The sequence below is a fragment of the Primulina eburnea genome, chromosome 15 (genome assembly GCF_022965805.1).
Source record: "Primulina eburnea isolate SZY01 chromosome 15, ASM2296580v1, whole genome shotgun sequence".
Classification (NCBI taxonomy): Eukaryota; Viridiplantae; Streptophyta; class Magnoliopsida; order Lamiales; family Gesneriaceae; genus Primulina; species Primulina eburnea.
The window spans coordinates 30,256,913-30,401,091 of record NC_133115.1 but is presented as its reverse complement, the minus strand read 5'-3'; the positions used below and the strand labels follow the sequence as shown (position 1 = coordinate 30,401,091).

The 144,179-nt window shown below is 34.6% G+C and overlaps 10 protein-coding genes across 25 annotated transcripts; 5 read left to right on the top strand and 5 right to left on the bottom strand.

The window, feature by feature from the left end:
• Nucleotides 1-6,896: 6,896 nt before the first annotated feature.
• Nucleotides 6,897-8,419, bottom strand: LOC140815239 (endochitinase At2g43590-like). The gene is made up of 2 exons (XM_073174361.1): nt 7,971-8,419; nt 6,897-7,364 (listed from the first exon to the last, which is right to left on the bottom strand). Exons 1-2 carry the CDS (start codon nt 8,383-8,385, stop codon nt 6,955-6,957), a joined length of 825 nt encoding a protein of 274 aa, XP_073030462.1. The 5' UTR covers nt 8,386-8,419; the 3' UTR covers nt 6,897-6,954.
• Nucleotides 8,420-22,656: 14,237 nt separating this feature from the next.
• Nucleotides 22,657-47,815, top strand: LOC140815129 (DExH-box ATP-dependent RNA helicase DExH3). Of its 6 annotated transcripts, XR_012114265.1 has the most exons (21): nt 22,661-23,191; nt 23,920-24,074; nt 24,152-24,239; nt 24,984-25,220; nt 26,844-26,939; nt 29,208-29,396; nt 29,548-29,707; nt 29,826-29,956; nt 30,308-30,478; nt 31,864-32,136; nt 32,480-32,674; nt 39,403-39,606; nt 40,417-40,486; nt 40,593-40,741; nt 44,218-44,526; nt 44,607-44,666; nt 45,496-45,648; nt 45,737-45,847; nt 46,719-47,237; nt 47,300-47,395; nt 47,667-47,815. XR_012114265.1 is itself a non-coding variant. In XM_073174241.1 (20 exons), the coding sequence occupies exons 1-19, from the start codon at nt 22,913-22,915 to the stop codon at nt 47,190-47,192; spliced, it is 3,504 nt and encodes a 1,167-aa protein (XP_073030342.1). In that variant the 5' UTR covers nt 22,661-22,912; the 3' UTR covers nt 47,193-47,237; nt 47,300-47,525. The 6 variants fall into 6 exon arrangements, 3 of the variants coding, with proteins under 3 accessions (XP_073030342.1, XP_073030341.1, XP_073030343.1); XR_012114264.1 differs by having other exon boundaries at nt 46,719-47,395; XM_073174241.1 differs by lacking the exon at nt 47,667-47,815 and having other exon boundaries at nt 47,300-47,525.
• A 2,197-nt stretch (nt 47,816-50,012) lies between these two features.
• LOC140814168 (uncharacterized) lies at nt 50,013-55,429 on the top strand. Of its 3 annotated transcripts, XM_073173054.1 has the most exons (7): nt 50,015-50,629; nt 51,039-51,227; nt 51,320-51,418; nt 52,204-52,335; nt 52,559-52,696; nt 54,067-54,297; nt 54,834-55,424. In XM_073173054.1, exons 1-7 carry the CDS (start codon nt 50,204-50,206, stop codon nt 55,164-55,166), a joined length of 1,548 nt encoding a protein of 515 aa, XP_073029155.1. In that variant the 5' UTR covers nt 50,015-50,203; the 3' UTR covers nt 55,167-55,424. The 3 variants fall into 3 exon arrangements, with proteins under 3 accessions (XP_073029156.1, XP_073029157.1, XP_073029155.1); XM_073173055.1 differs by lacking the exon at nt 51,320-51,418 and having other exon boundaries at nt 50,013-50,629; nt 54,834-55,429; XM_073173056.1 differs by lacking the exon at nt 52,204-52,335 and having other exon boundaries at nt 50,013-50,629; nt 54,834-55,429.
• Nucleotides 55,430-58,908: 3,479 nt separating this feature from the next.
• LOC140814574 (uncharacterized) lies at nt 58,909-63,338 on the top strand. The gene is made up of 7 exons (XM_073173595.1): nt 58,909-59,290; nt 59,616-59,802; nt 59,895-60,145; nt 61,421-61,535; nt 62,157-62,249; nt 62,556-62,699; nt 62,964-63,338. Exons 1-7 carry the CDS (start codon nt 58,965-58,967, stop codon nt 63,078-63,080), a joined length of 1,233 nt encoding a protein of 410 aa, XP_073029696.1. The 5' UTR covers nt 58,909-58,964; the 3' UTR covers nt 63,081-63,338.
• Nucleotides 63,339-69,283: 5,945 nt separating this feature from the next.
• On the bottom strand, nt 69,284-90,860 carry LOC140814638 (flowering time control protein FY). 2 transcript variants are annotated; one of them, XM_073173677.1, is made up of 18 exons: nt 90,453-90,860; nt 89,893-89,984; nt 81,540-81,608; nt 81,229-81,333; nt 80,180-80,275; nt 80,028-80,110; nt 79,875-79,946; nt 78,492-78,589; nt 77,825-77,884; nt 77,677-77,737; nt 77,490-77,577; nt 77,240-77,303; nt 75,233-75,311; nt 73,908-73,997; nt 71,807-71,895; nt 70,934-71,475; nt 70,596-70,832; nt 69,284-69,593 (listed from the first exon to the last, which is right to left on the bottom strand). In XM_073173677.1, exons 1-18 carry the CDS (start codon nt 90,754-90,756, stop codon nt 69,486-69,488), a joined length of 2,337 nt encoding a protein of 778 aa, XP_073029778.1. In that variant the 5' UTR covers nt 90,757-90,860; the 3' UTR covers nt 69,284-69,485. The 2 variants fall into 2 exon arrangements, with proteins under 2 accessions (XP_073029778.1, XP_073029779.1); XM_073173678.1 differs by having other exon boundaries at nt 70,934-71,472.
• Nucleotides 90,861-93,701: 2,841 nt separating this feature from the next.
• On the top strand, nt 93,702-95,649 carry LOC140814520 (uncharacterized). Its single transcript, XM_073173538.1, has 2 exons — nt 93,702-94,900; nt 95,394-95,649. The coding sequence occupies exon 1, from the start codon at nt 93,992-93,994 to the stop codon at nt 94,889-94,891; it is 900 nt and encodes a 299-aa protein (XP_073029639.1). The 5' UTR covers nt 93,702-93,991; the 3' UTR covers nt 94,892-94,900; nt 95,394-95,649.
• Nucleotides 95,650-95,931: 282 nt separating this feature from the next.
• On the bottom strand, nt 95,932-100,086 carry LOC140813494 (probable ADP-ribosylation factor GTPase-activating protein AGD11). 3 transcript variants are annotated; one of them, XM_073171983.1, is made up of 10 exons: nt 99,775-100,086; nt 99,508-99,661; nt 98,834-98,929; nt 98,505-98,589; nt 98,025-98,100; nt 97,764-97,927; nt 97,451-97,682; nt 97,181-97,297; nt 96,992-97,087; nt 95,932-96,483 (listed from the first exon to the last, which is right to left on the bottom strand). In XM_073171983.1, the coding sequence occupies exons 2-10, from the start codon at nt 99,560-99,562 to the stop codon at nt 96,202-96,204; spliced, it is 1,203 nt and encodes a 400-aa protein (XP_073028084.1). In that variant the 5' UTR covers nt 99,563-99,661; nt 99,775-100,086; the 3' UTR covers nt 95,932-96,201. The 3 variants fall into 3 exon arrangements, with proteins under 3 accessions (XP_073028084.1, XP_073028085.1, XP_073028086.1); XM_073171984.1 differs by having other exon boundaries at nt 99,508-99,641; XM_073171985.1 differs by having other exon boundaries at nt 98,840-98,929; nt 99,775-100,085.
• Nucleotides 100,087-101,259: 1,173 nt separating this feature from the next.
• Nucleotides 101,260-104,915, bottom strand: LOC140813495 (E3 ubiquitin-protein ligase DIS1-like). Of its 5 annotated transcripts, none has more exons than XM_073171989.1 (5): nt 104,763-104,912; nt 104,639-104,688; nt 103,410-103,651; nt 102,634-103,020; nt 101,260-101,877 (listed from the first exon to the last, which is right to left on the bottom strand). In XM_073171989.1, the coding sequence occupies exons 3-5, from the start codon at nt 103,617-103,619 to the stop codon at nt 101,557-101,559; spliced, it is 918 nt and encodes a 305-aa protein (XP_073028090.1). In that variant the 5' UTR covers nt 103,620-103,651; nt 104,639-104,688; nt 104,763-104,912; the 3' UTR covers nt 101,260-101,556. The 5 variants fall into 5 exon arrangements, with proteins under 5 accessions (XP_073028090.1, XP_073028089.1, XP_073028091.1 ...); XM_073171988.1 differs by having other exon boundaries at nt 104,817-104,911; XM_073171990.1 differs by having other exon boundaries at nt 104,639-104,675; nt 104,817-104,835.
• A 14,099-nt stretch (nt 104,916-119,014) lies between these two features.
• LOC140814419 (uncharacterized) lies at nt 119,015-131,120 on the top strand. Of its 2 annotated transcripts, XM_073173391.1 has the most exons (10): nt 119,015-119,195; nt 119,300-119,454; nt 122,268-122,552; nt 122,777-122,906; nt 126,722-126,829; nt 126,950-127,052; nt 127,126-127,251; nt 128,113-128,306; nt 128,779-128,903; nt 130,639-131,120. In XM_073173391.1, exons 1-9 carry the CDS (start codon nt 119,143-119,145, stop codon nt 128,867-128,869), a joined length of 1,245 nt encoding a protein of 414 aa, XP_073029492.1. In that variant the 5' UTR covers nt 119,015-119,142; the 3' UTR covers nt 128,870-128,903; nt 130,639-131,120. The 2 variants fall into 2 exon arrangements, 1 of the variants encoding a protein (XP_073029492.1); XR_012114102.1 differs by lacking the exon at nt 128,113-128,306.
• Nucleotides 131,121-131,683: 563 nt separating this feature from the next.
• On the bottom strand, nt 131,684-135,397 carry LOC140814349 (F-box protein SKIP5). The gene is made up of 5 exons (XM_073173298.1): nt 135,206-135,397; nt 133,536-133,680; nt 133,384-133,462; nt 132,653-132,711; nt 131,684-132,225 (listed from the first exon to the last, which is right to left on the bottom strand). The coding sequence occupies exons 1-5, from the start codon at nt 135,330-135,332 to the stop codon at nt 131,877-131,879; spliced, it is 759 nt and encodes a 252-aa protein (XP_073029399.1). The 5' UTR covers nt 135,333-135,397; the 3' UTR covers nt 131,684-131,876.
• Between the last annotated feature and the right edge of the window lie 8,782 nt (nt 135,398-144,179).

Here is a 144,179-nt window from a genome sequence, read left to right as displayed (position 1 = left end):
TCGAAATCTCATCTCTTACTTGATGAACTTCAATTACAAGAAAAAAAAAAGGTAGTAAATCCATGTCCGAAATTTCAAATTCATTCATCATAAGTGCTTTAAATTCACCCACAAGAGAGTTAAAAGAGCTTGCGTAAATGATATCATCAACGTAAGGGAAAACAATGATGAAATCATTTTTACCTTCTTTCTTCACATACAAAGTAGGCTCATTTTTACTTTTAACAAGACCATTTTCTATAAATATGTATTAATTTTGCTATATCATGCCTTAGGAGCTTTAATCCATAAAGCGCTTTCTCAACCTATAAAATTTGGTTTCTTTGTCTTCAACAATGAAACCTTCTGGTTCTTGTTATATAAACCTCCTCTTGCTTCTCATAGGTTAAATCCCTTCGCTTCGCGCCTTTGTTTTGGCTTAGTTACGGCCGGGTTATGTCACTTCTCCAACTATCTCTCCATTAGGCAGGATATGAAGCCCTCGGTCTCAGCTACCGATTGAATGGTGGATTGGTCGTGGACGACCCATCAATTATCTACCCGTTAGAGTTGGATTTATTTACCCAAAAAAACGGCATCAAACTCTTTTTCTGTCCAATCCGTAATTCCTCGCCTAGCGTCTCCCATTTAAAAACGCATACTTAACATCAAACTGGTACACATGCCATTGTAATTGAGCAGCTAATGTCAAGATAATTCTCAATGTTTCAAAATGAGCTACCAAAGAAAATATTTCTTCGAACTCAATGCCATATTGTTGTGCATATCCTTTCGCCACTAGCCGAGATTTATGCTTTTGTGTGCTACCATTTGCACCAAATTTTGTCTTGAATACCCACTTCAAACAAATTGCACTTTTTCCTCCTGGTAAATCCACCATCTCCCATATCTCATGATTTTTAACTGCTGTCAGTTCTTCCATCATTGCTCTCTGTCATTCTTTTTTTTTCAGCTTCTTCTTCGTAGAAAATAGGATATGAAAAAAATTAGATCAAAGTGATAGGATTTATATATATCATTTAAAGATCTAAACCTTCTTGCGGTATCTCATCCAAAGAGCTTCAACTTTTTGATGTTCGGGGAGAATTTGAAGATGATGAAATTGGTAAAGTCATAGAAGCACTAGCTGATGAATTTGTTGAAGTTGGCTCTAATTTCATTTGAAGATATTCCATTGACCCATGGAACATGTTCCTGCAATTTCTCATTCCAGTCTCAACTTGTATTTTGATCAAAGACTACATCTCTTCTCACAAAAACTTTCAATTAAGAAGGTTATATAATCTATATGCTTTAGATTGAATACAATAACCAATAAAATGCATTTTTCAGATTTCTCATCAATTTTGTGACGAACTTGATGAATCACCAAAGCATAATCTATACAACCGAAAAATTTTAAATGGCCTATAGATTGTTTTGTGCCACACCAAGTTTCAAATGGAGTTCGATTCATGACGACCTTTGTGGGAGAGATATTCAATGAATATATTGATATTTCCACGGCTTCGGCCCAAAAATCTTTTGAAAGCCCTTTTTCCTGCAACAAACTTCTTGCCATCTCTACAATAATTCGATTATTCTGTTCGACAACGTCGTTTTCCTCCATAGTGTAAGGAGTTGTCAGCTCCCTATGAATGCAATTTTTTCACATAAAAAATCAAATTCTTTGGACATAAATTCTCCATCTCTATCCGTGCGAAGAACTTTGATGCAATATTTTTTTTTCTCTCAACTTTAGCTATAAAGTGCTTGAATTTCTCAAATATTTATGACTTGTTTTCCAAAACTAAACACAACTCATGGGACTATAATCATCAGTAAAAAGCAAGAATTAACGACTCTCGCCAAAAGATTTGGTCTGCATAGACCTATATAAATCAACATGTAGTAATTCACAACACTTTGATGCTCTCCAAGCCTTTCCAACAGGAAATTACTTTCTAGTTTGTTTTCCATATATGTACTATTCACATAAGTTGATAAAACAAATTTTAGGAAATCAAAGAACCATACCTTTATCACTTAATAATATGAGAACTATGATGTTGAGATGCCCATATCGCAAATGTCATAGAATCGAGTCATCTTTTTCATTGGCAGTGTATGCAAGATTCTCCATACGTTAGACTTCCAGTGGGAAAAATTTGTTCGGAATCATGTTAATGGTGATTTACGTATTTCTGGAATTATTTTCCTTAATTACACATGCATCATTATCAAAGGAAATAGAATAACCATAAGCCATTTAGTGTCCCACACTAAGCAAATTATATCCCAAATCAAGTACAAATAGAACATTGTGCAGTAATTTTACTTTATCATGGGTGGTTTCCATGCTTATTGTACATTTCCCTTCAACTTGCACACGTTTGACATTCTCAAGCTACACCTTCACATTTTGTGTCTCATCAAGTTCTTTAAACATGGATTTTTAGCATGTCAATCTACTAACCACACACCGCTGGATTTATTGTCAGTATTAGAATGAGACATAAGAAGCTTACTTTTTTCTTCATTCTCTAGTGTGTAATTCACTTGCTGATCTTTGTTTGGACACTAAGTTTTTGCATGCCCATATCCCTTACACTGATAGCATTGAACACCATTCGTTTTGTTACATTGCTCACTGGTGTACCTATGTTGCTAATCGGATCTACCTATGTATCTTCCTCTACCAAAACCTCGACTACGACCATGAAATCCTCCTCTCCCACGGCCTCTAATTGTTGATATTTCAGTCGCTCAAAATTTTGAGATTGTCTCCTTCACTTGAAATGTCTTTTTTTTTTCAAGTGACCTATTAATTCTTGACTTGTGGGCTTGTAAAAACCTCATTAGTTCATCAAATGAAAAGGCTGACAAATCTGTAGATTCTTCTATTGCAGCGACAACATGATCAAATTTTGGAGTTAAATATATCAATACCTTTTGAATAATAATTTGGTCAGTAATTCTCTCACCATAAGATCGCATTTGATTGACTATTGTCCTTCCTCTTGACAAAAAATCAGCATTGATTCTCCATAGTTCATGACCAAGGTTTCAAAGTAGTGTCGAAGTGACTGCAGCCGCACCACGATAACTTTTGAATCGTCTTGAAATTTCTTTTGCAGAATTGACCATGTTTGCTTTGATTTGGTTGCAGATGTTATTCTTGAGAAGACGCCAGTCATGTACAACCTACTGAATAATCACCAATTCCTTCTAATCTTTCTTCCTGTTCTACCAAGTCTCAAAGATCTTGAGATATGAGTAGAGTCTTCATACGAGCACTCCAAAATTCATAGCATTCTGCTTAAAAAAATTGGAATAAGTGATTGTGCAACACCCATTATATAATTACCATGGGCCGTGAAATTTTCTCTTAAAGTGTAATTCTCAACTCACTTGTTCTCATTATACTTTCTCTCAAACATGGCTCTGATATTACAAATTTTGGGGAATAAGTATATATGAGGCAGAAAACGAAGGCAATAAAATTAAGAAAATTACACACTTGAATTCACGTGAATATCAATTACTTCACGAATGGCAATATGATATACATATGTTATTTATAGAAAAAAGAGTACAAAGCAAATAAAAACAAATATTTTAACCCCATTAATCCCATTATCCCACTACGAAGCCCACTAAATCTTAACCAAATTGACTAAACAGTGATGCATAAATTCAATTAACTTTGACTCATTCTTCAATAATCGGTGCTCCAATCATACTCCCTCCACACGAGGCGGTCTAAAATTGCTTGGCAAGCGCTCATCCACGATCTTTGGCGAGAAAGATGTGCCCGTTTTGGTCGAGAGAAGCCTGCCACTATCGCTATTAGAGCCGAACCTCTTATGAGACCAACCAAGCAGTTGCCTCAGTGTCCGACCCAATAAGAGGCCCAAATTTAATATTGATATATGTTATTTGTTCTCTAAATCACTCTAAATCTCAACGCTAATTCTTGTCCCCATTCAACAAATAAAATTTACGGTCCTCTACTTCTCTTAAGCATCAAGGTAAGTAATTTTCTTCATGAGTTATGCTTTATTTCCATTTCAAATCTTCTTTATAAATGCACATTTATATTTATATTTGTAGATTAATCTACCAAAAGATACTCAATGAAAATTAAATTTACTTGCGATATGGGCATTAAAATATGCTTAGAGATCATGTTAATTAAATACATAACTAAAGCATGTATCACATGATTCAAATTATTTAATTAGTTATAATTGAATTATGAGTTTTATATAAATTTTATGTGTGACTTGTGTAATTAATCAGTGGATAGTCTCAGGAAATAAAATAAATTGTGAATAGAACTTGAATGTGTGGACCGTTGAAAGATGAAATTCGTTGTTTTTGGGATTTTTTTGTCCTATGATTTTATAGTTTGTTATTTGGACTCAACCATTACACCTTACAGCTGCCTTCCAAGCCCTACGTGATTCAGTTCAGTTACTCGCCTGAAAAGTGCACGTTTGGATTTATCCTGCTTGATATAGTATTATACCATATTTAAAAGAAGACTGAGAAAAGGCCGACTTGATTCTAAATAAAGAATAGATCGCATTTGAAGCGCAGGACGAAGCCGGAAAGGAAGAGTAAGAAAAAGAAAAATTTTCTTCTTTCGTTCCGATAGCTCCTCCCAAAACTTTGATCTTTTATTAGAAACCCTTTTCCTGCCTTCTATTCAGCATAGAAAGTAAGCTGGTTAGAGTTTGCAACTAATATATATAATAGGGCCACCAAATCCCGTAGGGATAAAATCCTATGATTTTATAGTTTGTTATTTTGTTCAAAGGTCACGCCCCCACCTTCTGTCCACCTCGCGGAGGTCTCCCTCCAGCATCCGATGTCTCATTCTCTTTAATGTTTTCTGGAGATCCCACCGACGGGCGGCAATTGTTATCACGTGGAAAATTATATGGTACTCAATAATTATTATTATTATATTATCACGGTTAAAAATATAAAAGCCATGCATAATGAATATTTTTTTTTAATAATAATCACTATCTAAAAATATATATAGTAGCCAAAGTGTTATTGATAACATAGAAAAATATGTTATCTATCTCTTTATTTTATTCATGGCTAGTATATTATTGTTTGAAACAAAAAATTAATATAAATATGAATAAAGTGTTTTTATTTTTATATCATGTGGATGTGGTGTAATAATTACATGGATTGTGTTAACATAAAAATTTAGTATATTCTATTTTTGTAATAATATTAAAGCAAAAACTTGTGTGAGACGATCTCACGGGTCGTATTTGTGAGACGGTCTCTTATTTGGGTCATCCATGAAAAAGTATTACTTTTTATGTTTAGAGTATTACTTTTTATTGTGAATATCGGTAGGGTTGACCCGTCTCACATATTAAAATCCGTGAGACGGTCTCACATGAGACCCACTCTAATATTAATTGAGAAAAAAAGTAAATGAAAGGAAAAGAATATTTATTTAAGTATATAAAATAAAATGAAAAACTATTTGCCAAGCTTCAATTGTGCAATCAGCAATTATATTACAAAAAAAAAAAAAAGACACTAGCTAGGATATTATTGTCAATTGATGAATTAAAATGGTGAGTGAGTCTCATGTGAGACCGTCTCACGGATACTAATATGTGAGACGGGTTAACCCTACTCATATTCACAATAAAAAGTCATACTCTTAGCATAAAAAAATATACTTTTGCATGGATGACCCAAATAAGAGATCCGTCTCACAAATTCGACTCGTGAGACCGTCTCACACAAGTTTTTACCTAAAATGGTAGATTGGAGTGTAATTAACAAAAGATAGAGTATAAATATCATTTTTTCATGATATATCAGTATAAAAATCTAACAAGTAATATTTTGTTATCTATACTATATTTTATAATGTGGGTGTTACATTAAATATTTTTAAAAAAAATTAATTTGGTGAAACCTTTAACAAATTTGCGATCATATCATTTTTTTCTTTTTAGCAACAAATATATATATATATATATATATATATATATATATATATATATATATATATATATAGTTGACATCATATTTAAGGTAAAAACTTGTGTGAGACGGTCTCACGGGTCGCATTTGTGAGACAGATCTCTTATTTGGGTCAACCATGAAAAAATATTATTTTTTATGCTAATAGTATTACTTTTTATTGTGAATATGAGTAGGGTTGACCCATATCACAGATTATGATCCGTGAGACGGTCTCACATGAGACTCACTCCATATTTAAAACGTTATATTGGGTTAGATAGTTGATTAACAAAAAAAGATTTTGAATTTGAAATATAAAAAAATTAAAAATTATCCTAATTTGATCCAAAAAAACTAAAATATTTTTATATAAAAATTGTCAATGAAATTTTTTTTATATATAAAATACACATCTATATCTAATTTTAAATTATTAAAGTTCATCTCATTTGCACATACACAACACGTGTGACATACACAACACATGTGCCGGACGCCAGTAAAAATAAAAGATGAGATATTCTCTACGGTTATATATATATATATATATATATATATATATATAGATAATTTCTTCTAAATTTTTTAACTAAAGACGTAATGATTTGAAGTTAAGAATAATTCAACTTTTATATACTATAAATATTTTGCATGAATATATATGAATCTATGACTATATATTAAATGGGATGGGAATACCAACCGTATATTTTCAATGTTGGCTCAAATTAATTATGAGATAATTGATAAATTTTCTTCCCATGGCTAATGTGTACATAATACTTGATACATGCGAATCAAGGTAATTATAATATTAACTTAAGCTTGCATATTATATTTATTAAATAACTAATTTTAAATTTTGTTCTTTTAATAGGAGTTTTATTTATTTCAAACAAGATGTATATGCTCTTTTCATCAAGTTTTATTTCATATATTTATTTATAATTTATCAGATTAAGTCTAGCAACTGATATTCGGACCAGGATCAACTCCAAGTTGGCTGCAATAGCTTCTGTAATATTGGACACGAGAATTGACTGCGCCCGTGTTCCCTCCATTGCATTCCATTCCGTTAATGGCTCGAATCGTGGCCCCGAATCCCTGTCCAGAAGTTATAGCAATATGGCAATTGTTCATCCAGAACCAGAGGGCTGTCTTGAAAGATATGACATTTTCTCTAGCCACGATATCGGGGTTGTTTAGCCCATCGAACCCGATGCTTTTCCCGGCTGGCCCGTAGTTGTAGTTCCATGTAATCTGAAGGGGACCTCGCCCGTGGTAAGCCTTTCCGGACGCACACGGATATTGACTGTTACTGGAGTCACAGTAGTTTCTAGATGCCCCGTTAATTTCATTTATATAGCACAGACCTGCATTAGATAATATATATATATATATATATATATAAATATATATATATATATATATATATTACAACATTTTAGGGATCAAAATTAATTGTTGGAGTGTAGGGATGTAATCGAGCCGAGCTCGAGCTTTATTTAACGAATATATACACAGCTCACGAGAGCTTTTATCAAGCCTAAACAAACTTAATAAATATGAATTATACATTTAAATTTTCATTAAATTGATTAAAAAGTAAATTATATATTTAAAGAAAAATATATTATTCTTATTAAAATTTGTAAATTTATAATAATAAATAAATTTAATAGATTTTTCTATATATTTCATAAATAATATGCAAAATAAATAAATTAAATATCAAAATTATTATTTTTTAATCTAAAAGATTACTCATGAACTTACCAACGAACATGTTCACGAGCTAACGAGCCGATTTGAGTTTGGTTTGTTTATCTTAACAAGCTTTATTAAACGATCTCAAACAGCTTTTATCGAATCGAGTTTCGAATAGCTCACAAACGGTTTGGTTCGTTTACATCCCTGTTAAGAGTGTAATGACATGCCTAAAATGCATGAAACATTTTGCAAACCTTAAATTAACTTACTTCCAGTTTCGTGTGCGACATTAGCGAAGAACGCAGCAACCTCACGCCTGGCAACATCTTTAGACCCGCTGGCGAAAGACGGATATGAGGCGGCCGCAGTGAGAAAAGTTGAGCGGGTGTAGAATCCTTTCCCCTCGCAGCCTCCACCTGCACCATTAGCGATACCATTGAAAAATGCATCAGTCACTATACCGGAAACTTCACTTCCACCACCACTTGGGGATCCATAGCATGGGCCGGATCGGCATCCTGTGCCACAATAAGCGGCGGTGCTGCCACAATAGCCGTATTGGCTGCAACAAAGGTTAGACGCGCAGCCACAGTTTTGCCCGAAAGCCAACTCCCCGGCAGTGAGAATTATAGCTAAACAGGTATAAAATGTGACAGAACATTTTCTTGAGCTGAAAATGAACATTTTTAAGAATGATTGAAGAAAATGTGAAGTGTGTTGATGCACTAGGGAGGGAGGGATTATGGGGTATTTATAGTGGAATTGGAGATATATCAGTGCGGATAGCATGGAAAACTGTAAAAGTAGAATTAAGTGGAATGTCTTTCTACCGAGACCGCTTCTAGGAAAATATGCATAGATCAAATTAAGGAAGTATTAGTCACCACTAAGCTGGTGGAGTAACATTATGGGAGATGTACTAGAGTTCAAAATTTGGTGAGAACAAAGTTACAGATATCACTTATTAATTAGTGGTTATCTTTAACGACACATTTTCAAAAGAATCTGTTCATATAATTTATCCAGTGTGGTTTATCTTACTAGTACGGGTTGCAGGTTACTGTATTAGCAAAGAGATTTACTCAGCACGTAACGAAAGATATCACGTGGATTTTAACGTCATATAAAAAATACATATGTTTATTTTCAAATAATGTTGCGCTTTGTGATATGTTTCATGGACAAGGGATCATATATTATATTTTTTAAAAATGTAAGAAATTTGAATTATATTTATCTGGATAGATAAAATGTGTATATAATTATAAAAAGAGTAGGTTTTTTGTGAGCCGGTCTCACAAATCTTTATCTGTGAGACGAGTCAACCCTACCGATATTCGCAATAAAAAGTAATACTCTTAGTATAAAAATTAATAATTTTTCATGGATGACCCAAATAAAGATCCGTTTCACAAAATATGATGTGTGAGACCGTCTCATACAATTTTTCGCCTTATAAAAAAAGGACGTGCATGAAATATATTCTTGAAAAGAATTATTTGAATTTGTGCAGTTTGTAGTTTTGAAAAATGTTTTGTCTTTGTGACAAATATAATGGATATCATTTATTATTGTTTCTTCAAAGTGTATCCTAAGGCTGATAAAAGAATATGGTGTTGTTTGTACCTGGTAGTGCCCTTCTCGAAATTCTGAAAATAAGACAGCAACAGCAACGATTCTTCAAGTCGAGGCAAGGATAAATCTTTTATCCGCAAGACGATATTGCCCGTATACAAGTGCTTTACGTTAACGGCAATCGTCCCTAAGACACAACGACTCCTTTCTAGAGTAGTAGCACAACAAACTCTAGACTTCGACGAACAAAGAAATGCTTGATCTTTCAAGTGTGTATGAACGAATTCTGCAGCAATATGGAGAAGAATTTGATGCAACAAAAAGTGCCAAATGAATGCAGGTAGGGGATATTTATAGAGTGTCAAAGATGACCTCGAATGGGCACAACAATTCGCACAAAGGTACAGTCTTTGGGTGAACAAACATGTGGTTTCGGTGAAGAGACGCTTTATTCTTCTTCCGCACAGCAGGGCGCGCGCCCCCGCGCGAGAACTGGCGCGGTCGCGCGCCATGTTCTGTCCGCGCACACTGAAAACAGTGGGGCGCGCGCGGCCGCGCGACATCATGCGCTGGCGCACGCTGCCTTCTGTTCGCGTGCACTGGTATGATGCGCGCAAGAACACGCGCCAGGGCGCACCATCTTCTGTTTGGACACCAACAAAATTTATTTCATTAAATAATTTTGGTCCAAAAAGATAAATATTGGTCAAAGACCACACCACACCTCACCTCACCTCACCGCCCCGTGCCGTGCCGGGCCGGGCGGGCGGGCGCGTGTGTGTTTAATTCACCGAGACCTAGCCTAGCAGCGTCTACCCCCTTCTAAAAGCTTTGGTACCCCTTGGGGCCCAAACCCTTAGTCCACACTAGAACTAATAAGGAGAAGAACCTTTCTCTAAGCTTCCAATGTGGGACAACCACACTTTTCATTTTATTCACATTTTCTCTAACATATGGATACAACAGGGTACATGAATTTTAGAAAATGAAATTTGTTCGATCTATTTATATCCCACCTATAAAACCCATGAGCGATGAGAGTTTATAAATTTATAACAAAAATTACAATTTTATTCTTGTAAATAGATCTTTTTTGAATTTTAACATTTACTAACTTTTATTTTTTTGGGTTTTGGTTCTTTATTGCCCAAAATCACTAAATCCACCAAATATTATGATGTTCTTCTACGTGATTTATGTGACAAGAAAACCTATATTACAAATATTAAAGAGTAAGTCTCTTGTGAGACGGTCTCACGAATCTTTATCTGTGAGATGGGTCAACCCTACCGATATTCACAATAAAAAGTAATACTTTTAGTATAAAAAATAATATTTTTTCATTGATGAACCAAATAAAGATCTATCTCATAAAATACGATCCGTAAGACCGTCTCACATAAGTTTTTGCCAATATTAAAATCTACCTATGCAAAAATAATGAGAGACAAGTATTGGAGGTTGTTTCACTTTGTTTTGTCCTTTCGATCTTTTAGCTTAAATAAGTTTTAATGTGTGTAATACATGTTTTCTTTCTCACAAAAATAACTATGACTTATCAAATATATAAATTGAAACTCTTAGTGATCACTTTACAAATCTAAATGTTTAAAAAACTCCGGTTCACCAGAAAGCTAAAGAAATAACCAATGATTAGCTTGTAACGGCTTGAGTTGCTAAAGTAGAACTGAAAGATCCTTAAATGATATGAGGAGTTTTTATAGGAAATTGCTAATTGAACAGCTTGAAATTCTGATCACTTGAGTGTGCCTAGAAATCTTGTAATAATAGTGCATATTGAAGGATGTGCGAGAGTTCTTCTACTGAATTTGAATCTGCATTCATAATATGTACTTGTCTCCGACATAATGGTCTTGTTTTTATCAATATCGTACACTATAATAAATATCGTTAAAAATCTCCTAGGATTTTTCGGCTTTAGCTCGAATAATTAATCTTTGAAAAGTATTATTACTTAGATCGCTTCGGGAAATATTTTGTCGCATCGAAAGTTGGTGAAGTGGTGTTCTTCATGCTAAAACCGGTGGTCTTAAGAACGGTTGAAAGTAACATATCCTCACTGACTTACTCATTTCTGACCGACACTTGTGTAGTAACACTCTTTATTTAATATGTCCGATCAGAACTTAATGATCTGTCAATTATAAAGAATGATACACTGGAGCGCTGGATTTTATATCAACTATCGGAAACCTGAAAAATATATAATATAATCACTAACTCCCTCAAACAGCTTGACACTATTATTTTATATTAAATAAAAACTTAGAATAAATGAAATATTTCAACCGAAGATAATGCATATCCAATTGCGAGGCTCTTTTGTGGATATTAATTTCAATTATATACTGTTTAAGAATAATTCTAGATGAAAAATTCCTAACTTCTGACTCGGTCCAGTCAAGAATAAAGTCTTGGCAAATGTAATGATAACGGAAAATTAATGGGCCAAAAATTATATAATGATTCGCACTGACTGGCAAATGAAGACTCAATAATTTAATTTACCTATTCTTTTCTTAGCCTTTTTACGTGGGCTATTCGGTATTTAATTTAAATATCTTTCAATAAAATATAGACATTTGATGGTTAGTTTTTAAACGAATTGATTCAAATACCTTTCATATTTAGAATGAATCTTATGTGAGACTGTCTCACGGATCATAATCTGTGAAACGGGTCAACCCTATCTATATTCACAATAAAAAGTAATATTCTTAGCATAAAAAGTAATATTTTTTCATGAATGATCCAAATAAGAGATCCATCTCACAAATACGACCCGTGAGACCGTCTCACACAAGTTTTTGTCTCATATTTATTATAGTAAAGGCCACCTTTTGTTTATACTATTTTCTATCATAATAATAAACTATATTTAATACTTTTTCTTTTATATAACGAATTGATTTAATATTTTTAGGTACATGTTTAATCTATTGATTTCACCTAACTAAGAGGGAGTCAACTCTCTTTCCTCGATTTTAAAAAGTCAAAATCTCTTTTATTTAATTAAATTTTAAATAGATCATTATTTTTTATCGACCCATTTTGGAGTCGTTAAAATATATAAGGCTCACCATCATTTTATTTGAATTGCAGAGAGTATAACATTTTTAATTGAGTCAAAACGAGTGAATTTGAGGGTATTTTAGTCTTTTTCATTTTTTTAAAAAAGAAAATATCTTCCGCCCACCAAGCTAGCACAACTACATATGGATATTTTCATCTTTTCGCCAGAAGAATGGAGAACCACTACATACAGCTTGGGGAAGATTTAGAAAGATGTTGAGGAGGTGACCTCAACATGGTTTCTTTTCATCTGAACAACTTCTGATTTTCTATAACGGAGTTGATCCTTCCGTGCTTTTCCATGCTAGATGCTGTAAGATCCGAGATTATAGAAATGATATTATTTTAAACCGAGATTATATCATTTTAATCCGAGATTATTTAATTTACGAATTTTGGAATGATGAATTAAATTCCACAAATTTTGTGATTAATTAGGATTGAAATGGAATTAAAAAGAGTTTTGAGGACTGAATTGCAAATAGTAAAGACTTGAGGGACTAAAGTGCAAATATTGGAATTAAGTGGGACACTTGTCATGCATTAGGATATATAAAACTTCCTTCCTTCATAAAGAAACAGCAAGAATCGAGAAAACCCATAGGAGATTTTCAAGTTTCTTTCGAAGACTAGAAATCTGATTTTACAAGATTCGCTCGTCCGATTTTCAATCCAAGCACAGTTTTGAGATCCTCTCGTCAAGAACTACACAAGGACGTAAGTTTTATTATGTTCTAGCATGATTTGAAATTCATGTATTGGAGGAATTGTGATTTGATCATTGTGATGTGTTCTAGGAATACTAGACATTGCATAATCGAAGTCAGATCAGAAAACGGATTGATTCTGGAATTGTTATGATTTTCTGATTATATTGATTGAGAATTGAATAGATTTGGATTATAGACTGATTACAAATTGTATCGAATATGGGTTATGATTTGTAATTAATATCTGGTGATGTTGTATTGACGGGATATCGAGATTGTACCGTTATACCGTTGATTTTGAATTAAATCCAGATTAACAAGATTCAGAATTGAATTGAGAATGGAATATTGATATTAGTATTCCCGGTATGTCGTTTCAGATTTACAGAGACAGCCTTGAGTTCAGAAGTGATATTGCATTAGATCGTGACTACAAACGAAAGGTATAAGTCAATGTGGTATTGGGAGATCGACTTGAGTCGGATTAGACTTGAGTTTCCCTAAATCACATACTTTACTTTATTGCATTGATATTTGCATTGATTTGATTGATGTACTTGTTTTCTTGGATTATAGATAGCAGGTATCAGATGAGTAATCTTGTGACGGAAGTTCCTGATAGTGGTGGAATCGCCACGGGAACATTGCACGATGTCTCAAGATAATGATATTAGCGATAGAGCTACAGTCCATGACGGATAGGTCAGGACACCGGATGCTGGTTATATCGAGTAATTAGGATTGGAATTCTCTATTACGGAATTCGATATAGGAACACCATATTTGGTTATATCGAGTAATAGGAACAGAGTTCCTTCTATTACGGAATTCGATATAGGAACACCACATCTGGAAACCGGGATCCCTAGACTAGGATGGAGTCTAGTCTGAATCGTAGAATTGTAATTATGTTTCAGATTTTGATGCATATTACGGTTACCTGATTACATGCTTTATATTTGTTTATATGATTGCATGTTTCGTTGATTTATACTGGGATTTATTCTCACCGGAGTTATCCGGCTGTTGTCTTGTCTGTATGTGTACATGACAACAGGTGGGACAGGATCAGGGTCCAGGAGATGAGGAGAGATCGTGATAGAGTGGAGACTTCGGACTTGGATGTATATAGGGTTTTGACACTTGATATTTAGATGTTGAACCTTAGTATATTTTGGATGCATGCAGTACAGGACTTGTATTGTATTTTATACTGATATGTATATTAGTTTGATTTCACTACGTTCCGCATTTTAAAAAAAAAATTAGACCCTGTTTTATAATTGATTAATTAGTCCCAATGATGATTAAGAACTTGATTAGCGTCCGGGTCCCCACAACAGGTGGTATCAGAGCGATAGATCCTTGAGGCTGAGATAGTCAGAGCTGATAGATCCTTTAGACTGAGATAGAAGAGAATGAGCGGGAAATTATCTTTCCTTACATGTGATTGCTAGCATGAGAATTATTTCAATGTTGACTTACATTGTGTGTGCTAGCATGATTTATTGCTTTCCCTATTACATGCTGTTTGTTATCTGAGTTGATTACAGCATGTAATTACCAAGAATGAATCACAACCGAGTCTGAATCAGAGGTATATGATCAGAGGAGGGCTGAGACAGATTATATAGATTGGGTATTGATTTGTTTGATATTCAGATATACCGCCTCGGAGAATTCCAGAAAGGGGTAGTACTTCGACTGAACAGACAGATGCATCAGAAACTCAGATAGAAGCTAAGATGAGAGAATTTCAGTTATTACAGCCGCCGATTCTGAGTGGTACCGAGACATCTGAAGATTGTCAGAACTGGTTTGATGATATAGAAATTTTGTTTGATTTACTCGATTGTACAGATGAACAGAGAGTTAAATTGGTATTTCACCAGTTACGAGAGGCTGCCAGAAGTTGGTGGATTACAATCAAAGGAGTATTAGCACAACGTGGTACTGTGATCACGTGGGAAGTTTTCAAAATTGAATTCTATCAAAGATTTTTTTCTGTTTCCTACCGGGAGGACAAAAGAGCAGAATTTGAGAATTTGAGCCAAGGGCAACTGAATATTGAAGGATATGTGGCTAAATTCTCTACTCTACTGCGTTTTGTTCCTCATTTAGCTGGAAATGATGAAGCTGTAGCGGATCAATTCATCAGAGGATTGAACTCAGAGATAGTTGCATTGATGAACATACAACGACCTCACCATTTTGCTGATGTCTTGAGTAGAGCGAAGAGAGCGGAGGCGAGTTTGATTAGACAATTAACAAGGTTGTGTGTGAAGCAACCCCAGACACAGCAATCCCCTCTTCGAGTTGATCGTGGCAACACGAGTGGAAAGCAAGATCTGCTGAAAACTCAAAAGAAGTCATTCAAGAAGTTAGGGAGTGGTTCCTCTAGTTCTAGTGATTCTAGTTCGAGTTATACTGGAGTGTACTGCAAAACTTGCGGAGGAAGACATCCCACAGGACATTGCCAAGGAGTGCTTGGTCGTTGCAATATCTGTAAACAACCAGGGCATTTTGCTAAGGCTTGTCCACAGAGAGGTCCCCGAAGATCTTAGAGGGCTGGACCATTTGGATATGTGATGGAGGAACAGACCCAGGACACACTTGATGACATAGTGACAGGTACTGATCTTTTATGATTATGTTGCATATGTATTGATATATACTAATGCATTTCTTAAGATTATCCTGGAATGAGTTGCATGGAGATATGCATTATCTGTTGGGTCTGTATTGCTGTAGTATTAATCTTTGTACCTTCTGGGGAAAGAAAGATTGATCTCAGAGATTTCTGTGATATATTGTATACTACAGTAAGATGAGAATGAGAATCGAGACAGAGTATGGTGTACTTGTATTGTCTGATTTGACTGCATTACTGATATTGGTGATATAATGATCAAGTACAGAAAGACGGAAATATTGTAGAATCTGTTCCAGACATTGTAAGATTCAGATTAGAGATAGCTAATGAGTAGAGATTTTGCAATAAGGATTCTAGATTTAGAATTCCTTTGATATTGTCGTATATGACTCGATTGTTATAGAAAGGAACAGATGGTATCCTTATGTACTCAGTAGATGTACTGAAATCGAGCTTAACATTGGCAGATTTGCCAGTGATATACGAGTTGGCAGATGTTTGCCTAGATAAGATTTTAGATTTGCTTTATATCAGAAAGATAGATTTCAGAATTGAATTCAGATCAGATACTAATTGTTGTTTTAGAATTCAGTACAGAATAATATTGTATGTATAGAATGATACAGAATAAATTGAAAGATCAGTAGAAGAGTACTGACCAGGAGTTACATCTGATTTAGTGTTTCTCTTTGGCATGTGTCAGTATCTTCATAGATGTTCTGATAATTCTATGCTTGTTATATCTATGAGATTTTGATATAATTGCAGCATTTGATTGATCGAATCGACTATCGGAAGACTGTATTGATTATTCTGAGAATAAGGATTATTGTATACAGAAATTATTCAGATATGAATCCTGCTTGACACAGATTGTATTCAGAATATGCGATACCTGCAGTTAGTATACCGATTGATTCTGATACAGTTGAGATTGTGATCGGTGACTGATTGATACTGATATCAAAAAGATCAGAAATTTCAGAAATGTCAGAATTGTCAGAAATGTATTTTGTCTGATTTGGCAGATTATTTTATTCGACTGTTGCTTTATATCTGCTGAATATTGTTATTGTTCTAAATCAGTATTTGAGACATCTTATATTTTTTTGGGAGCATATTTTATTTGCAGATGGGATATAACAATTGATTAGAATGACATGAAGATGTTTACCAGAAATCATTGTATTATGAGTTCACTGAACTCACTAGATCTGTATAGGATATTGATATTTCGTCTCTGATGTAATATTACTGTGTTTTGAATCCGTATATGCTGCAGATTATTGTGAATCAATGAGAGTATATACAGTTCCAACCGAATCAGAGTTAAATTCAAGAGTTACAGCAGTTCAGAATGTGATCAGAATGTAACAAATATGTGATTGTGTATTTTGTATGAGACTGATTATCTTGTGATGTCAGATGTGTCAGAATTGTACAGTAAAGCTTGATATAGATAGTCAGAGCCGAATACCAGGTAGGTATATTTTCTTTCATTTATGTTATTAACTGATTTGTTTGTATCAAATAGTTCGAATCTGAAATCACAGATAGGGTCAGAAATGTACCGTAGTGGATTCAGTTTTCAATTTGATGATTGAGAATGTATGGTATTCGAACAGATAGAGTTGATATAGACAGATTAGATCAGCTATGACAGAATTTGTATTGAAATGTTGAGAGAAATTGTATTGATATGTCTGAATCGCTAACAGAAAAGACAGAAAGATAGAAATCAGAAGATTTATTACAGAAATTGTATAGTTCTGACGAGAAATGGGGAGTATAATTCGATGAATTTCATAATGAGATTACTTCAATACTTTCCAGATATGATATGATATGGTTATGATTGACAGATTGTTCAATCTATATCTATTAGTTTGTACCAGATAACGTACAAACATGACCAACTGACACAGATCGATGTCAGAAAAGTGGTCAGATAGATCAGAATGCCACAGTAGATTATATCAGATTGTGACTTTTGATTGATTTGGTACTTGTAATAGAGTATATCATGAGCTTTCTCTTAGATTGTTTTACAGATTGACAGACAGTCAGAATGTACTATCCAGATATTGAAAGATTTTGGTACAGCTTTGTGCTGGATGTTAGCACTATACAGCTTTAGTGCTGGATGTTAGTACTAGTTGTTAAGAATTATTGTCACTGTATGAATTCATGTATGACAATAATTATTAAGACAGTTCAGAATGGACAGATTTAAGAAACCAACGTCGGATGATGACGATTGGTATTTCAAGCTGAAGACAGTATATGTCCTTGATTGAGATAAACAGATTTGATAATAGCTGATGGTCCTGATATATGATGAGCTGTAGATTGGTTTATACGGACGTTGTATATCCAGTAATACGAGATTGATTCTGTCAGAAGGATTGGAGAAGTATTATGACATTGTACTTAGTGAATTCTTATTCCAGATTGGAATCAGAATCAGTAGAAGTAAGAGAATTCAGAATGAAGATTATCCTGTTGTTGAAAACACAGTAAGATTGTCAGTAGGTCAATGAGAATATCTGAAAGACAGAATCTGATATGAGATCGAAATTTCAGAATTGATTCATTGAGATAAGTTTTCTGATTTACCTCTTGTATACGTTTCGTGTTGATATCTGACTTGATTACCTGTGATTTCGAGGACGAAATCGTATCTTAGAGGGGGAGAATTGTAAGGTCCGAGATTATAGAAATGATATTATTTTAAACCGAGATTATATCATTTTAATCCGAGATTATTTAATTTACGAATTTTGGAATGATGAATTAAATTCCACAAATTTTGTGATTAATTAGGATTGAAATGGAATTAAAAAGAGTTTTGAGGACTGAATTGCAAATAGTAAAGACTTGAGGGACTAAAGTGCAAATATTGGAAATAAGTGGGACACTTGTCATGCATTAGGATATATAAAACTTCCTTCCTTCATAAAGAAACAGCAAGAATCGAGAAAACCCATAGGAGATTTTCAAGTTTCTTTCGAAGACTAGAAATCTGATTTTACAAGATCCGCTCGTCCGATTTTCAATCCAAGCACAGTTTTGAGATCCTCTCGTCAAGAACTACATAAGGACGTAAGTTTTATTATGTTCTAGCATGATTTGAAATTCATGTATTGGAGGAATTGTGATTTGATCATTGTGATGTGTTCTAGGAATACTAGACATTGCATAATCGAAGTCAGATCAGAAAACGGATTGATTCTGGAATTGTTATGATTTTCTGATTATATTGATTGAGAATTGAATAGATTTGGATTATAGACTGATTACAAATTGTATCGAATATGGGTTATGATTTGTAATTAATATCTGGTGATGTTGTATTGACGGGATATCGAGATTGTACCGTTATACCGTTGATTTTGAATTAAATCCAGATTAACAAGATTCAGAATTGAATTGAGAATGGAATATTGATATTAGTATTCCCGGTATGTCGTTTCAGATTTACAGAGACAGCCTTGAGTTCAGAAGTGATATTGCATTAGATCGTGACTACAAACGAAATGTATAAGTCAATGTGGTATTGGGAGATCGACTTGAGTCGGATTAGACTTGAGTTTCCCTAAATCACATACTTTACTTTATTGCATTGATATTTGCATTGATTTGATTGATGTACTTGTTTTCTTGGATTATAGATAGCAGGTATCAGATGAGTAATCTTGTGACAGAAGTTCCTGATAGTGGTGGAATCGCCACGGGAACATTGCACGATGTCTCAAGATAATGATATTAGCGATAGAGCTATAGTCCATGACGGATAGGTCAGGACACCGGATGCTGGTTATATCGAGTAATTAGGATTGGAATTCTCTATTACGGAATTCGATATAGGAACACCATATTTGGTTATATCGAGTAATAGGAACAGAGTTCCTTCTATTACGGAATTCGATATAGGAACACCACATCTGGAAACCGGGATCCCTAGACTAGGATGGAGTCTAGTCTGAATCGTAGAATTGTAATTATGTTTCAGATTTTGATGCATATTACGGTTACCTGATTACATGCTTTATATTTGTTTATATGATTGCATGTTTCGTTGATTTATACTGGGATTTATTCTCACCGGAGTTATCCGGCTGTTGTCTTGTCTGTATGTGTACATGACAACATGTGGGACAGGATCAGGGTCCAGGAGATGAGGAGAGATCGTGATAGAGTGGAGACTTCGGACTTGGATGTATATAGGGTTTTGACACTTGATATTTAGATGTTGAACCTTAGTATATTTTGGATGCATGCAGTACAGGACTTGTATTGTATTTTATACTGATATGTATATTAGTTTGATTTCACTACGTTCCGCATTTTAAAAAAAAAATTAGACCCTGTTTTATAATTGATTAATTAGTCCCAATGATGATTAAGAACTTGATTAGCATCCGGGTCCCCACAGATGCGGCAGCCAATGGTAGCTTATACAGGAAGACTCCACGAGTTGCCTTGGAAATAATTTCAAATATGGCCAAAAATAGTACGGGTTGGCCGGACATTAAACGAGAAAAGAAGGCTGGAGTCCTTGAAATGGCTGTGTTGAATTCACTTACTGCTAAGATTGACGGGTTGACCAATAAATTTTCTCAGTTGCAACCAAATCAAGCAAATCAAGTCGAATGAATAACCATCGAGGAACAACCCAATTTTGATGAAGAAGCAGAGAATTACGTGGGGAATCAATGGAGACAACAATCAAATCCATACATTTCAACGTATAATCCAAGATGGAGAAATCATCCTAATTTATCTTGGAGGAATACTGAGAATTCCCTTAATCCAACACATATTCTTCCAATGTCCATTCCTCAACAAGTGAGACAACAAGGATTATTGGTACCTGCAGCACATCCAGGATTCAAGCAAGAAGATCAAAGATCAATTTATGAGGATTTTATGATGAAACATGTTTCGGGGATGGAAACGAGGCTGAAAAATCATGATACTATATTGCAAAGGTTGGAAGATCAAATGGGTCAAATATCAACTAGTTAGCAAATTGACCCCTTGGAACACTACCAAGTTATACCGAGAGAAATCTGAAAGGAGTGAATGCAGTGAGTACAGTGATCAAGGCCGAGGAAGAGGAACCAAAGAAGCAGAATTCTATAGATGTGGAGGAAAAGAATGATAGAGAAATGAAATCAAAAATGGAAGATGCTAAGGAATAAAACACTCACACCACCACTACACGGAAGACATGTAAGAAAGGTGAGGAGTTTGATTCTAGTGATAATACTGATATTAATACACTTCATTTTTCTCAAAGAGCAAGGCAGCTACAATTGGATCAACAATTTTCAAAATTTCTTGAAGTTTTTAAGAAATTGCACATAAATATTTCTTTTGCGGAGGCTTTGAATCAAATGCCTTCTTATGCTAAATTCTTGAAAGATATTTTGACTAAAAAGAGGAAACTTATTGATTTCGAAACTGTTAAGCTCTCTGAGGGTATGATACATGGGCTCATAATCCAATTATTATACTTGACCTAGTCCGCTTGCTAGATTTATTCCCAACCGAAATCGTCGGTCAGTAAGCTGTAAAATAGTGATGCCAGATCTTCACGAGTATACTATCTCAATGAAAGACAGAGCTGACGGTAGGAAAAAAATAAGACTTATTTATAAAAGATGTGAGATATCACTAATAGATAGACATACAACTCTTCGAACTCATGAGTCTAACAGCTTGATCCATTAGTACCCAAATAGGTGCATCTCTGTGTTGCCACGAGTATAAAGAAATAAAGTTGTGTCTTGAAAACAGATATAAATTTTGTCCTAATGAAAAACATTTAACTTAAATCTCCAACAGTTAATATTTAACTATGAATCTAATACTCTCAGTAAAATATGATAATAGTTGTATTGAAAAGATATTGAGAAGTAAATAATCAATGTCGTAAACCACATTAAAGACAAGGCATGAAATTTTTATATATTCTTGTTTCATTAAAAATATGACTCAAATTTTATAAGTAATTAGAGTCATACATAATCATATTATTCATCCTGAAAAATTAATTTAATTTATAATATTTGATTTTTGGATCACTAAAAGGAGGAAAAACATGAATATGAATGTGCTTCACCTTAAAATATATATAAAAAAATTACAGTAGGCCTCTTGTGAGACAGTCTCACGAATCTTTATCTGTGAGACATGTCAACCCTAGCTACCAATATTTACAATAAAAAGTAATATTCTTAGCATAAAAGTAATATTTTTCATGGATGACCCAAATAAGAGATCTGTCTCACAAAATACGACATGTGAAACTGTCTCACACAAGTTTTTGCCAAAAAATTAACGTTGCAAATATTTCATCAACCAACCCATTTCAAACAAGACCTTAACATATATAAAAGTAGGCAAAAACTTGTGTGAGACGGTCTCACGGGTCGTATTCGTGAGTCGAGTCTCTTATTTGGGTTATCCATGAAAAAATATTATTTTTTATGCTAAGAGTATTACTTTTTATTGTTAATATGAGTAGGGTTGACCCGTCTCATAGATTAAAACCTACTTATAATAGTAATGTATTATAACATTAAAAAAAATTCGATAACCTGAATTTTGGAGTCATTAAAATATATAAAACTCGCCGTCATTTTATTGGAACAGCGGAGAGTATGACATATTTAATTGAATAAAATAGAATGAACTTGAGAGTATATTTGTCTTTTTCATTTTTTTTAAAAGAAAAAAATTAACAAAAACTTATTTGAAATAACTGGGACTCCAACCAAGCAAAATTGTGCAAAAACCCATTTTTACCACACAAAAAATATCAATATTGAACTTTTTATGCATGAAAATATATAAAGCCCAGAAGATTTCTTGGGTCGAGTTTTCATCACTGGTCGAGTTCGAATCTAATTTTTTAATTGGATTGATTTTAGGTCTCAATTTTCATCATTTGATCCTTATTTAATTTGAATTTTTATCACTGACTCGAGTTTTTCGTAACTGGATCAATCCAGTTTGTCATCATTGGATTATTCCTTGTTTTCCCTTGAATTTTGTTGTAATTGTAAGTCTTACTCTTATTGGAGGTTTTAGGTGCAACTGTAGAACCCCCGAAAGGGGTTGAAAACCAACAAAAACCCGCCATGCTCCGTCGCTTCTCGCCCGTAGACCAATCATGCGTTCCCGGCTCGGAGGCTTTCTTGCACGTACTGCTAGAAAATCGTGGAATCACTCGCATCTTTCTTCAACATTCCTATTCCCGCTGAACCCAGATATCATAAATGTCCTATATGCCGGCAATCGTGCTTGTTTATGTAATTTTACGGAAAATTTTCGTAGGTTTAAGCTGCAGAAGTTAAGTAGCGATCCTGTTATTTTTCGGAGCGGGTTTTGTGGCTATGCCGCCGAGCAGTTCTCTGATGATGAGTACGAATGTGATTATGAAAACCACCCGGTAAATTTCCTTTTACTCTTCTTTTATATAAATGTGCTGAATATGTTTGATTTTTTTTTCCGTGTGTGATTCTTGCATTTTGGTTCTGATTGTCTTTTGTTCGTCAAGAAATGGTTGTTCCTGCGTCAAAGAAGAATTTTTTTTGTGTGTGTTATGGAATCACGCTCTTTTAAATTTTTTTCTAGGCGAAACCTGGGTTTTTTTTTGTTTTTCGTTTCTTTTGTTAGTAAAAAATTACAGCAGAAGCAATGAATAGATTTCTGCGATGAAGTTAGGTACAAAGACAGGTTTATAACGAGTATGATTAGTTTAAGTCACGTTATGTAGTGTTTTATCTATATTTTTAGAGTGTTGGAAAACTTTAATTTAATGAATATAGGGCTGGGGGAGAGAGGGTGGTAAGGAATACAGAGGATTATGGTCTAATTGATTTGCCCTCTTAAATTCAGAAATGTCCAAGCACAAAACTTATAGCTTTTGCTAGATTAAAACTGGCAGCACATACTTGAGTGACGAACATGAAAACTGATTATTGTCGAGGACTGAAAGGAATTTAAGTTCCTTAAATTTGTTCTTTTGTCTGTCATGGCATCTACAACATTGCTTTTCTGTCATAGGGGAAATCATTAAAATGTTTATACTGAAAATAATGGCATTAGTTGCGTTGTACAAATGAGGATCTCAATCCAAAGTTGATTTAATGTAAACATGAAAGTGTTTGAATGTAGGCGTCATCATCAGTGGTGAACATTGATGAGTGGAAATGGAAGCTGAGCATGCTGTCACGTAATGATAAAGATCAAGAAATTGTGTCTAGAGATAAAAGAGACAGGAGAGACTTTGAACAAATAGCCAGACTTGCTAAACACATGGGGCTTTACTGGTACGCAAGGGTGAGTTACATTTGTCAGATGTGTTAGTGAGGAGACCATTCTGATCTTTGTGAATTGCCCTCTTCAGTGAACTGTATGGTAAAGTGGTAGTTGCAAGCAAGGTTCCTCTTCCTAACTACAGACCAGATTTGGATGACAAGCGCCCTCAAAGGGAGGTAAGAAAAGATTTCCAGTGAATATTTGATAAATACTATTTGATGTTTTATGTCAGGTTACGTTGTCCCTTATATCACCCTAAAGATCCATTTCTCTTAGATGTGGCACTTAACACAATAAAAAATTTATGTTTGTGTCCTTGAAGTTGCACTTAATTCTGACATAGCTTTCACAAAACGAAACACTACGCCAATAAACTACAACCTACTAACATAATTTCTCATTCTTGTCATATAAATATTGTATTTGTATTACTTAATAGAAAACAGTGTTTGCTGTTTTTAAATATCACGATATATTTTGATCATCATTATTTTATCCTAGTATTAGCTTTATAGTTTATGAGTGCTGTGGATGTCTTATCAGTCAGTATGATTATTTGATAGAAATATGATCACGACCATGTTCCATACTTCACCCCATACCTTAAATCTATTTTTGAGACCGAGCTGCAGTTTCATCACAAATTCTGTTTCAGCTTTCTGGTTTTTGGAGTATCTTGTCCATGTTCTCAGACAATATTTTTCTTTATTTGAAATCTGAATCCCATACCTTAGATCTATGTTTGAACCGAGCTGCAGTCTCAGCACAAGTTCTGTTACCAGCTTTCTAGGTTATGGAGTGTCCTGTCTGCGTGTTCTCGCTCAATATTTACAGTTTCCTACTAGTGTGATCAACACCATTGAAATGTTTTGGTACTGATTTCCTGGTTTTCAGTCTGGAGTCTCTTAATTCTGTTTCAGGTTGTGATCCCATTGAGCTTGCAAAGGAGGGTGGAGGGTTTGCTCCAGGAACATCTTGACAGGACATTGCTGAACTCTGAAAAAGCAGATCCTTCTTTGAGTGAATTGGATACCAAAAATCATGTTGAAAATGCGAATACTGATGAAAATGCCGAGTCATTCCTCGATGCTTCTGTTATGGAGAAAGTTCTCCAGAGGCAGAGTTTGCGCATGCGTAATATGCAGAGAACTTGGCAGGTATCATGATTTTCATTTTTAAAACAAGTTTTTCTGCACGCAAGTATGTATAGGGAGCACATAATGTCTGCTTGTGTAGTTTTGTCGACAAAGTAGTTCATCTGAGCTACGTGTACAAATTTCTGGGTGATCAAATTGGCTTCCTGTGTTTCCTTTTGTTTCTGAATCATCATATGGAAAATATTTTTTCAGTTGGAGAACTTGAAAATGTTTTACTTTTTTGTTCCCATTTCAAATGTTATGCTCCCCGCTGTTGCTACTTGCTTGTGTTTTGTTTCATATTTGGCTACTCATTTCCTTTCGAAGCTCGCGATTTGAGCCTAATATGAAATTTTATTTGAAAATCTTTTTCTATAATTAGTGTATATGATATATTAAATAATGGTTCTGAGAGTGGTAAACTTCTTCATAAACTTTTTGTTTCTAGAACTGATTTTCTTTATTTATGTGAAGAAAATTATGTGTAAGCACATGTCAAACATAGTCCACTAAAAGGTTTTTCCTTTGATCATCTCAATTTTTTTTGTCAAGAAGAACTTTTTTGTAAAAAACTAATTAATGATTAAAGTTGAACTCCTACGTAGGAGAACCTCACTGGAGAATACTCTGAAGTTTCTACTCAAATTTGGCATATTGCCGGCATTATCTCTATGTATTGAATCAGTACCACATAAGATTTAATAATATTTAATAACTACTTTCTTTTATTTGATAGTTCTGAAATACATGGCGAAACTGACATGTAACACCTGGGATTCTTAATTGATTACTAGGGCACCGGTGCAAGCTTGTTACAATCTTTTTTTTATATTAAAATATTGATGATATCATAATTGTAAAAATTAATGGCCATACTTCAATTTGGGAACTTTGCAAAAAAAGAAAATGGAAAAGAAATGGCAAAATTGAAATGGGAACTCTGCAAAAAAAAAAAAATTAGAAAAAGAAAAAGAAATGGTAAAATTGAAAAAAAAGAAAGAAAAAGTGGCTGAAAAAAAACAGGAAAAGCAAAAAAAGAAGAAAAAGTGGCCATAGCATGAATCCAATTGTTGGTCTCATGGTCTTACCCTTAATATAGTAGATAGATTAATGTTATTAAAAATATTACTCTGTGAAATAAATTGTTTAATGTGTTGCTAAGATGATAAAATCAACTATTCAGTTTCAGCAATGAGAATGTAATACTTAATAAATAATGTATAATTATATTATGATTATTAAACTAAAACTTGTATAATATAGTTGCATTTGTGTCAACTTACTTCAGAATAGATTTCATTTGTGGAACTACAAATGATGAATGATCCGATTACCAGTTTTGATACCGGGAAACCAATGAGGTCCTAGATTTATACTTCTAAATGCCATGGTTTTTCATTTATATTTAGCTCAAAAGATGATAGTTTACCCTGTTGCAGTAGCTATGGACACTGTACACTAATCAATGTTATTTTTTTGCATCACATTAGCATGTGATAAAATTGTGTCTCTCATAGTACCTCGTAATTTTTTAACAATCCAGATGCTTTTAGTAGTGTTCTTTTTAATAATGGATGCTTGTGAGTTTTTATGTGCTGGGACTCGATTAACTGTTCATTTCCAATGTATTTCTCATATTCACAGGAGTCACCTGAAGGCAACAGGATGCTAGATTTTAGAAGGTCTCTCCCCACCTTCAGGGAGAAGGAAAGGCTCCTTCAAGCTATAGCTCGGAATCAGGTTTAATTTCAGCTCTTATGCTCATTTCTGTGCTTTTATTGTCATGTTTCAACTCTGAATCACAGTTGTAAAGAACTGCACCTCACCCTGTTGTTTCAGTCATAAGTGTGACTGAAAACTTGCAATCAGATTCAAAAATTTTGTTGGTAGTACATCCTATTCAAGAATACCTGCCCGTGGCTCGTGTGGGGAAAGGGATAAGTGGGGAAAAAGATCTGATTCTTCGTACTTATTTAATGGCAATTCCTCTTTATTGGAGGCGGTCACACCAAGGACGAGATTTTTCTGGGGCTGAGAGTCCCATTTCCATTGTTCAAACTAGTCACGCACTGATTTCTTGTTTAATGTATTCCTCAGATCAGACTGAGTCCAGATTGTTGTGTTTCAGCTGCCTTTTCCTTGCAGTTTTGCTATTTGCTTAAAAGACATGGACAAATTTATTTATGTTGCCATTGCCTTTGAGAAACTATGTCATGCTTTTTTAATTTTCTTTGGTTGTTTAGCTAATCTGGTGTTATTATTTCGTGTTGCTTTCCATATTTGTCATCAGCATGTTACATGGCCTTTTTTAAGCGTGTTAGATGGCATTGGTAAGTGTCTTACCACAAATACTTTCATAAATGAGAAAGCAATTGGAAATGATTTTATGCTGCGAATTTGTTTCTCAGTATTAGATTTAGTTTATTGACTTCGGTGAAAGCGTTGAGAAGGGCATGCGAAAGCTAAAAAACTGATTTGTTTAATCTATCTTCAATTCCCTTGAGACTTAGAAATCTGTCATTGGTCAATTACTTTTTTGTTGTGGGTGCAATGGTTGGAACAATATTTGTATAGAGTGCCAAAGTACTTTAGGTTGTGCAAGGAAAAGAATGAAAACATTAGTTCGTGTATCCAATTTTTTGGTAACTATCATACTGGTTTTGAGAGAGCTGTATTGTCAACATATTATGAGCATTGTTTTATACGTCTATTTCATTTATTATCTACAAGGGTCTTTGAGTATGTAAATTTGGTTGGCATATAACCTCAACATTGGACTTGCAGTGCATTTCTCTCTTGACAGTCTTTCTCCTTCTTTCCAATGTCGTTAATACTCTTTCTTCGAAACATACCTTTTTAATTGACACCCTATTCTTGGCAGGTGTAAATGAGTTTCTCTCACAATTCTTTAATAATCTATAATCATTTTCATTTAGTATTTGTCATGAATTAAATGTTTCCATGTTACATAACATAAAACATGTTATCTTCAAAAAATGTGCATGAGCATTTTGTGTGCTCCGACGATCAGGTGCTTTATTTTTAATGACCAACAACTCCTAAAAGCTTATGCAGTGATGGTATCTTAAAGTCAGATTGCATCTCAATAGGCATTATAAGATTTTATTATTTTATGTAGATTACTAAAATATGTGAATAAATTTTCTCTTCAAATTTAAAACAAAAAATAGTGAAAGTGGTGTATGTTGATAGCTGGTTTATTGACCCCATGATCTCACCTTTCAAAAAGTTTCTGACAGCGAAAATATACCACTGCTACATGTTTGATCAATACGTATTTTGGCAACATAAACTGAGTTGAACTTCATTGTACTTGACAGTGAATACACCAGCACTGCATGCTTGACCTCCCTGCATATTCTAGAAACATAAACTGAGTTAGACTTACCATAATCATTCACACCAGTTTCCGGTTTATCATTTACTCCTGAAGCTTGCATGTGGCAAAGAGTAGAAAGCCATTAACTTGATCTTGCTTTGTGGAAATATTTGTTGCTAAAATTTACATCTCTAGCAGGTCTTTTATTATATGATCCATATCATCATAATTGCGCATGTCACAGTGGTCAATATAAAAAGGAAAAGAACTCAACTAAATTTGTTTGAGAGGACCTTTCTAGCTGGAAGCATGAAAACAGATTTTCCGTGGCAGCCATTCCTGACATGTCCCTTGACCTACTGCACTTGGTTTACAATTTGCTGTGGTGGAGGATCTGCTACCATTCATATGGTTTCCTTTTTGGGACTGTTTTATCCGATGGTTGATAGGAGCTCAAAAATATACCCAATGCCTTTTGCAACTCTGTTTTTTCCTTCCAAGGAATTGTCTTCCTTAGAATATTTTTTCTGTATATGCCATATGGTATCTAAAATGACGAGGCTTTGTGTTCTTGGATAAAACTTTAAGTTCATCAATTATATCAGTTCGCGTAACTTTAATAATTTTTGTTTGCATTGATGCACTGCTGATTTCTCTTTTAATATTAGGTTATAGTGATTTCTGGGGAGACTGGATGCGGTAAGACCACTCAACTTCCTCAGTATATATTAGAGTCCGAGGTAGAGTCTGGTCGGGGAGCATTCTGTAACATTATTTGCACGCAGCCTCGAAGAATATCAGCCATGGCTGTAGCAGAAAGAGTCTCCGCAGAGAGGGGAGAGCCTCTTGGTGAAACAGTGGGCCTGCTTTCTATCTTTTCCTTTCTGTTGTTTTTATTACAAGCAAAAGCTGTCGCCTGTCAATTATCGTAATGAAACTAGTAAACTCTATATGTTAACGTCCTATTTGAAAATTTTTGTTCAAAAAAATAAAAAATTATTTTGATAGGTTGGATTTAAAGTACGATTAGAAGGCAAGAAAAGCAAGAACACGCATTTGCTTTTTTGCACCAGTGGAATTTTGCTTCGCAGGCTCTTGAGTGATCGCAACCTGGCTGACGTAACTCATGTTTTTGTGGATGAAATCCATGAGCGAGGCATGAATGAAGGTGATCTCATATCTGCGAATAAATTGTCTGTTGTTTGGTTTTTTTAAATTTTTTTTTTAAATTTATATTTAGATGTTCGACAGTTTTTTGATTGTTGACATTTCATTCTCTTTATCAGACTTTTTGTTGATTGTCTTGAAGGATCTTCTTCCAAGACGTCGGGATTTAAGGTTGATCCTGATGAGTGCCACTCTTAATGCTGATCTGTTTTCTGATTATTTCGGTGGCGCACCAATGATTCATATTCCTGTAAGTTGAAGTTGGTTTACCTTTAGTTGTTTATGGTGTCAAAGAGTTAAGGATTTGACATTCTCGGTTGTCGGATCTCAGTGAACTCGGCTGGGCAATATCTGTATCATTTAAGTTTGGAGTACATCCTCAACTTATTAGCCCACTCAAGTACATAATACGTCTTTCCGTATGAATATTTTTATTGAATAGCCATTTGATTTATTGAATAGCCATTTGATTTTCTGAAATTCTGTGAGCATTCTCCTAACATTTTCTGATGTTTTAATAATTACTCAAGTCAAATTTATATTTAGTCTTTTTTCCCCATTTTTTATAGCATTTGAAATTGAGTGTTTTATTTGAATATAGGGCTTCACATATCCTGTAACAGCACACTTTCTGGAAGATATTCTGGAGATGACTGGATATAAGTTGAATTCATTCAACCAAATAGATGATTATGGCCAAGAGAAAATGTGGAAAACACAGAGACAACTAGCACCACGAAAAAGAAAAAACCAAATCACCACTCTTGTTGAGGTAGGGAACTTTATTTGATGTGTTCTCTGTGTTGAAATTGCTGATGTTATCCAATTTTACTTTTAGTTCCTTTAGTGTGGTCACTCCTTGCTTAACATGTAGAAATCTTGTTTTGTAAAAGAATATGTTTTTCTTTTCAGTTGACTCGATTATTTTTTCTTTTTCGTGTTGAGGTACTAGTAATCTTTGCAGTTAATATCAATCTGTACAACTGAAGTATCAGTACTTGTGAGTTTTGATCATTTGAATGTTAAAATTGTTGGCGTAAATTTGGAGCTGGTTGAAGGGTTAAGGGAATGAGTAAGAATGAATGCCTAACCTTTCATGTAGCTATTTTTACACGCTTCATTCTTTGTAACTTATCATGTTTCCTTTCAAGGTGTTTCTTGGAGGATGATCTCACTCTCAAATGAAGCACATCATCTATTTATTTAATAAGATGCCGTATGAGTTTGACGTGTTTGTTGGAATTCCTTAAACCATCAGACGGCATGGAGCACCTTGTAGTAACATGTTTTTTTATTATAGTGTAGTTTATGGCATATCGTACACATGCCCAAGTCATTTTAGTATCTTTATTTATTGGTATACGATTGAAATCGCCAAAACCATACAAGCAGATCAGTTACTCAAAAATGTTTTCATCTCTCCTCCCCGAGTTGGGGATAAAAATAAAAATGGGCATCAATCCCTAAGTCTTACACAGTGATTTGGTTTTCCCCGGTTATGCAGTAGTCCTTTCTCAGCCTCTCCTCTAGGGAATAGATATGGCACCTCTCAGAGGGCCAGGTCGAGAAGGCTGCTTCAATGCTGACCTTGATTTCCTGGCAAGGAATTTTCAACTGTTTGGCCCTGCAGGTGCCTGATGTCTCTGCAATGTATATCTTATTTTCACTAGGCATGTTTTGAAGAGTGAAACTAGCCAAGATAGATTTGTATTTGTATATCTGTAGCATGTTAAAGAGTGGGGCCAATATTGGGCGTTAAGGCCAATAAATTGTACAATAGTGCTTGTTATATTGCCTATAGAGGTAAGAAGATCGCCAGCTTTTGTAGGTCTATATTGCAGTAACAGTAGGTTAAAGACATGACCTGAAATCCTGTAATAAGGAGCTATAGTTACTGGAACCATTATGGAATCTACTAAATTTGTTATTGAAGTATGGACAATATCCTTGTACCGTACCCTAGACCTTGGTGGCTTTGCAGCTGCTCTCAACTTCGGAAGAGTACAAGACTTTCATTGCCACAACTTACTGTACCATTTGATTTTGTGTAAATGATTGATTAACATGTTGAAAGAACTAGCCATTTTGATTGTTGGCTACTAAATCAATCCCCTCTAATCAGATTTATTTTTTGTTCTTTATATATATCATGAACAGGAAGCCCTGAATAAATCAAACTTTGAGAACTATAGTTCTGCGGTCGTTGAGTCATTGTCATGCTGGGCACCTGATTGTATTGGATTCAACTTTATCGAGGCTGTGTTGTGTCATATATGTCGCAAGGAGCGTCCAGGTGCTGTCTTGGTATTTATGACTGGGTGGGAAGACATAAGTTGTTTGAGGGATCAAATAAAAGCTCACCCTCTCTTGGGGGACCCCAACAGGGTCTTGCTTCTTATATGCCATGGGTCAATGGCCATCTCTGAGCAGGTATGATGTATTTCAAGATATTGACATGTTGCCTCATGTCTTCTTGTTAAATCACCATCACCCCAAAATTGTCATTCTCGTATTTGCTGTTGCCTTCAATATTTTATGCCTAGTTTCTGTCTCTAGTGTACTGGAACTACTTATTTGGTACTTTTTTTATTTAAATTTTAATTTGTTCTTCCAAGCTATAGTTTGTCACCTGGTTATTTACTTCTTTATATTTTGAGACGCTAGCTTGTTATCCATGGAACTTGGCCCACATGAATATGTTTTGTTTTTAGTGGCTGTTACAATTTTATGTTTTGATTTCAGTTGTTTTGTTGACCATCCGTTTCTTTTATAGAGACTCATCTTTGAGAAATCACCTCCCAATGTTCGCAAAATTGTACTTGCGACAAACATGGCTGAGGCTAGTATAACAATTAATGACATAGTTTATGTCGTTGACTGTGGAAAAGCGAAGGAGACTACTTATGATGCCTTAAATAACACACCTTGTTTACTACCTTCGTGGATATCCCAAGCTTCCGCTAGACAGGTGAGTTTCAGCCTTCAATTTCATGAATATATGGCATTTGTGAGCTAGCAGTTGCATCATATGTTGAAATTTCCATTGTAATTACTGGCACACCACATAGTTAGGAGGCTTAATTTAGCTTAATTCTTTTGTGGCCTCGGATCAGATATCTTGCATCATAATCATGCTTTCAATTTAAAATTGTTCAAATAATTCTTCGTTGTGGTCTATATTCAATATCCAATTTGATGGGCTAGATTTGTCTTTTATATAAAAGTAATTCATAAAAATCATTATTATCAATCTTATCATATTTAAATCTCACACGGTGTTATCATATTCATATACATGTCAACACGAAGGCGTATATTTCTTAGATACTTTTTTCATTGTAATCATTGTATCTCTGCGAATCAAATTATGTAATTCAAAAGGGCCAAAAGAAGTCAAGACTTGATCTGCGTAAATCTTTTCTTCCAACCTCTGTTTTATCTATTCTTACTCCATATCTTGGAACCTAAAAGCACTAGAACAGGAGATAATATATTTCATTCATTCATAAGAATATTTAAGATACAGACTTATCTATTTATATTGTAGGTTACAAGAGATAAAATAGGAAAGAATAAAACTAATTACTTACATCCTAAAATATTGCAATTACTCTAACAATTAATGTAAGATTACTCTAAAAATTAGCCTAACAATTAGCCTAAGATTTCTCTAGACTGCGTCAACACTCCCCCTCAAGCTGGATGGTAAATGTTGTACATCCCAAGCTTGTCAATCAGTCTTTCAAACATAGGCTTGAACAAAGCCTTTGTTAAGACTTCAGCAATTTGTTGTGACGTAGGAATATAGGACACTTAAAGTATCCCCTTATCAATCTTCTCCTTTATGAAGTGCCGATCAATTTCAACGTGTTTGGTACGATCATGGTGAACCAGGTTGTGAGTAATAGCTATGGCAGCTTTTTTGTCGCATAGGATAAGCATAGGGCTCTTTTTCTCTATTTTCAGTTCTTCCAATAACAGTTTAATCCAAAGAGCTTTACAAATTCCAAGAGCCGCTGATCGAAGTTCTGCCTCCGCGCTACTTCGTGCAACAACTGATTGCTTCTTGCTTCGCCAAGTAACCAGATTTCCAAAGACAAAGGAGCAATAACCAGACGTGGAGCGTCGATCATTTGGACATCCAGCCCAATCGGCATCAACAAAGACTTCAACACACCTCTTTTCTTGCTTTCTGAACATGAGACCACGGCCCGGAGTGCCTTTTAAGTATCGTAATATCCTAGTTGCAGCATCAAGATGACATTGGTATGGTGAGTGCATAAATTGACTAATGCAACTCACAGGGAAGGAAATATCCGGCCGGGTGTGCGAGAGGTATATCAATCTGCCGACTAACCGTTGAAATCTCCCCCTGTCGACAGGTGTATCATCTGGTTTGGCCTCGAGTTTGATGTTCGGATCCATGGGGGTATCTGCCGGTCTACAACCCATCAAACCGGTATCATTGAGTAAGTCAATGACGTACTGTCGCTGTGAAACACAGATTCCAGCCTTGCTTCTAGCTACCTCCATTCCGAGAAAGTATCTCAAGTGACCGAGGTCTTTCATTGCAAAAGAACTGGCCAATTTCTTCTTAATTCGCTCTATTTCAGTCACGTCATTCCCGGTGATTATAATATCATCAACATATACAATAAGAATAGCAATCTTATCCTTGACCCGATGATAGAACAATGTATGATCACAATGAGCCTGTTTGTACCCGAGAAGATGAACAGTGGTGGAAAATCTGTCGAACCAAGCTTTCGGAGACTGTTTTAAACCGTAGAGAGCTTTCTTTAGCCGGCAAACCTTGCCATTACTTCCCAGATTGTGAAAACCGGGTGGTAGATCCATGTACACCTCCTCCACGAGATCGCCGTTGAGAAACGCGTTCTTGACATCGAGTTGGTGAAGTGGCCAATCCAAGTTTGCTGCGAGAGAAAGCAACACTCGGATAGTGTTGATTTTGGCTACTGGTGCAAACGTCTCTAGGTAGTCGATACCATAGGTCTGCGTGTATCCCTTAGCCACAAGTCGCGCTTTATATCTGTCAATGCTCCCATCACTATTGCACTTGATGGTGAACAGCCATCTACAACCAACCGGTTTCTTGCCATCGGGTTTCGGAACAATCTCCCATGTCCCATTTTTTTCGAGGGCTTTGATCTCGGCAAAGACTGTTGTACGCCACTTGTCATCGCGAAGGGCATCATCAATGGTCGAGGGAACGGTAGAATGTGACAGGTTAGTGACCAGGGCTTGTAGCGGCTGCGACAACTTAGAATACCCCAAAAAATGTGAAATAGGATGTTTGAGTGCATATTCGAGTACCTTTGCGGTGGGCGATCGGGATATCCAAATTTGCCAATTCGGTGGTATCCGGATCGGGTGCTGGGTTTGACGGGGGCGACGCAGAAGGTGCGGGCTCGATATTCTTGTGCTTGTGTCTGCGGTAAGTCGCTGCAAAGCGGTCAGTGGTTCCACGAGGAGGATGAGTTGGTGTTACAGAAATTTCAGCGGGTGGACTTGAAGGTGGAATTGGATTCGGAGCAGGAATAGTAAGCGGATTTTGTGGTATACTGGGTGAAGGCTTTGGATTTTCTGGAATTAAATGTGGCTCCAAGGTGGACGGAAATCCCAAAAATAATTCTGGCTCTAAGGGAGAGTGAGATTCCTGGTTTTGTGGGATTTGTGGGTTAAGTTGGGATGGAGGTTGGGATTTGTGACTCTTGTATTGGATTCGGTTCACATAAATATTCCCAAAAAAGATTTTTGGTACTAGGCGAGGAAGTAGGATCGGGAGCAGAATTCTGAGAGGAGATGAGAATTGGATTCGGAGTAGGAGGATAGAACGATTGCGATTCAAGAAATGTGACATCCCGTGAAATAAAATATTTTCTTTTGGATGGAGAATAACATCGATAACCCTTTTGTGTAGAAGAATATCCAACAAACATACATTTGTGGCTACGAAGATCCAATTTAGACCTAGAATGATCATGAATATGAACAAACGTCGAACACCCAAACGTACGTAGAGGAAGATCAGTGAATATTTTGGACTTTGGGAATGATCTTCTGAGGGTATTTAATGGTGTTTGGAATTTTAACACCCGAGACGGAAGTCTGTTGATTAGGTAACATGCGGTTAAAATAGCATCCCCCAAAAAGTTTTTGGAACATTGTTTGTGAAAAGAAGAGCGCGAGCGACCTCTAAAAGGTGTCGATTTTTCCTTTCGGAAACCCCATTTTGTTGAGGGGTATCAACACATGAACTGTGATGAATAATACCATGTTTTGAAGAAAATTCATTGATTGATGAATTGAAATACTCGGTGCCATTGTCAGAGCGAAGGATTTGTATTTTTGAGTTAAATTGAGTAAGGATCATATTGTAGAACTGTTCAAAAATTTTCAAAACTTCAGATTTGTTAGGAAGGAGAAAAATCCAACATACACGAGAGTGATCATCAATAAATGTAATAAACCATTTTTTATTAGAAATTGAAGGGACACGAGACGGACCCCACAAATCACTGTGTATGAGAGAGAATGGCCTAGATTCATGATAAAGATGAATGGGAAAATGTATGCGAGTATGTTTAGCTATCTGACATACTTCGCATACAAACCTATCACAAGAGTGAAACAACGAAGGAAACAAATGTTTTAAATAAGAAAAACTTGGGTGACCAAGGCGTTGATGTAGTAACATTATTTGTTGGGGACGGGATTGATGTGTAGAATTATGGACCACTTGGCAGCACCGATCAGTAGAATCAGCTCGTAGAAAGTGATATAAGCCCGACACCTCAGCAGCACGCCCAATCGTCTTCCCCGAGGCCCGATCCTGAAAAATACACAACTTAGGTGAAAAATTGGCAATACAATCGGAGTCAAGCGTGAGTTTGCTGATCGACAGTAAGTTGTAAGTCAATTGAGGGACAAACAAGACATTATGTAATATCATGCGGGGACTCAACGAAACAGTGCCAATACCAAGAACAGGAGAAATTGAACCATCTGCCAAAGTTACTGATCTAGATCTTTGGCATGGTTGATATGATGAGAAAAGGGTGCGAACTCCGGACATGTGTTCGGATGCACCTGAATCAATAATCCAACACTCACCAGAGTTACCAGGGTCGGTTAAAGAGGAAGAAGTACCGTGCGCCATCAGTGAAGTCGAGGTGGAAAGGAACTGGCCAAGTTGATTGAGTTGTGCTTGAGAGAATGTTGCAGCGGATGATGGTGTGATGTTGTCGGCTTTCACCGGTACGGCTGGCTTGGTGGACTCGGCGTTACGCTGGCTGCGTGGCAGCCAGTCAGCTGGCTTGCCGTGGAGCTTCCAACATGTGGCTTTAGTGTGATGAGGTCGGTTGCAATGTTCACACCACAGCTGCGGTTTGCGGGATCCTCGAGCGGCCATGGCAGAGGCATCATGATTGGTGGCAACGGGTATGGTAGCTCCACCGAGCATAATTCGTTTCCTCTGTTCTTCTCGACGGACTTCGGAGAAAATGGTATCAAGGCTAGGCAATGGCTTGATACTCAGATCGGTCCACTCAGGTTGAGTGAAGAGATCGAGTTCTTGCCACAGCTTTGTTAGCGAAACGAAGTACTGAGTTACAGTACCAGCGTCTTGTCGCAGATTACGAGAGCGAGTCTAGAGGTCGAACATCTGATTCGAGTCTTCAAGATCTGAGTAGGCTGAGATGTTCGAGTCTTCAAGATCTGAGTAGGCTAAAGCAACAGCGTCCCAAATAGCCTTTGCTGTTGGGTAATGGAGGTAGATCTCTGCAATGGAGTCGTCCATAGAGTGAAGGAGCCAGGCCATAACCATGGAATTCTGAATATCCCATGCTGCAAACGAAGGATCAGATCGGGTTGGTGTCGAAATGGAAACATCAAGGTATCCAAATCGTCCTTTCCCGCGGATAATAAGTTGGACGGAACGAGACCACTGTAAGTAGTTCCGGCCACTGAGTTTAAAGCTGGTAATTTAGAATGGAAGGGAGTTATCAGAGGCACTGAGAACATGTTGCATCTCTGATTTTTCCATAGATGAAAAAAATATTCAACGTAAAAGGCTTATTGCTCTGATACCATAAAAGCACTAGAACAAGAGATAATATATTTCATTCATTCATAAGAATATTTAAGATACAGACTTATCTATTTATATTGTAGGTTACAAGAGATAAAATAGGAAAGAATAAAACTAATTAATTACATCCTAAAATATTGCAATTACTCTAACAATTAGCCTAAGATTACTCTAACAATTAGCCTAACAATTAGCCTAAGATTACTCTAACAATTAGCCTAAGATTTCTCTAGACTGCATCAACAGAACCCAACTGTTTTAAATGAAACAGTCTCACCATGAGTGATCAAAGCTTAGTATTTATGGCCACAATGAAAGATAGAGCACACCGCACATACTCAGTTTACTGGGGACATACATTATCTTGGGAGGAATTTTCATCCTTAATCATTGATTCGTTACCTACGGCTGTCTGGCCTATCATCCCCTTTTCAAAGCATCCTGTATGTAAATACAAATCACCGTTTTCTCTACGTATGGCGTACTGTGGCTATTCGGCTATTAGTTCCTTCACAAGACGCGTGGCATATCCAAAATCTCAAGAATCTTTTCACCATCCTTATCATTGACTCATTTAATGCCAATAGGTCATGGTTATTGAAAGTCATGGCATGAGGCTTATATGCAAATGTACGAGTTACATTTATTTTTCCAATTATCTATGCATAATCATGATGTGTAATCAAATTACCAATACATAAAGTGTGAAATTATCAAATATCAAGTACTAAGTAGTTATATAAGCAAATCAAATCCCGATCCATAAGCAAATCAAATCCCAACTCAATATTTCATGGCATAACTCAGACTGGTTGAAAGCAATATACAAGATGGGAATACTCATGTCAGTTATCAATATTTATGAAATGCCAATTATTAGGTCAACTCCTCGATCCAATATCCGACTTCATCTCCTCAAAATCAACACTTAGGTTTTCACGCAACTTGGCCCACTAATAGCGGATGCCCCCATAATCACAAACCTCGTATTTTTCAGGGTTTTTCAGTGATATGTTCACTCACATCTTGGACCAAGAGCTCAGTAACATTGAAGGCCCAATTTTTCTTTACATTGGGCCTATTTTTCAGCCATATGTTAGGCCCCAAGCAAGAAATACTTTGTGTTGCCCTTACATTTGTCCCTAAACACAATCCAGAGTTTGTCAAAATGGTCGACATATGCAAATTATAGTTTCTTTTCATCGTTTTTCATTACATCATAAATCACTCGATTTGGATGTAGCACGAGGAGGATGTGATGCTCAAAATTGATGGATGATGTTTCCCAACCAAGTTTAGGGTCCGTCCTTGCTAATCCCCACTGTATAAGGTGGTTTCTTTAGATGGATAGAACAGCACTAATGACTGATGCAGTTCTGTTATTACCGGTATTTCTGACATAGCCATGCTGTACTTTTTTTTGAATCATACATGTCTTTTCTATATTGTTAGACTTTCATAGGCTTGCAGCTTACTTGACTTTGTTCCCTTCCCTCAAATATCTTCATTTCTTTTGGGATGCCATCCATCATATACATTTCTGCTTATGCAGCTATATTGTTGTTTCATCTACTGTTTGGTTACAGAGAAGGGGTAGGGCAGGTCGTGTGCAGCCAGGCGTGTGCTACCACTTATATCCAAGATGTGTTTATGAAGCTTTTGCTGAATATCAACTTCCTGAACTTCTAAGAACTCCACTTAATTCTCTCTGTCTGCAAATTAAAAGTTTGCAAGTTGAAAGTACTATCGATTTTTTGTCTGCTGCTCTTCAGCCTCCTGAACCTTTGGCGGTAAATACCTTTCACATATAAACTTCATTTCAAAAGTAGTTTTGTTTGGTGGATATCCTCCGTGCTAAATATATGAATTTGGGTTGACCTTCTATTTTGGTAAAATCTTGTACCTTTTATGCTTGTTGCTTCTGCATCGTTATTATCTCCCTTGATGTATTTGAAAAGCACTGCGTTATTCATTGATGTAATAAAATGTCAACTTGGCAAATAATTGCAAGCTTAGTTCCATGGTTTTACCAGTTCTAACCCTAATTGTGAATAAAAAATCTCTCCAAAATTTTGACGCATTCAACATGCAGTGAGAATCTAGATCAATCAGGGTGCTTGGTAGAGGGCTTTTGCAACAGAGCTGTCGGTGTCTGAGTTATGCTTTATGACTTTTGAGGACGAAAATTGTCATATTTGTGATTTACATGACATTTTAAACCTTAGTTTATTGTAGAAATTTAACTTAACAGCAGCTCACCAAAACATAAGGTTGAACAAATAGCATTGAAATCAATTGTTTTACAAATTATTTCTGGATAATATATGAAGTTTTTGAGGCATTCTTCTAAACATTCTCTGGTGCTCCCCCCTCTCTCTAGCTTGACTCTGTTTTCCAGCTCTCACCCCGCCCCAAAATTCCCGCTGTTCCTTTTTATTCCATGTCTTACCTTTTAGTATCTCTCTAATTTTTGTGCTAGTGGCAGGTTCAGTCTGATATTAGGCTTTAATTTGATTCTCAGAATATGGAATTACTCTGCGTCCTTTCATCCTCACGGCACTGTGTGTTTTTATTGATTGTTTTCCTGTTGGACATTTCAGGTGAAAAATGCTGTTGAATTTTTGAAGATGATTGGTGCTTTGGATGAAAGTGAGAATCTTTCACCTCTTGGTATGTACATTCACATGTTCAAAACTCAAATATTCTTGTTTCATCAGCCTTTTGATGTTATCTGTTCATTTCCCATGTTTTTTACTTTATTTCATTGTTTGATCAGGAAAGTTCTTGTCAGTGCTACCAGTGGATCCTAAGCTCGGGAAAATGCTAGTTATGGGTTCTATATTTAGTTGCTTTGACCCTGTACTAACGATTGTGGCCGGTCTCAGTGTCAGGGATCCTTTTCTTCTACCTCAAGATAAAAAGGATGTAAGTTAGCTGCACACTATTTCTTGTCATGTCAAGATGTCTTGTTTGCATTCAATTGGAGGTCATGTAATTCTTCATGTAACAGGAATCGTTCTTTTTTAATCAAAAGCCCATTACATAGAAGAATCGATTGTTTCTGTGATAGTGTACAAAATATGAATTTGCTGATTGTTACGTGCTTACTTGACAATACGGTTTGAAGAAGTTTGTCTAGTTTTCACTTGCTTCATTACATATTTATACATTTAGAAGTCATCTAGTGTTCCTAATAATAATTGAATGTTCAAAGGCTCTGTGCCTAGATGGTTTTACTATGACATTTTATCAGGAATGTTGGGATACTGTAAAAGGAGGTCTATTGAAGATTTTTATTGAATTTTTTGAGGGTGGTTATAAATGGTGTCACCAACGAGGCATACATTTGTTTGATCTCGAAGAAACAAGATTTTGTTAAGGTAAAAGACTTTAGGTCTATAAGTTGGACAACCAACTTGTGTAATATTATTGACAAGACTGTAAGATTATTGCTAAAGTCTTGTCAGTAAGCTTGAAGAAAGTTTTAAACATCACAATGGCGGAGACTCGATTTGCTTTTATCGAAGGTAGATATATTTTTGATTGTTATCTTATGGCTAATGAATTGGTGGAGTTGAGATGAAAAAAAAAAGAAAAGGTGGGTGTTTAAAGTGACTTTGAGAAGGCGTATGCCATATGATAACATGGATTGGAGTTTTTTGGATTTTGCTATACTAAAAAAGAGATTTTGAGAGTGATGGAGAAAATGGAGTAAAGGATGTTTTTCGACTGTTCCATTCTCAGTTCTTGTTAATGGTAGACCAAAGGGTAAATTTAAGGGTGAGAAAGGTCTAAAGCAAGGTGATCTGCTTTCTCCCTTCCTGTTTAATCTGGTAGTAAATGTGTTGGGTAGATTGATTGAGAAGGCCTAGACAATGAACCTTATTCGGGGTCTGCAAGTAGATACAAAGAAAGTTGAGATTTGCGGACGATACTATGTTCTTTGTTAATAATGATCATATGCATGTTAGATGGAGATATTGAATTTATTCTAAAGATCAATTTGGAAAAGAGCGTCTTGTTGGGCCCTAATTATGTAGAGCAGAAGTGGAATGGTTAGCCAGAGAGATTGGAAATGAGGGGGAGAATTGACTCATCAGATATTTAGAGGTTCCATTGGGTGGAAATCTGATGAAAATTTCAATATGGGAATCTGTTTTCTCTAAGATGTCGAAGAAGTTAGCAAGTTGGAAGAAATCGCTCTTGTCTAGGGGGTAGACTAAATTTGATTTCAGCCGTGTTGAATGCTCTGCAATGAACTTCATGTTTCTTTTTAGGGTACCAAGAGGGGTAGTGGAGGTTGTGAAGAGGACTATGAGGGAGATTTTTTGTGGGATGGAGGTGATGGAGATTAACATTGTCATCTGGTTCGTGGGAGCATTTATCTAAACCGAAAGTAAGAGAGGGTTTGGGTATTGAGAACATTTAATAAGGTTTTTTTGGGGAAATGGTGGTGGAGGTGTTCTGTTGAGGAGAAGGCGTTATGAAAGAAGGTTATAATGAGCAAATACAAGCAATAAAATAATGGTTGGGGTGTGGGCTTAACAAGGAATGTTACATTTAGAAGCCTATGGAAGTTTATTTCTAGAACTTATCCGGCTTTTCACCTGTTAGTGAGGACAGTAATTAAAGGAGGTAACCAGATATGATTCCTTGAGGATAGGTGGTGGGAGATTCATCTTCTAAGGACCTTATCCTTCCTTATTTCAGATTTCATCGATTCATAACAAGCTGATTTCTCATTTTATTCCTTCGGTGGAATCTTCTCTTTCTTCTTTTTTATCATAGGATTTGCATTTTTTGAGGGATTTGAGAGATGAGGAAGTAAATGGGTTGAGTTCTTTGCTAAGGTCTTCAGAGAGGGTCAGGTTGGTTGAGGAGAGTGTAAGAGTTTTTTCAGTTAAATCTTTCTATGAGTCATTCTTTTCGGTCACCAATTTTCCTTTCTTTCCCCTTTTCACGTTATTTGGAAAGCACTAATCCTGCCAAAGGTTCAAGTATTCTCGTTAACTGCGGTTCTGGGTAAGTTGTCAACTTGTTATATAATGCAAAAAAGGTGGCCTACTTATGCTCTTTGTCCGAACTGGTGTGTGCTTTGTCGGATAGATGGGGAGACTTAGGACCACATATTTATTCATTGTACTTTCTCGAGCTGTCTTTCGTTAAGAGCTTTGGAGGAGATGGGTTTGGTTTGGGTAGTTTCAAGTTCTTTGCACGAACTTTTTGCTGCAGATATTGGACATGATCTTGGCAGGAGGGATAAAAAATTTTGGATAGTGGTAGTTCATTGTATTTGTTGATCAATTGTCTTGAGCGGAATACAAGGATTTTTGACAATCTACGTTCAGTTGAAGATTTTTGGAACAAGATTAAGATCCGGGCATATGATTGGATATTTCTCGATCTCATATTTAGTTTGGAATTGGAGTTATATTTTTTGTTGATATGACCAGTACTATTGTTTTCTTTTTTTACCTTACGGATTTCTTGTCCTCTTTTTGTAACTGTTAGTTTTTATTATTTAATATAAAAAAATTGTGAGATATATGTTTTTCCTTGAATGATAATGAAAGTTGTAAAAACTGAAAAGGTCTAATTTACCCCTTCAGGTTAGTGCTTTCAATTGTTTTTTACCTAAACCTAAATGTTTCATTTGGTTGCTGATACAGTAGCCATTAGCAAGCCTTCACACTTCTGAGGCTGCATAACAACAACAAGCATATGCATAAAATATTGCGCAAATATGATATCCCTGACACGAGGAGTTACTATTACCAGGAAGCAGATCTGATTTCTTTATTTCATTGTTATTCAGCTTGAGATGTAGTGATTGAACTTTAGATAATTCTTGTGTTTGTCTGACATCCAACTTTTCCTACATCTTGTGAGTTCCCTAGTTTTGTGAATTTATGTTTTATGCTGAGTAATATGTCCTGTTTTTATTGTGTACTCGACATTGGGCCACATGGCTTAGAAGCTACTGTTGTATAAAAGGCTTTAACTGTTAACAAAAGTACTTCTGTGTTGTTTTATGTGCTACACCGTGGTCCTATATTTTAGTTTTGACTTGCCAAACACCTTAGTTGTCTCATCAAGGATGTTGTTTCATACCATTGTCTGATAAATATGGACTCGTAAAAAATACTTTTCAACATACATACACCCTATTCATGAACCTGGACATCCAAGTAGTAATTTTGATGCTTTTCTTTTCTATCAGGATCCCTCTCAAAATATGCCTGAATTTTTAATGTCACTATCTGGATGAGCATCTTTTCTTGGATTTATTGTCATGCCTAAGACTGTTTTTACTTAAATTATCTTGCTCTTTATTGTATAATGGGGCCTTGCATCTTTATGGGACAATTTATGACATTGCTTACTTCACTTTCTTTATGCAGTTAGCAGGCTCTGCCAAGTCTAGATTCTCTGCTAAGGACTACAGTGATCATATGGCTCTTGTTCGTGCCTATGAAGGATGGAAGGAAGCAGAAAGAGAAGGTTCTGCATATGAATATTGCTGGAGAAACTTCCTTTCTGTCCAGACTCTTCAAGCTATCCATTCTCTTCGTAAGCAGTTCACTTACATTTTGAAAGATGCTCAGTTGCTTGACGAAGATGGATCAATCAATAACAGATTAAGTCACAACCAGTCTTTGGTTCGTGCTGTAATATGTTCTGGTCTATACCCTGGAATTGCTTCTGTTGTGGTGGGTATAATATGTTGCTTTTTATTGAGGTTAAGAAACTAAATAGTCTAGCAGATCGATTATTTCTTCTTTATGTGCAGCACAGGGAAACATCGATGTCTTTCAAGACAATGGATGATGGCCAGGTTTTTCTCTATGCGGTATGTCCCAAGACTTAGTTATCTGTTGTTCTTAGAGGAATACAAACTCCGTGCATGTGGTTGCAAAATAACACCTAGAGGAATACAAATTTCATGCATGTGGTTGCAAAATAACACCTTTTTTCAAAAAAAAAAGGGGTAGTGAGCTTTAATTGATAACATCTAAATATTATATATCTGTAAAAAAATTGTTTTATAATTGAGAGTTGTGATTACTGACAATAAGTAAATCCCACATAAAATATAATTATTTGTTTTGTTTTGGGAAAATAAAAAGTTATGTTCGTAGTGCATAAAGAGGAACACTTACAGACCAAACTTTTTTTTTCCGGAGAAAACAAACCAAACTGTTTTGAACATTGGCTAAAAATTTAAATGGTAACATAAGTGACATAAGTGAATTGGCTCATCTATTTAAAAATGTAGCTGTCTTATGTATTAAGAAATAAACAAATCATTGAACTCATTTATACAAGGTTGATTCTACCGGTATAGATTGGTTTGGCTTTTATCTTACCCCCATTCCCTCCCCACCCCCGGTCTGTTAACACCACTAGGTGGATATAGGTTTCTTTAATTGTGGAACCCAGGTTGGAATCATATCAGGTGCATGCATATGTTAACCTATTAATTTTTTTTTAAAAAAAGGACGGCAACATTTCTTGTATCTTTTCATAAAGCAGGTATTTTCTTATTCATCTTCTAGACAAGGGACCTCGCTTTTTTATTATCTACTGTTTTGATCTTATGGAAAGTAATGAATGGGATCTGTTTATTGCTATTTCACTAGCGTTATCTAATGGTTTTACATGATTCTCATTTGGTCTAGAATTCTGTAAACGCTCGTTATCAAACAATCCCATACCCATGGTTGGTTTTTGGTGAGAAGGTGAAAGTCAATACAGTATTCATACGTGATTCGACTGGAATATCTGATTCCATTTTGATCCTTTTTGGTGGTGGCATTGACTGTGGTGGTATGGTAGGGTTCTGTGTCTTCAAATCCTTTTTTGGAACATATAATCATATAAATTATGATCTCATTTTAATATCGGATTTTGGTGTTTCAGGCAGGCAATTTAAAGATGTTGAGTGGATATATTGACTTCTTCATGGATCCGAGTTTGTCAGAGTGTTATGTCAAGCTGAAAGAGGAGCTCGAAAAGCTTTTGCAAAAGAAGGTAAATTGGAAATTTTTCTGTGTATTGGCTTTTATTTTTGTGGTTAATCTTTTCTGGTAATTTTTGTTCTAAAGTTGTAGCAAATATTGTGATCTCTTTGTTTCCATTTCCATGTGGACAACTATCATCAAAACTCTTGGTTATACCAATTTAATAACAATAACTGGCTGCATTCTTTGTTTCATTCTCCTCCTTTTAAAGTGTTATTGACAAGTTGGTTTCTGATTTTTGTGCTCTTTGTATCACTGCAGTTGTTTGTTCGGATGTTAGTTCCACAATAAGCATTGATAATTGATTTCAAGTTGAGAAAATTTAGGATTGTTGTTGTGAGACTATAGGGTAATATCTCCTGTACATTCTCTTCTTACAGACTTGTTGAGATGTACTATAGGAGGAACCACGGCGAATTAAGTTCAAGTAACCGTAAAATTCCAGCACAAAGAAATATATTTGCTATGAGAGATGGGGTTTAGCATATTCATTTGTCTGTGGTTGTACATTGACGAGTGTTTTTCTTTTCTTCGTTTTTTTTTCGTTTTCCTTTTTTTTTAATGGGGTTTGAGAATATGGGGGAGGCAGTGGAAAAGTGTACTTTCAACTCCGCACAACCACTTATCACTGTTTTAAGTACGTGTGCATGTCTCTAGAAAGCACAAGAGTGAAACAAGTTGTCTCTAGAAAGACATGGAGGTCTTTGATTCCTTATAAGACAAAGCTTCAAGTACACTTGTTCTTTCGTTAGTTTTATGAATTCCTCGACTTTATTTTACTTTAGCCGGTAATTGATCATGCATTTACAATCCTAATAAAATAAATGCTATAGTGGATTGATGTCTTTTTATTCTTGCTCTATAAATCTGGACAAATGCAGCTTCAAGATCCCTGCTTGGATATCAATAAAGAAGGAAAGTACCTAATGCTTGCTATTCAGGAGCTGGTTTCGGGTGATCAAAGTGAAGGAAGATTTGTTTTCGGTCGTGAAAGTAAGAAGCCTCGAGAGTCTGGTGATCGCGAAAGATTTACACAAGATGGTACAAATCCCAAGAGCTTACTTCAAACTCTGTTAATGAGAGCTGGCCATTCACCTCCGAAATATAAAACAAAACATCTCAAGACAAATGAATTTAGGGCGTTAGTGGAGTTCAAGGGCATGCAGTTTGTGGGAAAACCGAAGAGAAATAAAGTCTTGTCTGAGAAAGATGCAGCTATTGAAGCGTTGGCTTGGTTAACCCAAACTTCTGAGGATAACCATGATGAAGATAATAAATCTCTGCCTGATGTTACTGACAGCATGCTGAAACTTCTTGGCAAACGAAGGAGGTCAAAACGGGGGCGATCAGGTTGAAGTGGGATCCAATAGACGCTCTTGCAAACATGGGTGCAACACAAGGTGTTGATCAGATTGTTAATTATTGACATGAAACCTGAATGCTAATTGTTCATTATTCTTAGGTGGTGGGGTGGAGCCTGGAGGCAACTGACGCTAATAGACACTGGCCAAAGTTGTAATCCGAAGACATGAGAAGTTCTCTGCTCTCTTAGATGGTGGTACACACATAGATATATAATTCTTAATCATCGCATTCCATGTGTACACGTTCAATATTTGTATGTGAACGTTTTGTATGAATATTTCGATAATTTATTAAAAATTCAAGCAAGTTTTGCAGGAAAATGAGGATTAGTATTTTTTTTGCAACACATTCAACATATTAGAATTATGCATGTACAGATCCTATGTAGCATTTTTTCACAAAGGTATCTTGAAATATGTTGCTATCTTTTCATATTTGAAGTACAACAAAGAACATTTATGCAGGTGGAGTTTGGATACTTTACGGGAAAGCTAATCTTCTGCTACTGCAGAATCAAGAGTTCTAGCGGCTACCACACTAAAAGCATGCTAGGGGAAATCCTTTTTTGGTGTGAGAACTGTGTAAAATGTGTTTATTATCGATGTTAGTTATTGATCAAGAGTAGGTCTCTTGTGAGACGGTCTCACGAGTCTTTATATATGAGACGTGTCAATCTTATCGATATTCACAATAAAAAATAATACTTTTATCATATAAAGTAATAATTTTTCATGGATGATCCAAATAAGATATCTGTCATCCAAAATACGATTCGTAAGATCGTCTCACACAAGTTTTTGACATTCATAAAATGAGCATAAAAATTAGGTTTTTAACTAGTTATGAATTATCAATAGGACCAATTTTTTTTTAAAAAAAAAAAAATTGGTCTTATAACTAATATCAACGTATTGTTAATCATGATGATATCCTTAGTTCAATTCCGATAAAATTCTGGTTGTATCCTTGAATTTTTTGTTTAATGGATCCACGTATAATTAGTGTTTTCTGATGTAAAGTTATTATTGTTTATTAAAAGATTATTATGATCGATTATATGCCATAATTAATACTAACTTCAATTAAAGAAGTGACTAGGTGTACAGAAAATGGGTAATACAAAATACATAATTTATTTAAAATTTAATTAAACAAAAGAGATTTTGACTTTTTAAAATCGAGGAAAGGGCTCTGACTCTGTTAGTTTGGTGAGATAATTAATTAGCTCATTAATTAGTTAGATTTCACTTTTTAAAAAATTGTTTTTTTTAATTCGTCTTGTCTTCCGATCTCAGGGTTTAATTTTAGCTATTTTTGTGTTCTTCACAACAAACAAAATAAAATATAATCAAATATCATTTGAAAATGTGAAAATTTGTAAGAGAAATAAGTATATATTTGTAATATTATGTTGTAGCAACTAGATTTGTTTCAGTTTAGATCTGGTCGTTTTTTGTTAGAATTTTTTGGGTGGAGTTAGTGCGAGTATTTACATTCGAGCAAGGGGTTGAGTGTGCTAAGTGTGTGAGTTGAGCAGGTGGATGGAGTGTGCTCAGTATGTGGGTCGAGTGTTGTAAGATTAGGGATGTAATCGAGTCGAGCCGAGCCGAACTCTTGAATGTTTCAGCTTGGTTTGTTTATAATCGAGCCGAGCTCGAGCTTTATTTAACGAATATAGGCATAGCTCACGAACTTATTCAAGCCTTTATCGAGCCTAAAAAAGCTTAATAAATATGAATTATGCATTTAAATTTTCATTAAATTAATTAAAAAATAAATTATATATTTAAAGAAAAATATATTAAAATTTGTAAATTTATTATAATAAATAAATTTAATAGATTTTTCTATATATTTCATAAATAATATGCAAAATCAATAAATCAAATATCAAAACTATTATTTTTTCATATAAAAGATTACTCGTGAACTATCACGAGCTAACGAGCCGAATACTGTAAAGCTTGAGTTTGGTTTGTTTATCTTAACGAGCTCAAACGAGCTTTTATCGAACCGAGCTTCGAATAGCTCACAAACGGTTTGGTTTGTTTACATCTCTATGTAAGATGTCAATTGAGTGTGCTAAGTGGGTAGGTTGAGCATGTAGTGTGGGTCGAATGTGATGTGTGGTCGAGCTGTGTATGTGTTTGTAATTCATGGGTTGAGTGATGTGTATGTATTGCAATTCATGGGTCGAGTTTGCAATTCATGGGTCGAGCTGTGTATGTCTTATAATTGACATTGTCAAAGATATGACAAAAATTTGTGTGAGTTAGTCTCACGGGTCGTATTTTGTGAGACGTATATCTTATTTGAGTCATCCATGAAAAAAATATTACTTTTTATGCTACGAGTATTACTTTTTATTGTGAATATCGATGAGATTGAATCGTCTCACAGATAAAGATTCGTGAGACCGTCTCATAAGATACATACTCCAAAGATAAAATAAAAATTAAATGATTTAATCCTTTATAAAATGTATACCATACCATATAGTATATATATTATATAGTTATATTCAAACTTGAGTTCAATGTGAAACTAAAAAAATTTAATATTTTTTGCTCAAGTTGGAATTTGAATCAAATTATTCGAACATAATCGTGGGTTACTAAAAATGAAAGGTTCGAAATATATTTATTTAATATATAATTGTATTTATGTTGATAAAATATTAATTAGAAATTAAATTCAGCTAAAACAAAATTGAATATGTTAAGAGTTTCGTTTTGAATTCGATAATTGATTGAAAAAAATTAATACAACTGATGTTACGCTTTTGAAGACAGAATTTACCAGACCAGTTCCATATTAACTTCGTAAACGTGATTTCCTGACTTTCCCATAAAGAACCGAAAAGACATTCGAACCAATTCAGAAATGTCGACTGCGGCGCACACCCATCGGGAAAATCGAAGGAAGACTTGAGTGACGTCCATCGACGAAATCAACGATACTAGTTCTTGGATTCATCCATTTCCTCTTTTGATCCCATTCAATGGCAACCGCCGCTTTCAAGTCCACCTCCAGAAGAGTTGCACCAGAACCCAAAGCCGCAAAGCAGCCGGCCTCGTTGCGCCGATCCCACAGCGTTAATTCCGTTTCTCGAATAACCCACCTCCCATTTGAGGACTCTAATTTGATTTCCTCCGAATTTTCAGTTCGCAGAGACAACCCTCTTTTCTGGACCTCATCTTCTTCACCTCCGGAAAAGGAAGAAGAAGTCAGCTTCAAAAACGGTGAAATGAAACCGTCTTCATATTCTTCGAATCATTTGAAAGAGAGCGGTAGTTTCAGTTCTGTTAATGAAGTAAGGGGGCGTTCCGTTACGAGGAATGGCAGTGTTCGAAATGGGATTGGTCGAAGTATGTCCAGGGTGCGTGGGAGGTCTGTGTCCAGGACACATGATAAAGGAGTTTACGAGGTTGTATTTTTAAAAGGTTTTTGTTTGATGATTACTATTTAATTGTTAGCTCAGTCAATGTGGATGATAGCGTAGGCTGTAGAGATATTGGTGAGAGTTCTTGTTTGATTTGAGGATCGAATCTTTATTTTTTGCTTTTACTTGTTGTCAATGACGTGTATGGCAAGATCTTTTCATGATGATCGTTGGATTGGTTAGTCACAGTTTAAGTACCTTTAGAATGTTTAATGAAAGTGGATTTTTCACTGGAAAACTAGTAGTGTTCAGTTCTGTTTTGCGGGTACGACAGATTGGATATAGATGTCTGGATAAGTTAGTTAATGAGCCTGTTTTTGTCTTTGGAACACAATTACTCTGAAATGAGTGCTTTTTCAATGCAGTTTTTTATTGTGAATATTGCCTGATGCAGAGTGAAAATGTGGTGGATACTGCAACATCTACAAATGCTCGAAGCAGAAATAGAAAAGAACAGATCAATGATGGCATGAATAGAATCAATTCAGCAAGGAATAGAGTTGATACTAAGGGCAGTGTGAAAAAATCAGGAATAATAGCAACCCAGAATCGAGAAACAGAGTGTTCTGATGATGACTCAGCTGTGAGTATTATTATACTATTTTATAAAGCCGATCACTCATTATTACTCACTAAAATAACTTAATATGATTTACGAACATATGTGTCTCCCAGTTTAGTACGAAAATATCACATTTGGAGGATGGCCTTTCAACAGGTTCCTTATCGGAAGCTGAGGAGAAAACTATTAAAGCTATATCTGATGATTTTAATGTAAGTCCTTACCTTGTACACTAAAGATTTGAGGTTTTTTTAGTGATGGACTTTTGATTTACTAGATTTACTTCGTTAACTTTGTCCACCACGGTTATGACCATGATTGTTCCATCATATTACTGTCAGTAGGGAAACATTGAGGTGGTGATATATATCTTCTTTTGATATATGATATGATACTATTAAGTATGAGGTAGAGTCTTGTGGTTGCGGATTACTTATCCGCACAACTTGTGTAACCTCATATTTTAATAATAATTTAGTTTTCTATCAAAAATAAATAAATAAATAAAATCTCTACTTGTTTCATGTGTGCCCAATGTGGACTTCTTATAGTAATTTGTTCTTGCTTTACATAAATCTTTTTGCATTGACTTGAATTAACAAAACATAATCATAATTCAAGGTGAAATTATCTATAAAAAATGAAGAAATGTCGTTTAAACAGGCTTGACTGTATATATGTCTCTCCACTCGCGACTATGGAGGTTTCTATTGGAGCAACCACATTTCCCCAAGCCAAAGTTGATGATTAAACATTGATATAATAAAATAAAATATATCTTGTTTGCTCATGTAACCTCCATACTTTGAGTGCCAAGTCTGCTCTACACAAAATGAAGGGGCTACATAGGTGTTTGCCCTCAAAATTTGTCTTCCCATCTACGGAAAGCAATAACAAGATCTGTTAAGCTTGCTCTTCACTTGCATCTGCACATACTATTTGTGTTTCATCTTTCTGAAAGACGTCGTCTTGATTCCTTCTCTTGGCTTTTATTCAGGCTTTTCGAATAGATAATATGAACATTGTTACGGCTACACATGTTCCTGACATGCCTCCAGACTTGGTGAATCCCAGGGCTGTTGGATTAACATCTGACATTAGAAGGCAATATTCGATAAAACTGGAAGAGGTGAAGTTTTTTCACCTTCAGGCTTTGTTAGAACTATATGTCTATGCCTTTAAACATGAGGTTCAACTTAAGTTTCTAGATGTTTTGGGTGATGCTAATTTGTTAGTTTCTTGCTGCTTGCAGAGTGTGCCTTGCCAACTCAGAAACTCTTTCCTCTTCATTTTTTTTTGGAAATATTTCTCCATTTAAGCGTGACATTATTAATTAGACTATATTTTTGCAGTCTGAAGAAAGGGTGAGAACACTTCGAACAGATCTTGCTATCGAAGAGCATCGTGGGAAGGAGCTCAACAGAATACTCAAGGAGATGATTCCAGATTCAAAGACATCTAGTGTTCAGAAGTTTCGTCGAGGAAGAAGGGTAACCTATAATACTCTAGACTTGTTTCTCTTTTGTAATTTGTATATGTATTATTGGAAATGCTCATTGAATCTGAATATAAATCTGATATACCTGAAATTGGAATGGAAAATTGATTCAATCAATTACGGAGATGTGGAAGTGAAGCATGGGATGTGAGACGTTAATGTTTCCTAACTTTATGCTTATACATGGTGGAATGTTTGTAAAACCACAAATTATTATGATTTCTTCAGGATTTTAAATGACAAGCAGACTTTCGGTAACTGTATGTCTACTGCAAGGGGCACCTCAATTGACTTCTTTGTGTGTGTGTGTGTGTGTGTGTGTGTGTTGATACACTCTTTCGTCCCTCCAGCCAATGAATGGAAAATAGAGTGTTGATTATTCTTTGACAAGCACCAATATTATGCCCATGACATAATCCCAGAAGAGACTGAAAAGGCATCTTATCAGGTTCAAAGAAATTGGAACTGAGAAAATCGTACACAAAGGATCACATACTATATTATTAGACCACGTGGACACCATTGAAGATCTTCATCTTTTATTTCCATTTAGTTTAAACAATATTTCATCGTTTGGCTATAACCTCGTTTTAGTATTTTAAACGATATTTTTTGTTGTCATAAAGTTTTGATGTATAGTTGTCTGCTCTCATGACTTGTAAGAATAATTTCATTGTGGCAAGTAATTTTTTCTTTTTAGTTTCAAGAAGTGTTGTGCATAGATTTATTGTTATTTTTTAAATAAAGATTTTTTTAAATAATATAATTTTATATTTTCAGTTCTCAAATAAAAACTAAATCATCGTCGAGCTGTGCATAAATTATGTGTATTCGTTTAGTTTTATTTTCCTCCTATTTTTTATTGTTGCCCCTCATACTTGTAGATCCATTTGTTTATTTTCTAACAAATTTGCTCTTATTTTATATTTAGCTACAATATTTATAAAAATAGATAAGGAAAGAAAAGTTGTTCGATCAATGGTATGGTTAAATTTTAAGCACTTACGTCGAGAAACTAGTTGTACACTTCAGACCATGAGATAATTTTGCAGTCCTTTCAGAACATGAAACTCGTATTTGGAGAGCTCTGTACTTTTGAAGTGTCGTTCTATCATTTTTTTCCCGGGGGTTGGTGGGGTAAACCTTTGCACGTCATGACAGCACCCCATAAACCTAGGATCCTAACTCTGCCTCTATTATCCTTGTGTTAGGGAAGTGATAATTTTGCACCTATAATGATAGAAAAATGAATTAACCTTTTATGGTTAGCAAATTTTCAGTTCCTGATCAAATATAGACAACTTGTTTACTTGTATACATGTATTTTCTAAATGAAATTGACATTACTTACATTGATTTCAGGCGAGCAATGAAAGGAAATTGGTGTCAAACCGTCTCAGTGAAGAAGCTATGGCATATTTTGATGAATGTGTGTCTTTATCAACTTTTGATAGTTCTGACTTTTCAGCAGCAGAAGACCCACCTTATTCTTCAGTTGCAACTACTATTGCTGTTCACTCTTCATCTCCATTAAAAGGACGTCCTTCCACGTTAGTATGTTATGATCAGTGCACTGACCCTCACCAGAAACAGGTTATTCTATTTGCTGAGTAGCTATTTATTTTATTTTCTAAATTTGTTTGGCATGAATTACTAATTCAGTAATTCATGCAGTTTTGACATTTGAGACCAAGGACATCTGGAAAGTAATTCACGTTCCTAGTTTGGTGTGTGTGTGTCTATTTCTTCTCCTCCTCTGAGTCAATTTGTAACTACTGTAGCATATATATTTGTTGATTTCGTATCATCTGTATTCAAATAAAAGGGAGCATAAAAGCCATCCTCTATGCCTAACAACACGTGGTCATCATATTCATGATGTATGGAATAAAATTTAGAGGTTCTCTTTTCATCCCTATGTCAAACTTAAACATGAATTGTTTTCTCATGAGTTACAGAAGTTTTTTTAGTGTGGATAAAGGGTTATTATATTAGTTTTCCCGGAGTGCGAGCACTCAACCTTAATCTAGATTTGGTGTGATTATTGTGTTCCACGCATATATATGCAACAATTAAAATTTGTGGACTTCTCAATTATCCTGTCAATCACAAACATTTTTTACTACCAGGTGCCGCTTCTTCATGGCAGCAAGGATTCTGGGAAAGCAGTCAATAAAAGTATTTCTGAACCAGGAGTTAGCACTCGGTCATACCAGTTCTCCTTTGCGGATAAACATTCCAAAAATGAAAGCATTAGGAGTTACATCAAGCATTTTGAGAGGGGAGCTGAGGATGACATTGACTTGGTAAGAACAAGAACTTGTTATGATGCTGACGAATATATCATTCGCAACCGCGTTGAGAATGTGTTTATCGACAAGGTGTTGTATCTCAACCAAATCAAGTCTGGGAGTTTACTTTTATGTGAAGGTTGTGCCATCTCATTTCTGCCTTTTTCTTAAGTAATGTTATGGAAAAGACAGTGTTATTATTCTTTCGTCTATGGCGGACTGCCCTTACCTCATACGTTTGTTAATGTAAGAGGCAAAACACCAAAGAAGACCGAGGCAATTTTGCCCTTGTTGGTAAAGATAGTCTGTATTGACATTTGTGTATGTAAAAATAATGATATGCAAGTTTGAGAGGAAAATCACATGTTCCCTGTGTTTTTCTGTTGCACTCGGACCATATGATCAGGTGGTAAAAACATCAGATTACAAAAAATCTTGTTTTTATTGACTGTTAAATCAAAGCTGAGATTTGAAGGAATAACAATGAAACATTTGCAGTACGATGTGATTTTTTTAAGCTTACACATGTCATCTGAGTTGTAGCTCTATTGCACGTATGGTTTGGTTTATTAAATATTTTGGGAGGGATCATTGCCATATTTTGGAGTCGGGGTCATTTTCCCCTTGGTTCATTGCCTACTTGGAATTTTTCTCCTCAGCTTGCGGAAACTTGCACGAGTGACTCGAGGAGGAGGCCGATGCTTTATCTATTCTACGCGTCATTCACAATCCTAACCCTTGCTCATTGGATGCTACACTTGTTTTGGAGTTCAGCTATGTTAGCTCACAAACTGATTGAAAGCTCGGGTGGCCTAATTTTTTTTATATGTTTATTTTGGATTAATTTGATATTAATCTAAGTGATTCCACTTTAAAAATTAAAATATTATAGAGTTTAATGGAAATATCTTTGCTTAAAAAGTAAAAGTGGGTGAAAATTTGCTCCAACAATTGATTTCAATTTAATATTGAAGTCGTTGTAGATCTGCTTGCAGGAGCTTGGCTAAAAAAAAATGAAATAATTCTAATTAGAGAAACATGAAATATCCTCAAAACCAAAAACGGTGTCAATTTGTTTTTATGACATGGGATGAAGGGTTTTTTCGCAATCACTTGTGATCAAACCAGTTCTACTTTGTTGGGAGAGAATCAGATTTATGTCACTTGCTCACTTCACACATGTAGGGTAGAAAAATGAGGTCTTTTTTTTAGTTGGGGAGAGGTTTTGTACTATTTGGTTTTGAACCAATACCTCATCTTAAATTTGAGACGTTGAGGTCTTTTTTTTTTAGTTGGGGAGGTGTTTTGTACTATTTGGTTTTGAAACCAATGGCTCATCTTAAATTTGAGACGTTGATATCAGATGATGTACAAGCAAGCAATAATTAAATCACTTGAAATCCTACCAATTTTGTAAAGATTTCACTTAGTTAAATGAAATCTTATGAAATCTCATTAAATAGCAATCACAATTTGAAATCTCATTTTTTCGAACACTAAAATAATATCTATAATTCTAAATTTCATCCAATTTCTTGCTGCCAAACATATTGTTAGGCTGTTTTTGGGTTAAGAGATTTGAAATACATGGATTTTTAAATTTTTGACACAAATCAATTGTGTAAATTTGGACAAAAAGATTATATAGGTATTTCAAGTTAATTGTTATCATTCAATGTATTTTTGTATTCTTTTTGGAAGAATTTAGAATGACACCCAACTGCATGTTATTTCAAACCACTGAATTTTGAAATCTTCATGTTTATGTAGCAGTTACTTTGTCAGTGTCTTCAAGATTCTATGGAACTAGTTAACACGAGTTATTATTATAAGAGAATCTATTGTAATTCGTTATAAATAATTTCATGATTTTAAAAATCTATTTAAAACTCGTGTGGGATAGGGGGCATCATGATCACTCTCTTAATCTCGTCATGGGTTTTCATGCATACATTACTTTGCCTTACATAATATTTATCTCATTGTGTTTATCCGGGTGATCATCTTTAATGGCCTTCTATCAGGTCCAAGCCTGTGCAAGCAGGATTCCATAATGGATTCATGTAGCAATTTCTTCTTTTGAGTCAACGCTATATGAAATTGATTAATGCAATTTTATATAAAATTTGTGTTCGTTATAAACCATTTTAAATATACATTTTAAACTTGTGTGGAAGGAGTGGGTCTCATGTGAGACCGTCTCACGGATCATAATCTATGAGATGGGTCAACCATACCCATATTCACAATAAAAAGTAATACTCTTAGCGTAAAAAGTAATATTTTTTTATGGATGACCCAAATAAAAGATCCGTCTTACAAATAAGACCTGTGAGACCATCTCACATAAATTTTTGCCGTTTGGAAGAGAGGAGTTATATTTTAATTGTAAATCATTTTCAAAATACAGTACACTCGTTAAAATGCAACTTTAAGTTATATTTAGATAATTATATTAGCTATATCACGAACATTAGATTTTGAAAAAAAAAAAGATTAATTTTGAATTTCAGATGATGTATAAATTAAATTTATCACAATTACCTTAATATGCTAGGAAGTTAACTCTAAATCTACATAATCTAAACTCATCCAACCAAATCTTAGTAATTTGTTCGGGTCAAGACATATTGTTACTTCACAAATAACCACTCTCTCTATATAGAATTTCTCCCTTGGATATATATATTTCGAACATAGAAGCTTCCCCGTGTCTTCCTTGGATCAACATCCTCCCTCAATCTCAGATTTTGACAGATGCAAAGTGATGAGCCTTGTCCTGAGGAGTGTTCAAGTTGGTAGAGTAGGTGTACTTGTGATCAATTAGTCACATGTTTTATTTCCTACCAACACTTTCTTGGCCGAGCTTATCACATAAGGGTTATCTAGTGTGGTTTACTTGGTTGACTTAGTTTGAAAGCTATTACGTTCAACCCGAAGATTTATTCAGTGTAGACGGTACACCTTCGAGTTTCCGTTACAAAAAAAGTTATCAAAAATTTATTTCAAAAATGAAAAATAAAATCATATATTAACCGAAGAATCAGTATAACCAGTGATTAAAGATCAGAGCTCAGCTAAAACAGAAATAAAATTTTATGTACTAACAGTCACTGAAACTTAATAGAATATCAGGTTTCGACGCACTACCCAAACATATTAGAAAGGACGATGACATGGAAAGAACGACATCTGCATTTGGAAACATTTAACAAAGATAAGAACGTAAAATATCTTTTTTATAATAATATTTAAAATATAAATATATTTGTCATATTATATTAATAATTTTTAAAAATTATTAACTTTAATTATTTTTAAAAAATTATTAATTTAATTATTATTATATGAAATAGCAATTTTTGATATAGGACTATGAAATACTAGTTAAAAGTTAAAAAATTGTAATTTTAGTTTTGTAAATTAAAATGTTTTGGGTTTTAATCATGTAACTTATTAAAGATAATTTTCATACAATAATTTGATTTTTTTTACGAAATCACTAAATTCACAATTTATTTAACAATGATTTATACTATATTTATAGATATTCTTTATGTTACTTATGTTAATTAAGATCTTAAATTCTTGTCAACAAACACTATGAGTTGCCAAATACATTGGACAAGATTTCATTATTATTTTGTCTCATCCCAATTGTTAATCGGTAACTATTCAATATCCTTACGAAAAATTGATGATATTAAAATATTTTCGAGGTCGAATTCACTTCACAAAAAATTGATGATACTAAAATATTTCGAGGACTTTGAATTTGATATATGTATTGTTTACGAAGTAACTGTTGTTGTTGATTGAAAATTGGAATAAAATAGAGACATGTAAAAATTAAAATCAATTTATTCAAATTAAAATTTTTTTCAGAAAAAATAATAAATAAATAAAGCAAAACAACTTCTGTATTTCAAAATAAGACCAACACGATCTTGTTCCGTGTAACCTGAACCTATGGCTCCACACGATCTCCGCCGACCTTTCAAACGGCCGGCGATCTCCGACCAACAACGGCGGAGGGAGATTTCCTTGCAAAGACAGTCTCAAAACCGAAGCGACGCCCAGCGACAGGCCCGTTGTTTAGCCGATACTGTCCTCTCACTTCAAAATGATGCCGCCGAATTCGAAATAGAACCCGAGGGCGGAGAAGCTTGTGAAGTGATAAATGATGTTCGACAGGCCGTCAAGCTTAGAGGGCCCGAAGCCCGAAGATGGTTTGCTAAGCAGCTCATGCTTCCCGAGTGGATGATCGACGTTCCTAATCGGTTAAACACCGACTGGTACTTCTTTTTACCTTCGTCTTTTTCTGGTGTGAAACGTAAAAGAAAACCCAGTTTTTGAATGCTTTATTTGTTAAAAATTGGACCCACTATCCCATGTTCTAGTTATTCGTGCTTTTGAATGTCAAAGTTGCTTTCATGATGGCTCGAAGATTTTGATTTTGAACCCCTCGAGGGATTGATAACAAATTGTGAGACACTTACCGATCAAAAACGAAAAAAGAAAACTGTAAGATCCTTTCTTCAATGCTGTGCGAGTCTGATTCATGTCTCAAGTTTAAATTTTCTTGTACCTCAATGCAGCCGGATCTTGCTCTTTGTATAGGTATGTGTCTGCGAGGCCTACTGGAAAACGATGTTTCGTGGTGTCATCAAATGGAACAACGGTTAGCAGATTGCGTAATGGAACTTTGATGCACCGCTTTCCTTCTGCACTGCCCAATGGTTCACGGAGCAGCAACAGTTCCCGCTCTGGCCAATCTTATTGTATTCTTGATTGTATATACCACGAGGTAATGAATGAATTTCTCATTTCTTTGAGGTACTGTTGCTTGAATATCTGAAATAACTATACTTTTTTTGCATGTTGTGTTATGATTTACAGCCTGATCAAACATATTATGTAATTGACCTGGTGTGTTGGGGGGGAATGTCCATGTATGAGTGCACAGCTGAGTTCAGATTTTTCTGGTTAAATAGCAAGCTTGTGGAGACAGAAGCTTGCAATGGTCCATCCGCATACCATAAATATAGGTTCAGCACGGTTCCCGTTTTCAGTTGTGATGAGGACGGTCTTAAAGCAGCTTATGCTGGATCAATGCCGTATGTGAAAGATGGACTTTTGTTCTACAATAAGTGAGTTTACCTTGAAAATTATATGATTTCTATGAGCTTATGTGCATGTACTTAAAATATGATAGGAGCCGTAAATGTTCAAATTTTACGTGTTTCATCTATCAGTCATCGATGTCAAAAGAAATGCTTTGTTTTTCCACAAAATCACGACTGTGTATTCCCTTGCAGTCGAACATCTGTGTATAACTGCTGTCCCACGGTTGAAAAAACTTTATCTTTGCTTAAGAATGGGGATTAGATAATAAAGAAATTAACTCAAATTAAAAGTTTATGCAGGAAATGAAGTGCCTAGGTTCTCAATGGGAAAGCCCTTGAGGTGTATCGTTGCATGTGACTGGATAGCAAATTATTTTACAACATTTGTGTTGGTAGAGTTCATGGAATATTTATGTTTCTAAGATCATGCATCGTCGCATGAATACATCTTTGATTCCGTCACAATACTTCCCTAACTTTTGATGCCGTCATAGGGATTTTCACATATTGCCTGATTGTTTCATTTGTGCTTTTTAAATTTCAAGAAATTTGTTTCTGTTCTATATTTGAATTGTGGCTGAAAACTCTTTATCACTTAAAAAATAAGTAACTATCAGTGTTTCAATGTTGTTGCATCTGATCTTTTTCCATGCTTCCGGTGTATGCAAGACAATACTGAGATGAAGATTTAGACTTGAAACCATATGCAGATAATTGTTGCATTGATCATGTGTAAGCATTGAATGTTCAAATAATACATAGAAAGAGTTAAAACTTTTGGTTCAAATAACTGAAGTAGTCTCACCATATGATAGACCCATGAATCTGTGAAATACAAATCTATTTCTTTGACGGGCCAATACTGAGATGAAGATTTAGACTTGAAACCATATTCAGATCATTGTTGCATTGATCATGTGTAAGCATTGAATGTTCAGATAATACATGAAATAGTTAAAACTTTTGGTTCAAATAACCGAAGTAGTCTCACCATGTGATAGACCCATGAATCTGTGAATACAAATCTGTTTCTTTGACGGGTGATATGACTAAATTTAAACTTTTTTTAAGCAAACAGATTGCAACTCACTGAATCCATGTAAGTAGACTAAATGATTTTTAACACATTTCCCTGCGCTTCTGCTTGGCCTTTGTCCATTATTGAATTAAACACGTCTGTTGACTTTTATATTACTCAAATTGTAGCAACTTGCATTAAGATATACTGTATCGCACTTCTATAAATCTCATTTAGTTGCACATGGCGCACCTTTAATTTTCGCTCTGATTCTCTCCCAGGTTTGCACATTATCAATCGGGAAATACACAATTGGTCCTGGTCTGGAAGGATGATAATTGCAGTCAATATGTTTGTGATACAGATGGTAAAGGACAGGTTCCAGATCAGCAGCAGGTATATATATGTTTATGCTAATCCCTTTGTTTGCATTGTGACAAATCACCTGTATTATAGGACTTGATTAATATTATGGGAATTGGTTGATCATTATTCTAATGTAGTCTGATAGTGGGCCTTTTTTTCGTGTAACTTTCTGTCTACTGATCAACTGTATACTTATAGTCTCTGGTGGTGATATATGACAATTAACATAGATAGCTGAAAGGGGCTAGCATCTTAATATATTTTGAGGAATTTTTCTGGGGCTGTTAAGTGCAAAATCTGAAAGAGTTATGAAATTTAAATTTGAATGAGCATTTTAAAAAGCATTGCAGTGCATGGTCCCTGAGGCTGGGTGAGCATAGCATGCCTCAAGGTGAAGCTGGTTGGTGTTTACCACTTTAAAATTCTGTTTTACTAAGCCAATGTTTGAATAGTTGGACTAGTTCAAATATTTTGTAATATGTTTGCTACGAGCAGCCACTTTTACATGGTTGCTCCTTTGTTAACCTTATTTGGCATTAGTTATATACTTTCATGCGATGCTCAATCTATTTGTTTTGACTTGATCTTTCACTTTATTAAATAATTGGGCAGTATTGTGAGCTTTATCGCTCTTTTTGGTTAAATAATCAGGTTGTATTGGAGCTACTTGTTGATGGGAGGCTGGCTACATCTGACGAACCTCCTGTTATTTTCGGATGCTTGAACGAGGAGTTCATACAAAAGGTTTTATGATTTTAGTGCACAAAAATGCTTGACTGACTACATAATTGTAAGAATGCTTATTCATCAGTTTAAATGAGAAGCCATGACACTATATTTACCTGATTTCAGTAATTGCTTATCGAAAGTACTTCGTATGTAACTAACTATACATACTTGAATCACCTCATGGCCCTTATCATTCAAGGGATTTAAGGAAATGAATACCATGAGGGATGTCTATGCAATTTCTAGCACACAACATGAACAGAAATACAAAAATGAGGAAACAGTTAAAAATTTGATTGTTTACTAACTTACGGCTTTTAGACAGGACTGCAGGCTGGCAATCTCCTACGTTTTGCCATCAGTGAAGGAGGATTATGTTTCGTGGATGGAAAGCTAGAGAGAGCAGATTTGCACTACCTAGGCAAACCCAATCGAGCACGTGCTTTTGCTGATAGTTACTCCAAGGTAAGTAGGTAGAATTAATCTGCTGTAACTTGTATACGCATTCATCCAATAGGCAATTTTTAAGCATTATTCTCCCCATTTTGTATGGAACTTCTTCTTGATAAAAACAAATACTTGTAGCACAGTGATAAGACACTTTTTGCCAAGATCTCAATTCAAGATTGAATTTTCCTTGATTTTATTCGATTTTAAATTTGCTTTATGTGGTATTTGAATTCGTATCGAATTTGGCAAAATATCATAAACTATGCTTTTGTCTTTTAGGTCATGTTCCAGCACACGGTTCGACACAGTCCTCTCAAAATCGAGCATCTTCTTGCATCAATCAGTTTGTCAAACGAAGAGGGAAACAGAACTTCTGACACGGACATGGTTGCTTAAAGATCTATCTTATGTGCCTACTCTCTACTGCTAGCGTGTAGCCGGGTGTCCTGTTCTTCACTTGTATATCAGATTATCAGAGAATACAACTTATTGTATCATGCTTGTGGATTACCTCTCGAAATCTTCTTAATGTATTCCAGAATCATAAATGTAGTGTAAAATGCAATACAAATGGATAGAAGTCTGTGATGCAATTTAAGGTGTCATCTCCTCTGTTGAGACTGCTGATGAATCATTTCTTGCATTTAAGACTTACCAAGCTTGCTTTCTTATGTTCCATTCCCTGCTACGCCTAAATAGATAAAAATAGAAGTAAATCCCTTTGTCTCCATCTAAAAGGGTTAATACCGTTTTCTCAAACTATTACCAACACCCACTTAAAACTCTTCATAAATAATTTTAATTTTATTAACCAAATAAATCAATACTCAATTGTTCAATGCATCTTATGTTAAAAAACTGAAAGAATTTGTCCTCACAACCTTGGCTTTCATGTCAAGATATTTTTCTTTTTGTATTTACTCAATCCAATATGTTTTATAATTTTAAAAATATTTTATATTGTCATAAAGCATAATTATCAGATCATTTTAATACACAATTTGACGTAATATTAAAAATTACCTTCCCTCAAACAATAACAAACGTCATTTTTCCCAAAAAATATGTTTCCAATAAATTTTCCACCCAGACATAAATAGAAACTGGGCAAAAACTTATGTGAGACGGTCTCACGGGTCGTATTTTGTGAGATGGATATCTTATTTGGGTTATCCATGAAAAATCATTATTTTTTGTGCTAAAAGTATTACTTTTTATTGTGAATATCGGTAAGATTGACCCGTCCCACAGATAAAAATTCGTTAAACCGTCTCACAAAAGACCTACTCATAGAAACTGAATCCCTGCAAGCCAAGTCTTTTTATTTCCTCCTGTTGTATGTACCCATTAATTCAAGTTGCCAACGTCGATGCACATCCATCATGAACACATGCTAAAACATCTCTGTAGTCTCTAGAGATGGTGAAAGAATCGTAAACCTTTCCATCGCTACTCTTCTTGTATTAGAAAAGAAGGGACGAATGGTTAAATGCAGTCAACTTGACGAATCCCCAGTCGTAATCCTTGTAAAGACTCCAACTTGAGTTAACAGGACTGAATTCTGATAAATGGGATCCTGCACCACCCACCACGACATGTATCGTACCATTCACTACGCCTGAATAGTTGGAGTACTTTTCGGGATTCACACCTTTGTTCTGCATCAAGGAAAGCAAAGTTGAAGTGTGTGTATATGTTATCTATACAGGTTTTGACAAGCTTGGCACTCAAGGGTGTGGTACCATTAGATCAGTGTTTAGTAATTGGTTTAGTAATTGGTGTTGGATCAATTTTATTTATATGAGCTTATATGTGAATAATTATATTTTGTGGGTGGGTGGTCGGTTAAGTTAAGCTCAAAATAAAGTGATCTTTCGATTATTAGGGGTCTTTTACCAGATTATAGTAATTTTTATTCTCCATTAACAATCAACGGTAATTTTCAAAAACTTATTAAAATATTACAAAAAAAATTTTAAAAAAAAAGTAAAACTTTTACTCCCCCGCCCTTCCAAATGGGGGGGAGTAATTATTTCACCTCCCCCGCCTGTAGGGGAGGCGGGGGAGGGTAGAAATTAATTTTAAATTCTCCCCCGCCTGTACCACAGGCGGGGGAGAGTTAATTATTTTTAAAATATTGTCACAGGCGGGGGAGAGTTAATTATATTTAAAATATTGTCCGCCTCTGCAGGAGACGGGACAGAAAAATTAATTAAAAATTTTACCCGCCTTTTGCATAGGCGGGGGAATATATTTTTAAATCATAAAATTTCAAATACTTGCCCGCCTATTGCAGTGGCGGGCGAATTTGTTCGTTTATTTTTTAGATATAATAATTTTGTTTTTTGTGTAATTATTGGTGGGTAATGGAAACCAACGAAACTAATATAATTTATTTTATCTAAAAAGATGATTTAACATTACTATACAAAAAGATGGATTTGACCTCACGTGCAGAGACCATTATTATTGTCCTTCTATATGAATTGATATTGTTAAACACTTATTGATGTATATTTGATTGATAATTTTGGCTGTATCTTATCATATCTTTCAATGTCGGCATGAATATCGTGAATTTGTGTCGAATAATTAACGTTTTTGTATTTATTTGAATCACGAGTTGTCTTTAAATTTTTTTTAAAATATAAGCAATAAAGAATTCATGTATTGTTTCTCTATATATGTCTGAAGTTATTTTTCTTGTTTTGCATCTGATAATAAGTATTCTTTCCCGAGTTATTGTTCCGTCAGTGAATTTAAGGAGTGAATAAATATTTGGCATCAATCAGTCCTGATTGAGGTATATCGCTAATTTTTCAAATATGATATATCAATTTTTGTTTTGAAAATTACATCGATCTAAAAAATAATTTTCATACAAATAATTTATATTCATAATTATTTTTTGTTGTAGATTGAACGACGAACGAAAGATTTGTTCACGCTAAAGGATATAATTGGAATTTAATTTAATAAGTGCTAGCTTTAAAAACTAACTTAAAGTTAAATTTGATCATAAACATACATGTGTAGAAGGTCATTTTAAAATCCCTCTAAACAAATATATCATTTTTACGTAAACATAATAAATAAAAACACTTCAATAATATTTATGATAACAAATTAACAAATAAATATATAATAACAAAAATTAGGATAATAATTTTAACGAATTAAGATTAAAAATTTCTAAACATAAATTAAATTAATATAATACAACCATCAAAAAAGTTAATAAGATACAAATAATTTTAACAACACTTAGAAATATTAACTTTTAATAAGATAGGCACGATAATACCAATATCTACACTTCCTGAAATAAATCAAGAGATAGAAGGTATAAAAATTATTAGAATTCAAAATTTTATTAAAAAAACTTGAGAGGAAAAATAAATCAAATCCATACCGACAAACCTTTGAACATAATATAAGTGACAATCCTTTGAATACAAAATGTAAGTGAACTTGTCATGTATATATATAGCAGAATTCTAATTTAAAAATATTTAAATTCGCCCGCCACTGCAATAGGCGAGCAAGCATTTGAAATTTTATAATTTAAAAATATATCCCCCGCCTATGCAAAAGACGACAAAAATTTAAAATTAATTTTTCTGCCCCGCCTCCTGCAGAGGCGGGCAATATTTTAAAAATAATTAACTCTCCCCCGCCTGTACGACATGCGGAAAAGAATTTAAAATTAATTTCTACCCTCCCCAGCCTCCTCTATAGGTGGGGGAGGTGAAACAATTACTCCATACCGACAAACCTTTGAAAACAATATAAGTGACAAACCTTTGAATACAAAATGTAAGTGAACTTCTCATGTATATATATAGAAGAATTCTACTTTTAAAATATTTAAATTCTCCCGCCACTGCAATAGGCGAGCAAGCATTTGAAATTTTATAATTTAAAAATATATCCCCCGCCTATGCAAAAGACGGGTAAAATTTAAAATTAATTTTCTGCCCCGTCTCCTGCAGAGGCGGGCAATATTTTAAAAATAATTAACTCTCCCCCACCTGTACGACATGCGGGGGAGAATTTAAAATTAATTTCTACCCTCCCCAGCCTCCCCTACAAGCGGGGGAGGTGAAACAATTACTCTGTACCGACAAACCTTTGAACACAATATAAGTGACACTTTTGAATACAAAATGTAAGTGAACTTCTCATGTATATATATAGAAGAATTCTACTTTTAAAATATTTAAATTCGCCCACCACTGCAATAGGCGAGCAAGCATTTGAAATTTTATAATTTAAAAAAATATCCCCCGCCTATGCAAAAGACGGGTAAAATTTAAAATTAATTTTTCTGCCCTGCCTCCCGCAGAGGCGGACAATATTTTAAAAATAATTAACTCTCCCCCGCCTGTACGACATGCGGGGAGAATTTAAAATTAATTTCTACCCTCCCAGCCTCCCCTACAGGCGGGGGAGGTGAAACAATTACTCCATACCGACAAACCTTTGAACACAATATAAGTGACACTTTTGAATACAAAATGTAAGTGAACTTCTCATGTATATATATAGAAGAATTCTACTTTTAAAATATTTAAATTCGCCCGCCACTGCAATAGGCGAGCAAGCATTTGAAATTTTATAATTTAAAAATATATCCCCCGCCTATGCAAAAGGCGGGTAAAATTTAAAATCAATTTCTCTGCCCCGCCTCCTGCAGAGGCGGCCAATATTTTAATAATAATTAACTCTCCCCCGCCTGTACGACATAAGGGGGAGAATTTAAAATTAATTTCTATCCTCCCCAACCTCCCCTACAGGCGGGGGAGGTGAAACAATTACTCCATACCGACAAACCTTTGAACACAATATAAGTGACGAACCTTTGAATACAAAATGTAAGTGAACTTCTCATGTATATATAGAGGAATTCTACTTTTAAAATATTTAAATTCGCCCGCCACTGCAATAGGCGAGCCAGCATTTGAAATTTTATAATTTAAAATATATCCTCCGCCTATGCAAAAGGCGGGTAAAATTTAAAATTAATTTTTCTGCCCCGCCTCCTGTAGAGGCGGGCAATATTTTAAAAATAATTAACTCTCCCCCGTCTGTACGACATGCGAGGGAGAATTTAAAATTAATTTCTACCTTCCCCACCCTCCCCTACAGGCGGAGGAGGTGAAACAATTACTCCATACCGATAAACCTTTGAACACAATATAAGTGACAAACTTTTGAATACAAAATGTGAGTGAACTTCTCATGTATATATATAGAAGAATTCTACTTTTAAAGTATTTAAATTCGCCCGCCACTGCAATAGGCGAGCAAGCATTTGAAATAATATAATTTAAAAATATATCCCCCGCCTATGCAAAAGGCGGTTAAAATTTAAAATTAATTTTTCTGCCCTGCCTTCTGCGGAGGCGGGCAATATTTTAAAAATAATTAACTCTCCCCTACTTGTACGACATGCGGGGGAGAATTTAAAATTAGTTTCTACCCTCCCCACCCTCCCCTACAGGCGGGGGAGGTGAAACAATTACTCCCTCCCCGCCCCCCATTTGGAAGGGCGGGGGAGTAAAAGTTTTACTTTTTTTAAAATTTTTTTTTACAATATTTTAATAAGTTTTTGAAAACTACCGTAGATTGTTAATGGAGAATAGAAATTGCTATAATCTGTTAAAAGACCCGATTATTAGGCTTTAATGTATCTAATAGATTGTGGGTCTTTAATGTGTAAAGACGAAAGTATAATTTCTGTTTTTACGATTGACTAGAACAAAAATATCAGAAAATAGAGACAGACATTATCTATATATGAGTCATGTTCCCCAAATCACGTGTAATCATGTTCCTTATTCTCTCTCATTAAGAAAATAGTGTAGAAGAGAAAACTAAATTATTCTTTTAAGGAAAAAAGTATATAGATCTGGAAGATCAAAGACATATTCTAAAAAATTCAGGATTATAGTTCCAGATACGCTTCTACTTATGTTTTCAGTTAGATTCTTAATGATTTAACATAATGGATTGTGTGGTTTATGTGAATTTTTCCGAGAAAGTGATATCAGAGATACTCATGCTTGAATCGTTGATATTTGTTTAAAGTTTTGGAGATTTTTTTGGATCCAGATTTGGAAAAATATATTTTATTTGAAAATATTTTGATATGACTTCAGATCTGAAAAATATGTCATGAAAATATTTTGATATGACTTCAGATCTGAAAAATATGTCGCAAGAAGGGTCGTCTACAATATGATTGGAGGTGAACGCGTGGCTGATTCTGGTTCTAGCGAGAGAGGATCAGATTACTAAATCAGTAGGTATTGCATATCGATAGACGGTTAAGATGAACTTTTCGCCCACAAATGTAATACAAATTTTGGTTTATTAGGCATACTCCTTTACGAATTCTTAAACGCTATGGCTTTGAATCCCTCTCCCCTACTCATTTCTAAACGGATTAACGTTCGATATATCGTAATAACAAGACATGGAATGTACACACTGCAAATGACGACATTTTCTCGAATGAGAACTTCTATTACACGTAGAATCCAGTACACTTTCAAGTAACCAAGTATTCAGAGAAATCAAAACCAATGAGTCCACGCTGAACACAAATTAATCTTCAATTCTCACCTGACAATAATTTGGCAATATATAAAACCCAGTACAAGAATCAGAAATAATTTAACGCCTGACTAGCTATAAATCAGTAAAATTTCGTCATGACAGATTCAGGTTACAATGATTATGTGTCCACCATTTTCCTGCCTAAGGGCTGGATACAAAACATAACTAACTAAAGTGATTTTACTGATGAGATTGACCATGTGGTGGAGGGCCTGGGGGCAAAGGTGGAGGAATCCCCGACTGAATGCTAAAATTTGTCTGCATTCCAGGTGAATTCGCATTTCCAGACTGCAGCAAGTAGTAAGCAACTACATTAGTCTAAACTTGAATAGAGTGACACAACAGAAACCTATTAACAAAACGACTATAGTCTATACTTGAATATAGCGACACAATAGAAACCTATTAACCACATGAGACGGAGACGACAAAAATCGATAAATTGATAAGAGAAGACATACCAAAAATATTTCTGATCGATACGATTGTTACGGTAATGAAGACATACAAAATGACGTCAAGAAGTTAAAATGTTTTTATTGGCCCACTGAAGGAATTATTTAAGAATTTGATATGTTTCAGCATCAGATATCACCTCTGCAATATTAGAATGCTGATCCCTAGGAAAAAATTCAGGCAATGTTATTGTTTTCGGACAATAATTTCTCATTTTTTAAGAAAGCAACATAATTATCTTATTTTATAATATTTTATAAAAACTCATTTTCATATCTCTTAATATAATCATTACTTAACATAAATACTCGTTCTCAATCAGGTAAAGTGTGGGCCAAAATGACTCAAAAAGTGGAAAACTGCGACACATGGCCCAAGACATTGTAGATAAAGACCAGGAAAAATAGGAGCCTACAGCGGTGCAAGATACAAAGCCAGATATGCGCCTGTCGGAGCAAGATGCACTAAGACATAATGTCGTAGAATCTAGTTGTATGAAGAAGACTCAATTACACAGAGATGACAGTAAAAGGTACATTAAAAGACTTTAAGACACAACAAAGAGCTCACTTCGTTTAACAGTGAGGCCGTGTTTTACAAACTAGTAACAGGATTAAGTGATTACTGACACTATTCAGATTTAAAAAACCACGTAAGTCTGCAGTCGACAAGGAATTATTATCCAGCTGCATCTGTGCATTGTCATATGCAAATAACAAATATAAGGGGGAACATCCAATTTTCAAGGAGATGTCGTAATGCGTAGCTGAATATAATGGAACAAAATTATAAGATTTTACCAGGCGGTTAATGGTGGTGCCTAAAGTTACTCACCGGGTAATGATTAAGTCCAGGCATCATTGGCATCTGCCCAGCTTGAGGCCTGCTGAAGCCACCACCAGGAGGATACATTTGAATGCCAATTGTGTTGGAAGAGCCCTGCATGTTGGGCAACACATTTGCAATTCCACCTGGAGGGATATTTCCCGGTGGTCCTGATCCAGAAGGCATGGGATTCATGCCCATAAAATGACCTTGGGCCAACGGTGGACCCATTTGATTCATACCACCCTATCACATGGAGAAACAGGAATGCATTTAAAATGTAGCTCAAAGTCGTTATCTAGCAGAATTTGTGTTATTGTGCCACTTGGCCCACCATAGTTTCTTACCATTTGACCGGGCATTGGTACTAGGACTGAACTTGGCATGGATGGATTAGGCAAAGATCCTGACATTGAAAATGGTGCATTTGCAGGCATATTATGTGGTTGCATCTGTAGTGGGGGACGAGGTAAATGAGGATGCGGTACAAAAGGTAAACGAGAAGTGGGCTGCTGCTGAGGCAGATTTTGTGCCGGAAATGGCAAAGAGGACATGTGCTGCTGTAAAGATTGGTGATGTTGGGCTTGCGCAGAATTTTGTTGATAAGACTGATGTTGGTTGCTCACGAGAAGAGATGGGTGTGGACCAGGCGGCAGAGGAGGGGCTCCCATAGCCATCGAAACTGATAGAGGGGGTGCCTTCTGATCTCCTTGAACAGATGAATCAAGAGAATTAACAGAGAGCGGCATTGCAACTCCAATTCCTGGGATTGTTCCCTCATTCCGAGGCAACCCCATTCCAAATGGACCAGGGGTTGTCGGGAGCTCGGGTACTTGGAAAGGACCAGGAACCCGGCCTCCTAAAGCAGGACTTTGCTCGCTGATACCTACTAAAATATTAAAACATTACTTTTCTAGAGGTCACGAGCTGTCAAAAACTAAAATTTTCAACGGCTGTCGGTTCAACGTGCCAGGAGAAGAAACAAGTTCAATATAAGATAGTCCCAATGAAAACATTACATTAACAATAAGATATTAAGAGGATATCTTCTCCTCTATGTAAACATTATTTTATCAGTAAATATCATCTATGTTAAAAACATCAAAGACAGTTTAAAAAACAGTGTGTAGCTATCTTAAAAACCTCAAGTTTATACTAGTTCTGAAATAGGCCAACGACGCAATTGGAAAATGACACATTATATCCAAGTGAAAATTAACCTTGATTTTGTCCAGGGATGAATTTATCACGTGAAGTGTCACCAGGCCTGTTTCTGCACCAAAATTTTGTTGCATGATCATTTCCTCCACTGCAAAAAAAACAAGTACAGTCGGTTGAAAAATTATCATTCTCACCGCCTTGGAACTAATCTTATTCAATTAACCTATATCAAATTTTAAAACAACTAGCAAATGATCATGCTCTTCCAAACTGAATGAAAAGTAAAAAATGTATTGCACGCAAGTTGGTTCATACCTTTGCTCAATGCCCAAAACTTTGGAAAATTTAGCCGTTTCAATAATTTCAAATTTTACTTCCAAATTTAATATCTTTGCAATGTAACATAGGCTATAAATATGTGCCAACACAATTATATTTTAGTATGCTTCAAAATATTTGTTATTGTTAAGAGTTATGGTTTTAAACACAATGGATCAGATAGGGCAGCCTTATTTAAACATGGACACGCATAAATAGCTCCCCTTCTTCGCTTTCTGGTAAAACAGTTGGAAACATTTAACTTAGAGCTCTTCAATCCTTGTGCTACACCCAATATAAAAACTTCAAAGTCAATGAAGTGCCAGCTTTGTAGTTGCATAAAATAGTTTTTTTTCTCTTTATTTATTTATTTCTGGTTTACATGGGACGCTCTTCACTATTACATGGGAAAGGAGACGGTGGATCGATGGAAATAAGAAAAAATAAATCTGAATCAAATGGAAGACAATAGGCGCTATGAAAAAATGAAGTTCTATAACTGCAGCACACAAGTTTAAAAGAAAGGGGGAACTGAGAAATAGTAGAAAGCAAACACCAGGGTTCGAAGCCAAATTTAATTCAGAGATGCAAAACTGCAGAAAAATATGTCCCTAAAAGGTTCCAACAACCCAAAACACATCTCAGTAAACATAGTTGGTGCACTTTGGATCAAAAGAAATTACATTCTGTTCAAAAGCTCAATGTGTAGCAATGGCATCTAGCTCTGCTAATCTTCCTAACAACCCAAAAACAGATAACGTTTAGTCGAAATCATGTTCCTAAGTATAGTATTTTCTTTAAGTTTTTACAGTTGATATAAGAGAAAACTTAAGGAATCAGACACGTTCAAGTGAAAGGGGGATCTCCTCTACTTCTGTAGGCCCCACTCTTATAAATTCATAATTCAGCAGGGATCATGAAAATTCTCAGAGGAAAAATTGAAGAAACTACATATATCCTACAGATGCAGTAGTCTCTCAAACCAGGATTGTAAAAAAAAGGGTGAAAAAAATAGCAGCAAGACGTTAACTTAGTTGTATAAGAACGATTGTTGTATTTTTTGAAGACCAACATCAATCAAGTACCAAATAAACAAAGACTGTTTTAGTCACATCATGGTTTATTCTTTCATGATTCGAGTGGACTTTTCCTCAAAATTCGAAAGACGTGTTTCTTATGGAGCATGGATATCTCACTGACAAGGGACTTAGGAATTTCTGGAGCATTATTATTCATTGTATCTTTTGGTCGACATGGATGGAGCGCAATAACAGAATTTTCAACGACACGGAAAACTCTTGGGAGGATTTATGGGAGAAGATCAGATTAAGAGTCGCGAGATGGACACTTACCATACCCTCGTTTCAGCATCAACTGCTATCCGACTTAGTTAAGGATTAGTGTTTTGTTTGCTCTTAAAAATCAGTAGTATTTATTTCTTGAGGTGGATTGTGGATCACTCATCCACCTGATATGTAACTTAATTACATTATTCTAATAAAATAATAGTTTCTGATCAAAAAAAAACATTGGTTTCAAGCACCACAAATCTGGAACATTTAATGAATGCTAGATTTCATCCAAGTTAAGACCGAAATAAATGTAAAACCAGTATAATCATTGAAACGATAAAAAAATGTAAAGAAAAAATACAGAAAACAAAGCTCTTTTTCAGGCCATACAATTTCTCAAAAAACAAATTAGAATGACATGAAAAATTGAGATGTCTACTGCTATTTCTATTTTAAATGGACAAAAGCAACACTGTACTTCCCGACATTCTTAACATGCACTCATACACAGTAACACACGTCAAATATCTGCTTACAGATAAATTGTTACCTGCATAGAATGTATCCAATAGGATGCCATGCAAGGTCCCAAACACTGTTATCATGCGCATTCTGTATTTCAACCTGGGGAGATTCATGCCTGCCCACATAAAATAAGATGAGAATTGGCGACAATTAATGGATATTCCCTCGCAACTTTCATGCTGCCAGTAGAGCACATCATACCCGTACTGCAGAGAAATTAGAAGCCTTAGTATTGCTTATACAAAGCAACAACCAAATCAAAAACTTTTTAGGAAATCCAAATGGTGAAAGATACTTAAATATGACAAAACTCGAATAATTTAATAATCCTCAATTTTCACAAGATGTCAGCAGGTAACAGAAAGCTAGAAATTAGTAAAGAGCGGTGCTCAGAATTCATGTGTATCCATGTTATCTTGAAATACTCTATAGTCTATACAGGAAACAATGACGCACAACCACCATAGTTTCGGTTCTTATGAAGAATTGTGAAAGAACCTCTTCTGTCACAGTTTTGACAAGTTCTGCCCATAAATAATTAAAATTTCTCCTTCTGCATAAGAAAACTAATGCTGGAAAATGAAAATTAAATTTCAAAAAAAGTATTGCTAATTAATATTACAGCTAAGAAAATTATTGTGGCGTGTATAAAAAGATTGGTTGCAACCAAAAAACAGAAGAATGGATATAAAACTAGCTCTTCTCACTCAACAATAAGTCTAAAATATTTAATAACCACAAGTATTAACTTGCAGAATTAAATATGCAACTATTTTCATCAACATAACAAAGTGAATATGCGAAATTTGTATTCAAGAAACGAGCAGATTAAAGAGCAAAGATGAAGGGTTTAACATTTTGTATGATTTGAAAATTCATAAACTACTCAATTTTTTATTTATAAACAATTTAATATTTAATCTATTTTTCACCAAAAATTTAACTAACTTTTATAAAAATTCGATAACTAAAACTGATTTTTTTAATTAAATTAGCATCATTTGAATGACCTGATTTGAAACATAGAGATCTACCATGCTTTGGCAAGTTTATGGTGTTATTAATCAATTTACCTACTTTGAGGCATTGCATCAAAATTTGTTGTCAATGAATTGATCAAGTATTCCAAAACCAAAAAAATAGAAGCCTCCTTGGAAGCTCCTTACCATAACAAATCTCAATAAAAGATTAAACAATCTTCATCCATTGAACAAGATATACATGTAAAGTCATCCATAAAAGGTTTTGAAGAGAAGCAGTGATTTGCACACTTGGAAAGTAAGAGTTGAAACTCAAGGACTTCAACATAAAACTATACAGAAATATCAAGGATCACAGCGAACAATTTACCCAACCAGCCAATGGAAAATTGATCCATCAAAACTCCCACTAACAAAGTAGTCTTCATGAAATGGATGCCAAGCTAGTGCTGTGATAATTAAAATACAAATGCAGGATCAGATTAAACCAAAATATGTATAAGAGCAATAATAAAAGCCAGTCAAATAAATAATTAATCAGAAAAGTCAGATTTAGCCACTGTTTATCTATTTTACTTGTTTCAAGCTTTATCCTAAGAAAGATTCCAAATTATATAATTAAGCTTTAAACCAAACAAACATTCCAGGTTCTCAAATCACCAAGCCTCGACTTTTTGGTTTACAGCTCTCACACAAGACATCAAGAAGAAACTACCAGATATAATTACATCCACACACTGCAAAGACCTTAATGCAACTGGTCATACAGAAACTTTATTTTCATTAAGAGAATATCTGTATTTTGTATTCCCAATCTACTTGTTCAACTTGCAGTCTCTTTTTTTATCGGAAACGAAATTATATTAAATAATTAAAGTTATTAATTACAAGAAGCAGACAAGTGATCGCACAGGAGAAAAGGAAAAACAATGCCATGATCAACAACATATATAACTCCAATCCTTCAATAAATGTGAGATCAAAAAATTCTTCGACTCTATATGCTTCTCAATCCAGCTAGATACTCAAATCTTAATATTGTCCAAACACTCTTCAACTTACCATTATAGATTGTCGAAAATCATTCTATTCCGCTACAACCAAACTGAGCAACAAATACAATGAATAATCACTGTACAAAAAATTCTACACTTCTTTCTCAGTTCACGTCCAAGATCTACAGCAAATAGCTCGTGCGAAAATCTTGGAATTACCCATACCAAACTCATATCCTCCAAAGCTCTAAACCAAAGACAGCTCGTGAAAGGACAATGAATAAGTATGTGGTCATGAGCCATCATGCACAATTATAGATGAAAATGAATCTCTGGATATAGTACACACAAATAGTGTACCACAACGCGTGAAGAAATATTGTCAATCTTCTTTCACTGAAAGCTTAATTTTTTCGTTTAGGATGTTAATCTATTATCTAGTGATTAAAAGTATAACTCTTAAGCCAATATCGTTAAATCCCTAGCTAAAACAATGTTGAAATTGAATGAATGGAATATTTAAGTCATAAACATTTGAATTGTATGTTCATGCTCTGCATAGGAGATCTGCGTAACTTGCAAGATACATTTCGCGAGATGTGATTATACTGTTATTAAATAACAATGGTGAAAGTAAGTGTTGGCATCATGTGATGCCATTTGCAACAGAATTCTTGAAGAAGCTTAAGGTTGTTCATTGGAAGGCTACTTAAGATACTAACATTAAAAAATCTCAAGTGAAATGTATACATCACAAAACTAAAAACATCTTAATATTGAAATCTATTCGGACTCAAGTTAAGAAGCTGGTAAAGGTAGAAAATCAACACCAGATTATTGTATTATGTATCAGAAGTTAATGCGACTTGGAATATCAAAAAGAAAAGTGTGGTCTCAGAGGCTGGTGCAAAAGCGAAGAAGGTAGAGAGCTCTCTCATTCAGCAAGTTAACAGATTCAAACTTCTTCCGCTCCTTCAACACAAATAGCCAAATCTTCTAAAAGAATAAGCTAGCTTGTTTTCATCTTCGTGCTCCAAACTATGAATTTGATTCTGGCATGAGGAAGAATGTCGAGATAGAAGCTGAATACTGGATATCTGTATACCTATTTAATATCTCTCCCTATGAAAATGAGAACTAAACCCTTTCATTTAATGTACTATTGTTTATATTCATAAATCATAAATAAACCTAAAAACCCTAAATAAATGGACACCTAAAAATCTATTAAGCTAAATGTACATCTAAAAGTCTTGTGACATTTCTTAAGAGCCGATACATATAAATGAATAAACAAAAACAAATGACACTCGCATCGCAAGCAACCAATGCGTATTCTCTAGTAAAATAAAGCATCTCTAATGCACTAAGACCTTCATTACCTGTGACATCCTTTCGGTGCCCACGAAAAGATTGAAGCTCCTTCATCGCCCTTATATCATAAAGCTGACAGCGAAAAAAATTCTCAAGAACCGTAGAGAAATAATTGAAGTCTTGCATATTCCCGTTCTTTTTTAAATTTCAACCCCTCCACTATCCAACCTTTCAACTTCTTACGCATTGACGGAGACAATAAGACATGGGGGACAGCATTTCAATTAAGGACCATATAGAAGTAAAAGACAGTATTACCTTGATGATTTGGTCTTTTGAAGCTGTTAAGACCCAATTACCGTTTTGATTCCAACTCACACACAGAACTGTATTCTTGTGTCCATGACTGACAAGCCAAAACTTGTGTTCAATTAAATCAAGCTATGAAATTTAAATGTAACTGAAATTTGATTTAAAAAAGAATGTGCAATAGCCAGTTGATTACAATGAACAGAGTTCTCTCCCCGACTTAGCATCCCATAGCTTGACAAGATTGTCCTTCCCACCTGTGAAAATACACCACTTCATTTGCTAACAATACGATTCACATAAACTAAAGAGTTTCAAAATGACTGAAGTGATAGAGCACGCACCCGAGACCAATAATGACTTGCTAGGATGCCAGTCAACACACTTTACATCCCAACCGTGGCCTGCCTGAGTTCAAATGACACAAGAAATTTATAGGTTATTTTATGTGAGCATTAGGTTGTAGAAGTGATACGTTTGTAGTGTGTCAGTAATCGCACTTATATCCCAACCATGACCACCATGCATAAGTTACCATTTCGAACCGGCAGATCCCTGTTTTATTTAACTTTTCCTTCATCTATAGGATAACTTTTGCAGGGAAAGATGATACCTATCAACTGATCTTTTGTGTGTATGATATTAAAAGATAACATTTAAATAATTCTGGGTCGCATCATGTAATGGAAAGAAAAATTGATGCAGTTGAGGACTTGTCTGGTGTATTCATGAGATGTCAGACCATAAAATCATGGCTATTCTAAAATCAGAGGTTTATCCAAAATAGTCAGCTTAAAAGATCAGCACCATATGGCTGAGAATTGGTGATTTCCATAGGCAGCAACAGAAATTTTGCAAAGTATTCTCTAATCTTGGGTCAAATGCTATCGTTCAGTGATTTAACCATTTCCTCGTGTAGCCCATACGGGGAAATAAAGAAATACTGCAACAGCCAAGAGTAAACATAGTCAAAATAAAATCAGTCCTTGATCGACACTTTGTGGACATTACCGGATAATGATCGCTCCTCTTGACACCTAGCAAAGTCCCAGACTTTAACAGTTGTGTCATCAGAACAGGAGCAAAACTTCAAATCTGTCCTGCAGAAGCTGGCCAACATGTAACATGGATGAAGTTAGCGCGTGCTTGTCAAACAGAAAATGAATGAAAGTAACTGAATTTTGATCAAAGAAATCATCCAGAAGCAGTTTTCCCTGTCTAAATATTACAACTAAGGAAATAATGTTAACAGTACAATGTAGAGAAGTAGAGATATATTGCACTCCACATCTTAGTTTGTGCACTTAGTACTACGCTGGTTCAATTACGTGGAGTGCAGGACCACAATGGGGGTCCAGTGTAAATGAACTATATCGAGCTGCATATTAGCTAATTTTTTTAATTTGATTTTTTAATCTAATAACGTTAGAGCTGGTTCGAGCTTGATACAAATTCTAATACATGAAAATTGAAGGTTTAAACTCTACTTAAATGTTTGACAATGACTCGATCCTAACCATCAAATGAAGCTGATAATGAAAAAAACAACAGAAAATAGTGTAAAAAAAACCAAAAAACAGAATCAGAAACTATCGACTGCAAGATCTATAGGAGGAAATTGGGGTAAAGACACAATCGTAGGTAAACTATTGAACTTAAAAATAAATGTAAAAAGCATAAACCCATTCTAAATATTAGTGATGGCTTGGTTTTTTTAAGTTCAATCAACATCGTCAATTGCATCGTCATACACCATTAACATCACCCAAAGTCCAGCTCATGTGCGGTTCCTAGATCTGCAGCTGAATCCTCAGCCATGGAAATTTTAGGGGTTGCTATGAAAGATGAAAATTTTAATTAAGGCTAGAGATAGAATAAATTTTTTTATATACAATGGAGGTGAAATTGTAGCACTTGTACAAAAATCATAAAATGGAAATTACTTGATACGCGTTGAGAATATTAGAAATTTGGTTTGATAGGAAAAAACAAAAGCCTGAACACTTCTAGTCAACAGAACTTTGTGGGTCAAACTATTAAAAAAATATAGCATAAAATTAACAAGCTAAAGTAAAAAAATATATAACAAATTACACGATAAAACAAAATATTTTGAACTTAGAGTTGGGCTCAAAAAATATTCTAGTCAATTTAAGCTCAACTCAAGTTTGAAAACTAAAAACTCTAATATTAATGTGGAGACAGATAAAAAAACCTCACAAAAATCAGCTTGGTTCTTTACACCCATCAAACAAAGTTCTACCTTGTGTTTGTCATCACCACATAAAAAACTAGTTGAAAATCAGCAATTGTGGAGCTGAATGCAACCCATCCCAAGAAAAATAAAGAGAGATGATCGCTATTATATAACCTCCTTTGAGCATGTACATATACCTTAAGCCACGGACTGATTCTTTGTGAGCAGATTTATTGGCTTTCACGTTGTTCATGTTATTTTGCCAATACCTGCAACCAGATGCCTGTCATGGCTTTGCCCAACAAACTAATGAAAAACTCTTGACAATATTTGCCTGAACACTAGATTACTTTATTGAGCCACCATCATCCCCAGTGACCATCCAGTTCTCATTATAACTCCAAACCATTGATCTGACAGCTTGTTCATGAGCCTGTCAATAAAAAATTCATATGATTACACTTTACTCAAACAATATGAATCAGCTATTAACACGAAATACCTGTAATATCATTTCAAAATTAAATGACTGTCCATTCCAAAGTGTGAATTCCCCACTCTGAGATCCTGTAATAAGACGTCTACCACTAGGAGTCCACTGCCAGCAAATGCAAATACATTAAACTAAGACGACAAAAACCTACGTATTCATCACCTAAAATCCTTAGATATTTGGGATTTATTGTAGAACAACAGCAATACTAAGTTCAATGCAATTTCAACAGATCAATTTTAGCATACAAAAGAACGTAACAGAACAACAAATTCTGGTCTTGGGAAAAGAAGGTTGAAATTGAGTGGATGACTTGCTACATCACATAGCCTATATCATAATAAGAAACTTGGAAAATTAGGAATAACTGAGCACTATACATATTATTTAATAGACATGGCGACTCATTCAAAAACTTCTATTTCTTGTTTTAATTCTCTCAATCCTCTAAATTAAATGGCAAACATGCTAACATCTCAGACTGAGGTTGTCACAACCATGAGTACAGCGACCTGCCTATACTGTAGGTGTGGGCTCCTTCTGATAACTCTTCATTGTTTCAGACTTCCAGTTAAATATAGGCCGACCATTGTGGTTGAATTGCCCAGCAGTAAGCACAAAATCCAATGGACAGTTCTAGCAAGTATTAAACACCATTTGGCAGTTCTAACGAACAATTGTCCAATTACTTGATAAGGAAAATTGACACCCATGAAGAAAGAAATCTTCTCGGCTTACAATCAAAATACAGGCCTACGTAATGAAGGAAACAACAATCAACCAGAGAATTAAATTTTTAGTGAAGTGTAGAATTTCATTCAAAAAAAGAGAAGACGAAACAAAATCTTCAGTTAGGATATAAAATTTGGTGCAAACACCCATATTTGAGATGAAAAAGAGGAAGTGAAGCATCATGATCGTCTTGTACTGGTAAAATTACAACTATTAACCACAGTGAAAAGGTGTCAGGTTGCTGAAGTCAATGCATCGAGAGATATGCTACATGACATCAGAAAATTAAAAAAAGTAAGAACTGGAGGTTAGTTCTTTCAACTTACCAGAACTCGATTAATCGAACAACGATTTTTATTCAATGATGTATGTACAAACTTTGCTGTGAAACTTGTTGATGGGTTATCTGAGTACGCTATAGCAGGTAACATCTGCGTACAATGATCAAGGAGGGACAAGGGAAGGAAAGTGAGCACTGTCATAAATGGGTAAAAGTGACTGGAATACATAATTATCCACATTTCTTTGAAGAAGAGCTCCTTCTCAAAGAACAGTCAAATATATGACATGAAGATGATGATTTTCATAACTATGCCTGATAATAAGTAATGTGATTCAAGAAAGGAAGTTAACAAACATCAATAGCGGCGGCTAGGGTAGGCTGCAATACAGTCCTATCTCTTGAGTTGGGCTGGAACATGAGAATCTGACAAAAGAAAGAAGAAAACGGAAACTTGAGCATACATCATGATACATAAGTTGAAGAACCTCGTATTACAACTCAGAATGATAGATAAAACAGAACATAAAACTGAAAGAACACACCAAAAACATCAATTTTGCTAATCTCTAAGTTTAAGCATAACCCTACTCCACTACAGCAGAACCCACCCCAATATTTACTATGACCTCATAATTTGACAAGACAATCGGACAGCTTAGGTCCACAAAACAACATGGCATTACCGACTTAGTATCTTGAGAGCCGGGATTTTTTTTATTGCACATCAGATGCCTCTGCCTCCAATCACCAACTTAGAGTATCTTCATCCAAATCGAAAACTTACTCTCCAAACTTATACAGACATCCCAATCCCTTTCTATTTTCTAATTTTTAATTTATTTATCTTATTACACATTCAGTTTCTGTAAGATGAGCCGAAAGGGTGGAAATCCAAGAACAGCTAGGAATCCTACTCAAAATCCTCTAGAAAACTGACAACACTTGTGAGGCTTTAGACTTCAAACACAAAAAAGATAGAGATGGACCCAAAAGCATTGAAATACATATCTCAAAACAGGGAAACAGTGTGTTTTTTCTAGAGTATTTCATCTGAGAAAGAAGGAAACTGTGAGTGAGTCTACGAAAACAATTCTTATTGATAGAGTTCACAGGTCTATTACATTCTTTTGTGCAGGTCTCATATTGCCTATTTGTCTACAATTGACTCACTTCTTTCTTTTCGTCACTTAACCATTATCTATCGTTAAGTGATAACATAAAAATAATAGTCTGCAAGACTCTTGGGTTATTCAAGTACAGTAAACACCAAGTCAGATGCTTTTAAGATTCTATGAGTACATGAGAGCAGATTTCCGTACTGGTAATTACCACAGCAAGAGAATTTCATTAAGAATGGTTGTTTGACAATTTGTATTACGCTTTTTATTCAGTTGCATTAACATAAAAGGTCTTTTCTGATTGCAAAGCATGCATAAACAACAAACAGGCCAATCAACTGTCTTTACGAACCATTAAGGCAACAAAAATGGAATCATTTCACACTCATTTGAATATGGTGACTGTAATTAAAATAATGAAAAAAGAGTCCTCTGTAGTTTTCTTTGGGTTTAAAAAAAAACCCAGGTGAAAGCATTTTTTAACGACAGGTGCGTGTATAGCATTTTTAAACAACAGGTGTGTGTAGATCATAGATTTGACAGCTGCATAAAAGTTATTAGATATTATAGTTCTGCCACCTAGCTAAATTAATCACAGTATGAACAATTGTTTATAGGATCTCAAGATTAAGTGATAGCAAGAACAGCAATCAGAATTAAAAAAAAATTAATACATCATGTGTAAAAAAAAGCATCCTCTTGACTTAAGAAAGTTCTGCAAAACTCAAGGAGATTCTAGGAACAAAATATGAAACAAATGTCTACCGATGTTAAGTCAAGCTATAACACAAATTAAGTTGGAGCAATTGTGATGTTCAATTTTTTTTATAAGAAACATATTTTATTAAGTAATGAAATTAAGTTACATATAGTGGACCAGTGATCCACCGAAAAGATAATTAAAGTTCGAACCACAACTTAGCAGTAAACATAAGTCAAATCCCTAAGAAGATCTGATGTTGACAAACTCCTGAATTCTTTGTGCATCCCAATCCAGTTCACTATGCTGATTTTTATTTTATCCCAACAATCTTCCGCACTATATTCCACATCTTGAAAGATTCTTCGATTCCTCTCTAGCCATATGCCCCAGCACATACCATGTATCAATACTCTCCAAAAAAGTCTTCCTCTTTTTCCAACGCAATGCCCCAAGTCTGTGTTGTACAAATCTTTAGTTGTGTTCGGTAGTACCCAACAAAACTTCAATTCTGTCAAGGCCTTTGACCACAACTGGTTGCTGAAAGAACAGTGCAGCAGCATATGATCTTGCGATTCCAACCCGTTGCGACACAACACACACCACCCGGGAGATATAGCACAATTAGGCAATCTCTTTTGCATCAACTCCGAAGTTGGTAATTTTCCAAGAATAGCCGTCCAAGAAAAAATTTGAATCTTCGAAGGAATTGGAGTCTTCCAAATGATTTTTTGAAAAGCAAAATTATGATTGGCGAAGAACGAACGAAAGAAAGACTTGACCGTGAACTTTCTAGATGGATCCCCTTCCCAAACTATAAAATCATCAACCCCCTCTACAATCCTAACCGTTTCTAACTTTTCTACCAAAGATGGCAGCAAGACAGACTCCTCCTCAAGAAGTTGGCGTCGAAAATGAAAGTTCCAAGAATTAGCATTTGAGACACTGTCGAAACTGAAGAAATGTGAAATATTGGAGTTCCTGGCCGAAGAGATATTATATAAAGTAGGATATAACTCCCGGAAAGAAACATCCTCCCACCAAACATCCTCCCAGAACCTGAATTTATTACCCCCTCTAACCTCTAATTTTACTAGTTGGTGATAAGTCGGGTAAATACTCGAGATAAATTTCCACGGACATCTAAACGTGACATTCTTCGCCAAACCCGTGTCCCAACCATTATCTTGCAGCCCATATTTACTCCGTATAACTCTTTTCCACAGCGAGTCATTCTCGTCGGTGAACCTCCACCACCATTTTGCCAGTAGCGACTTGTTCCTCAAACAAATGTTTCCAATACCCAATCCTCCTTTCTCTTTTGGTCTACAAACCTGTTCCCACCTTACCATATGACAATGCGATTCATCCTCGTTTCCATCCCACAAAAAATCTCTCATTGTCTTTTCTATCTTCCCTGCGACTCCTTTTGGAACCCTGAACAGTGATAGAAAGTAAATAGGAAGTGCATTTAGCACCGAGGCAATCAATACACTTCTTCCTCCTTTTGACAAAAAAGCCTTTTTCCACGATGCCAATTTTCTTCTAATCCCTACCAATATAGGTTCCCAAAATACAGCAGCCAGTGGGTTACCCCCTAAAGGCACTCCCAAATAATTGATCGGCCATTTTTCCTTTTTACAACCAATCATCCGTGCTATCTCCTCCTCTTCAACTTCATCTTGACATACTCCCAGTAATGCACTCTTTTCCCAGTTTATCCTAAGTCCTGACATGTCACTGAATGATTTTAAAATTTTGACCAGAAATTCAAGATGTGCCTTATTTTGAACGAAGAACAATGTGTCATCCGCAAACTGTATATGCGTTACCTCCACCTTATCTCGGCCCACCTCGAACCCTCTTATTAATTTTTCGTCTTTTGCTTTGTCAACCAAACTTCCTAAAACATCAACTACCATGTTGAACAAAAATGGTGACATTGGATCTCCCTGACGAAGCCCTCGGCTTGATCCAAATTTCCCCCTCGGTCTCCCATTGATCATTATCGAAAAAGTAACGTTGGATACGCATCCTCTTATCCATCTTCTCCATCTTTCTCCGAATCCCTTTTTCCGTAGCACGAAATCCAAGAAATCCCACTCTACATTGTCATATGCCTTTTCGAAATCAATCTTAAAAACCCACCCCTTCTTTTTCTTCTTCTTCCCTTCGTCCACCAACTCATTCGCAATCAAGCAACAATCTAAAATTTGTTTACCTTCTATGAATGCATTTTGGGCCTCTGAAATTGTTTGTCTCAATACCTTTTTCATCCTCGTGGCCAACACTTTAGCGATTATTTTGTATAAGCTCGTTGTAAGGCTAATGGGTCTGAAATCTTTAACTCGTAGTGAGTCTTTTTTCTTTGGTATCAAACAAATATACGATTCATTTGTAATTCCGTTGATAATCCCCCCTTGGTAGAATTCCTCAAAAACTTTCATTAAATCCCCCTTGACCACTTCCCAACAGTCCTGGTAAGCTGCCAATGTATAACCATCCGGTCCCGGTGCTTTGCATCTATCACAATCGAAAACAGCTTTCTTAACTTCATCCTCGAGAAACGGTTGTTCAATTTCTGCCCTCATGCCATCGTCAATGGTCCTCCACTCTACACCTTCAATCCCGAATCCATGTGTGTGTGTCTTTTTGTACAAATTATGGAAATAATCTACAATGCATTTGAAAATTTCACCTTCTTCCTCCACAACCACCCCGTCTTCTTTTTCCAATCTACTTATTATACCGTTGCTTCTTCGATGATTAAGCAGAGAGTGGAAGAACTTTGTGTTTTGATCTCCATCTTTTTGATATAGCATCTGATTTCTTCGGCACAGCAGCTGTTCCAGCTCACATTTGATCAATTTTTTTTCCATCACCCCTTCATCATTGCTCCTCCCTCGACCCTCCATCTCGTCCAACACAATAATTCTGTTTTTCAGTTCAGCTTCCCTCAACTCAGTTTGTCCAAACACCTCTTCATTCCATAACTTGATATTTTCCTTGACAGATTTCAGTTTCCTCATAAATTTGTAGCCTTCCCAACCTTGACATTGTGTATTATTCCACCATTCCGTAAAATATTTTTTGAAACTCTTATGCTGCAACCACATGTTCTCAAATCGGAATGGAGTCGGTCCCCATTTCATTTTTTGTGTATCCAAAACAATAGGGAAATGGTCGGATGTTACTCGAGGCAGAACATATTGTCTATGGACTGGGAACATCTCCATCCATCCTCCCAAAAACAAAAACCTGTCGAGTCTGCAGCATATAGGATTTGCCCTCAAATTTGACCATGTAAATTTCGCATTTCAATAATGTCGGATCAATCAACTCTAATTCCTGCACTAACATATCGAAGCAATCCATGCTTGTTGTTTGAGTGTAGCTGTTTATTTTTTCATTCAAAGATCGCACCACGTTGAAATCACCTCCCAAACACCATCTTGTCCCACACAACACTCTCAAACCTGCCAATTCATCCCAAAAGAAATTCCTTAGTCGTGCTTTACATGGCCCGTATACTGCTGTAAACCACCAAGATCCTAAAGCATTATCGTTTTCAATGCAAATCGAAACCGTGAATTCCCCAATCAAATTCTCTTTAACATTAACCACTCTTGGATCCCACATCACTAGAATCCCACCCGATCTACCAATGGAAGGTAGATGAATCCACTCAACGAACCTTGATTTCCATACGCTTGAAATGAAACTTCTTCCTACAAATTCCTTTTTGGTTTCTTGTAGAACTACTAAATCAGGATTTTCTTTTCGTAACATATCACGAATGAAGCCCCTCCTCGTCGCCGACCCTCCCCCTCTTATGTTCCAAGAAAGAATCTTCATCGAAAAATTTTTCCTCCCCCTGCATTTTTCCCAGCCGTCTTCCATTCATCCCTAAATTCAACCATGTGTACACCCATCATCTCCAAGCATCCCACATCTTTTTCCGAATCAGAATTCATCATCTGCCCCTCCCTTTTGTTTTCAATGTCATGAATTTTGATCTCGGCCATACCCGACTCATCACCAACCATATTATCTACCCTACCCTCAAAGTCCCTCCCCTGCCCAGAGACTCGATTGAATGCAGAAGAAGAAGAAGGCTTAAGTGAAATGTGAAGTACGTGATTATCAGATGGAATGATTTTATTGTGTACCTTATCAGAGATTGGTGCGAAGAGATCGGCTATGTCCTCCACTCCCAAGCAGGTGTGTATCGTCGCGTCCGAGCTTTCTGAAATATGAGATTCGACATCACTGTAATCGCTATCTTCTTCCGGCACAATTTCGCGATCAGTTGTGAGCTCTCTGTCCTCCCATGAACCATGATTTTCTTTAAGCACTATTTCATCTTCCATCCTCTGTGTGTTGTTCTTTGTCACATCATAGTCCTGTACGTCGAAACCACTGTAATTAAGCCTTGATTTTTTCCTTGAGTAAACCACATCGAATAGCCTTTCTTGTTTGCACGATTCTTGTGAACAAGTTTTCTGCTGTGATTTTTCCTTATGGTTTGTGTTCAGTGATTGCACGAAACCTCTGTCAAACTGTGCAGCCCCTTTAGGACTAACCCTTTTGATGATGCCGATGTGTTTCCCTCCACACATTGGTTCAGACCTGGTTTTGCTAATTCTCGTTGTCCCTTTTCTTGTCTCTTTTTGGACAGTTTCTTGTTGTTTTGTAACAAACACTTCCATTCCTTGAATGACTCAAGAGTTGCTGTAATCCCTTTTATTGTATGACGAAGGATATTCTCCCCCCAATACCGAATCTTTTCCCATATCTCCCTGGTTTGCCATTGCTGTTTCAGTTTTTTCCTGCTGATAATATGTTGTGTCGTCCTGATTCTTCACTACAAAATCACTATCAGGAATTCCATTATCATTCTCAACTGGTTTTCTCACTCGCCCCCATCCGGCTGTAGTTCTCACACCATCAACTAGTACTTGTGCATAAGAACGCTTTTCGTAAATCTCGTACGCTGGAATGTTGATAGAATCAACATAAATACGGATCTTCAGAGGACCGCTTACTGTGTGAATTACCAAGGAGCTATTAATGAAACCTCCTTCTAGTCCCACCACTTTAATTTTAGCAGCCGATAAATCCTTGAGCAGCGTTGTATCTTGACTGATGTCCACCAATCCCCCACATTTCTCCCCTATTTTTTTAAACACCTCTGTTGTCCACATTTCCCACGGTAACCCACAAATCCTAATCCAACTATTGCAACATTCCCACACTTCCTCTGCAATGTTGGTGTCACTCTTCCAGCTTTCAAAATTTAAAGAAATCCCCTTTTCCAGAAAGCACCTATTAATTTTCGAGTAGAACTCATAATCCTCTCTACTATTGGGCCACCACATTGCTTTATTTGCCTTGAAGGGGAAGATCTCAACCTTCTGCTTCACCGCCTTACCAATTGCTTCTTTCACCATTACCCAGGATATATTCACTCGATCTCTCGTAACAATCAAAGCTTTGTTCCATTCTTTACTCGAGCACTTTCGAAAATCTGACCGGGCATCTATTTCCCCTGACCTTGTGTAGCTTTGAGTTGTCTTACCACGATTCATAGGCTGTTGAATTTGTTGTTTACCCATCTTTTGGTATGCTGCTTTCATTTTTGTATTGCTCAGAACTCTGTCAAAGTAAAACACCATGCATCTCCATCCTTCTTCATACCTTCCACTTGGAATTATGATACGCTGTCTCTTGTTCGACCTTTCATATCTTGACACTTCAATATAGCTGCCTCTGTTATTGGCAATTTTCTGCACAGACACCACAGTTTCTCCCTGTCTGATTCTGTTAAATGTTTTATATGATCTTGGGTTAATAATGTAATCACACATTATTCTCCTCAGCCAATGAGCACTCTGTCGGTCTAGCTCCAGCATGTAGCTCGCATTTCTTGTTCTTTCCGTCACACAGATAGAGTCATTCCTTTTTCCCACAGAGACTAAGAATAATTTCTGTTCTATTCTCATCTCTTCGACCTCCTTAGCACTTTGGTACTTACTATTCTCCCACCTTGACATTTCTGAGTTTGCTAAAAGACGGTGAATATAGGGTCGGAGTTGGACTGTGTTTGTAATGAAATAGTTGACGATTCGGTTGGTCGGAGTTGGACTGTATTTGTAGTGAAATAGTTGACGATTCGGTATCTTTAGGACCCACCCATTTGAATAAACTCTCTGGAAATAAACGATTTTAGGATTTTATGAAAGCGGAATGTGCAGACGATCGTCGGCGGCGGGCGGCCGGCGGCCGTCGCCGAAGATTGTAGACCTGTGGCTCGACAATTCTCAGTAAATATATGTGAAGGTTGATCGGTGAGGGTAACTCCTTTTTCGAATTTTGAAAATAGTTGGGAGCATTTTCAAAAAATTCTCTCACTAATTTTTTTCGCCCACGTTTCTTAATTGTGATGTTCAATTAAGGCTTATCATAACCGCGACATGATACTTTTTGCAAGATATTATAAAAGTAGACCCGGTAACAGGAGGCAGAAGATAGAATCTTTATATGGTCATATAGAATGATCCCATACAATCATCCATATATGTAAGTCAATAAAATTCTCAAAGTCGATGTATTTTCTCAAATGTAAAAGAGAGAGAGGAGAGAACTAAAAATATCAAAAAATTGGTCAAATGAAGGATCAGGTAGGTTAGTCTTAAAGTGGTATTGCCATCAGATATAAGAGCACCTGAAAACTAGACCAAAAAAACAGCCGTTCAAATCAACTGTATGGAATTTATATCAACAACTTTGAAGCTATGATGCTGTTGATGGTGCAACTACGAACTTTACATTGCTACATCCAAATATTACGCAATAAGAAAATATAGTCAACATTCGTAACAGGCATCACCTGCATATATCGTACAACAGTACTTGTATAATCAACTGCTCGTCTTTGTCCAATTTTCCTCATTCTTTTTGCAGCAAAACTATCTGCATTAGCTGCCAAATGTGTAGAAACAAGGTAAGACAGAAAGGTCACCAATACTTGTCCTTGTGACGATATTTATTCTAGAAATAAAACAATATAAAAATAAATGGACGAATGATATACTTCGCTTCTGCGTTAAAATTAATATTCAATTTATAATTCAAGAAAAAAGTACCATTTGTCAAGCATAAACACATCCAAAATGATAATAAATATAACTTGTCTTAAATTGCCAAATACCAAAGAACGATTCCAATTAAGCTCGAGTTATTTGATGTTTCAAATGGGATCTCTTCATTGACCACATGTTTTGATTACCAAAATTTTCTGCAATTCTAGTGTAAATCTATCCACATTACTAAAATTCCAGGAAAACAAAGACAACGACATGGCAAAAACGTAACCTTGAAAGAAATCAGATAAAAAGAAGCAACTAAGATAACAAACAAAGAAGAAGATGAGAACCAAACATTTACTACCATCATACGGCTGCTGCATAGAGAAAAAGGGCTGAGCAGACGGGTGTTGAAAATCAGGTGGGGGAGTGTTCAGAGTAGTGGAGGAAGCAGAAGGTTGCCGCATTATTTGAGGCGGCGGTGGACCCGCGGGAGGGTGTGGACCCCGCGGGAAATCATGTATCTGCTGATGGTGGAACTGTTGCGGCTGCTGCTGATGCTGGAACTGGTGAGGATTGGGGTGCTGTGGTGGTTGAGGCAGCGGCGGGCCAGGAGGCGGACGTGAGTGTTGTTGCTGGTGATGCTGAGGATCTCCGCCATACATCATTGGTCGGAGCTTGAACGGGAAATTGCGGTTTTTGAGAGATCTGTTGATTAGGGTTCCAGCTTCTAATTGCTCAGTGGAAAAACGATGGAAAATTTAGTTGAATGTCACATGTCTTAAATCTATTTTTAAAACTATATATTTATACTCCATTTTATATATATATATATATATATATAACAAAATATGTGTTAAATTCATTTATAAATACAATTCAAATAACAAAAAAAAATATTTTTTTAAAATATATATATTTAGTCAAATTTCTTATTTACCATTTATGTGTGTGTAATTTAGGGTTCTTGGTATCAATGGGGATGGAGGGGTTTTCTCCTTTGTTCAACCACTCAAAGTAAACAAAAAAGTGGGACTCATATCAATAAGACTAATGAACAACTTACTCACCAAACTTGGATTGGTTATTCTCTTTCTTTTTGTTATTACATAATTTTTGTTTACTCCATTTTAACAAAGGATTTGTTAGAGATTTGATAAAATAAATCAATAAATCATTTGATTAAATCCATATATCGCAACACATTAAGAATCTATGTCAAATCATCAGAAAATATAAATAACGGTAAACATGTATCAGAATCCATTGATTGATCTAGCTTCGGAGTTGTGAATCTTCTAAAAATCAAATAATCGACTATCTTATTTTTATCTTAGATGAGAGAATGAGAGATATCTAGAATACGTGTGCCGTATATATTATGTGTTATTCTCTGTGAAATCATGACCTTAGCAGTCTTTGACACATTATAAAAGACTTGATTGGACTGAGTTTCTACACATAAGGTGGATGATACCAATTTATTCAATACTTTGGAAACTCATAATTAATTAGATTACTTTATTATGTATTTTATTATATAGCTTGTTTATGTAAAATTAATTAAATTATATGAGCCCACAAAATAATTCCAAGAAGATTTAGTGTGTAAATAGTAGGAGCAAACATGAAAGATCGTATTTGGGACATCCAAACTACGCTCGTGGTTTCAAGAGCCAAAGGGAATGTCGAAAGCTTATAACTACTTTGTGCAAGCGAAAGGGAAATGGCCCTGGAGTAATTTACTGTCTAGGGGATGCATTCTACCAGAGCACCGAATTTTAATGTGGTTCCTTGCGAATCGTAGACTACTGACTCGGTATAGGTTGGGATTTGTTGAAGATAAAATGTGCTTGTTGTGCAAAGAAGTGGAAGAATCGAATGAGCATTTATTTTTCAAGTGCAGAATAACGAAACTAATTTGGGATGAGATTCGACATTAGTTAGGCATGAAGAAGATTATGGGTATGCCGACTTCCATCCTCAAAGCTTTTCGTCAAACATACAGAGGGAATTCAACGATTAAAGAATGAAAGTCACGACCCTTGCTGCTACGATTTATCATGTGTGAAACATGCGTAATAGAGTACTATTTAAAGATGAACAGATGAGGGTATTTGTACTATGTACTCTTTTTACTTTTTTTTTAATGAAATACATTCATTAAAAAAAAATTGTTTAAATGAGGCGGATTAACCTATATTCAAAATGAAATGTCATTGTTTTTTTTTGTTATTACTCTATTCATCACAAACTTGGTTGTGAAATCGCTAGCTTCTCAATTTTGTCAGAAAATTTATTGAATTGGCTTGTGTCATCTTAAAAAATGTAGAAGATCATTTTGGGAAATTGCTTTAATTTTGTTGTTTTCCCCTCTTATATGCTTGGGTTGTTGAAATCGTGCATGTTCTTTGATTTTAATTCGTCTTTGAAGGAGAACTGATAGCAAGATTTGTTCGAATATTCTATTTGACTGAAACGAGATCTCTGATGACAAAAAATTCTTTTATGATAGAACCGATCGAAAAAAACATTTTATATATCTCAATTATATACGTGTTCTTTCATTATTTTCGAGTATCCTGAATATATAGTCGATTTTCTACATAAAATATTTATTATTATTATTATACTAATATACCCCTATTACTAAGCTTTGGAAAACTTGACACATTTTTTTTATTAATTAAATATTGACAAAATATGAAATTTGCTTATAAATTTTGTTTTACTAATGATTTGATATTGTAAAAAAATAAAAAATTGTTATATATATATGAGACGAAAGAAATAGTAAGTGATGATGTTATTTTTCTTTTTAGTCTAAAAAAATGGTAATGTTTTTGTAAGCGAGTTACGTTGTAGAAAAATAGATATTTACTATATTTTTAAAATTAAAATAAGGCAAAATTATAAATAAATGTTGAATATAAAATATATTCATATATTTATTACTATATAGTAGTATTTGTAATGCTTAAAACAAGTGTTTGTTAAAAAAATCTATAATTATTTTTTAAAACATTTGTAATATTTTACTAATACCTATCACCAAAGTATTAAAAAATAATATAGAAGACGATCAATACCGATCACCAAAGTATTAAAAATAATATAGAAGACGATCAATCTAATTCATATCTACATTAAAAATAATATTTTTATATAAATATAATATATTTTTGTTTAAAAAATAAATAAATCAGCAGGATAATGTGTATAACTCATAAGCTAAACGAGTTTTTTAGTTGCACTACACGGAAAAGAAGATCTCTTTAATGATGTTTTAAATGTGAAATTTCGAAATGTTCGATGTTCTGAACATGAGAAAATTTATAAAATAATTTTGATCAACTATTTAATTAAAAAATGATTTATATATATAGATATGGTATACACAAAAAAAAATTTATTTTTTTAATTAAATAATTTTTCGAGGTTTAAAACAAAATATTGAACAGAAGGCTCAATCTAAGGGCAAAAATTTGTGTGAGATGTTCTCATAGATCGTATTTTGTGATACGAATATTTTATTTGGATCATCCATAAAAAATATATTATATTTTATATTAAAATTATTATTTTTTATCGTGAGTGGGAGAGAACACAGAAAACTCATGTTCATTTCTCGGGACTCGGTGGTGTCGTCGACAGTGACATCACTGCCTTTGCTTCCATTCAACTTTTCAAAAATCATTACTTCTCCCCTTCTCTCTTCGTTTACTTTTCCCGATTCTGTTTCAATCCTTCATTTTCATTCGATCTCTGATTTTTTCCCCAACTAGAAAGCCCATTTTCAGCCAAGAACCAGCTCCAATCAACGACCCAGCCGCCGCCATCGTCCGGACCTCGGAAATCCCGTTCAGGGCACTTGATTCTTTGGATTTTTTTGTTGTTTATTTGATGGCTGATTGCAAGAACCATGCGATGGAATTCCCGGAAAAATCCCAAAGAGATGATAAGAGCAGCTCCTTGACGATTATCAAATGTCCCAGCACGTTCAAAGCCTCGGCGGCGGCGGCGGCGGGAGGTGAAATTACCAATAAACCTCTGTTCGGCCTCTACAATTCCCCGGCCATGCAGCGAAGCGGCTCCATCAAGAGTTTGTACAGCTCCTCCTTTGGCTCGATGGTCTCCGCCGGTAACTCGTTGAAGGGCAAGGTCAGAAAATTATGCTCGATTTTCGAAACCCCAAAACACCCCTCAAGCCCCACAAATTCAGTAGCTTTGCCGCTGCCCTCGCCCACGCCAATAAAGCCGACCAAATTGCTGCTAGCAGCATCGGATTCTTCAAATTTCATTTCCAAAGGTATCCCTTCTCCAGTCCCGGAATCTCCCTTTAGGCTTCCTGGTACTGAGGACAGAGTTGTAGTTTACTTCACAAGCTTACGGGGAATACGAAGAACATTTCAAGATTGCCACAGTGTACGCATGATTTTTCATGGGTTATGTGTGAATCTCGATGAGAGGGATATATCCATGGATGTAGCATATAGAAAGGAGTTACAGAAAGTATTGGGTGAAACTAATATCAGCTTACCTCAAGTGTTTATCAAGGGAAAGTACATTGGGGGAGCTGATGTGATAAAGCAATTACTAGAGGCCGGTGAATTGGTTAGGCTTATAAAGGGGCTCCCTTTTGTTGCTCCACAGCCGTGTGATACGTGCGGTGATGTGAGGTTCGTTCCGTGCCCGAATTGCAGTGGCAGTAAGAAGGTGTATGATGAGGACGAAGAGAAGCCGAAAAGGTGTCCGAAATGCAACGAAAACGGGCTTGTTAGGTGTCCACTCTGCTGCTCATGAGCTGTGAATGTGAGTGGATGGATTTTAAATTTACCTGATGAAAAAGGATGTGATTATTATTTATTTCTGCATAGGCTTTTTTGGTTCATCGGCTTATTTCGTAAAATCGATGACAACCTCACTTCATATGCCGAGGAAATCAGCTATGTGCATTATGGTTTATGTATAAAACGTAGGTTAATGTTCTCCTTGGTGTTGTCCATGTTAATGCCTATTATGTATTGGTTGCCATTGTGCAATGGTATGCACTTTATGGCTAATATGCTGCGAGTGTTTTTGCAGCTTGTGATAGCATTTTTATGATGACTATGGTTTATTTATTGATAATATTGAAAACTTTTGCCGAGGCCCCTCCGATGGTTTATTCTATCAAGATTATGAAATGTGAAGTTCTCGACGGCTTATATTTTTTACTGTGACCTGTAGAACTTAGTTCAGTTATATATGTTGTTTGTAGCTGTGAGTATGAATATTAACCAATCGAGTTTGCGAAATTTCTCAGGTTTATGTCACATCTCTTGTAAAAAATGCGATTGAACTAAGCTGAAAATAAGGATGGCCAACCGAATATCAAGCTCACGTAGCATGAGCATCAGAAGTTTTGTCTCATGGATATTATGTTCATGAGCTTGGGTCACAAGCATAAGGTCAATCAGACTTTTGAGTGTAGAAATAACTAGTTGTGTTTTAACTTTGTACATTATTAAATTTATAGATGTTTGAAAGAAAAGTGTAAGGTCGCGAGTCGGTGTACGAGTTTTTGAACAACTAAATTGGAGCTTGAGTTCGTATAAAAAGCTTGAAATCGCCAGCCCGGTTCCACTTTATGCCTTGAAGGTTGAAGTGCCAATAGTGGCCTGCTTGATATAAAAATGTGACAATTTTAGTTGCATCTGTGGTAGTATATCATCAGCTGGCGACTTTGTTACGAATCCTAAAAAAGTATGATAATATGTTTAAGATGATATCATTGAACCAAAGTATTCTTAAAAAGATTCAAACAAAACCAATTTGTTCTAAAAAGATTTAGTGTCAGTCGGTTTTAAAATAAAATTCATCAAAAAGTGTCAAAAGTTGGTCAGTAAACCATTATAAATCAGAGAAGCTGACAATATACAAAAAATATCGCCATACGACAGTTGGTGCTACCCTTCTTGTCCTAATTTGTCATCCAATTTTTTTTTTTATAAAAAAAAACATTAGAACACTACTATACACAACTTCTTGAAACTTCACAAACGTGCCATGCTCGATGTATATTTTTGCCGCTCGTTGGAGAGACTGAACCGGGAAGGGCTTTTGCTTACTTGCTACTGTGTAAGAGGGACACATTCAAGCTCAATCTCTAAGACTCCTCGTTCAACATTCTGCAACTTAATAGAGATATCTTGTTTCACCCTACCATCTTCTAAGGTTATAACACCATCTTTTACAAGTGTGTTCTCTTTGCTTGCTTTCCACTTTCCGAGTTGTGTTGTCTCGTTAATCGAGGAGCACTCGGAAGCTTTTGCAGCAGATATTAGTGGTTGGATATCGATCTCTGCTTCCCCCATAAAATCATCGGTTGTGAACTTATCTTTGTCGTATACAAGCTGGCATGCCATCACAAAGTTTCTTAGGGTAAGGTTATAAAAACAACCAAAATGGAAAGCTTGGTGCAACAAAAAAAAGATGGTAGTTTTTTTTCTTCTGGATTTACTTTGGAAAAGAAGCATGCATATAAAAAAATAATGGGATTTGATTTTCAACAACATGGCAACACACATTCCTGCAGTAAACTACTCTATGAGCCAGCAAGAGGGTATGACACAAAGCATACTCCTTGGAGAGAAATATTGGGTTCTAAGAGAAAAAGCGCCAGGGAATTCAGATAATCGGATCCTGGAGATATTTACCAAGAAAGTGAATTCTATATATTCTATTATTCTGGAGAGGCAATCCCAAAAACGTTTAAAATGTTCTCAGAAGAAAATCACATGGCACCTCAAATTCCAATGTTTTTGTTCATCTATGTTTCAGTAAATTATCATCCTTCCCTGTGTATCCCTCATTGACCCAAAATTAAATAGATATTCTTCTTTAGGCATATGGGAATCTTACCAACTTTAAAGGTGGAATGTTTTCTGGAATCGACAACATGAGCCTTTCGTTCCAGACCGGGTTTAGATTATTCTTTATGACCCTCGTCTTCATTGACTGCAAAAAAACAGTTCGTATAAAAAACTGCTGTGTATAGATCACTATAACAATTTAATGGACAAAATAAAATGAGAATGACAGGATAAGTACTTGATTTCCCAGTGAGAGGATAACGTATGGGTCACTAGTCACCATATCCCGGACCGCTAGGTTAGTACCTCTTACGACGTTAACCTTGATCAATCCTACGAATTCGATCATACCTGCCTATACCACATGATTGAACATGATCAGGCTATGTACTCATGCCAAACCAGAAATAAGTATTGAAATGGAGTATATATTCTTCTTTACATCAGTTTTTCAAGTGTAGTTGAGAATGTTCTATTTAAGAGAATTTCTTGTAGCGAGAACAATTACCATTGAGTTAGTTTTCTTTGGCGCCTTGTGTTCACCTCTTCTCCAGCTATTACGAAATGCCTGCCCCAGACCTTGGATTCTGTGACCTGTAGTTTGTTTTTCCAAGTGCTTCTTATTATCTATGGCAGATTCAGGATGACAGCCTGAAGAAATCGCGTGGGGTGTTGAAGAAGATGATGGGAAACACGATGATAAATCATGGTTCAAAAATTGTTGCATTTCATATTTTCTCCTGTGTATCCAAAAGGGAGTCTACTCAAGAAAATTTAAATACAAAATTGAAAAAATATTAGGAGGGATGTACTTGTACTACCTTATAAAATCAGCACGCTCCTCTATCGAGGAATCCGGTCTCAATTTTTTATGATTATCTGGAACATAAGCTTCATATTTCGAGTTCACCGCAGCATTTCCTCCCATTTCAATCAAAGCATCTACTTGCTCATCCGTCCATTCGTCAAGCTTCACAGATAAGACCTGCAAAATAGACATGAAATAGATTGAATGAGGTTACTGCCATTTCAAAGCCACAATTTCGTTCCACTGTAGACTTGATAAGTCAAGTGTTCCACACCTTTGATATATGCACTCCAAGACTTCTATGTACACCAGAGCATTTGATACAAATGAATGCTCCAATGTTCAAGGATCTGCTCACGACCATTGAAATAAAGATACAAGTTTCGTTATAGAGACAAAAAACACAAGAAATACAGCAACAAAGTTAAGATCATTTAGTGATATCAAATACAAGTTACTTTAATATTTTACAATAACATATTGTTTAGGGTATATATAATATAATACAAGAACATTTTGTGGAATTAATGGTAAGTTTACCATTTATAAGGGTTATGTATAGAGGAATGAAAAAGAAGGAAAACATATATGTTGGGGAATGAGAATAAGATTACAGGAGAATCATTTCCACGAATGAAGCCAAAATTAGATCTTGTGGAAATTTTCAACTACATAATGACCAAGATATTAGGATAATGGACTTCTAACATAAAGAACAGTGCAAGAAGATGAACTAATGAGCGCTGAGACTTACACCCATTTTGGATCTCTTGATCCACAATCTGCACAAAAACGATTCCCAGATTCAGATAACATGCTCTCTAGCCTACGCTGTGTACCTGATCGACACAAAATTTCAACAAAGTTAAAAATCAGAATTGCACATTAATGAAGATTGAATGAATTCGGCATCTATTTACTACAACAAAATAGTATTTGCCAGATTCAGTTTCTCGTTCTTTCCCCAGATTACTCTAGTTGTGCTAGCCAAAGCTTCATATAACTTTTCCATTAGTATGTATCTAACCATACACAGATACATTTACTCGAAACAGAGAAAAGAAATCATGAATCTTAACATACACTTACTCGAAGTATTTCGCCCTTCCTTCAGACAGTTAACCCAGTTTGGGGAGGTTTCCTTTTGTAGGAGATCATAAAGAGAAGAACCTGGTTCATCTGATGCAAAAATATTACGGTGATTAATCTCAGAAAACTTGCTTCTCACCATTTTTTTAGCATAGTTCACCTAGAAAGCTATAACTCAAACAAGTTTGGATTTACATGCAAATGGAAAACAAAAACTTCAACACATTTTCCAAGTAAGACTAACCATTGATTATACTAGCAATGGGAAAATGTTAAAATATTTTGTACCGGGTCATATGCTAATACCATTTATTCTAACTTCTAATGAATGAAAATGAAAGAATGACTCGGCTGATGCCCTGCAATCCAAGTCGCCTACACATTGTAAGCGACGCTCAACATAAGATGATCAAATATACTATAACCTTTCAGGCACATTATCTCGCAGAGAAATCATGCTTCTAACGATAAAACTTGGTTTTCAGTATTGTGATTTATCATGATATCACATTCCTGAAAGCTTAAAATGAAATATACATAAGATTAAAACTACAGAATCTCATCAGATGTAGTATGATGCCACTCAACAATCATTGACATTCTTAATTAGAATAACAAAACACTGCAGAAAATAGCATGAATTCACAACAACAAACACAAGATATTACCTGAAACTGGAACTGAAACATCATCTGTTTCCGCATTTCCTTGTTCCACTGACATTTCAACCTCTAGAAACTCAGACAAGAATCCGAAATTCTTGGTGTTTATCTCAAATAACTCATTTTTTCTCTCTTCCTTTCTGCAAAAGTCAAAGGGGTCCTGATGGATATTTCAATTGTTTAGACGCACAGATCAAAATGTTGAAATCAAGAAAATGTGGGAAAGAAATATCATTGAAGCAAACTTTAATTAAAAATCGAGAAAAAAATTACAGGATCAAAGGGTGTTGGTGTTGTTCTGCTGAGATTGGATCACTGAGAAATCGCAAACACGTCCATCAGACGTGGTTGTATGTGTTTTACATACGTACACTCTGGCTATACATGCATCAATGAATTTGTGAAAATACACAATATACGTGAAGAATTTGAATGCATGAAAACATATGTGTGTATACACACACAGATTTGTGCATTGATCTTTTAAATATTGGATTGTATTGAATTCTTGTTGATTCTGGGTAGGAATCTGCACGAGGTATCTTGATTTTGTATTAGTACAAGAATAATTGGTGTAGTTACTTTTGTGGGAGACCAAGCAAAAGTCAAAGGTAGACGATCTCCAAACAGATCAACAAGAATCCATTAAACGCGCACTTGTGTCGCTCGCGCTTTCTTAATTTTAGTTAAATTTTTATTGTCTTCTATCGTCCCCAAAGTTATTAATTAAGTAATCCATAGTGTTCCCCAATCTATACGGAAAATATTATTATTCTTGAGTAGGTCTCTGGTGAGACGATCTCATAAATTGTTATTGTGAGATTGATCAACCCTATCGATATTCATAATAAAAGTAATACTCTTATCATAAAAAGTTATAATTTTTCATGGATGACCCAAATAAAAGATCTGTCTCACAAAATACGACCTGTGAAATCGTTTCACATAAGTTTTTGCCATTATTTATAGTCTGTGTATATATTGGGGTGTTACATTTTTACTTTTCTATCTTTTGGTCAATCAATTTAGAGTCATATTTTAGTTATTATTGTCCAAATTATATAATTAAATGATTACTATTATGTTTAATTTAATCTTGCTGTTAAAAACAAATTCCCGTAATAATATATATACATTCGTTTAACATTGTAATTATAAATTATTTACAATGATATTAATTATTTAATTACAAAATTTTGGTGAAAATGACTACAATTAATCGTCAAAATAATATAGTCATAGATTCAAGAAAACGCAATTCACCTAAAATCATAATCGATACTTTCAAAGTATCTTTCAAATTTTACTTGCTTCCACAAAGTTGTTTGGTTCATTTTCTGCTCAAGGTTTAGAGGTTTAGATTTGTTTTAAAAATTTATCAAACAAAAAAAATGGTTTTGTTCAAAATTTAGATAAACAAAATAATTCAAAACCAAATTGATTTTACAAATATATAATTTTTACAACTATAGAATTATTTTATCTGATTTGTAGTGATAAATTTGTTGTAATTGATTTTATTAATTTCTATTGACTGTTTTGAAGAAGTATTTGTTGGTAATAAGTGATAATGTGGAAATTTTAAGCTAAAATATTTCATTTTGAGGATTTATAATTTTGGTGCTAAATTTGTAATAATATATACTTTAATATTTATTATCCAAATTGCTAAAATTGTCAATTTATGATAGCTAGTTTAAAAATAAGATTATATTAAAAAAATAAACAAATATTCCATTTCTCACAGATTAAAATCCAAAACAAAAACTACACATCCAATACTCGATAACTCATGTTTCTTGATAACTTTAAGGAAGTTATTTCAAGCACAGAAATACAGGATGACCCGTGAATGATGTCCTACAGCCCGCCCGTAGCACAGAACTAACGAGAAAAATATTCCCAGTTTGTGCATCTGATGCATGGACGAGCAAAAAGATAGTCTGTCTGCCTCCTAAACTTCAAAATACACGACAATAAGATCCACTGTGCTTGAGGAACGCACGATACTTCTATAATGAAACAATAGATAAAGCTATGAGAGCTACAAGAATGTTACTGCTCTTTCCAAATCCGGCCTGTAACCCTGAGCTTCAGTTCTTTCCTGTCTCCACCGGAGAAAAATAGTGCCATGTTACGTTGAATGATCAACCCATCAAAACTATCACGTACCTTCCGATGGTTGTCTCGAATACTTCTTGGCACTCCATGCCATATTGCTTTCCTCCCATTTCCTCCAACCTCAAGACTGTAGCTATAGTTTTTTGCCTCATTGTCATCGCCCATGAACCGCAAAAATGCTATATATACGGGTGCCACTCCAAGCTGAAATGCTTCAAAATGCAGGCAGAAATACTGCCCAAAACAACTGAAAACCTGGGGGCAAAAAAGGAGGAATGTATAAGTATGAGAACTGGAATATCTGATCCTACACAGAAATCGATCTAAAAAGTTAGTTAGGGTAAAATGACTTGAACTATCTAACATGAGGCTACAACTATAATCGAGGGAGTCCCTGAAGGTACACATGGACCTTTAAAAAGCAACAAGAACAAGATATCAAAAGTTAGATTAGTTGAAGCGAAATAAAATCAGGGAAAAATCAGTCATGGTGGTGGCATTCGGTTGTGCTTTAGCCCAACCTCAACTCAACTAAAAACTTCACGGCGAGTATTTCTAACATTTTTGAATTTGAATATGTTTCTAAAATGTGACGCAATATGCAATAAAGTGATGTTGTATTGAGAAATATAAAATAAATAAATGATGCTATTTTGAAAGAAAAAGAGAAGAAATAGGTGACTAAGTAATAATCGTGCTTTAACTCGTAATTTGAATTGCAAGAGAATGATTTGAGCATACATTTTCTAAAAATAATTTTGAGAGATTTTTGAAATATATGGGTAAAATTGTAAATTTTTAGTTTAAGTTGAAAGCGCCATACAAATAGAGGCATGTCTAAGCTAAAAAGTAAGCTTCGTGCTTATGTTGGAGGTGTTCAGGATTTAGTGACAACCATAAGCTGTTAAAAGCTCCAAACCATGCCACGCAGTATCTCTACAAATTAGAGAGCCTGATACTACCATCACAAATCAAATAATAAAAGAAGTGGCAATGGAAAATTTTCATCACCGTAAGCATCCAAGTGGCATTCTCGACCTCATGCGGATTTGATTTCACGTAGCGATGGTTAAAAGTACTGCCATTATGCATATCAACTTTGTGATCATCTTTCAAGTGATTCACAAGAAATGGAATATCACCAATAACTGAGCATTCTGAGCCGGCATAAGGACAATTGTAAGGTCTAAAAGTGCATTGGGATTCATGTTTAAGCTTGCTGTAGTAAGGATAGATTCCTATACACCCGTAATCTTGATATTTACATGGAAGCTCGAGAGATGCAGCCACCTTCTCCAATGCAAGACATCTGATGTTACCAAGTTCATGCCTGCAAGTTGGGCAACGGTTGTGAACCCTTGGTTTGCAACCAGAACACAATGTGTGACCATTGGAGCACTGCAGAAACAAAATGGTAGACATTGATTACAGAAATGAAAAATCCTGGGGTTCTTAATACGAAAGATTCAACCTCAACCCTGCCCACATCCCACAACACACCCAAACCAAACAGAAGAAAACCGTTCCACATACTCTTCCACGACTGAGACTAAGAAACATGTGTTTCATGCTATTCTCATTGAAGGAAAGATCTGCCCGATTATGTCGTAATTGTCATCTTTGTCTTATTGAGTATACATATAAGTATCTAAGAAATAATAAAAATCGGTGGCAAACCTAGAATTATGCACATGGCACTGAGTCTATTGACATAGATATAAGAAAGCGACAAAAAAACCGATGTCACAAATCTCATACTTCAAATCTCAGATAGAAGATTGCTGCACCTGATGAATGGGTGGGTACATAGCATTTAAACAAACTGGACATTCCAGCAGCTCCCGGACACTGCTTGAGACAGTGACATCGGATTTTATGGCAGCTTGACCACTATCCTTGACATGTTCTCCAACATCCAACATCTCCTCGTTTTGCGGTGGATCAACGACCTCAGGTTTGTTTCGCAAGTCATCATAATAAGACGCTCCACTCGCCATTGGAAGCAAAGACAACTGGTACGAACACAAGCCTGTAATAGGTCCAAATAAAACAAATGCAAGACATATTAAATGAAGTAATGAAAATAACACTGAATCATCATTCATCTAGGATTTTCAACACTTGCTTGTACTAGTTATATACGGCACAGAGGGTTTATAACTGGTGCAGCTACGTTCAGAGATCGGTCACTAATAAAGCACTTCACAATCTATGATCCCTTGCCTTCCGCAGACCATCTAATTGTGCAACATTGTCGAATGATGTTAGGGAACCAGCATTTTCTTACAGTAAAGATGAAACCAAGTTGCCTACTGCCTCAAAGCAAATGTGTTTGACAAACCACCCAACAAACAAATACTCTGTTCAACAAAAAATATTGTATTTGAAGTATTCCAAAATGTAGGCGAGTAACCGCGTGAAAAGTTAAAGGATTGGCACAATCAAATTTTAGAGCACTATTTATAGTATTTGATCACAAAGTTGAAGACCCCTTGGTGTCTAAACCCTGCACCTGCTCGTTATAAGAACCCATCAATGCTTGCCCGTAGGAGAAAAAGAAAATAATTATTATAAAAAAACTAAATTTAATCATTTCTTTAAGAGAAAGGATAAAAACTAAGATGTACTGAATCTTAGATTTGGAATTAAGGAAAAAATAAGCCAAATAAGGACTTTTTGCATCTACTACAAATAGTAGGTTTTCAAATCATCCAGAGGAAAATTTACTAACAATGAAAATTCCTGAATCCTGAAACATAACAAGCCCAACTTTTCTCAGCATACAACAGGTCTTATTTTCCCGCATTTTGTGTGAATTGACACGGAAATATAATTTATCAACTCACCCATACATACCCAAAATGCATGTGAAAGGGCTTCTCAAGTAAACTCATGTAAAACAAAAATCCTTGAATCCCCACCCCAATCACACGAACAACCAGCCAAAAAAGGGGGAGAATCATTTGAGACCAGAAATTAAACAAAAAAAAAATAGCGTGAAAGAAGCAAGAAATACCACGTCAAGAAATAGAAACTCCACATCGGTGGATTACCTGGAACGAACAACTGCTTAGAATAAAAAAGTCGTCAATAAAAAGGAGGAAAACAAACGAGGGTTTTGCTTAAAATCTAGAACATATTGATTCAATTATTTCGAAATTGGCGAAAATATCAAGAGGAGAAGTCAGTGTCACCGTTTGTGTTGGGTTAGCATATACAGATTACAGAGGATGGTACAGAAACATTTTTTCTTAAAAAAGTGGAAATATGAGAGAGTAAAATCAGAGGATATATATATATATATAAACACACACATAAATCATAGAAATTTGAACACATAAATCATAGAAATTTGGTTCAAAATAAAGTCGTCGCGAGTGGGGAGCGTCTGTGCATCGGAGTTCGGACACAGAGAATAGAAACAAGTGTATTTGAAATTACGGGAAATTGGCCTTCAGTCCCTCTTCGTCGTTTTTTTTTGTGTTCAGTCTTCGGGTACTTTTTTAGTATCATATTTCCACATGAAGGGTACCACATTTCCACATGAAGGGTTTTGTATGACATAGTATCACAATTTTGTGGGTAAGGAGTGAACCCAAATAAATGTTTTGATTGAGGATTTTTCACCAACTTCCCAAATTACGTGCACACCCATGATTTTGTAGAATTTAATTAAACGTGACAAGTCGTATTTTATGAGACAGATTTCTTATTTATGTTATCCAATTGATTTTGTAGAATTTAAACGTGACAAGTCGTATTTTATGAGACAGATTTCTTATTTATGTTATCTATGAAAAAATATTATTTTTTATGCTAAGAGTATTATTTTTTATTGTGAATATCGGTAGAGTTACTCGTCTCACAGGTAAAGACTCGTGAGACCGTCTCACAAGAGACTTACTCATTTAACATTTACAAATATTGTGATAAAAACATTTCATGTTATCGTCAATCCACAAACGTAATTCAATAAATTTGTTTTTCAATTACATCGTTATGCCAGCAAATTTCAGTGAACTGTCATAATGTTTTCGTGTCATATATTAGCTTCCGATGAGAAATTATAAGAATCGAAAAAAAAAAAAATTAGTAAACTAATATCGTGAATTGATTGATAAAAAAAATGTGAATTTTCTTTTATATGTTTGTACTACATGAAACTACATAAATTTATAATAGAATATAATTTACTTTAAAAATTACATGCAATTAAATACTGTTAGAAAATTTTAGAATGATGTTAATCCAATGACGACTCAAAAAAGTTAAATTTGATGAGAACGACTTATGATTTTTAATGTGAAAATAGATGAAATGCAAGTTTTTAATCGAATAAGTTCTGCAATAATTTTTATAGAAATAGATTTCATTTAAAGTTTAATCAAAAGAGTGTTTGCAATAATTGGAAAAAGTTCTTACTGATTTTTTACTTAAAAAAATCAGTTTTGTGTTTTTAACTGAAATCAAAAAGCTGGCTAGATGCTAATTCAGATTCTACAAAATGGATTCTATTAAAAGTTCGTATTACATGTAATATTGATATCACATAAGAGTGAAATTAGAAGAGCAAAAAATCGACCAAGACACCATTTTGTCTCTATTATAAAGATTCTTAATAATCTCTTCCAATTTTGCATTTATGTGATATCAATATTACACTTTTATTATTATTTTATTTTTTTTAATTTCAATAAATACTTTTGTTTTATTTTTTTTAATTACAACAATTCAAATGGCACTTTGTTCTCTCGATAATTTGTCAAATTTCACTATAGTGTCTCGATAATGATAAAAAAAACTGTACACATACATACCGTGTGTGCATAGTAATTGGTATAAATGATTGGAGAGGTAGCAAAACAAATTGCCAAGTTTGACCGCTGAAGAAGGAATGCTGCATTTGAACCGTCCAACGTGTGGGACGGGATTAATCTTGTAAAATAATTTTTTGAAAATGGATTCTTCTAGAATTGGTGAAGTAGTTAAATTTTTTAGAAATATAATTATTTTCATCGGTTTTACGAATTTATTTATTTTTTCTTATATAAAATGGGGGCAAATTTTTTTTTTTATCTAATAAAAATACTACTCACACGTAAGATTTAAGCTCGATATCATATGGGTTTCGGGGATGTCACTTTTGTCATTAGGCCAAGAGATTCTTGGCATAAAAACTTAGCTTTCAATAAATAAATAAATAAATCAACGATAATGTGAATTAAACATACAAATGAATTAATAAATATCCAAATATGTGAAACAGACAACATTAATTCAACAAATTATTGTGACATGTGAACATAATAAATATTAATTCATTGTTAAAGGACAACAATTTTTTTACATATAAATATACACTAAGGCGAGGTGACATTTCGTGGAAGTTGGCCAATGATGACCAAAAGGATGAACGAAATTCATATATATATATATATCACATACCGTGCACATCTATGTGAGCACCAATGAGGTGTTACTCACCTATATATAATTATATATATATATATATATATATATATATATATATATATATATATATATATATAATTATATATATATTTCATGTCTAATTTGAGAGTGATTCCCGACAACCACCTCAAAATGTTTTTTTGGATTCTCCATTTGATTATTCAGAGCTTATTGTACGTGTTGTCCACTCACATCTTTAACAAATCACCCAATTCTTTGAACTGGTCGTTGGTCTCAATGTATATTTTGGTTAATCTTCTTGTCTTAGTCTCCAATTTTTATAATTGTTGCTGTGTTTTTGCTCCATCGATTCCAATTCAAGACCAACCAAACATGCTGCCAAAATATATGAAACGTATTGTCTAAAATGATAGTACCAAACTTTAGGATGTTAAGGGTTAGTCAATGTTACATCGGGATGTTATAGTTTTCTCAACAAAATCATGTTTTCACACATCTATGAACATGATAAAAAATATGCAGAAGTGGATCGAGTATTACTTCCGCCTATCGAATAATTTGTAAGTATTTTGCCTTTTTCTGATTGAAGTCTTCTAAGCACTTCAACTCTCATAGTAGATGGTATATTTTTATTCTTATGAGGTGTCTGTTTAGGAACCTCAATCACTGTTATTTATAAGAATTTCTCATACTATCAATGAATTGGTCGGGAGCTCGATAGTAAAAAGAAGATGCATATGCACGTCTCAATTTCTAAAGTTGAGGCGACGCATGTACCGTTTGTAAAAAATGTAAGCTTATGACCGTCGTCATTTCCTACACGTTTATTCTTCCTTTGATATGAGCCATTTTTTATTACATTCACCCACTTAGCCCATACATATCTCATTTACGAGAAAACAAAACATATGAATTATGATTTTATGTCCTCTAAAAACAAGTATTATCTTCCATGTATTAAAATGCTTTATGTATCTCAAATTTATATAACTTAATAAATAAACTCTATGTTTATTCGGGGTCCAAATTTAATGATATTTCTCGAATCAATGAACGTGTGCACACTAAATGTGAGAAAAATATCACATTAGAGTTTTATTAATTTGTTCTTACAACAAAATTACATAAAAGAACCAAGTCTCATAATTTCTGTATGATCTTTAAATTTTAATAGTGGCATGCCTTTTTAGTCAAAGTATCTGCAATCATCATTTTCGTACTAATGTGCTCGATAATTAATTTCTTATCTTTCACATTCATATGTTGTAAATCTAAGCCAACATGTGCAATTAATGCTAGAATGATACAGAGAGAATCTTTCTTAGATACTGGAGAAATTTTTTTCTTATATTCAACTCTTTCATGCTGAGTGAATATTTTAGCGACGAATCTTGTTTTATATCTTTCAATTTTGTCTAATGAGTCTTTTTTTCTTTTGAAGACTTATTTACATCAAATGGACTTTTACATCATCGGGCAATTGAACAAGATACAAGACTCCATTAAATGCCATATAATTCATCTATTCTTTCATAACATTAAACTATACTTTTGACTCATTACAACTCATGTCTTGTAAAAATGTTTCAGGATAATTTTGGCTCTGATATTAAAGTCTGATTCTTGTAAATACATGACATAATCATTAGATATCGCCGATCTTCTTATTCTAATAAATCTCCTTAGGTTGTTTGGTTGATCAACAATTGTTTTTTTTTTCATTAACAACTTGATCTACTGAATTTTCGTCAACAATTTGTGGAACTTCAGTAAATGATTTTCTAACACTTGTTTGGTCTTGAGTGGTGTGATAGCAACCAATATATCATTTGAATAAGATGTTTGTGCATAAATGTGATATTCTAAAAAAACTATGTCATTTGAATGATCACTCCCACTAATCAAGTCGTTTTCAAGGAATTTTATATTTATTGATTCCACAATTCTATTTTTATAAGATGGACAATATAATATGTACCTTTAAAATTTTAGCATACATGATAAAATATCCACTTATAGCTCTTGGGCACAGTTTCTTTTCATGTTGGGTTGTAAATAGGGATGTCAATGGGTTCGGGTTTTACACAGACCTGTAATGTAACCATGCGTATGGGGCGGGTTTGGGCATACTAAATGGGTCATGGGGCGGGTCATGAGTCCTCTAATATTCGTCCTCCCCATACCCGCCCTATATATATGGATATAAATACTCTAGGGTTTTAGTTTTATTAATTTTCATTTTTTTAGTAGCTCACCTCAACCATAACGGTCTTAGTTATTCATATATTTAACTGTTGCATTTGAATAAGCTTTTAGCAATAATGGAAGAATAGTTTGTCTTCATCTTAGTAGACTTAACCCAATGATTTTGGAGGCATGTATATGCTCGCGAAGATGGTTGTGGGGTGAGGTGAAAGATAAATAAATCACAGTTTTATTTTAATTTTGTTACTGCACTTTCTCTCTTTAAATTACAATTTTTTACAATTTTAAATTACTGTTTTATTTTTTTAATTTACTCCTTTAATTTTGTAGTTAATTCTTCAAGTAGTTTACCAACATGTCCCACCATTCTTGATGAAGAGGAAGATGATCCCGAAGAATGTGTCTGAAATATTGCCTACTCGTTGATTTTATATTGATCTGTTTAAGTTATGTTACAACTTATTTTTTGGGACGTCGAGATTTTTTTTGGAGAGCTAGTAACTCTTTTTTTTTATGTAATTCTTTATGTCGTGAAAATACTTTGTGTTATTATTAGGTGTAGTCGAACACATGAATTAATTTTCTATTGTGTTTTATTTAGAGGTTTGTCTGTTTCATAATTCAGTCATGTGAGAAGAAAGATTATTTTTTTTATTTTTAAAAATTCAGGTTTCACGGGTATACCCGGCCCGATTTCGTATTCGAGGTGGAGCAGAGCCGAAAAATATTTAACCGGGGTGGGACGGGTTCTTCATGGGACGAGTCTTGGGTTTAGCCATACCCACCACATACCCTCCCCACCGGTTAAATTGGCCTGAGATTAGGGATTAAGATATTATTAATAGTATATATATAGACTCATTTAACCTGATCCAACTAGGGGTGGGCATAAAACCCGAAAAACCGAAAAAACCGATCGAACCGAATAATTCGGTTTAAATGGTTCGGTTTTATCGGTTTTTCGGTCGGTTATGGTTTTAAAATATATAAAGTTCGGTTTTTCGGTTCGGTTTTCGGTTTTAAGCCCCAAAAAAACCGAAAAACCGAACCGGCCATATTTTTGTTAAATATAAGATTTTTATGTATAATGGGTCATATTATTGTTAAATATAAGTCTTTTTATATATAATGGGCCTATTAAGATTTAGGAACTTAGTATCATTAACCCTCAATTTTTCAATCCGATCGTTTTCTCTTATTTCTCACCACTCATCAGTCGACGTTCTCTTTTTTTCTGTATATATTTCTTTAATATTTCGTAAGATTATTTGTGTTCCATTCGAGCTAATTGACACCTTGTTATCATTCTTATTACTGAATATTCCGTTGGATTCAGGCATTTTCCGTGTTTACATGGTTAATTAGTTATATATAGTTATTATATTCGTATGACATGTTTATACACAACACAGGTAATATAAATATATAAATATAAATATATATATATATATATATATATATATATATATATATATATATATATATATATATATATATGATCAAGTCTCACAAATTAAATATTTGAAAAATACTATGATTTAGATTTTAAAGACATAAAGTGACATATAATTTTATCTCTCAACAAATTTTAGCCAACCGTATATAACCGGCCGTAAAAACCGAACCGTATTACAAAAAAACCGAACCGAACCGTAATTATCCAACCCACCCAAACTAGGCTGGTTTAATACAAGAATCCGACATATTACCATCCCTAGGCACAGCTACCAGACATCTTCCTACCAGCTGAAGCATTAAGTGACGTCCACGCATTTCATATGTATGGCGTGTTTAAATGAAAAATTACAATTTATGTCCTGTAAATTGATCTATTTTATATTTTAGTCATGTAATTTTGTAAATTGTCAAAAATTTGTTTTCATCTAATAACATGGATTTTTTTTGGTAATTTTTTCCACCGAAACCCCCTAAATACATTGAATATTGTGCGTTTGACATCAATGCTCTTCTATATTGTTCATATCAATAGAATAAAACATATATTATGCATATTAATTAATCAAAACAAAAATAAAATAGCAAAATAAAGCAAAATCACATTCAATATTTCAAAAAATGAGAGGAAAAAACCTGTCATTTCTCTATATTTTTGCTTAAGTGGATTTTAATGTATGTAATATCTGTTTTATTCTCGTCACATGAGTCACATAAGAAAACATTAATGTAAAATAAGCAAAATTTGATGTATTTATTGGCTTCAGAAAAAAAGACTAAAAAAAATCACATTTATAAAATGAAAATAAAACTTTGACAAGTTGTATGACTGAAATCTAAAACAAACCAACTTAAAGGACTAATATTGCAATGACAGCGGTGGTATCAAGCACTCGGACAAGCTCCTTAGAAAACCCAGTGACATTTGTAATGGACGGTTGGAATCAAGGAGAGCTCGTCTATCAACCATGCAAATATTGCTGCTTGGATTCGAGTCTAAATCATCTACATTCACTCGGCCTCAGGCCCTCAACCCCCTAGAGTTGTCCATGATGATGCTCTTCGAAGTTTTGATTTGTTGGCAATTGGCTCGGGAAAAAAAATAAATAATCAAACATTACAGCTTTATGCAGTTTGATGTCCACATAAAAAAATTGAAAGCACTTTGTGGATATTATCTCATAGCATTGACAAGTCCACAAGCAGTTGTTGCGGTTTGAAAGGATATATATATATATATATATATATATATATATATATATATATATATATATATATATATATATATATATATATATAGCACTGCGGAAGGTTTTTTAATCTTTTTTGTAATTCTTCAGTTTTGTTTTCTTACTGTTGTAAAGCACTCAAGAACGGGGAGTATATCTCTTGGTGTTTAAAACTCTTCTACGAGTATATTGAGTGGAGTGCTGCGAGATTGATTCATATGTTTGTAATTCCACCACTAAGGTGCTTATCATCGGAATAAAGAAGGAATCAGGTGCTGCTTGTCCGTGGATGTAGACATATTGTCGAACCACGTTAAATCTTGGTGTACTTTGATCGCATTTCTTATTCATTTGATCTTGTTCGTAATCGGTTCATGTGATCTTGGATATTGAGACGAATTAATTCAATAAAGATCGAGATTGAATTATAACAAAGTGGTATCAGAGCCAGGTTGAAAGGAGTATGGCATCTGCAAGATATGAAGTCGAGAGGTTTACCGGAAAAAATGATTTTGGTCTGTGGCGTCTAAAGATGCACACACTGCTGGTCCATCAAGGATTGGATGAGGCCCTTTTGGGAGAGAAGACACTATCCTCTTCGATATCTGAGAAAGATAAGAAAGATATTCTTAATAAAGCCCACAGTGTTCTGATCCTAAATCTTGGAGATAGAGTCCTAAGGGAAGTCTCGAAAGAAAAATCGGCAGCTGCAATTTGGACTAAAATTAGAACACTTATACATGACAAAGTCATTGGCAAATCGACTATACTTGAAGCAGAGACTCTATACATTTAAGATGTTGCCTGGGAAGTCTCTGGAAGATCACATAGATGATTTTAATAAAGTAATTCTTGATCTCGAAAATATTGAGATAAAGATTGAGGATGAAGATCAAGGATTGTTGCTGTTAAGATCTCTACCCAAGGAATATGAGAATATCGCAGATACATTGATATTCGGAAGATAATCTTTGTCCTTGGAAGAAGTACAAACGGCACTGGTTTCTAAAGAACTAAAGAAGAAATCCGAGAACAAAGAAGATGAATCAGGTGAAGGACTGACGGTTCGTGGAAGATCTGAAAAGAGGGAATTCTATAGAAATAAGTTCAAGGCAAGATCCAAGTCTAGGACTAAAAGGAGATGTTTCCTTTGTCATAAAGATAAACATTTCAAGATTGAATGCCCTGAAAGAAAGAAGAAATTCCACGGAAAACCGACTGAATCAGGGGATGCAGCCATTGTACAAGATGGATATGAATCAGCCGAGGTCCTAACAATGTCTGATAAGGATTCCTCAAAGGAATGGATATTGGATTCAGGGTGTTCATATCATATGACACCGAACCGAGATTGGTTTGAAACTCTAAACCAAATGGAAGATGGTTCTGTATTGCTTGGAAACAATAAAGCTTGCAAGGTACTCGGAATCGGGTCAGTAAGGATTAAAATGTATGATGGAACTGAAAGGATACTACAAGAGATAAGGTATGTTCCAGATCTAAAGAGAAATTTAATATCTCTTGGAACATTGGATAAAAGTGGGTACACATTCAAGGCAGAAAATGGTGTATTAAAGGTTTCAAAAGGTGCTCTAGTAATGATGAAGAGAATAAGAAACAATGGTCTCTATTCCCTCGAAGGAAGCACAATAATTGGATCTGCTACTACAGTGGCAAGAGATGATGACAGTAAAACTAAACTTTGGCATAAAAGGCTAGGTCATGTCAGTGAACAAGGATTATTTGAATTGTGCAAACAAGGAGCTTTTGAAAGGGATAAAATAGAAGACCTGGGATTTTGTGAAGAATGTGTATATGGAAAATCTTGTAGGGTCAGGTTCAATACATCAACCTACCGAACCAAAGCTGCTTTGGACTATATTCATTCGGATCTTTGGGGACCTTCAAGGACAGCCTCACTAGGTGGAGCTAAGTATTTATGAGCATCATTGATGATTATTCCAGGAAAGTGTGGGTATACATTCTGAAAGGTAAAGATGAAGCCTTCAAATCGTTTAAGGAATGGAAAACACTTGTGGAAAATCAGTTAGGCAGAAAGGTAAAATGCCTAAGGACTGACAATGGGCTTGAATTCCTATCTGATGAATTCAACAAGTTTTGTGTAAAAGAAGGGATTACAAGACACAAAACTGTAAGAGGCACACCACAACAAAATCCTTGCAGAAAGAATGAATAGAACCATCCTTGAAAGGATAAGGTGCATGTTAGTAACTGCTAACTTACCCAAAACCTTTTGGGCAGAGGCTGTATCCACAGCCTGTTATCTTATCAATAAGTGTCCCTCCGCTGCCATAGGTTTTAAGACACCCCAGGAGCTATGGACAGGAAAACCAGCAACCTATAAACACTTGAGAGTCTTTGGGTGTACTGCCTATGCACATCTAAGACAAGATAAACTCGCACCAAGAGCTATAAAGTGCATATTCATTGGATACCCAAAGGGAATTAAAGGATATAAACTATGGTGCTTGGAAGCTGGATTCAAAAGGATGATTATCAGTAGAGATGTTGTGTTTAATGAAAAAGATATGACAAATATCAGCAATCAAACAATAGGAAGATCTACTGAGGAGTCTGAATTGGCTGGTGGGAGAATAAGGTTGGAAACTGAAGAGGTGACTGGTGGAATTGAACAAGGTGATTCACCAACAGAACAGGAACCTCAACAGGTAGCAGATGAAGGGTATAAGTTGAAAAAGATAGGGAAAGAAGAGCAATCAAACCACCAGAAAGGTATGGATATGCTGATCTCATCTCATATGCCTTAATAACAGCTCAAAGTTTAGAGGTTGAAGAACCAAAGTCATTCAAGGAAGCTGTGAGCGGTATGAATAAGGAAAATTGGCTAGAGGCAATGAGAGAAGATATTAAGTCACTAAAAGATAATAAGACCTGGACACTAGTGGAGAGACCGAGAGGACAGAAACTGATTGCATCAAAATGGTGCTCAAAAGAAAGGATGGAATAACGGGTGTTGAACCACCAAGGCTGAAGGCAAGATTAGTAGCCAATGGAATCACACAAAGAGAATGAATTGATTTCCATGAAGTATTTTCTCCAGTAGTAAAACACAGATCAATTAGAATTCTATTAGCCATAACAGCTAGGTGGGACATGGAGTTGGAACAGATGGATGTAAGGGACGGCTTTCCTACATGGAGAGTTAGAAGAAGATATATTCATGATTCAACCCGAAGGGTTTGTTGAGGAAGGAAGTGAGGACAAAGTCTGTAAACTTAAGAAATCATTGTATGGGTTAAAACAGTCCCCAAGACAATGGAACAAGAGGTTTGATGATTTCATGTTGGAAGCTGGTTTTAATAGAAGCAAATATGATCAGTGTGTATACTTTAAACGAGGTGAAACACATGCAATGATATATCTAATGCTATACGTGGATGATATATTGATAGCCTGTACAGAGAAAAGGGAAATTACCAAGCTCAAAACTCAGTTTAAAACAGAGTTCGATATGAAAGACCTTGGTCCAGCAAGGATGATGCTTGGTATGGAAATAACAAGAGACAGGGCAAGTAGACAAATTTGTGTGTCTCAACAGTCATATGTTGAAAAAGTTTTGGGCAAGTTTGGAATGATAAACGCTAAAAGTGTATTAACACCTTTAGCACAGCATTTTAAACTTACTGTGTCACAAAAACCAGAGACAAGTGAAGAAAAGAATTACATGATGAAAGTACCTTATGCAAGTGCTGTAGGTTCAGTCATGTATGCAATGATATGTACAAGGTCTGATTTAGCATATGCCGTAAGTATGGTAAGCAGATTTATGGCCAATCCAGGGAAGATTCATTGGGAAGCTCTGAAATGGGTAATGAGGTACATAAAGGTACAACAAAGTACGGCTTGGTTTATGGTGGAGCCAGTGAGACAACTGAAGTGTTAAGTGGATTTGTGGACTCTGATTTTGCGGGGTGTATTGATACTAGGAAGTCGATCACTGGATATGTGTTCACAATGTTTGGAACAACTATCAGTTGGAAAGTAGGGCTTCAACCAGTGGTGGCGTTGTCAACTACAGAAGCCGAGTATATTGCCATTACAGAGGGTGTTAAAGAAGCTTTGTGGTTACGAGGATTAATTGCTGAACTTGAAGTTCAGGATGCAACACTGAAGTTGTTGTGTGATAATCAAAGTGCAATTCACTTATCAAAGAATCAAGTATTCCATGAGAGGACTAAACATGTGGATGTAAAGTTGCATTTTGTAAGAGAAATAATTGGAAAAGGAGAAGTAGAGCTGGAAAAGGTTATGACAGAAGAAAATGCAGCTGATATGTTAACCAAACCAGTTACAAAGGTTAAGCTTCAACATTGTTTAAAGTTGGTCAATGTTGAAGTGGTAAAAGGTTCTTAGACTAAGGACCGAAAATGACAGGCATCACTTGGGTCAATCTTGAGACAAGGTGGAGAATTGTGGATATTATCTCATAGCATTGACAAGTCCACAAGCAGTTGTTGCGGTTTGAAAGGATAAACGGTTGGAAGGGGCAGTTGCTGGTATTTGAGACGAATTAATTCAATAAAGATCGAGATTGAATTATAACACACTTGATGATCCGTCGGAGGTGCAAGCCATCGTCGTGTCTCCTCGGGTCCTCGGCCCCTATCCTGGGTAGATCGGCACCTCTTCACTGTCTCTATGCTTATTGAATTTGTCAATAAAAATTAATGATCTTTTTAGAATTGGATAGATCAAGTTGTTGTGGAATGGAAGATGATTAATTTGAACGACGATTTTCATTTTTCATAATGTCAATTCTTATTGGATTAATTTGATTGACATTATTGTTTTACTTTCTTATTACAATATTTTTTTTCTTTTGAAGTTCAATGAAAGTCATATACTTGTAGAGTAGTTTTTTTTTTAAATTTAAATGTTGTGTTCGAAAGTAAAAAAAAAAGACATTATTTTGTTATTATTTCTTAAATGGTTTTTAAATCAATTTGAATTTTTATTCTAATATTTTTGCATTCTATTTGATTATTCACCTAAAACCGCTGGAAACCACCGCATATATCATTCTACATGTAAAACCGATTTTGAAGGAAAAGAAATTTTCGATCTTATATGGAATTGAGTTTGAATTTCTCGTAAAAAACCGTTAGATCGCATCCCTACATTATTCTATTAATCTTTTTACCAAAAATGGTTAAACATTTTTATCTCCCAATATAAAATCCAGGAGATATGTTTGGGTTATTCACAAATCGGACCGAATTATTAAACTAAAGAGTAGGTCTCTTGTGAGACTGTGTCACGAATCTTTATCTGTGAGATGTGTCAACCCTTACAATAAAAGGTAATATTATTAGCATAAAAAAGTAATAATTTTTCATGCATGACCCAAATAAGATATTCGTTTCACAAAATACAATCCGTGAAACCGTCTCACATAAGTTTTTACCAACAAATTTCATGGTTTTCATCGATTTTCAGTCAATCACGTTTTTAATTATTTTAAATCATCTAAACCGTGGTTTGATTCAAGTTTTGAATGAAAATAAATCTAACCGAACCAATCCAAAAAAATTACACTATTATAAAAAATTACGCAATAATTTTTGTCGATTTTGTGTGATTTTTCTTGGACATAGAAATATATTGGTTGATTTTAATTAGTTTCAAACCTATTGTTATTTATTAGTAAACATTATAACAATACAATTACATTGAAAATATATTGGTTGTAGATCTTAGCCCAAATAAACAGAAACACATCCCCAAGGCTTATGTTTTTTATAAGTTAGAAAAATTTGATATCATAATTAAATACAATGCCCACTCAACTTCTATTAATTGTCATTTACTAATTTATTTGATTTGCAATATTTCATTTATTATTTCACTATGAAACTCAAATTTAAAATTAAATTATTCAACCCATACCAAACATAATCAAAATGAAATTATTGGTTTAGTTTGATTTGTTTTGGTTATAAAAAATTCAAGGTTTTGTTTAGTTTGAAATTTTATGAAACCAATATAATATGATTTGGTTTGAATTTTGATATATAGTCGCAGCAAAACTAAGCTGAATACACCATAGATATAATGAAAAATATCTTATTTGGGCCACTAATAAAAAAAAATTACTTTTTATGCAAAATAATATACTTATTATTGTAAATATGAAAATAGTTGATCAGTATCACAGATAAAGATATGTGAGACCGTCTTATAAGAGACTCATTTATTTAATTCGTTATTTCAAAATTACAATTTTATCTTGCACTAATTTTTACAATTATGATATGAGCCTCATTCAAAATTTCAAAATTATGGTTTAGTTTTTAACAAATTTTTATAATTATAATATGAATTTCATTTCATACAAATCAAATTGATTATAAAAAGATCAGAGCAACTCGTGTCAAACATTACTAATTACTGTACTATTATAGGTCTTGTTTTTATTATATATGCTAGTTACTCTGTACACATGATGCGTGTGTGTAGAGTCGTTTTTATCATTATCGATGAACTAAAGTGAAATTAGACAAATTATGGAAGGAATAAATTGATATTTGAATTGTTGAAATAAAAAAAAACAAAAATAAAAGTGTGTTTTGAAATTTAAAAAAAAAACAAGAAACAAAAGTATAATATTAATATATATAAGAGTAAAAGTGAAAGAAAAAGTGGGTGGGAAGAATTGAAAGCACAAATTCTTCGTACATACTAGTGTACCGACGCACGCGTTGCGTGCTTGTATAATATTTTTTATAATTCATTTGATTATTAATGATGACCAAAATATAATTATAAGAAATATTGATAGACTCTACTATAATTTTGATATATAAATTAAAAAATAAATTGAAAAATAAAAGAATAAAAAATGACCACAATAAGAATTGAATCAATAAACTAAACCCAAAAAACAATAACTCTATCCGCTGAGTTACATATTACTTACATTAAAATTTTAATATTTTATTAATATAAATAATTATTAAAACAGACTATATCAAAATTAGTTAATTTAAATATTTCAAATTTAATAAAATAATAATATAGATAATATAGAATATTTGTTTCTCTTTGAGATGAACAATTGTTGGCACTATCATAAACCCTAACTCAGTGAGCTATCTATCTTTCGATTCGTTAATCAGGAAAACTTGTTTCAATTCCGGCTCTTTTCCAACAGGAAACGATGCCCGACGTTCATTCGCTCGTGAATGAATTCGTTGTCAAGCTCAAGAAACGGTAAGTATTTGTCCCCTCGGTGAAGTTATCGGCTATTTGATTTCATCTGATGTCATTTGCTTGTTTTTTGTGTGTGTGTGTGTGCATGGTGCGATTTACTGCAGCAAAGTTGAAGGTTCCAAGGCATGTGCAAAATTAACTGCGGAATTGCTCCGTTCATTCATATCACAGCAGAGACTGCCGCAACGTAACGAGTCTGGGGCTCTCATTGAGGCCGTGAAATCGGTCGGAGAGGAACTCGTTGCTGCAAATCCTGTAGGTATGTAAAAACGACTCAGCATCGTTCAATATTTTCTTTCCAATACTGGAATATTTCCTGTCCATATATTGCTTCCTGATTTTATTGGATATGGTGTTTGTGGTTAACTTTTTTTTTTGTTTCTTATCAGTTTTATTTGTTAGATGATGCTCGTGCCTGTAATTATGATGTTCAAATCCTCCAAATTAGGACAATCCCTCTTCATGTGAGCAAAACCACCACAATTGAAACAAATACCAGTTACACTTCGACAATTCTCTGTCTGGTGGTTGCCACCGCAATGGCCATATTACAACTTTTTCTTGCCAAAACATTGCACTTCTCTAGAACCGGAAGAAGAAGATACATAGACTTTTTGAAAGACTGCTTGGTCCCAACGAATTAGAACTCTTGATAGCTTACATAGCCTTTTTCCTAGCAATACTGATTTCGGCTTGACGACAACGATTCACTAATCCTTCGTATGAAGTCGCTCGTCACATACAGAAACTCGATAAAAAAAATCTCCTGATTCAAACCATTCAGAAAATGAGAATATTTTGTTGCAGAATTCTCACTGATGTGAGGAGCATACAGAAACTGATCTGTAAAACGCTTCTCGTAATCCTCAATGCTGAATCTCCTTGCTTAATGGTCAACAATTCCATCTCCTTCGCCTGACGAAGAGTTGGCGGAAAGTGATGATTGATGAAGGCCTGACAGAAATGTTCTCATTTTGGAACGAATATGCGCATTCACTTCCTCGTTACAATACAACACTCGAAAATACTGCTCCATGATATCGACCCAAGCTTCAGCAAAATCAACATTTTCATCTCCTGTCAATGGTGGAGGTCCAATCTTAATGAATTTCATTATGTTGACATGGTTCCTATGTCTCTTTTATCATGGTCTTGGTGACGCCTTCCATCTCGATTTCTACGACGATGTTCTTGGCTTGTCTCATCGTCGCCAAAACGGCCATGTCCCGCACTTCCGTGACTGCTTCCATCTCTTTACATCTGATTAAAACTTAATAACAACAATTAAACAACGAAAACCAAATAACATAATCATCCAACAACCCAAGAGGAGACAAAACGATAATCTCAGTTTTAAACGTTAATATAATCATATCGAAATCATAATCCTGCACGAGAATATGATAAACCAAATAAAACCTCTACTAGATCACCACCGAAAACTCAACTGCTTGAGCCACTTCCCTGGCAGCCCGAACCGTCCAACCTAAGACCTGTTTCGTGGAATGGGGTGCAAGATGAAAACAAAGACGTGATAAAAAATCATCCAATACGAGAATGTACGAGTATACAAACTGATATGATTCATGTGAAATGCAATAAGCTCGGATATCAAAGATCAAGTCAAGAATCTCATGCTCAGTCTAGAGGCAACTGAGTGTGTAGTATCTGATATGTCATAGGCATGTTTTGGCTCCCACACTCAATGTAGACGTGAATCTACAATGTACAGGGTCATCAGATCCTGTGGGTCCCGTCGGACATTGTAGCTCTCGATACCAGCCATCCACATTCCACAACACAGAACATGGCTTGGCTGCCCCAACAAACAAGGTGTATCTCAAAAGATATCAGGCCTAACGTGATATGTTATGCATAATGTGTCACATCAGTAAAACATGTATAATGCAACAGATAAATAAGCATCATATAAATGTGTATACGCTTAGATATCTCAGTCAGTACATCACATACCTTACTAAAACAATCTGACAAAAAGTGTAGTCGTCTGAACCTAGACAATACAAACATACTGAAATCACTATCATGTCAGATTCAAAAAATACTAAATATGCTTAAAAATTATTTCTAATGATCCTTAAATCACTATTTCAAGGCTTTAGGATTATATCTGAGTCCGTCGTCAACACGTTTATGACGCCTCTATCCGCGTGTCTCGGATCACCGACCCTCCTCGAGTCGATTCTAGCTCCGAAGCTTCCCGACATTAAAATACACGAGAAACTTGCTAGAAAACCTAAGGTATATGGCAACAAATCGAGAGAGAAGATGAGAGAAAGCAGTGTAGGATACAAATAAAACCAGCTTCCATTTATAGGCTACATCTGGACTGTTCAGAAGATCCAAACTCAATCTTATCTACCACTGCGTCATAATCTCATTCGTCTAGTTGGATTTCTGGGGATAATATAATATGAAGTAGATTACGTGGTACATTTGAAATTCGGCGAATACCAACATGTTGATCTTCAATTATTCAATTCCTTACTAATATTAAAACTCTTTAATCATGTCTAAATTAGTACTTAATTCAAATAAGGATTCAAGTCATTACAGTGAGAGCCTGTACTGTGGAGGTTGGAGGGAAGGCTAAGTCGTTTTTATATTATATTTTTGGTGGATTAGTTACTCTAGGATGGAGTAGTAACAAGGCACAAGTAGTTTCTTGATGCAAACCTCTTGCAATGTTATTGATTTAATTGTTTCAGTCACATGCAAATGCAATGAGTTGGTTCTAATTTTTGTTTATTAGTATTGCTGTCTAAGTACCGATGAAGGGCTCTTTATCATGTAACTGCAACATATTTGGACTTTAACCATTACGAAGGGTTTTCAATACAGATATTAGATGAACAAAGATTTTACAACTCAAAACAATCTTGAAAAAAACCTTTCATGCAAACTTGTTTATCAAAGATTGGAAAGGAAACCATTTCTTGTTTGTGAATTACTTGAAAGTTGTATATATTTTTGCATTTCAAGTAAAAGTTTCTTTTACTCTAATTGTTTTGTGTTCTAGATCTTGATGGTTCTGGATTATCCTGATTTCAGAGTTAGCTGTTGGCAATGTTGTACGACGTGTTCTACATATTATATGTGAGGAAAATCTTTCTCTAACTACTGCTGCTGTTGGCGGGTTAAGTTTGTCAGCTGAAAGTGATGATGAAGATGATGCGCATGATGATTATCCAGCTCTTTCAGCTATCATGGTAGCTGCCGCTGCAAGAAGCGCTCTAAGGCCACCTTCACTGCAGACTCTGCTCGAGGATGTGCCCAACACAATTGCTGTGCCTCATACATCTTCTTCTGGCGGTGATTCTGAAGGAAAAAGCAAATGTATATCTTTCTCCTCTCATATTATATGGTCTTTCATTATCTAGATACTGCTATGATACAATGTGGTTAATGAGAAATCTAACTTTTCCTTTAAAATGTGTTTATAATGGTTCTGAAAGGAATTCTCATCTTTCTATTGGGCATAAGATGAATGGCAGCAGTATAATTTATGCATCAAATGCCATTGTTGTCAGAGTTGATCCGTATTGTCCTCTTTCTTTCAGCTGCTGATAAAAATTCAGTGACTCGGAAACTCAAGCATAATGTCATTGAGGCAGTTAATGAACTCATTCAAGAAATTTCTACTTGCCACGAACAGATTGCTGAACAAGCAGTGGAACATATACATCAAAAGTATGTTCCTTGAATCATTTTGATGGAGCAGTTTATATCACTTTGTACTTTCTTATTTTTTCCAATTGTCAAGGACTTCTGCAGAATTATCTGTTCAATTATATATGGTTTATGATGCCTTATGGTCCCATAGCATTTCCATAAATGAAACGTCTACGTAAGTGGTGTGAAATAAATTTTGAAGAGGTAGCTTCCATATGTCATACTACTTCACAGTGCTCTCTACCTATACGCTATAGAAAGTGATTCACGTGTATGACTTACCATGGCAAACCGGTTTTAGATTTCTTCACTGGTAGTGTTTTATTAAGCATTAAGGAGACGATTTTCTTAGTGATCTAACGTATATATGGTCATTAGATAAGATGGTTGAATTTTTTTTCCCTGAAAATGTCATATCATTGAGGTAAAAAATACGGGTACAAATACTCTTGACATGCCCATGACATCTACAAGGATATTAAATCCTTTGAACCAACAACAACTCACTGACATCTAAAATGTGAAAGATTTCTTGCACTCCAAATGTGAAACATGACAACTGCCATAGCCATGGACCGTATCTTTGTCAAGGAGGAAGTCCCTCGATAAATTCCTGTGAAAGCCTTAAGTAGGGGTGTCAATTTGGATGAGCCGGGTTGGTTCGGGTCAGGTTGACACACGATAATTTTAAAAAAATGCTCAACTCAAACCCGAAAACTCCCAACCTGAACCCGACTAACTTGACTCAACCCGATCAATCCGACTCAAACCGATTTTTATTTCATTTTTTAAAAATAATTGAATAAAAATTAAAATATGATTTAAATTTGAAATTCTAACGGTAGAAAATTAAAAATATAATTACTAAATAAAATAAACAATTGTTTTAAAAAATAAAAAAAATGTACAAACATATATTAAATGATGAAAACATTTGCTATAAATATACAATAATTTTTTTTCTAACTTACAATATATACAAATGCAGACAGTATTTATAAATTGTATTTGTTTTAAAAAAACTTAAAATTCGATTTGGCCTGAACCCGACTACTTTTTCTGGTTAGATATCAGGTCCAACCCAAACCCGAAAACCCCGACCCAAACCTGATATTTTTGGGTCAAACCGGGTCGGGTCATATTTTGACATGTCTAGCCTTAGGTATGCTTGATGAGAGCCCATGATTTTCTTCATTCCTAGCAATTCACGAACTTCATTCCAAAATGAATTCGAGAAGTGGTAGAGGAAAAACAAATTATCGAAACTTGTATGAAAATTACCAGTAATAACACATTTCTTCTCCTCCACATAAGGCTGTTTATCTCTAGTCAGAACCTTTCGAGTTGCAAACAACCATATATAGAATTTGTGTTTAGAAATGCGTCAATTCTTCCAACACCAAATGGCATCCAAGGTCATTTCCGTAATTTGGGGCAAGGAAACTGTACGCTTTGTACATATCATTTTTTGCCTTAAACCAACCACTCAACATCGCTATAGAGGCATCCACCTAGCCATGTACCAGGATCTTATCCCGGATTGAAAAAATCTTCTTAACAAGACACGAGTCATTCTTACGTATTCTTCGGTCCCATATACTTTTCCCTTGAAGAAAAACTTGATTAATCCATATGATCCACTAGGTATCTTTCTTTTTGTGGATATTCCATAAAGTCTTGGCAAGTAGAGCATTATTCCTCGACCTCAAATCTCGTAGTCCCATTCCACCATTCTCTTTAGATACACAAAATATGGACCAAGCAATCAAAGGATTTCCTACACAACGAGTAAGTTTTGTCAATGATACCAAAAGGAATGGGGATAATATGAAGCCAGAAACATTCTATCCCTTGAATGACAAGTTAAAGTTTGCCGGGGTAAGACAGAGTTTTCCTTGGCCATGCTCCAATATATGCTCTGATATACTGTTCACTAAAACACTATAATCGGCAACACGAAACTTTCCCGTGGATAAGGGATTCCCAGATATCTGAAAGGGAAGACCCCTACCTATAACCTTGTAATATTCTTCTCTAACCAATGTATCAACACCTACTAAATAAACGTTCGATTTGAGTAAATTGGCTCTCAACCCAGCAGTACGCACAAATTCATCCAAACACAACATAATTGTCTGGAAACTATCCACATCTCCTATTGAAAAAAGTAATATATCACCATTGTAGGCCAAATATGTTATATTTAAACAAGCACATTTGGGATGGTGTTTGTAACTCGGCTCTCTACCAAGAGAGTTAAGTTTCCTCGTTAATCCCTCCTAGAAAACAACAAACAAAAATGGAGACGAGGGGTCACTTTGTCGGAGACCTCTTACTCCTTGAAAAAACCATGAAGCTGCCCTTAATGGAAATTGAGAAAGATGTGGTGGTGACACATTTTACATAACCCAATCAATAAATTTCCCCGGAAATTGCAACCAAGTCATTGCCTCTTTAATATAGTCCAAATGTATAGTATCATATGCTTTCTGCAAGTCCCCTTTCAAATTACATCTGATAGATATATACATTTTTGTATAATGAAGAAGTAACTCATGGGCCAAATGAATATTATCCACGATGGAGCTGCCTTGAATGAATGCCACTTGAGACCCATCTTTAAGTTGATCCATAACAATTTTAAGCCGAGTAGTTAGAATTTACGAGATGCTCTTATAAAAGACAGAGCGACACGAAATTGGTCGAAACTCATGAACCTTAGATGCATTCTTTGATTTAGGGATGAGGCCTGAGGGTGATCAAAGTATGATTCCATTGTTTAAGGAGTTTTCTTGATATAAAGAATTCTTCGACGGTCTTACACACATCATATCCAACTATGGTCCAAGACTTCTTGAAAAAGAAAGATACAAATCCATTCGGCCCAAGTGCTTTACCATTGTCAATATCCCAAAGTGCCATTCGATCTCATCGACAGTAACTGGCTCGATAAGCTTCTTCTATTGATCGTCCAAAACCACATTCCCATTCAAAGTTTCTCGATCAACACTAGTACCCAATAAATTTTTGTAATATTTCACCATTTCAGTCACTATGATGTTTTCATCCATCGTAGAGTTTCCATCATCCAAGTAAATTGCTAAATTGCATTCCGTTTGTTATTCCTCTTAATCAAGTCATGAAAAAGCTTGGTCCAACGATCACTGTTCTTGAGGTATGTGCATTTCGCTTTTTGAACGAGGAACAATCTTTCGGTTTCAAGGATTTTCTCTGTTGATTCCTTAACACTCTTCAAATTGTTATAAACCACCCCTCCATTCAAGTGAATCAATTGGAGGGATTCAAGTTTCGGCGCCCTAGCTCTACTTGCCCTGGCCGAAAAATAGCTAAATTGAATTAAGTTGAGCGAATTCAGAGGCACTTCACACTGGTTAAGTTCTGCTTGAGTATATACCGGGCCATCCCATATTCATAAAATTTCTAATTATTCATCACTAATCTGTCAAACTTGCCATCCAAGCTCCACATGTTGAAAATTTTGAAAGGTCTGATGAACTTATTTTTGGGAGCGAGAGTTGAGACAATACTCATTGAGCGATCCAAAACGCATCCAGGAACTAAAAATTCAGCATAAGAATCCAGATTAGATTGTAGTCAGTGAGCATTGACCAATAATCTTTGTACGAACATTAGATTAGCCCAAGTAAATAAAAAACCCACTGTTGCAATTCATGTCAAATTGTCAATCATAAACAGGCAATTATCTGCATATTTGCTTTGGCTTCTAAGATTCTTGTTTTTCCTTTTTATAATATCAGATATGATAAGTTAATTTAAACAAACATTTGTCTTTTTGCTTTTATCATTTTCAGTGAGGTGATCATGACTCTAGGAAGTTCAAGGACAGTAACGGAGTTCCTATGTGCTGCAAAAGAGAAAAAGAGGTCATTCCGTGTTTTTGTCGCAGAGGGTGCGCCGAGGTTGAATATGAATATCTTTCATCTTGTGACTCTTGTTAAAAGTAGTTGGGTTTTAGGCTGTCAGTCAATTGATTTTTCCTTTGCTAATGCCAATTTTCTTTGGATTTGGTTTCATCTCAGATATCAGGGTCATGCTCTTGCGAAAGAACTGGCTACAAGAGGGATACAAACTACAGTTATTACTGATTCTGCTGTTTTTGCTATGATTTCTCGAGTCAACATGGTGTGTCACCGTTGCAGCAAGAGTTTTTATAGTTTCTTCATTCTGCTGTTACTTCAAGTTTCTTCATATACAGGTTATAGTTGGAGCACATGCTGTCATGGCCAATGGTGGGGTTATGGCTCCTGTGGGGTTGAATATGGTGGCCCTAGCTGCTCAAAGGCATGCTATCCCTTTTGTTGTGCTTGCTGGGATTCACAAGGTATAGTGTTGTATCTTCTGAATACTCTTATTTGTATGGACTCATTTCAATTTAGTTTAATCATTGTTCTTACATGTCATATGAGAAGCTTCCTCATTTAGATTTCAATCCATAACTGGCTTCAAGGTTCCCAATTACTAGCAAATAGAGAAATCCAAACGGAAGCATGACCTCCTTTTTGTTGTAATTTCTTATGAATTTGTAATGCCTTTTCATGATAATCTCAGGTGGAGCTGTGGCTTTATCATAGAGAGTATTAGAAATCTGTCTCTGCAATCCATGTTTTCAACTTCTATTTTGCAACCAGAAGATTTACTCGTGATTTATTGTTTGTGACTAGGAACATCTTAGCTAATGTTAGTTAATAAACTTTGTTCTTTGCTTTTACATGCAAGGGTTCACAATTAGAAATGTTTGTGCATGTGCAAGGTGCCCTTTATTTCCTGGCCCACAATACATTTAGCCGATTCGACAGTGGATTTATTCTCAGTGCCTTGACTCACATAGAAGCAAGGATAACATCTTGTATTATTGCTTGATGAAATTCAATAGAGTTCAAAATATAGAAGCAACTGTAGCAATGGGAATGCAAAGGTGTAAAAGTTTTGGGATAAGTTTTTTGGGGCGTCATCTCTAACACATTGCATTTATACAGTGCAGTATAATGTTTAAATGGATTAATATTTGTATTATTATTAAGCAGCAATTGGCTTCAATTGTACATGAAAAGTGAGGAAGTACCTTGAAGGGCTCACGCTATTCTAGTTCCATCTATTAGAATTCTTTTATCCAAGATGCAAAACAAGGTGCCAAGTATTTCAGAATGCACATGCTTCATCATAACTCTTTTATTGACTACAGCTGTGTCCTCTATACCCTCATAAACCAGAGGTCCTACTGAATGAGCTAAAGTCTCCATCTGAGCTTCTGGACTTTGGAGAATTTTCAGATTGTTTGGATTTTGGGAGTGGCACTGGTTCACCTCTTCTTGACGTTGTCAATCCTGCATTTGATTATGTGCCACCAAATCTTGTTAGCTTATTTATAACAGATATGTAAGTTCGTCTTATTTGATATTCCGTACTAGGAGAAACTAGCATATTAATTAAATAGTCTAAGAGTTGCCAATTGAAATAAAAAACTAATTATTGACAATTAAAACTATGTAAACACGGTGATTTTGATGGCTTAGATTAGGACATACATATTCTTTTTTAAAGTGGCAGTGGCAGTGGCAGTGGCAGTGGCAGAACTTGGCCACACAGTTAACTTACTTTCTCTTTAATACTTGGAGGCATGGAAAGCATGCATTCCCATTGTCTGCTAAGGCTGTGAATACAACTGTTCTGGATGCAATAGATAGAGTATGGCAAGTGTTCAACAGACCTCGATTAAATAATTGCCTAAAATCACTTTAAGAATGGATTTCATAATTATAATGTGGCGAAATTGATGCATTATAAATTCACGTGCCATTTCTAAAGTTTTTGTTACCACATGTTTCTCATTTATGGTTGTTTTTCACAGTGGTGGGCACAACCCTTCATATATGCACCAGCTCATGGCTGAATATTACTCTGTTGATGATTTAGTTGTGCGGGGGAAATCAGCTTCTTGAAGTATTTTGATTACCTTGTTTTGAGATTTTATTGGTAAGTCCTTATTCTATTTTAATTTTTTTAAACACAGATTTATTCAAGCATTGTTTTTCAATATGGGATAAAAGATTGAAAACTATCTAGCCCAACGACAAGTATGTCATAATCGTATAGAAATTGTTCTATTGTGACAATTTGATGACCAATCAGTACCAAACAAATTGTCTGAATTTATCTCCCTTGAATATTTTGGAGAAGGCTTTTAGATACTTTTCCAGAAAAGGTTTTTGGCTTGCAAGTGTATGAGTTTAGTTGGCCTTTCTAAGTGCTCCGTGAAAAACATCAGATGCCTGGGGGGTATACTCCGTGTATGCTTGCATTTGCACAGTTATCGAGCCACTTATAAAAGTGGACATACGTCCTCTCTAATTTGGGATTCCGTGTGTAGATTGCTATTATCTATTAATTTTGCAAGCCTAAAAAAATTTCCAAGGGTCATTAAATTGATTTAGATAGTATTGCCAAAAAAAACAGAAAAAGACCATAGATGGTACGATAATATAATTGAGATAATAGTATGTTTTCTGTAATTGATCATACGAGTTGGTTACAATGTAATAGAGCTCAAAATTTCATTTTTAACATCGACAGAATTATCCGTAGAAAATTTAAAATGATATTACAAATCAAATCAAAGAATCACAATATGTAAAATAAGTAGAAAAGATTTGGAGAAGTCAACCACTTCGAATGATTGTGGGGATATTTGGATTCTGTACATTGAAGAAGCAAATTCATGTCTTATAAATTATCAAACACTTGTAGTTTTTTCAAGATAGATTACCTCCTATATTTTTTGAACATATAACCTTTCTTATTTTTGAGAAATATTAACTAATTTTCCCCAAGCTCGTGATTGTGTCCGGGCAACACAGCCTCCACTCCTGCATCCACAATCTTTGTCTGCGAGCAAGCTTGAGCATGCTCGCAAGAAATGTTAAGACTCTAAAAAATATTAAGCTCTTTGTTGGCTGGATTACCAACCTCTAAGTGAGAAGGTAGTACATGTGTTTACCTTTAAGGCTTCTTGTACTAAGAAAGGATTGAGTCCAGCTACCGAATCAGTTTAATCAATTGACTCTTTACGCTAACTGGAGATGCATCCCCTCAATCTTGGAACTTGAAAAAGTTTAAATATTCTGAAATCACCAAGGATCTTCTCGTGCAAAGTTTCTTATTTCTTCTCCTGGAGCTCTACCTTCTAGCCTGACTTCTTGATTAAGTGAATTTTGGCATCATGCTTGTTTTAACAGCTACATTAACAGCTTATTCCATGATATCACTGTACTCTTTATATTGGACCCTGTCAGCCCAATAAGGTATAAACATAGATAGCTGGTTAGGTCTAACAAGTTATTATAACATAGATAGCTGGTTAGGTCTAATCAGAAACTCGGGCGCGAGGCTGGATTAAACAAGTTATTATAGGCTCTAATAAACAGAGTGAATTTGCTGGTTGAATTATGTGACATGGTGTCTCTCTCTCTCTCTCTCTCTCTCTCTCTCTCTCTCTCTCTCTCTTTTCGATATTCCCAAACGATCAGGATGTTATGGACTAAGATCGGCCATTTTGGGACAATGGAATTTCTTTAGAGTAGATTACTTATAATCTGTTTTAAAGTTTTTGGAATATTGCTAATCCTCCCACTGATCCTAAAATTTACGGTTTTTAAATTTTTATGTAATATGGATACAACCTATTATTTAATTGCTCGTTTCCCTCTTCCAGGGTTAACCCAGCATTCAGTGAACTTAAAACGCTGATTTTGGATTCAATTTGATGCATGGAACAAACAAGATTGAGCTTGAGGTATTGGCTACTCTTGTAAAACAGCTAACCTCTAGACCAAAAGTACAGACCGTAGGAAAGAACAAATGATAGATAGTATGTTTGGGTTATGTTTTGTCTGATATGAAGTGAATGGTGAGATCAATTGTTAAAATTTTTATAGGCAGGTCTGATCTTTCAAGGGAAGGAGTCTTTCATATATTACCGTCGTCTCGAGAATTGTATGAACACATTAAACATGTGGAATTTTGACAGCGTGTTGCTTAAAGAAAGAACTGCACGTACTGTATCTCGTTGAAACGGGATGTATAGCCTGTGGGGGTTTGTTGTTTGCGGTTGTTTTTTTGTTTTTTTTATAGCATTGAAACTTGAATTTGTTTGAATTGTACTGTTTTTTAAGAATGGTAAAGATGATTTATCGATGGTGTCAAGTGCAAGGGCAAGGGGGTTTATTTACCATTCCAAATGCAAATTAATGGTTTTCCTAGACTACCATTATTGTAAACCCTACAAGTGATGTTTGTCAATCGAAATTCGATATTGGCATCCATTGCATTCTCACGCGATGAAAAGTTTACAGCTTGGAAATTGGATTGACTTTAAGCGATGCCGAGGGTATTATTATCTCAGGGAAGATTCAATTCAATGACCTTTATTGTTATAATTTTTTTTTAATTTTTTTATCAAACGTAAATAAATAAGTTTGCGATAATGTAGAAAACTTAAAAAATTGGTAGAAAGATCTATACAACAAAAATGTTTATACGAAGTTGTGATACAGAACAATGATTCGTAGGAAAAAAGTAATAAAAAGTGATCATGGAGTTTCGGCACATCGTAAATTGTAAAATTACAAGATGAGATTTGAATTCACCAAAATTTCATGAATACTAGTACAAAAAATAGAATATATTTTATTTTTTCTCAAGTTTCGCCTCAATTATACCATTATTCTTCATGATTTGCCAGCAGGCAAGGAACTACAAAACGATAAAGCCATCGGCCACAATTACTACTGTCTTCTATTAGTAAATGGAGTCGTACAAATCTCTGATACAGTTGAGGGAGAAATAACTGAAACAAAATACATGCTAAAAATGGATATAAATACATACATACATAGGAATACCAAGTAGGTCAGGTCTGATGGTTTTGATTGCAACTGGAAGAAGATTGTGTCAACTGCTCTCTACGTTGAACCAGAAGAACAGTGAAGTTCTAGTATATATGACCCTAACTTGCTGCAGCGAAAGAGTACCGCTCGTTAATACAGCTTTTGCACCTCCTTCAATCCTGGTTCGCATTACAGAAACACAATCACCAGAACGCTCAAGTGCCGACGATATCGCATCAGGAGTAGTTGCGGTGGTAACAATTGCATGTGAGAGATGATCCAATGGGTTTGATTCGCACTGAAGAATACAACCGTCAATGATTAGCCTTCCACTCCTATGAAGCAGGCAACAACCAAGCTCCGCCCTCACTGTTAAGTTTGTTAGTTTGCAGGTAGACAAGAACTCTAGAGCACTGTACAAGCACAAGGAACAAAGGTTTAATATATACTTTTACATTGGAAAGAGACTATGATTGTTAAATAACGCGCCCCTAACTTCTGGATGCGTTGTTAAATCCCGTTAAACACGCAACAGGAATTCCCAAGGAAAAAAATTATTAAATGAAAACACCATTTGTCCGCAAAACTCTACCGTAAATAAAAAACACGCCTCTTCAATTATAACAGATATGAATCTAAGCTCGAAATATTTGTTGCCAGGCCCAAAATTTGAGATAGAGCCATCATTTTTATCATAACCCAAAAAGGGTGATCAGAAAACATGCAAGTGGGATAAAATCAGTCGTATCCACCACCTTTAGACAGTTTATCCATTGATTTATTAAACTGGAATCATACATTAATAGATTAAAGGCAGAGCAAACATGCAATGCTGCAGACCTGTCAGAGCCTCGCGAGCAGATGAGTGTTGTATCATCAGGAAGCTCACCGGCGCCAGTCTAAAAAAATGTCAACGCATAAAGAAAATGGTAATACATTTACAAGTCGAAGGCCAAAACTGCAGATAGAACAAACAAGCGGAGGATGGAGATTATAGGTAAAGCCTGATAAAAAGAAGGGGTTAACACTTGAAAAAGAAATTTTATATTAATACACCACGACCATATGGCAGTATAGAGAAGTACAAACCCAAGTAAAGAGAAAAGAACACTATAAAGAAGTATAAACTCGGTTTTCAGATGGAATTTTCAATAAAATTTCTTTGTTTCTTCATAAAGCAGCCAATGCCAGAAAATAATTACATCTGGATCATCTTTTTGAAGAAATTACATCAGGATAATTGACTTATCTAGCAAGTTCCAATTCACCTCTGTCTCCAATCGGCTCTTGGAGAAGCCAAGGGAAGATGAATAGCTAAATTTGATCATCCTATGATTACAACAAATTTATCAAACAGGAAAGGCAATCGAAAAGGTGCAGGTTGAGCAAAATTTGAGAAACTATGTTCTACAATGCAACCAGTGTTCGACATTCATTTATCATCCCTTGTATTTGCCAAGACAAACCACAATTAAAATGATTTCAATTAACAGGTTCAGTCTCATTTCCGCGGAAGATAAACAAAAGATACAAAAAAATGGGTTTTGGAAGAAAGAGAAGTAAGAAGTTACCAAGCAAAGAGGTTTTTTAATCTGAATGTTAGAAGTGCGATGAATTCCTCCTGCTGCTATTAGTATAGTGTCCCCAGGTCTGCAGTGCCCAATATTCTGTAACTACATGTAGTTCCAGAATTCTGAATAAAAATGTATAAAGCTTCACTGACCTAGCGGCAGTGACAGCCGTTTCAATGTCAGGGAAGACTCCAGGCTGAGATGCATCTTTCACAGATCGATCTACCCGAAGCCAAAGACGAGGGTGACATGCCAGGAAACGCCATCTGTGGCAAACGAGGGCGGTGTTATACCGATCTGCAAACTCAACAGCACTTTATAACAGAACACGACAGTAAGCTAGAGTATCTTGCATTTAGGCTTGTAGACGTAATTTCTCCAAATTTCAAAGGTATAATATGGTTGAGATCATAGTTGCTAAAAGTGCATGAGGTATCAGGCAAGAAACAAGAAGCAACTTGGCCGCCTAGTTCAAACCAAAGTGTCAAGTCGTCTGATGGCTTTGACTGTGAAGCATGAGTCTTTGTCAGCCTTGCATGTTCAAGGTGTAATTGAAATGTAAGGATTGTGAATCCAAGTAGAAATATAATGTGCTAGTCATATTTACTTGTACTCTCAGAACAATTTCTTTATTATTGTTAAATAGTATTGTGTCACAAAAACATGATTTTCTTCATAAATAAAAATTCCAGAACACTATGTCTAAGTGTGCTAACTTAGACAAGGTGTGCACGTTGTTGCACAAGTCACAACAGGTGCTTACACCCTATATGCCTTAAAGTTCATGTGACACCTTTAGCAATAGCAAGCATGGTCAAGGTATACTTTCGACATATGTACATTTAGTTTCAAAGATTCGATTCTATAGACATGGGATACCTAGTTGTGAAAGTAGAAAATATATGAGATGATGTTCAACATCACCATAATTGCTTAGTCCAATAGCAGCAGTTTGGTCAGCCTTCAGAAAAAAACTCTGTTTGAAACAAAACCTCAGCGCAAAAACAGTTTGGCCATGTAATACTAAAAGAACGATTCTTCATAAAATATAACCAATCCTTACACCCCCATCCCCTATGCCACCCAAACCAAATAATAACAACAACAACAATAGCTTTGAATTTTTAAATGTAGTACCGTTCTAATATTTGAATTAGTGTAATGGTTGGTTTGCCATTTCAATCCAACGGAATGTGTATTATAATGTAGATGTCAATATGCAAAAACAAAGGTTCAATATCCCATTTCTACTTTTGAGAGAGTAAATCATTTACCCATATGCAGAAACATAAATTAACCTCAGCAAAGGTGAATAAAAGGAAACCAACAAAAAGCCAATACAAATGATATGTTTTCCAATCAGCCAAGACATAAAGTTAATTTAACGTAGCATTTATCTGAGAAATTAAAACCAGAGAATATTTATTTATCAAACGAGAATAGGGCAGTCTCCCATTTGTACCACATAGTTACCAATGAAAGCCTCAAAATTTACACTCATGGTAGGTTCTTAGTTCGAATATCCCATAGAACTCATCAGCTTACATCACTAATTTACAAAGAAATTCTAAAAAGTACTAAAAATATGATCTTTCCAGCACTTCCCATTTTTACAAAAGCAAAAATAAAATCTTGAACTTGGATCAGAACCCACTTCAGGAAAAAATTTCCCTATGAAACCAAAAGAAGCAAACAATTCAAGGGCAGATTAACATAAAATCGATCCAGAGACAAATGAATTCAGCTGAACTAAATAGCAACCACAGTCCACTCAAATAATACAGCAAAAACACAGAAAAATCCCGTATTTAAAAATCTATACCTGGAATCGGTGCGAGAAAGCTGAACACGTGCATAAGGCAGCCATCATCAAGATTGTTTACATGAGAATCGATTGAATTTGTAGAATACTTTCCCAATTTCTTGAATTTGCGCTTATTCGCCTCCATTCAATTCAGATTCTGCGTAAAAATCAGGAGTAGAGACCTGAAGAAGTGGTCAAGGATTTTATTTATTAATCAAAATAAATAATGTCCATTTTAATATCTCTCTAGTTTTTATTTTGAAAATAATATATATCTAGTTATATATGTATATAAAAAAATAATTATTTAAATAAAAAATTTAAAATACTTAATTATTTAATCGTATTCATTTACGAACGATCGGGTCTCATGTGAGACTATCCGTGAGACGGGTAAATTCTACCTATATTCACAATAAAAAATAATACTCTTAGCATAAAAAATAATATATTTTTCATGGGTGACCCAAATAAGAGATCCGTCTCACAAATACAATCCGTGAGACCGTCTCATACAAGTTTTTGTGTTTACGTAAAAGGTAATTTATTTGTGGGAACTCAAAAAAAGGAACCTTTCCTCTCCCCATCCATTTCGGGTTAAGAATATGTGAAATTGTTTTTTTAATATTTGTTTTTGCGATTTTGGTTTAAATTTCAGTTTTATTATTATTTTTTTTTGTAATTTAGTCATTTTTTTCAATATAGCATAAGTACAACGCTAATGTAATATTTATGTGTACCACATATCAATAATCTCGATTAAAAATAAATAAAATTGTCAGAAAATAGAAAAATATATCATGCAGGACTAAAAACTAATTATTCATTTATTTTAATTTCTAGTTTAATTTTTTCACCAACTTATTTAAATTTAATTTCAAATGTTATATATATTTATTTCAAATTACTTATTTTATTAATTAACTAAATTTGAAGTTTATATAAAATTTTATATATTTTAGAAATATAATAATTAAACTAATGATGGGAACACACGATGTGTGTAAGTTATTTAAATTTTTATTTTTGAGAAAACAATTTTTGAAATTTATACAACATTTTCCAGCAAGATTAGTTGTTAGTAATTCCATTTTTTTTAATATTTGTATTAATTTAGTTGAAATATGTAAATTTAGTTTGATGAATTTAATTAATAGTAGATATATATATCAAAAGAAGGTCGGCAAAGTTGCACATGTATATTGGGTTTCTTAGTTTTTGGGCCATTCGATCTGGAAAATATGGTAAAACAAAGCCCAAGAGAAGGTGTCCAATATGATAAAGTAGACGATCGATTGAATAATAGTTTGAATTTCGGTTTTCTTTAACAACACTTTATTATGCAAACTTGTAACTCATTGCTTCCCCGTTGTGGTTTACTTTACTAATGTGTTTTGCATGCTATTGCGTTAGTCTAGAGATTTACGGAATGTGCACCGAAAGTAGGGACGACGGATTTCCACATGATGAAAAATAGAATAAAAATACTGAAAAATGAAAAGATTCAAGGACTAAAATCTAATTTTGATAGTATAAAAGATCAAAATTGTATAGACGCAAACATAACTTACGAAAATTACGATTTTATAATTCATGTATGTATACCATGTACAATATATTCGTTTGGTATAATCATTTTTCAAAAGACGATATTATCCTTATCCAATCCAACTAGACAAACTTGCACTATAAATACTAAGTATTGCAAGGAAACATACGACAAATCTAGATGGAGAACAAATTATTTTTAATGATAATTATGGATACGAGTCAACATGTTTCACAAATAAAAGTACGTGAAACTGCTTCACAAGAGAATTTCGTTTAATTAAATTACATACACATGCTCGTCCGGAATTTCACAAAATACATAACTCTAAATAAATTAAGTTTACTTGCCATGCAATAGTAGCTAGCTAATGTGCCCTGAGATTTTTGAATGCGAATGTCATGTAAAAATTATTCGAGATTTTATTAGAGTGGAATGATTTGTTTTGAGCAATGTATTTCGAATTATACCAATAGACGTATTTCAAATCCTGTATAATTACTACTGAATTGAAAGAGATTAATTTGAAATTATCTTGATTAAATTATAATTTAGCCAAATAATTAAATGTAATTAAAATAATATATTGAAATGATTCAATCTAAATGTGAGACGATGCTTATATCAAAATCGGCACACCTAGAAAAGTTTCTATCGTACTTTGACTAGAAATCAACGGAACAATTGCTAATTAAAACCAGACATCAGCTATAACTTCCAGTAGACAACAAATCGCGTAATTTTTTGAAGCAGACTGCTGTTATCCATTTAGTTGTGCTATTTGTCAAAAAATGTATCTATTTAAATGATCGTTGTAAAACCCGTATCAGATTAATACTTTGATTATACTAGGATGGTGTAATCTTGGATATTGATATTATTATACAGAATATAAGATTTCTTTTGAGGTTATCTAAGTCGTGTAGATAATTTTATCGTGTGCAGAATTTTGAAGCTCGAAATTTAGATGGTATTATTTACCGTGCAACATTAAAGTTTGCGAGGAATAAATCTATCTCCATCCAAGAATTAATCAAGGAATTTCGAAAATTAGCAGATAAAGGATCTAAAGATTTGAGTTGAGATTAAGATAGCGGGATAAAAATCAAGCATGAGATGATAAAATAACTAGAATTCGAATTAATCAGTGTATATATATATATATCCATGTGAATTTCGAAATTTAGGGGATGGAAGATTTGGAATTCGGTTATCACCCAAATCATGGATAGATAGATCACGATTCGAGATAAAAGATTTGAGTCAGATTTCAACGCGATATCACCCGATCTCGATAGCAGCCAACCCCTATAAATAGGAGGGCCCTATAGCTCGAAAATTACACCATAATTCTCTCTCAAATTTCGAGACTCTCCTCTAGTGTTCTTAGGATTTTCGAGCACAGCGAAGCGCTGCTGCTGTCCAGCCGCCAGAACAGGAATTTCGAAAATTCCACTGCAGTAAACCCTAGCCTTTCACGTTTATTTTCATCAAGAATTTAAGGTAAGTGGGCTTGTTTAAATTATTGAATTTCGGTGCATGTATTTTCGGTTTTTTGTCAAAAAAATTCGGTCGCGTACAATTCTTCTTCTACACCCTTATGGTTACGATGTTTTTGGCATGAGTAAATATTTTGACACTGTGAGAATTCAACTCGATATGGGTGGGAATCCCAACCATACGTACCCTGATGCGGTGGGGGAGATAACAGCTATACGGCCTCATCCCCTTAGAGGAGTAAAAATTAGGGACTGATATTAGTAAACCATTGAAAGTAGTTGAATCTCAGTGTCGGGTCAATGATGCGTACGTGGTATGAATTATGTTTGCATGGTATGTATATTTCGAAAATTGCATGTTGTTTTTACTGTACTCGAACGGCCCCCACTTGCTGAGTGACGACCATATCACTCACCCCTTACAATCTTTCCCCAGATAAATCCGAAAAACGGGTGGAGGAAGAGGAATCCGAACAATTTTGGGGCTGGTGATTTTATTAATTTCGAGATTGGCTAGTATAGGGATTTTCGAATTTTTAATAATTTAAATTTCATGTAAGATGTTTTCACAGTTTTATTTCATTTCAGTTGTAAAGATTTTGGTTTGAGAAATTATGATTAATAAACTTGTTTTCGGTTTATACTATGCTATGAGGCTGGTTGTTTTCAATTGTGTGATTGTTAAACGACGCCGATGTCAAATCCCGAGTTTCGGGGCGTGGCAATCGTTCTCTACAATAGTACACTTTATTTAATGGACCTTACAAGACCATTAATTGCTCACTACCATTTTGAGTATAAAACAAAAGAGTGGGTCTCATGTGAGACCGTCTCACGGATCTTAATCTGTGAGACGGGTCAATCCTACCCATATTCACAATAAAAAGTAATACTCTTAGCATAAAAAGTAATACTTTTTCATGGATGACCCAAATAAAAGATCCGTCTCACACATATGACCCGTGAGACCGTCTCACACAAGTTTTTGCCAAAACAAATAACAAGTCTATTTTTGAGTATACTAGTATTTAACCCCGTGCATCATTAAAAATTAGTGAAAAATGAATAAATATTTAAATTTTAAAAAATAATACAATTATAAAAAATAAAATAAAAACTATTTTTTCACTAATGTTAAAAATTTTCTTATATACAACACATATCGATTAATTTTTTTGGATAATAATCTCTATCATATATCAAAATTTTAGATCGTGTTAGCCTAAGGCAATAACATGATGTTTATCATGTTTAGTGTATTGATATCGGCTATCAACCTCAATACATATTTAATTATTTACTTTTCGAGAAGTTATATATTATTATTTTTTAAAAAAGTAATAAGAAAATATTTTTAAATCACATTAAATAAAATTAATAAAAAATACTTTTTTAAAAATTCAGTAATTTCGTCTAAATCCACATTCACAAACAATTTTGTGACATGACACGTGTTTGACACATTTAAATGATAACAATAATTTTTTCATCAATATCTTTATCCAAATGTGTTGTGATTTAATTTACAAAATCTCTTCGTAATATACACAACAGCCTATTACTCCGAAAGAAAAATGAAACATTTTATCATAAGTAGATTATGTATAAATCAGAAAAGTTATTTTATTAACATTTATTATGTGTATTCCAAAATAATGTCAACAAATTTTAAAAGGTGTCTTCTAATAAGATATTTGCTTTCTTTAGAATTGGTTTAATCATTTCCATTACGGGATATTATACTATCATGTATCCGTGAACTTTGTAATATAAAAGAAAATTATCTCATCAGTAATAAATAATTAAAATTTTGTATAAATAGAATAATAATATTTTTTATTTCTTGATCATGAAAGATAGATTTCAAACTCAATGTCTCGTTGTTTTCATATGTAGGTATTTCATAACAACGAACAAATCTAAATTTAAACGAACATTACATCTTGAAAGGATTCAACTCATATATGATGCTGAAAAGAAGATCCATTTCAGAATTCAATTTTGGAATAGATAAATTTAATAAGATAAATTTTAATAAAATTGGTTTATAATATAATATACAATATTGCATTATTTATAATTTAAAATTCAAATAAGACATCTCAAGGGATAAAAAGTATACACTGGATGCTTTTGACAGAATTATAACATACATTAATAACTCTTTCAAATTATGAAAATCTCGAATTGCATGCATTGAGTGTCAAACATTTCTGATTATTGAGGGTAATATACATGTGTATTGAAAGTAATTTAATGACCATTTGAAATTCTTTTGAATCTATTTCTTTTAATTTTCTTGTGCTATCTTATTTGAATTTTTAAGAAGACAAATCAAGATATACAATATACATATGATTTTGGAAGAAAACTACAATGCAATAATTCTTTAAAATTAAGGTAATTTCGAAATAATATGTATTTGAGATAAAAAATTTATGATTATTAAATAGTACATTAATGTCCATTGGAATATTTTGTTGTAATGATAATTTTTAACACTCAACCAATTTTATTTTTAGAAAATTTAAATAAACTAATTAAATAAAGATTTCTTTTTTAGTAAGTATTTTGAGAAATAAATTACTTAAAATAGCAAAATTTATTTTTGGATGATTTACTTCATAAGTGATACTGAACATTGCAATCATTTTTATTTTAAATTTATTTATACAGTTTTTACTTAAACTGATTGATATAATTAATGGAAAAAAAATTTAATATAGTTTACTTTTTCAATATAGTTTAGTTTTAATTTGAGTAAAAAATTTAAAAAATATTTAATACATAAATTACATTTGAATTAATATAAAAATTAATTAAATTCAAAATTGAATTAAATGAATTGATATAATCAATGCAAACAATAATTGAAGTGATCATTTATTGCAGGACACATATTTCAATGTTGATGATAAATCTTTCCTTTTATAGAAATGACATTTTGGCGGGAAATTATTATTTTTGGCAAAAACTCTGCTTTTATATATACTAGTAGCTAACCCGTGCGATGCACGGGATGATATTATTAGAAAGTAGTGAAAAATGAATAGATATTTAAATTTTTAAAAATAATACAATTATAAAAAATAAAAATAAAAACTATTTTTTCACTAATGTTAAAAATTTTCTTATATACAACGCATGTCGATTAATTTTTTTGGATAATAATCACTATCATATATCAAAATTTTAGATCGTGTTAGCCTAAGACAATAACATGATGTTTATCATGTTTAGTGTATTGATGTCGGCCATCAACCACAATACAAATTTAATTATTTACTTTTCGAGAAGTTATATATTATTATTTTTTAAAAAAGTAATAAGAAAATATTTTTAAATCACATTCAATAAAATTAATAAAAATACTTTTTTAAAAATTCAGTAATTTCGTCTAAATCCACATTCATAAACAATTTTGTGACATGACACGTGTTTGACACATTTGAATGATAACAATAATTTTTTCATCAATATTTTTATCCAAATGTGTTGTGATTTAATTTACAAAATCTCTTCGTAATATACGCAACAACCTATTACTCCGAAAGAAAAATGAAACATTTTATCATAAGTAGATTATGTATAAATCAAAAAGGTTATTTTATTAACATTTACTATGTGTATTCCAAAATAATGTCAACAAATTTTAAAAGGTGTCTTCTAATAAGATGTTTGCTTTCTTTAGAATTGGTTTAATCATTTCCATTACGGGACATTATACTATCATGTATCCGTGAACTTTGTAATATAAAAGAAAAATTATCTCATCGATAATAAATAATAATTAAAATTTTGTATAAATAGAATAATAATATTTTTTATTTCTTGATCATGAAAGATAGATTTCAAACTCAATGTCTCGTTGTTTTCATATGTAGATATTTCATAACAACGAACAAATCTAAATTTAAACGAACATTACATCTTGAAAGGATTCAACTCATATATGGTGCTGAAAAGAAGAGCCATTTATTTCAGAATTCAATTTTGGAATAGATAAATTTAATAAGATAAATTTTAATAAAATTGGTTTCTAATATAATATACAATATTGCATTATTTATAATTTAAAATTCAAATAAGACATCTCAAGGGATAAAAAGTATACATTAGATGCTTTTGACAGAATTACAACATACATTAACTCTTTCAAATTATGGAAATCTCGAATTGCATGCATTGAGTGTCAAACATTTCTGATTATTGAGGGTAATATACATGTGTATTGAAAGTAATTTAATGTCCATTTGAAATTCTTTTGAATCTATTTTTTTAATTTTCTTGTGCTATCTTATTTGAATTTTTAAGAAGACAAATCAAGATATACAATATACATATGATTTTGGAAGAAAACTACAATGCAATAATTCTTTAAAATTAAGATAATTTCGAAATAATATGTATTTGAGATAAAAAATTTATGATCATTAAATAGTACATTAATGTCCATTGGAATATTTTGTTGTAATGATAATTTTTAACACTCTACCAATTTTATTTTTAGAAAATTTAAATAAACTAATTAAATATAGTATTTATTTTTTAGTAAGTATTTTGAGAAATAAATTACTTAAAATAGCAAAATTTATTTTTGGATGATTTACTTCATAAGTGATACTGAACATTGCAATCATTTTTATTTTAAATTTATATATATAGTTTTTACTTAAACTTATTGATATAATGAATGCAAAATTTTTTTAATATAACTTACTTTTTCAATATAGTTTAGTTTTAATTTGAGTAAAAAATAAAAAAATATTTAATACATAAATTACATTTGAATTAATATAAAAATTAATTAAATTCGAAATTGAATTAAATGAAATGCAGACAATAATTGAAGCGGTCATTTATTGCAGTGCACGTATGTCAATATTGATGATAAATCTTTCCTTTTTTAGAAATGATATTTTGGCGGGAAATTACTATTTTTGGCAAAAACTCTCCTTTTATATATATATAGATATAGATATTCACTTAACTGGTGAAAAAGTCATTTTATTTTGAACAATAAAGATCACCTATAAAAAGACGTCATAAGGATCCACAAATCTCTCTCTCAAACTCTGAATATTTTCATGAATCATCTTTATAAGACTCAAGCTTTTCAAGCATATTGAAAGCCAAAGAAAAATCAGCACACACTCAAAATATTATCAGATCTACAAGGTCATAATATTGATATCATGAAATTGCCCCCAGTAAATGGATTTCATAAGATTTATCTTATTTCTAGCAACACATGATCTATTATTTAGTCACGTACCCTGGCCGGCTGGTCTCTGTCCGCCTGTTGTCAAAGTTTAAATCGAGTGGGAGCCGCTGATATAAATAAATGTGCATTATTTGTCCTTCTGAACATTTTTCGATTACTCCAACTACACAGTTAAATCCCAACACACCAGATAAAGTGACGTAGATTTATTAAAAAACAAATAATAAAAGAGTTGTTTTCGCAAAAAAATAGTACATCTCTCGATCAAAAAATAAATCACGTGTTTGAGGAAATTGGGTGAAATAGCCAAAAATTTAGTCTTCGACGTGATCAAGCTCAGGTTTTTCGGTTTTGTATGTCGGGTTTTCAGTCTAGTAACTTTTTTTTTTGGTTTTTAATCATAATTCATTGAAGTGTCCATGTTAGGGGTGGGTACAGTACGGTATACCGTACCGAACTACGGTACCGTATATCGTACCAAAATATCGGTATGGAATTTTTGCATACTGATACCGATACCAGAAATTCGGTATACCGCACATTCGGTATACCGAATTTCCGGTATGAAAAAAGTTCATACCGGTACCGTACCGACACCGAAAATTTTGTCGGTATACCGAAAAAATTGTCGGTGTACCGAAAACTTTATCGGTATACCGGCATTTTTTCGGTATAACAACTTATATTTTTTTAAAAAATGATAATAAAAAATTATTTTCT

What these genes read in the sequence shown, in the direction of transcription:
- LOC140815239 (XM_073174361.1), bottom strand. Translation starts at nt 8,385, where the DNA reads ATGTTCATTTTCAGCTCAAGAAAATGTTCTGTCACATTTTATACCTGT. An exon ending in TGTCGCACACGAAACTGGAA is followed by an intron (nt 7,365 to 7,970) that starts GTAAGTTAATTT and finishes TATCTAATGCAG; the next exon opens with GTCTGTGCTATATAAATGAA.
- LOC140815129 (XM_073174241.1), top strand. Translation starts at nt 22,913, where the DNA reads ATGCGTTCCCGGCTCGGAGGCTTTCTTGCACGTACTGCTAGAAAATCG. An exon ending in GTGATTATGAAAACCACCCG is followed by an intron (nt 23,192 to 23,919) that starts GTAAATTTCCTT and finishes GTTTGAATGTAG; the next exon opens with GCGTCATCATCAGTGGTGAA. An exon ending in AAGCTATAGCTCGGAATCAG is followed by an intron (nt 26,940 to 29,207) that starts GTTTAATTTCAG and finishes TTTTAATATTAG; the next exon opens with GTTATAGTGATTTCTGGGGA.
- LOC140814168 (XM_073173054.1), top strand. Translation starts at nt 50,204, where the DNA reads ATGGCAACCGCCGCTTTCAAGTCCACCTCCAGAAGAGTTGCACCAGAA. An exon ending in ATGATAAAGGAGTTTACGAG is followed by an intron (nt 50,630 to 51,038) that starts GTTGTATTTTTA and finishes TGCCTGATGCAG; the next exon opens with AGTGAAAATGTGGTGGATAC. An exon ending in ATTCGATAAAACTGGAAGAG is followed by an intron (nt 52,336 to 52,558) that starts GTGAAGTTTTTT and finishes ATATTTTTGCAG; the next exon opens with TCTGAAGAAAGGGTGAGAAC.
- LOC140814574 (XM_073173595.1), top strand. Translation starts at nt 58,965, where the DNA reads ATGGCTCCACACGATCTCCGCCGACCTTTCAAACGGCCGGCGATCTCC. An exon ending in TTGATTGTATATACCACGAG is followed by an intron (nt 59,803 to 59,894) that starts GTAATGAATGAA and finishes TATGATTTACAG; the next exon opens with CCTGATCAAACATATTATGT. An exon ending in ACGAGGAGTTCATACAAAAG is followed by an intron (nt 62,250 to 62,555) that starts GTTTTATGATTT and finishes TACGGCTTTTAG; the next exon opens with ACAGGACTGCAGGCTGGCAA.
- LOC140814638 (XM_073173677.1), bottom strand. Translation starts at nt 90,756, where the DNA reads ATGATGTATGGCGGAGATCCTCAGCATCACCAGCAACAACACTCACGT. An exon ending in CTGTTGTACGATATATGCAG is followed by an intron (nt 81,609 to 89,892) that starts GTGATGCCTGTT and finishes TTCTTTTGTCAG; the next exon opens with ATTCTCATGTTCCAGCCCAA. An exon ending in ATTGGATACATTCTATGCAG is followed by an intron (nt 71,896 to 73,907) that starts GTAACAATTTAT and finishes TTTTTTTTGCAG; the next exon opens with TGGAGGAAATGATCATGCAA.
- LOC140814520 (XM_073173538.1), top strand. Translation starts at nt 93,992, where the DNA reads ATGGCTGATTGCAAGAACCATGCGATGGAATTCCCGGAAAAATCCCAA.
- LOC140813494 (XM_073171983.1), bottom strand. Translation starts at nt 99,562, where the DNA reads ATGTCAGTGGAACAAGGAAATGCGGAAACAGATGATGTTTCAGTTCCA. An exon ending in CAAAGAAAACTAACTCAATG is followed by an intron (nt 97,298 to 97,450) that starts GTAATTGTTCTC and finishes CATGTGGTATAG; the next exon opens with GCAGGTATGATCGAATTCGT. An exon ending in ACATTCCACCTTTAAAGTTG is followed by an intron (nt 96,484 to 96,991) that starts GTAAGATTCCCA and finishes ATGGCATGCCAG; the next exon opens with CTTGTATACGACAAAGATAA.
- LOC140813495 (XM_073171986.1), bottom strand. Translation starts at nt 103,727, where the DNA reads ATGAATGATGATTCAGTGTTATTTTCATTACTTCATTTAATATGTCTT. An exon ending in TGTACCCACCCATTCATCAG is followed by an intron (nt 103,021 to 103,409) that starts GTGCAGCAATCT and finishes TTGTTTCTGCAG; the next exon opens with TGCTCCAATGGTCACACATT. An exon ending in ATGCCACTTGGATGCTTACG is followed by an intron (nt 101,878 to 102,633) that starts GTGATGAAAATT and finishes TTTTGCCCCCAG; the next exon opens with GTTTTCAGTTGTTTTGGGCA.
- LOC140814419 (XM_073173391.1), top strand. Translation starts at nt 119,143, where the DNA reads ATGCCCGACGTTCATTCGCTCGTGAATGAATTCGTTGTCAAGCTCAAG. An exon ending in TTCTGAAGGAAAAAGCAAAT is followed by an intron (nt 122,553 to 122,776) that starts GTATATCTTTCT and finishes TCTTTCTTTCAG; the next exon opens with CTGCTGATAAAAATTCAGTG. An exon ending in TGATTTCTCGAGTCAACATG is followed by an intron (nt 127,053 to 127,125) that starts GTGTGTCACCGT and finishes CTTCATATACAG; the next exon opens with GTTATAGTTGGAGCACATGC.
- LOC140814349 (XM_073173298.1), bottom strand. Translation starts at nt 135,332, where the DNA reads ATGGAGGCGAATAAGCGCAAATTCAAGAAATTGGGAAAGTATTCTACA. An exon ending in TTAAAAAACCTCTTTGCTTG is followed by an intron (nt 132,712 to 133,383) that starts GTAACTTCTTAC and finishes ACATTTTTTTAG; the next exon opens with ACTGGCGCCGGTGAGCTTCC. An exon ending in TGCTCGCGAGGCTCTGACAG is followed by an intron (nt 132,226 to 132,652) that starts GTCTGCAGCATT and finishes GTGCTTGTACAG; the next exon opens with TGCTCTAGAGTTCTTGTCTA.